Genomic DNA, 104,963 nt, shown 5'->3' on the forward strand with positions numbered 1-104,963 from the left:
ATGGGGTCCAGTACAGGGGTTGATTGTTCAGTGGGAGGATGGCACTCAAGACCAGAAGAAATGACTGAGGTGGATGCAGGTAAGTCCAGTGTGGGGGCAAAGGAAGAGGTAAGAGAAGTTCTCAATGCTCTCAGTGAAAAGGGTTAGTGGGGATAGAAGGGGAAAGTGAGGCTGAGCAAAGATAAATGAAAGGTTGACTTAATGGCACAGTTCAGGAAACTTAGAGGTCTAGAGAAGAAAAGTGATTTGTTTAAGGCTGCATTGCTGCCTAGTGCTTAAGAATATGGCAGCAAGAGGAAGGGGGACTGGCTTAGAGAGGGGACCTCTCTCTAAACATGTAGTGAGTGTCTAATATAGCCCAAGCACTGTTCTTGGTATCTTACATAGGGTTATCTAGATCACACAATGCAACCCTCTAAAGTGCTTACTAATATCCCCATTTTGTTGATGAAACGTTGAGGTTCTAACAGGCTAAATGACTTGTTTACAGTGATAATGCTAATAACCATTCAAGACAGCATTCAAATCCATGTCTTTTGACTATATGCATGTAGCAGTCCTGGAGACACAGGCCAGTCCCCTCTCCACCCCACCGCATTTTTCTCCTTAGTACTTCTTAATAAGAATGTTGCTGCCCAGAACAACAGTAACAAATAATACCAGTGCATTAGTAGAAAAATTAATTCGACTAAAATGTTTCAAGTATCGTATTTTTGTTCAGTACAGAAAATATCACTAACTAAACACACAAATCCTACTGCCATACTCATTATTAATAAGAAAAATATTTTACATGGTTGAGTGAAACCAATGATATACAAGTAGGAGACAGTGACTTCCCGCAGTCTGGTGAGTTCTGAGATTGCATTTTTGAACTATTCTTCCTAAAGGGCAGAGGGATGGACTAGGTACCTCAGACTTAATGTTCTGGAATATATGTAAGTTTTAAAAAAGAGGTATGTTCTGCTATCATACCTGAGCAGAACATGGTGACCTGATATGATTAGCAGCTGTTCCTTCTGGGGAAAAAAACAAATAGCATTTCTTATAAAACACTTGATAGACTTAAATAAGCAGTCTAGGAAGAGGCCAATTACTTTTTGTCACAAGAGAATCTCTGTTTGCTTAAAAGCTTCTACCGTGCAGGCTAGTTTTAAATAAAACTTTTGAAGCACCTGGGTAGCTCAGTTGATCAAACCTTAGACTTCAGCTCAGGTCATGATCTCAAGATTCGTGGGTTTAAGCCCTGCATCCAGCTCTATGCGAACAGTGTGGAGCCGGCTTAGGATTCTCCCTCTTTGCCCCTCTGTCTCTCTCAAAATAAATAAACTTTAAAAATGAATAAATAAAACTTTAAAACATATTAATGTGCCTGGGACATGTGCTTTTGTTTAAAGCAATCTACAAAATGAAAAAGGTACAGAGCTGTAGCATATTGAGTAGCCCTGCAGGCCAGTCTTCTAACACAGATCTTATGATGGTCTGGGTCCTTGACAACTCTGCCTGGGAACTGCTTTATAAGAACTATTTCTGCTTCAAAGTAGCAGTTCTTGTCAAGGAGGTAGAGGGATGAGGCCATTGCATGTAGCAGCCTTCCAAATCCTTAAGACAAAGGATATGGCCTCAATACAAATAATCGAATGAGCTAAATACTGAATAGGTTTTAACTTTCTGATATTCCCTTTCTAATCCATTCTACTACACTACAAACTACCTCAAGTATATTCTGTTCTAGTCAACATCCTACTCCAAACCTTCAAGGGCCACCTGATAGAACACTGCAATTTTTTAAATCAGCATTTAAAGTCCTTGCCAATGTAGCTTAAGCCTACTTCCCATTATTCTGACTCCGCTTTAGTCACAAATTTTGCCTTTTCCCCATTCACTGTCCATGCTAGAGCTACAATCCCATAGTCTATTGCTATTCTTCTGCCCACTGTTCTCTTTATGGAATAGTCTCCTGATTTATTTACAAGCTAATCATTCTTCAAAGCCTTCTCACTCAAGCCCCAGTCCCAAGAAGCCTTCTCTGAAACTGTTCACTCCCTATATCTACCTGAAGCTGCACTGACTTATCATAGACTGTTTTTGGTGTTTTTCTATATCTGTTCCTTCTACCTAATCAGACTGTAAATCAACTCAGGGAAAGGACCAAGTCTTTAACTTATGAACCCAGTACAATACCCACCAAAATATACACACCAAGAAAGAGAATTGCAGAAGGTGACTTTGAACTGTTTTTTTTTTTATTTAAAAAAAAATTTTAATGTTTTTATTTATTTCTGAGAAAGAGAGAAAGAGAGACCGTGTGAGCAGGGGAGGGTCAGAGAGAGAGGGAGATACAGAATCTGAAACAGGCTCCAGGCTCTGAGCTGGCTATCAGCACAGAGCCCGATGTGGGGCTTGAACCCACGAACTGTGAGATCATGACCTGAGCCGAAGCTGGACGCTTCTCCGACTGAGCCACCCAGGCGCCCCTGAACTCTTTTAAAATATCTGTAGGTATTACCAATTTCCCCAAAATTTTAGAAAAAAAATCCACAAAGATCACAAAGTAGTTTTAAGAAGAATATAAAATACAGGGTAATATAGCTTTAAGCTGGGCCTCAGCCTAAATAGACATGGGTTTAGAAACACATTTCTCTTATAGTAGATATGATCATGTGTAGACCTCTACTTGGAACATTAAGAAGTTACAAAGGCTCTCCAAGAGGGGAAGTTAGCAAAATGGGCAGATACTTCTTGTGCTGTCTTTCCTTCTATAAACTACAAATAGATTGGTTTACTTTCTTTCCTTCTATAAACTACAAGTAGGTTAGTTTAATGCATGAGAACCCAAATAAGTCTTCTACATCAATTATACTGACAGAGGAAGGAGAATAATACATGATGTACTTTTGTTAATAGGTCTGCATTATGAAAAATGTAATGGTTTGTCAGGTGTCACTGCTGTTTTCTTGTAACACAATATGGAATAAAGTATAGCAGAATAATCTCCATTTAAAAAATCTCTGCACTACCTTATTATTTCAGATATTTATCTTTATCATTCACCAAGATTTGGGCTTCTATATACCAATCAGGAAGATATAATTTCTCCTACAACTAGGACAGGGTCTGCCTCTTTCCACACAATGCACATCACAGGAACTTTTAAAGCAAGAGTCCACATTTTTCATGTCAGGCTCTGTACTAACACTACGTACATCTTCCTCTTAACCACACCACTGTTATCCCCATTTTACAAATGAAGAAAGTGAAGTTTTGAGAGGTAAAACCCAAGGTCACAACTACTTTGTGGCCAGCCGGAGGCTAGGACTCAAGGCTCCCTGATCTCATTCTCTGGAAATTGCAAATTAAGCTAACATTACTTTGATTTGTAGAAATCCCCTTCAGGAATGAATAAACTCACTGCTGCTGTTAGCCTATTTCCAGAGTCACAGGACTTAATAACTTCTGGTTTAACTTCACATTCCAGTCACTCAGGCTCTGTTGTCATTTTAAATATCCTAAATAAGTCTCGGTTTGTCCGTCATTTTAAATATCCTAAATAAGTCTCGGTTTGTCCCTACTTATTTTTGAAGGCCCACAATTACTGTATCACTTATGTCTTTTCTTCATTTAAGTTGGGCTCCTACTGAGCTCAAAGATAGAGTTCCAGGAGATTCGGGCATGAACCAGACCAAGTATGTGCCTTCAGGTAGCTGAAAGCATACCGTAATATAATTAAGGTATGAGGTTTTTAATTCATCATCTATAACACGGGTGCATCCTACATGTGTCTTAACTCAATCATCAGACAAAAGATTTTCAGAAGCCGGAGCCCACGGCACTTGGTTCCTACCCGTGTGATACAGCATTGGCAACCTGCCTCGTTTCACGGTAATACTTACATTCTAATTTAGTCACAGATATATTCCCTACGGCAGTAGTTGACGCCTTGCATCAACTCGCCTGACACCTACTGATTATCTATCATACGCACAAACTAGGGGCTCTCTCCCTGGACCAAGGTCACTGTCACCAGAGGCCTCAGACGATTCCTTCTGAGGAAGCTTCCTTCTTCCTTCCTTCTGAGGTTTCCTCAGAGAAACCTCCCCGCTGGAGGTTCTGGGTGAGGTCACCGCTCTAGAGACCCCATTCTTGCAACTAGTGGCTGCCCGCCACCACAGTGCAAGCCCCAAGGAGGGCTCCACGAGAGGCTCCCAGCGCGTGTTCGTGGCAGCAGATAACCACTAGGGGAGCGGAAAGGATCGAGCGCTCCGTCGCCCCACCGCCGTCGGCGCGCCTGAAGGCAGGAACGTCCTCCAACGAGCCTCGCAAGAAATGGCTGCGACCGAAACCTCTCATACCCGTCCCCGCCTGGCCAGAGCTCGGGACACAGCCTTTGCGGAGCTCGCTGCCGCTGCATGAGGGAGAAAGGGCTAAAAATATCTGAAGTTCCACCAGTCTAAGAGACCGGGACGCCGTAGTCCTCACCTGAACCCCGGATGGTGAACTCTCACCTCTGACGTTATCCCTACGCGAGAGCCGGGGACACGGAGCCACAGCCGGCGCTCGTCACCCCCAGCCAATCCGGGGCCCGCCCCACCCACCGCGCATACGCACGCACCTACCGGGACCTCGCTTGCCGGCCGCTGGCTTCTGATTGGTTAGGACCAGGTGTGGGCGGGACAAGTAGAAGCCGGCTGTACGGCGAGCGTGGGCGAGCGCCAGAAACCGGTAGGAGCTTGAGAACCTTTGGAGCTTGAGAGTTACTGTCATTGCAGGCAAGTGAAGCTTGAGGGAGTCTTGGTAGCCGAGCACTGCCGACCGTGGGGAGGGAAGAAGTGGGCAGCACTTGGCTGGGCCGAGAGCGCCTTGGAAGTGTTGGGGACCGCGGGGCTGGGAGGAGGGGGGCGATGCCCAGGTTGAAGGGGGCGAAGTGTAATTGGGTCTCGGGCCAGACCTCGTGGTTCAGGGAAAGTTGTGGGTCCAGAGACAAAGCCCTACGGCCTGTCGGGTGAGGAGAGGCGGAGCCAGCGAGGGGATGAAACCAAAGCTTGGGGAATGAATGTGACTGAGAGGGAAGACTGGCGGAGAAGCAGTAGTGAGAGGCCCGTGGAGGAGGAGGCTGAGGCCGACCTCCGGGAGCCGGTAACTAGAGTAGTGAGCTTCTGGAGAGTGGGCCCGCCAGATGGATGTGGAGGGATTGGGAGGGCGACCGCTACGGTCGCCGAGTCCCGACAAGGTCACAGGAAGAGACAGGGGAGGAGGTTCTTCTAAAGGTTGAGGGCGTAAAACCACACGACCCTACTCTTATCTACGACCCCGTGTTGCCTCCCACCCTTGGCGATCCTCTCTTACCCTAGGGAGGTAAGAAGGCCTCAGGCCCTGTTACAAACATCTGTGATGGGATTTAAATTTCTTCCTGAAAGGTAAATCTACCGGTTAGAGATTAGAAAACAGCGCGGGTTTAGAATTGGGAGCAGCTCAAATAAATCGGCGGTGTCACTCTCTTTTCTCTCATTGGTACCGGTGGGCAGCAGCTGTTTATTTCCCTGTATGGGGCAGTCCCCACTTCAGGAAGCTGTGCTTCGGGAAGTACCCAGGCACTCTCGAGTAGGACCGGTTTGGATTGAAAAGTTGAGACAGATCGAAGTGGTACCAAGCCCCGGCATGACGAACATGTTTGAGTCTTGTATACCAGGGGATCTTTTAATTCCTAGTGCCCCAGAATCACTTGAAGGGGGCTTCTTAAAATACAGATTCCTTGGACCCTGCCCTTGACCCTCTAAATGAGAATCTCCAGGGTGGGGCCTTTGCAGCCATTTTAAACAAGCTGACAGGTGACCGATGAAAAATCAAAATTTGAAACCCTTGTTGATAATAGATCCCGTGACCAAATGAAGGACTTTGAAGATCCTTCAGTCTGTTACATCACCCCATGCTGGGCAGCTCATCTCCCTGATGCCTTTTCTAGATTCCCATGCATTTGGAAAGGTCTTTAGTATTATCTTAATAAGTTTGGAAAGTAGCATTTTCTTTTTCTTTTTAAAAAAAATTTTTTTAATTATTTATTTTTGAAACCGAGAGAAAGAGCACAAGTTGGGGAGGAGCAGAGAGAGAGGGAGACATAGAATCTGAAATAGGCTCCAAGCTCTGAGCTGTCAAGACACAACCTGACGCGGGGCTCAAACCCACAAACTGCTAGATCCTGACCTGAGCTGAAGTTGGAAACTTAACCGGCTGAACCACCCAGGTGCCCGAGAATAGTGTTTTCAAACTGGCTTTTGAGTATTTAGTCATTGATGGCTCTTTTTGTACTGGTTCAGCTTTTGGACAGATCTGGGCCAATTGCTATGGGCAGATGAGAAAATTACTTATTATAATTCTTCTAATTCTAGGAGAATCTGGAAGTGGTGCTAGTGAAAAAAATCTGTTCAAAGCACAGTTTAAATTGTTGGAAGAGTCAAGTCACTGGGGAAGAAATTTCCTTAATTCTATGCATGACTTGCATATTTTTTTACAATTAAAAGAAAGAGATGCATACTTTTGTTAGGGAATGGATTTTAATATTTTTCAGGTTAAATATATATTGCCAGCATCATAAGATTGATGCTTTGGCAATATATTGTCAATCAGAAGAACTCTGGGCTGTGTATCAGGAGATCTGGGTTCTAATCCTACTCTGCCAGAGATGTATTCTTGGTGTTGAGCAATTCATATAACCCTTCATAACCCTTTTTCCATCTGTAAAGTTAGGCTATTGGCATGGATTAATCATTGGGGTCAATGATTATATGACCCATAGTTATTGATCCTGATACTTTAAAAGTTACCCATTTTCAATTTATGTGCTGTAAATTATGAATACTCGGGAAACTTTCAGATGAAAATTAGGAAGAGAATTATCAAAATCTTACATGCAAGGAGTGTTAGGAATATATACTATGTTAGAATTTATAAGATCTAAAATATAATATGAAGTATTGTACAATAAATCTATGGTATATGTGTTAGATTTTTAATATTCCTCTTCATTTTATCCTCAGATGTGTACACAAGGTGTTCTGGATCAGAGACAGGTTATCATCATTGGTCACTGAAAGCAAATAATGACCACATTATTCCCCACACCCTTATTCTTACCCTAGAGATTACTTTCAGACAACCAGATGAAATGTCCTACCCATACAGAGTCTGTATCATAGGTGAGGAGTGGAGATCAATGGATTTTCTTCTTTCATATACAGGAGAGAGACTGCCATCCCCTCCCTCCTGAAAGAGGGAGACAAAAAACTTTTGCTCCATTGACCTGTTGAACAATTATAGTGATCCAGATGTGGGAGATTAGAGGAAAGATTACCGACTTTCTTGCTTTTAAAGATAACTCCCAGATGACTTCGTAGTTTAGAAATAATTAAGGCAAAGGAAAAAATCATGAATATATCTGCAAAAGAAGGTGCTAGTTTTTAAAAGTGTTATGGAATAGCTTTATCGAATAGGTTCGTGTGGTTGTAAGGAACCAGGCCCTACACATGTTATTTCTTTTTTTAAAAATTTTTAGTGTTTTTATTATTTATTTCTGAGAGAGAGACACACACAGAATCCGAAAAAGGCTCCAGGCTCTGAGCTAGCTGTCAGCACAGAGCCTGACGTGGGGACTGTGAGATCATGACCTGAGCCATCCAGACACCCTTTCATTTCTTTAATATAAGAATTAAATAAACACTTAGGTATACACAGTTTGGCATTTTTCTTACTGACCTATTAAATTCTACAAATGCATATAATTGCTATTATTTTCACTAAATATTCCTAAGTAAATACCTGAGAATAATTTTAATTGTTGCAGTACATTATTTTTAAATTTATTCAACAACTATTTTGTGGTATGCTTATTACATGCAAGTGTGTGAGGCAGTGAAGATAGATATAAGCAGGGCAGATTAGCCTCCTAACTTCAAAGATTCTAGCAAGAGAAACACATTTATAAGAAAGTTTATAGAGAAAGCATGAGGTCCTATAAGACTGCATAACCAAAGCAATTATAAACTCAAAGTCTAACACTTCCAGTGGAGGTCAGTTAAGATAAAAACCTGAGGGGCGCCTGGGTGGCTCAGTTGGTTGAACATTTGATTCTTGATTTTGGCTCAGGTCGTCATCTTATGTTTCATGGAATTGAGCCCCACATCAGGCTCTGCATTGACATGGTGCCTACTTGGGATTCTCTCTCTGCCCCTCCCTGGCTCATTCACTCTCTGCACTCTCAAAATAAATAACAACATTAAACATCAAAAAAAAAAAAAAAAAACTTGAAAAATGGAAGGTGTTAGCTAGGAAAAAGAGTATCTGCAGAAGATGGAAAGGGAGGGAAAGTGTTAGAGAAATCAGCTTGTACAAAGGCACTGAGGTATAGAGAACATCTTTAAGACATTAATGTGATTATAATGTGGGATTCCGTTGGCAGATAAGGTGGAAGGAGGATCTGTGATAAAATGTTAGGCCTTTCAGAAGCTTATAGTTAGTTTTGAAAGCAACAAATAAGCATATACTGGACTAAAATATGTTTAATCTCTCCATCTAGTCCATCTAGTTTCTTGAAGGCCAGTCTCAAATATTTCTCTGTGAAAGATTCCACACTCTAAATTCAGTTGTCATTGTTTTTGTTATGCTCTTGGTAAGTAATCATGCTCTTTCATGTCCCTTTAAAAAACAAACAAAATCTAATTTTTAACCATTAATTATTTCAGTGTTTGTTTTAACTCTTCACATATATAGTGAGCATGCTGAACCTAGAACTTGTATATAATAAAAGCTCAGTAAGTAGGGGTTTATTCAATTAGCAGGTAATGGAATACAAAAAAAGGAAGAAAAAGTCTAGTTCTAATCTGAGTTTCCTCCTATTTAGCAATGTGATGCTGCACAACCCCTCTAGATTAAGGTTTCTTCTCTGTCAGATGACAGAAGTGGACTCTTCCCGGTGGGGATGAGGGCTTGGAAGGATGATTTATTTCACTTTTCAAACTAAGCACCACATCCCCCTCTGGGGTTGGATTTTCTTTGAGGGTCTTAACCTACTCTTAACACCCCCTGGAATAGCAAAGTGTTGAGTGAGAGTTATAATTGAAACAAGTATGATGCACATGAAAAACTCAGAAGTGAAGGTCAGATGTTGTATGGGTAGTGGGATGGTCAGTTGACTTTTGAGTTTATTGTAAATGACACTAATCAGAGACTTGCACCCTTGCATACTATGTTTGACTACCTTATATTATCTATGGGTAAAGTTTACAGGCAGTTTAAATCAGTTCAGTGAAGAAGGAAGTATATATATATATATATATATATTTACTGTGACTAAGGTGAAACTGAATTTGTTACTTTCTCATTGTGATGAAACACCTGTGTAAAGGCGATATGACTGTATTATTAAATAGCTTCCTGTGTAAAGGGAAATGACTGAAAAGGGGAGAATGGAGTCTTTGGTAGCGGAAGTGAATCTTTTTTTTCCTGCCACCTTATACATATAATGATCAGGCTAATATCTTGCCTTTTTTGGTACCACTTAAAGGAGTAATATAAAAGAGGGTAGAGAATTTTAAGAGGGAAGCCCAGGGAATGTAAGGTATGTAAAGGGAAGTAGAACTGAAGCCTAGGAGATACTCATTCATTAAGAAGATGAATTAAGTAGGGAAGTAGGGTGCCTGAGTGGCTCAGTCCATTAATAATCAGATTCTTGATTTCAGCTCAGGTCATGATCTCACAGTTTGTGAGTTTAAGCCTTGCATCAGGCCCTGCACTGGCAGCGTGGAGCCTCCTTGGGATTCTATTTCTCCCTCACTCTCTGCCTCTCTTTGTTCACTCTTCTTTCTCTCTCTGTCTCAAAAATAAACAAACATAAAAACAAAAAAAGACCCTGGGGGCCATTCAGTTTTTAGCTACTGCAGTTATTCATTTACTGCTGTGATGGTAAAAATTTTGACCCTAAGTAGAAAACTAAAGGACTATATTATGTTCAATTGAACATAAGTTATGCTTAAAACGAGGCATTTCTAGCAGTAGTATTTAAACGCTTTGTCCTTAAAAAAAAAAAAAAAGTATAAAATAAAAGCTTTGTCCTTAATAGCTAAAGTAGAAATTTTGGTTGTTCAGACTGCCGTCTTTTTCCCAAAACAGCCACCATGAATAATAAAGATTAGGGTAATAGGTTGGAAGCTATTCAGAGAGGTGAGAACTGAAGCAGGTAGCATGTTGAAGTCAGTAAGCCAGTCTCCATTGAAAGCAGAAAAAATTACACTTAAAAGTGCTTAGTAGAATATTCAACATGTTTTGAAGAGGCAGTAAGGAGTATTGGTTTGGTTTGAGTAAGTTGTTAAATTGACATTGATTAAAGGTGAAAATCGCCAGAAAATTAATGGCTACTATTTTAATTGACAAAAGTTATTTCAGTTAAAAAAGAAAGATTTCGCTGTTATCAGCAATGTGGTGCTAAAAAGAAATTGGTTGCATTAGATAAACATCAAAACAATAGGTGGGAATAATGACAGCCCTCCCTAAAGGTAGCTGTGAGTTAAGGCTCAGTCAGTTAGGCATCTGACTTCAGCTCAGGTCTTGATCTCACAGCTTGTCGGGCTGTGTACTGACAGCTAGTTCAGAGCCTGGAGCCTGCTTCAGATTCTGTATCTCCCTCTCTCTCTGACCCTCCCCTGCTCACACGGTCTCTGTCTCTCAGAAAGAAAAAAGAAATCCAGTTAATCCCTAAAAAATACTTCTTATGGATACATACACTAGGTTTTTTGTGTGGAAACTAAGACTGTTTTAAGTATATCCAGCCATTCAGTGTTCTAGAACGTCTGGAAATTATCTTTCAGATTCTTCAGTCACTATGTCAACCGGCACAGATGTTTCTCTTTCTTCTTATGATGAAGATCAGGGATCCAAACTTATCCGAAAAGCTAGGGAGGCACCTTTTGTTCCCATTGGTAAGTTTGTGATGTTCTAATAATCTGTTGTAAGCCTCAACACAGTAGATGTGTTCAATTTGTTCATCAAGCACATCTTGAAAGCATTTATTTTCATATATTTTTTCATATGTTGAAATATGTGAGATTGGCTTGATAGCACTCTCTATAAAAATTCTTATGTGTGTATTCAGACTTCTTTTATTGACTCTTCCTTATTTCAATGAATGTTTTGGGGGACCTGAAGATCACCCTGAGTCTCAGTGATTTGCTAGAAAGACTCACAAGACTCAAAAAAAAAAAAAACACCAGTCTCTGCTATGTTAACTGATTCCTTTCAGGAAGGGAAATAGAACTGAGAGTAAAAGTTCCCTTGACTGGCTCCACAGTCCACATTTTGAAGATGATCTTAACTTCCTGAATCTGCTACTATTTTGCTACCAATTGAAGATTTTTGGTTTGGAGGGGGGAAAATTAAAAACTCAATTTGTATGTTAATTAGTGGTCTCATAAAGCATCCTTATAATAATAGTCAAAAGTACATTGATAGTAAAGTCATTTTGGTTCCCTGCCCCCTTGCATGACCTACTTGTGACGATTGGTTTTACAGGAATGGCGGGGTTTGCAGCAATTGTTGCATATGGACTATATAAATTGAAGAGCAGGGGAAATACTAAAATGTCTGTTCACCTGATCCACATGCGCGTGGCAGCCCAAGGCTTTGTTGTGGGAGCGATGACTCTTGGTAGGTTCCTACAGGGAATTTCCAAGTTTGTAGTTCCCATTAATAGATTTCTTTGTAAACAAAACAAGGTAGATACTTGTAGCTGACTCTGAAGTACTTTGAAAATGTCACTTATATTTATTTTCACGTAAAAGTTGGATCAATAAAAATAGTTCAAGTAGTGACATGTTTTTACTGTCTGATATATCTTACTAATGTTTTAAAGAAAGAAAAGATTATCTTACTGTGCATCACAGAACTTATAATTTCACTGAAGTCTAGATATGTAAATAGGCTGGCAGTAAGACCCATTATCTGGGAGAGATAGATGATTGCTATTGTATTGAATTTTTGAAAGTGGAAAAGGTTTTTTTTAATATAAGTATTACATTCTTTTATTGGCTTTACTTGGTGTTGACATAGTAAGTGTGACTCCTTTTAAAGTTGTAAGATAAACATTGATTGTTCTTTAAAACAAGTATTTTCAATAGTCCAAACTAGTCATACTAGCCTTGAGATACTTATATGTAAAGAATTTTAGAAATTTAAATAGTTTAAGAAGCAAGAGTGTGAGCAGGTTAGGGTCTTGTTCCCCTTGTAAATATTGCATGCTAGCAGGGTGCTACTTTTAGCTATTTTATGAACTGTTTTCAATTTTCTTAATGTCACAAAATATTTAAATGCTTAACTAGACTTATTTTTCTTTAGGTATGGGCTATTCCATGTATAAGGAGTTCTGGGCAAAACCTAAGCCTTAGAAGACGAGAAGCTGTCTTGGTTTTGTTGGTGGTGCTTGCTCTAGACATCTCACATTGAGTTTATATGTTAATGTTGAAAATAAATGGTTTGAATGGGTCAGACAATAACGTGATAATTTACATATTGGTTTTCTTTCTTGCAGACTCGATTTGTCTGGTAAGCAAATTACTAGTGACTAGTTAGCTAGGTCATTCATGGGAGTCAAATTAGCACAAAAGAAACATGTTACTTTTAAATGTACTTGTTAGTGGTAAAACAAGCATCTTCTTAAAGTCCTCTGATGAAATGAGTTGTAAAGAGAACAACTTGGCAATCCCGAAGTACTCCCAGTTGCTGCAGATGATCACATGCTTTTGATGTTATGTAGGAAATATGTTTAACTTTTTTCTGCCTGCTTTGCAGACTGATAACTTCAGTTTTTAGGGCTGGGTGGCTCTTAGAACCCTTTCAGAGCAGTGCATGGATGGAATATAACATTATAAGCTTCCCCACAACTGAAAATGTGTGTGTTTATCTAAACCAAACCCAAAAAGCTGCTTAGAAGTAGTATTTATTTCAGAATCATTTGTAAACATGAGAATAACTTAAGTATGGATCCCAGTTTAGCTTTTTTTATAATTGCAGAATTATATTTATGCTGCTGTTGTCTTAGAATAATTTTTAAATGTCATCTTGAAATAGAAATGTGTATTTTAAGTACTAACGCAAAGGTAAATGAAAAACTTTTTAAATGTATGGATTTGTTTATCTTTCTTTGTAAGAATCATAACTGTTAACAAATTAGCTATAATTGAAGTGATTAGTGATTTATCAGCAAGGTGGTTTGGTAAGACATTATACACAAACTTTGGTATACTCTAGAATGCTTTATTGCATTTGTAAAGTTTTCTTGTCTAACCCAAATTTACATTCCATGGTGATAACATGGTAAATGTAGTGTTATTAAAGTAATTGAACACATCAGTTTTCTTGTGTTTATTTCAGTTTGGAAAACTAAATCATTCCTCAAAGTAACACAAGATTCAAGTTCCAAGAAAAGAGAGAATGTTTTATATCTTTGGTAGGAACTATAGTTAAAGAATATTTACTAAATAGGAATAATGGTTAACATTTATTGAGCTTTTATTATGTGCCACACACTGCTCTAAGTGCTTTTCATGTATAATGTCATTTAGATTTCCTAACAACCCTAAGAGGTAGGACTATGATTCTTACTTAACAGGAAGAGACTGAGGCATGAATAGTGTAAATATCTAACCCAGGGTCACATAGCTAGAAAGGATTGTTGGTTTGGGACTAGAACCTGGGCAGTTAAGTGGTGGATGCCAACAGGTATTAGACAAGAGTTTATAGCATGGTATTGATTCAACACTGACTGTATGACCTGGATCAAATTTCTCAGTGTTTTCCCTAGCTATAAAATATAGTTGAACTAGTTAATTTATATGGTCTTATGTAGCTTATAGGTCATTCTAAGTCTGTGAAAAAGTGCTTTAAAAATAAAAGCTATTATGGGGCGCCCGGGTGGCTTAGTCGGTTAAGCGTCCGACTTTCGCTCAGGTCATGATCTCGTGGTTCGTGGGTTCGAGCCCCGTGTCAGGCTCTGTGCTGACTGCCAGCTCAGAGCCTGGAGCCTGTTTCAGAGTCTGTCACTCCCTCTCTCTCTGACCCTCCCCTGCTCATGCTGTCTCTCTCTCTCTCTCTCCTCAAAATAAATAAATAAAACATTTAAAAAAAATTTTTTTAATAAAAAAATAAAAGCTATTAGTAGGAACCGTTTTTCCATGTTCCAGTAAACCTCATAGATCCTGGTAGACAATCTTAACAATTGTGTCATGAAGGATAAGCCTTCTATAGAGGAACACGTTTAGAAACAATTTCTAGAAAATTACTGTTCTAATAGATGAGTACATTATTGGTTCTATTAAGCTAAATGCTAATTTGAGAGAAGTTGATCTAGACCAATGCCAGAGGGTAGGGCAAATGAGTGAAGTGTTGAAATGGTAGTGAGCATTGTGTAATTGAGTGTGGTTGCTCATCCAAGGAAGAGAGTGATACATTAGCTGCCTAAGTAGTTTAGCATCAAATAATGGAAGTTCTTAAAAGTGGCCCAAAAGAATGTGGTATTATGTGTTATTGAATCAGTCCTGGATTCATGGTTCTGCCAACTACTAGCCAAGTAGCCATGGTTTCCTCATCTGTAAAATGGGGACAAGATCAGTGGCCTGGGGTTGTTGGGAAGGTTAAATGCAGAGTGACTGTAAGGAGCCTAGCATAGAACCTGATGCATTGATAAACTCCATAAATGACTATTACCTTGTTGCTATGATAAGCTTGGGAATGCAGCAGGACAGGAGATGCATGGGCCCTGCCCTCAATTTATAGTCTAGCAGGGAAGGCTGCCATTAAGTGATTACAAAAAGCATGAATGCTAGGTATAGGTTGCAGCAGTAACATCCAGCTTGGGGGACCTAACCTGGGGTTGGAGTCAGAGAAAGCATCCTGAGGAATCAGTGTTCAATTTTAAGGAGATGCTGTGTCGATTTCTCACTGAATTAAGATTCCTTGGCTTAATGTTGCATGTTATTGGAGTGCTGATAAGTGATTGCTTATGTGTCTCCTCTAGTCTCTTTGAGAGCATGACGATCTTTTTCAACCAAAGCACCTGGCATTAGTGCCTGACTCATACAGGTGTTCAGTAAATATCCGTTGAATTAATTGGGATAAGTAGGTTTTGGCTTTATTACATTCATGATCCTGCTGCCTCCTGGAGTTACCTAGTTCTAATGAGCAACAGTGACATCTGGTGGTAAGAGTTGGAACTTAAATCGTCAAGGTACACTGCTTCTGTATCACAGAATCAAGATTTTGCCTCACAGATGAGGAAATGCTACTTGGAGACGTTCAGGAACTTGAAATATAGGCTCTATCCCCATGTAAATCTACAGTATGTTGTACCATAACCTATTAGGCCAGAACAAAGCTGAATAAAGGTATTTTAAAGTTCTCTTGTCAAATAGTAGAACTACCAATTATTATTTATATACTTGATTCTATTTGAAATAAAGAATTTGTATTTAGCAAGACAAAAGTTAGAAAAGTTTTTCCTAAATTCAGCAGTGATAAATGGTTCTGGGTCCCCAGAACCCCATCAGTGTCCAGTTGGCCCCCTCAGAGGAACCCAGGAACAGGTCCACCCTGTAGTATTCTGAGCTGCTTCTAACAGCGTCCAGCCTTTTTTCTGTCCCCATTGTAACTCTGAAGTGTCATGGACTAAAGTTTTACAGTGTGAGGAGGAAATGCCATCATGCCTTCCAGCTAGAATGAAAGCTGGAGGCCTTTCTTGCCTGTCACATAAACTGGGCCCACACACGACCATACTCCCTGTCTTCCCCACTGGTGCCCCCCTCCTGGCTCACCCATCGCTGCCAGTGACACCCTCCAACTCCCTCTATCACACTCTGGGCTCAAACTCTTAACAATGTCTCTCCTTCCTCCTATTTTATCACTATCAAACCACTCACCAAATCCTGCCAGGTTTTCATTAAGCAGAGTCTCCCATCACTCAGACTGGCCTTTTTCTCCTGTTGCTACCACTTAAACCCAGACCCTTCAGCTCCTGTCCTGCCGCCTTGTCCAGCAGTGCTGAAGCCCTGTGCTCACCACTCTCCCCAACGTCTTTGTTCATGCTTTACCTGTTTCCTGAATGCTCCCTTTCCCCAGGCTCAGGCAGTTCCAGTGCACACCATAAAGACCCAACCCAAATTGTAGTTTGGTCAAACTTCTCTGACTCGTAGGCCACAGTGGACTTTGCTTTCTCTCACATCTTGCCCTAACGAGTTGAAAACACAATGCATGCGCCACTACGATAATACTTTTGTGCGTTGCTTTGCTGTATATTAAGTGCTTCAATAGTCTTTTCTATTAGTTCTTCACAAAAATGCAGTATTATCCTGACTTTACCAACATAGGAAAGTTGTCATTTACCCAAGGCCATATAACTGAAAAGTGGCAGAGTATGACCCAGAACTCAAGAGCCTTGGTCTCCTGGAGAGATTGCATGATGGTACATAAACTAATACTGTTCAATAAATACTTGTTCTTACCTTCATTTCCACTTTCCACCACACACATACACACATTCGTTACCCAATCAGGTCCGAGATCCATCCCCCCCTCCCCCAATATTCCATAGCTGCTTTGTCCTCAGATTTCTTCATATATGAAAGTTCCCAGCATTTGTTTTGGTCTTTATGAGAAGAAAGATGAAGAAATTCCCCCATATAAATGATCTTTACTGTAAAGGTGGTTAAGTTAAAAACTAGTAGGTATACAAGATATTGATGACCTAAGCAATAGGGGGAAACCAATAATTACTGACACCAGGTGGCTCATCCAAGTGTTTATGAAAGACCATGATATGAGCTATGAGTGAAATTGAGACATGTGGGGTAAAATATAAAATATTTTATCAATCCATTGTGTTGAAGGCTTGGAGGAGAACAGGGTAGATTCCATCCATCAGAGAGGTCCCTTGGAAGCAAGAACTACTGAATCTTGGCAAAACATTTGAGCTTACTAATAAAATTAGTATATGATGGGTGAGATCACTATATATACAAACACATCTCCACGGATAAAATAAGACTTGACTGTAGCCAAAATGGTGTTATACTAAAACAAAGTATACTAGGAGGAGTCTATAAGAGGCTGATGGCCAACAAAGAAAACCCAAATCCATAGTGAGTTGAAGAGGCATATAAGACTTAACACTGGGTTAAAAATATCTCAAGACAGTTTATCTCTGTTTGCTTTGACTCCATGCTCACAATATCTTTCTGATGACTCTTTTGGCTTCATGGGTGTCTGATTCTGGGAAAGGAGGGGCCCTGGATATGGGTCACAATTCCCTTAGTGTTCTGATTTACATGTCAGTCACTTAACATCATGACTGCTGTTAACTCTAACCCCAAGAGACATTTATGGTATAATGACCAAATTAGATTTTGGATCTGCAAAGCTGAAGTCCATAATTGGAGAGTCTGAAATGCGTAGAGCCTAATGGAGCCTTAGTTTTAAGCTGCAGCAATGTTTGCTTCCATTCTGAGGCAAACACAGCTAAATATGTAATAATACACATGAAGAGCATTTCACAGTTTACAAAGAACTTTCATGACCTATTTGATTATCATGGCAATAAGGAGTACTAGCGTAATTATTTTATGAAGTTTATTTATTTTGAGAGAGCACAGGAGGGGCAGAGAAAGTGAGATCCGAGAGAGAAACCCAAGCAAGCTCCGCACCATCAGCGCAGAGCTGGACTCGGAATTCAAAGACATGAACCGTGAGATCATGACCTGAGCCGAAATTAAAAGCCAGCTGCTTAGCCACTCTGGTCCCCCAGTACTATTGTTATTTTAAGAAGAAAGTTGATGTTTGTGACTTGACTAATGTCAGAGAGTTAAAAACCCAGGCACTTCTGATAGTTATTCAACTTTGCTTAGAATCTTCTAGTAAGAATAAGATCACTGACTGCTTATGCTATGTTTACTGATTTGTGGGAGTGAGCATATAATTTCAATGAGGGAAAACCTATTTGGTAGACCTTATGATTATCTTTTAAAAAATAAATAGGCATAGATAAAGCTCCCACTTTACAGCTGGAGCTATATAGAACTGTAGGAAGGACTTAATTTTTAGGGATTAGAAAAAAGAGCAGTTAGACCCACAAAAATCTGTGCAACTGATATTTTAAAGTTCTGTTGTAACATACATAACAAAATTTACACTTTTAACAATTTTTAAGTATATAATTGATTGGCACTAAGTACACTTAACAATGTTGTGCAACTATTACCACCATCTGCCTCTAGAACCTTCTCAACATCCCAAACAAACTTAATACCCTTTAATAACTCCCATTTCCCCCTTCCCCTCTCCCTGGCAACTTTTCTTCTACTTTCTGTCTCTATGAATTTGCCTATTCTAGGCACCTAATATAAACGGAATTATACAAAATTTGTCTTATTACCCGGGTTTAGGGACTGGGAGGTGGGGGAGGGATGTGGGTGTGGTTATAAAAGCCCAAGAGAGGGATCCTTATGGTGAGTGAAGGTTCAATATCCTGACTGTGGTGGTGAATGTGCAAACCACCGCCAATGTTGTAAAATTGAATAGAAGGAAATACACCAGAAACATGAATACAAACAAAACATTTAAAGATAGATGGGTTGTATCCGTGTCAATATTCTAGCTGATATTGCAAAAGGTAGTCTAGTGCCACATGTTCATGCATACCCCTGGGGGTGACTGCTCTATGAGGAAAAGAAAACCAACTATGAGATGCCTTAAGTTTTTCAAATTATAAAGGCCTGAATAAATATTTGGAAAGCATCCTTGGATCTTCTTTCGTAGAAATTTGCCTCCCACTTCCACCTAGCGCTGAATATCGTAGCAACTTAAATTTGGCAGTGACTTTAAAAAGGCGGGGGGTGGGGGGGAGGAGCTATTCCACAAAGAAAGTAAACCGTATTCATTATTTTTAACATGCCAAAAGTGCAAAAATAAAAACAGCACTGTAATTCTACCACCCAAAAATAACCATTTTGTTAATAGTTCTATATATTCCTCCCAGACTTGCTTTAAAAAACACAAGTTTATTTAGCAATTACTATTTTGAGTCCTGCTTTTTTCACTATCACAACACAATTAACCCCCACATTTTCCTTTTCTTTTTAAGTGTTTATTTTTGAAAAAGAGAGACAAAATGTGAGCGGAAAGGGACAGAGAGAGAGAGAGAGAGAGAGAGAGAGAGACAGAATCCAAAGGACGTTCTAGGCTCCGCGCTGTTAGCACAGAGCCAGAGGCTGGAACTCAAAACTGTGAGATCACGACCTGAGCCCAAGGCATAAGCTTAACCGACTGAGTCACTCAGGTGCTTCTCCCCAACATTTTTCAAAGACATTCTGAATGCGACAAATTTCCTGATGGGACCATTCACTTTTCAACTCCCTTGCAGGACTGCTGAGTGTGTATCTCGGGGTAGAATGTTTGGCCCACGAAACTTTTAAAACAGATGTTCCAGAATCGGGCGACTGAGCCAACTTTAAAGTCTCTGGCAGAGGAAACTTTTTTCCACCAAACTGCCTCAACCCAGCCCACCTGGGTCATCACTTTTCCTACTCCGAGCGCCCGCTCGGCCTCCGTAGACACGTGCTGACGTCACGCATAGAGCGTTGCTGGTTTCCCGGGTGACGGTTGCTGGGGCAGCGCGTGCAGGCATCGGGAAGAGGTGACAGAGCCGCTCCGGTCCTAGAAGTGAGGGGCACAGTGACGGCTGTAAGTGTGAGGAAGGGCGGAAGGTCCCAGGCTGAAGCCGGGGGAGCCACAGCCGCTGGGGGGCCTGGACCTGCGCCGGGGCGCACGCCTCGCCCTGGCGTGTGACCTGCTCCTGGCCCCACCCTCACTGCATGCCTGGCGAACGAGGTCTCGCCCCACTTCATTCTGTGACATTTTGTGTTCCCACCAGCATTGAGTAAGATTTTCTGTTGCTTCGTATCCTTGCCAACATTTGGTGTTGTCAGTGTTTTCAATTTTAGCCATTCTAATAGGTGTGTAGTGGTATCACATTGCTGTTTTAATCTGCATTTCCCTAATGATATATGCTATTGAACACCTTTAAATAGGCTTATTTGTCATCTATATATCTTCTTTGGTGAGATGTATGTTCAGATCTTTTGCTCCCTTTTTGATGGGGCTGTTATATTGTTGAATTTTAAGAGTTCTTTTGTATATTTTGGATATAGTCCCTTATCAGATGTGTGTTCTGCTGTCAAAGTTTTTCTTCCAGACTGTGGTTTGTCTTTTCATTCTCCTAACAGTGTCTTTTGCAGAGAAGAAATTTTTAATTTTAGTGAAGTCGAACATAATCAGTTTTTTTGTTTCATGGATCATGCTTTTGGTGTCATATCTTAGAACTCATTGCCAAACCCAAAACCATCTAGATTTTTTTTCCGATATTATCCTCTAGTAGTTTTATAGTTTTTCATTTTATAATTAGGTCTATGATCTATTTGGATGTAATTTTGTGCAAGATGTAAGGTCTGTGTCTAGATTCATTTAGTTGCACATGACATCCAGATGTTCCAGCACCATTTGTTTAAAAGACTATCTTTTCCTTCATTGAATTGCCTTTGCTTTTTTTCAAAGATCAGTTGACTCTATTTGTTTGGGTCTATTTCTGGGCTCTCTAAGTTCTGTTTCATTGATTGATTTGTCTGTTCTTTCCCCAATACCACACTGTTTTAATTTCTATAGCTTTATAGGAGGCCTTAAAGTTGGGTAGCATTAGTCCTCCAATTTTGTTCTTCTCCTTCAACATTGTGTTGGCTGTTCTAGGTCTTATGCCTTTCATATAAACTTTAGAATCACTTTGTTACTACCCAGAAATTAACCTGCTGGGATTTTGATGAGGATTGTGTTGCAACTATAGATCAAATTATTAACAGTATTGAGTTTTCCTTTCCATGAACATGGGATATTTATTTAGTTCTTTGATTTCTTTTCATCAGAGTTTTCTAGTCTCCCTCATACAGATTTTTTACATATACTTATATACATATATGTTTTTATATACATACATTTATGTACATATACATATTTACATATACATGTAGGATGTACACTTAAGTATTTACATTTCTCTAATGTGAATGTAAATGATGTTGTATTTAAATTTAAATTTAAATTTCTAGTTGCTCTTTGCTGGTAGGTAGCAAAACAGTCAACTGCTGTATATTAAACTTGTGTCCCACAACCTTGGTATAATTGCTTATTGGTTCTAGCATTTTGTTTTTGTCGTTGTTGATTCTTTGAGATTTTCTACGTAAACAATCATGTCATCTGAGAGGAAGACAGTTTTATTTTTTTCTTTCCAATCTTTAATTGTTGTTACTTTTCCTCTCCCACTATCAGAGGCAGGAGATTTCCCTCTGGTTTTCACAGTTAGAATCTGGTAGGATTCCTGGAGGTAAAAATGACAAAAGTATGAGGGCTGGACCCCTAGGAGTTTTGAAATTACAAGCTAATCCACAGAGTCCTCAAAAATTCATCAGTTAGAGGTTAGTGTTTCTACTGATATTGGCTCTAGCTGCAGACTTCTGCTCCCAGTAAACTGGTTCTCTGTATTCACCTGACTCTCCATTGAGGTAAGTTTAGTGATCGAGGGATGCCCAGGGGATTCTAGGAACCCACAGAGTGTCCCCAAGGGATCCTCAAGGCTAAACAGGAGTTTGAGGGAAGGAGAAGGGGCTAGGAGGGAAGAGCCTGGGGAGAAAGGCATCCCAAGAAGGTAGATTGGCTGAAACAAGCCTCTAAATTGCCTCCAGGCTTGAGCATTGGGAGGAGTTAAAAAACCAAACATCTGCAGGGGCTGATGGGAAATGACAGTGGGTGGATCCAGCAGGTGTGAGAGAAAGAACAGCATTTACAAGCAATGGTACCAGACAGCCAGTGTGCATGTGCCAGTTGCAACATCTGGGAGTGGTAAGGATGGTGTTGAGTGGAAAGAGCATAGCCTGCCCAGACAGAACTCCCTCTGCCCAGTAGCTGCTGTCCATGCATGTCCCAGCATGGCCAAACCTGTAAACTTTTCAAAAAAGAAGCAGGAAATCTGGATTTACTTGAAATCCAAAAATATTTGAATGCTGGGGACAAACTCAGATCCTCACGGTGCATTCTGGGAAAGTTAAAGAAAAATGTGGGATGGATGCAGCCCTGGACCAGCTGGAGTGCCCTCCATGAGTCCTGGCAGGGTCTTTAAGAGACAGGAGCCTTTTAGAAAGGCCCCAAGTGACCAGGTACAGTATAGGTTAGAGGGTACTCAGAGAAGGCCCAAGGAAGGTGGGAAGCAGGCAGCCAGAGAGAGGAGAAGACACTAGGGGGATATAGGGGTGTGCAGACAGGAGATAAGGTGCAGAGGAGGTGACCTTGTGATGTGAAGGAGTGGCTGTGGAGGCTAGAGGGATCCATGTCATGTGGGCCCAGCAGCCAGAGAGGGCTTTCTGCCAATGGGTCACAAGAATCACTGTGAGGGACAGAAAGCCTCTGTGTTGGGGGCAAGACGAGGAAGGGAGTCCCCAAGAGAGACCACCAGGAAGGGAGAAAAATATACTATTTTGTTCCTACTTGCATAGCTGACAAACTATCTTCATGCACACACACACACACACACACACACACACACACACACAAACACACACCAGTTGCATTTGCCCCTTACAGTACATCTATGGTCTCCATCTCATCTCCTGCTTGATGAATAGGGATTGAGACCTAAAGAGGTCTAGAAACTTTCTAGACTCACACAGCTGGTACAAAGCAAGTTTGCCCTGAAACTCAGGTACTGTCTCAGCTTGGGCCAGGCTACTTATCTGGGTAGTCCAGACCAGCAGTGTCCAACCTCAAGGCCGCTCCCTCACCAATGACACCAATGTTGTCAGGATCCCTGGGTTTGGGACCCAGGCACCAACATCTTAAAAGCTCTGGGTGTTTCCAGGGGCGCCTGGGTGGCTTAGTCGGTTAAGCGTCCGACTTTCGCTTAGGTCATGATCTCGCGGTTCGTGGGTTCGAGCCCCGCGTCGGGCTCTGTGCTGACTGCCAGCTCAGAGCCTGGAGCCTGTTTCAGTCTGTGACTCCCTCTCTCTCTGACCCTCCCCTGCTCACGTTGTCTCTCTCTCTCTCCTAGAAATAAATAAAAAAAACATTTAAAAAAATTATAATAAATAAATAAATAAATAAAAGCTCTGGGTGTTTCCAGTGTATAGCAAGGGTGGGAACAGATACTTTATATGCTAGTGACAGGCTTCAAGTTGCTTTTCCAAGTTGCTGTTGACCCAGAATGATTATTAAAAGCTCTTCCTTTCACTCTCCAAGGTGACCCAATTTGGAAAATGAAGTCTATGATGGTCCCTTCTTATAATCTACAAAACTAGGGAATCACAGGATAAATTTATTTTTAAACTCTTTAGTTATATTTTCAAATAATAGGCCCAATAGGGTTTTCTTCAATCTCTAGGCACTTTTTCAGGTGAAATTCCCCTAACTTGGGTTGGCAAACTAAGGCCCACCATCCAAATCCAGCTCACTGCCTATTTTCATAATAAAGTTTTATTGGAACACAGCCACACCCACTCATTTCTGTCTTGTCTAGTGCTGCTTTCCACTACAACAGCAGAATACAGCACTTGTAACAGAAACCATATGGCCCACGAAGCCTAAAATACTATCTGGCCCTTTACAGAAAAAGTCAGATTTTCCTGTCTATATAACATTGAGTCTGATTGTTAAGTTACATGATGTCCCTAGGTGTCCCAAAAGGTGAGATGGGAAATTGAGGGACTAAGGTCAGCTGCGCTGGCAGTTAGCCATGCCTATGTGACTGACCCCCTCTTTCCCCGTAAAACCCCTTTTGTTTGTCTGCTTGTTTAATGAAGTCTGAGTGGAGACGTATCTACGGCTGTCACACATTCAGCAGAGGTGTCCAGGGGTTCCTGTAGTTGGAGGGTCGCCAAGACTATCCTCAGCCTCCATGATTTGATAGAAGCACTCACAGAACTCAGAAAAGCTGTTATACAGTTAATTATGATGAAAGAGTCCAGATTAAAATCAGCAAAGGAAAAGGGCACACTGGGCAGAGTCCAGGAGACACAAGGCACAGCTTCTAGTTGTCCTCTCCCAGTGGAGTCTCAGGAGCAGCGCTTACTTCTCCCAGCAACACTGCATGAGGACGTGCATGTGTCAGCCAGGGAAGCTCACCCCAGCCTTGGGGTCCAGGGCTTTACTGGGGGGTCAGTCTCCCAGGCATGGCTGACTGCCGCCTACATGGCTGACCTTAGTCATTCAATGTCCCACCCCTCCAGAGGTAAAGCTGCTATGGCATGGCCCAAAGTCTATGTCATAAAATCACACTGTAAGTATAGACCATCTGGAGTAGCCAAAGGCCCCCAGGAAAAGAAAAGCATTGTTGTCAGGCAGGGTAATACCAAAGACTTAGAGGTTACCTCCTTCAGAGCAGGTCAAGGGCCAAACCTTCCTTTGGAATGTGCAGGGTGTGGACAACCCAGACTTGCTGAGTTAATTCTTTACTGCATAGTTGCCTCTTACAGGACAGAGCTACCTGGTGAGGGATTCCAAGGTAACACCAGTCCCTCTTTTGCTGTGACAGGCTCAAGGGCCATACTGCAGGCTCTATTCTCAACACAGCCCAACCACCTGGGCAGCACTAACACAGCCCCATGCCTGGTCTCCACTCTGGACTAATTAGATTGAATCCTCTGGGCCTGGAGTCTGGACATCAGTACTTTTAAATTGTGCCCCTACAGAGTCAATATTAAGACAGCTTTAAGAAGCCCTGGGTATGAGCTCTGGGACCACCTCTATGGACAGGGTGGAGATAAGTACAGTGGGAAGGTGTCAATGGAGCAGCTGGGGGTGGTCAGGCAGGAACATGTTCTTCCTGGAAGGTCAGGAGAGGATGTGGTGTTTGTTCTGGGCCTGGGGGAACCAGCAAGGTTTAAGTCTAAGAGAGAAGGGCATGTAGGGACTGAGAAGCAAGGTGACACTAGAACTGGCCTTATGAAGGCAACCGTTGGCTGGAAAGAGAGACAGAGACTTAATCTTCCAATGCCTTTAATATCTTTGGACTTGGTTTTGCAGCTAATGACCATCTACTGAAGCTCTTTGGTGCAGGGGTGTGTCAGGCCCAGAGCCATGCTTTAAATAAAGTGTTCCCTCAGCCAATGCAGGGTAGACTACAAATGGGAACAAGAAGAGGGCAGCCAGGGCAGTAGAAACCTGCTTGAACAGTCCTAGGAACAGAACCATCTGTCATTTCTTCACCAAATACTCATTTTCTGCCTGCTACACACCAGGCCCCGTTCTAGGCACAGAGGATCTAACATCGAACATCCCACAGTGCCTGCCATTGTAGGACTGGCAGAGAGGGAGAGAAGCATTCAATAAACAGACAGTGTGTCAGGTGAAGCTAAGTGCTGTGGAGAAAGATACAACAGGGTAAGGGGCGTGGGGAGTGAGACTAAGAAAGTTTTCTACAATAGAATGGTGCAACAGCCTCTCTGATAAGATGACATTTGAGAGAAGTGAGTAAAGTGGATATCTGGGGGGAGAGTATTCTAGGGAGAGGGAATGGCAAGTGCAAATGCCCTGAGGTGGCCATAAGCATAATGAGAGTGGGGCTGGAAATACACAGACAGATCTGAAGACATTTATTGAGAATCAACAGATTTAGGACTAGTTGGATGGTGGGTGGATGATGTGACTTTGGTTTGGTTTCAGGTAAGAATGCTTAACACTAGCTACACTTTAAAATCATGTGGGGACCATTTAAAAATTCCAGTGCCTGTGCTCTTTTGTTCTGTTTACCTGAAGTTCAAAAGTAGATAAAACCACCTAGAATTATGAGGAACTCTGACCACTCAATAATAAACAGACAATGCAATTTAAAAAATGGGCAAAAAATCTAAATAGACATGTCACAAAAAAAGATATGAAAATGGCCAGTGAGCACATGAAAAGATGCTCAATATAATTTGGTATCAGGGAAATGCAAATTAAAACCACACTGAGATGCTACTACATAGACACTAGAGACTAAAATTTAGACTGACCATACTACGTGCTGGCAAGGATACGGAGCAACTGGAACTCCCCAACACTGCTGGTGGGAATGTGAAACATTATAGCCACTCTAGAAAACAATTTAGCAGTTTCTTATAAAGCTAACATAAATTTACTATATAAGCTGGCATTTCCAATTCTGTGTATTTGCCCAAGGGAGATAAAAGTATATGCTCACACAAAGACATTCTTGCATATAAATGTTCATAACAGTTTTATTCATAATAGCTGAAAATAGAAACAACTCGGGTCCAATAACAGGTGAATATATGAACAAACTGTGATATATTTATTCAGTGGGTTATTACCCAACAATAAGCAGGAATGAACTAATGATGAATGCAACAATATTAATAAATCTCCAAAAGGTACTGCTAAGCACACGCGAGCACACACACACACACACACGAGCAAAACAAAACAAAAACAAACCAAAAGACTACCTACTGCATGATTCCAGTTATATGAAATTCTAGAAAAGGTAAAATGTAAGTGACCAAATGCAGATCAGAGTTTGCCTGGGACTGGGACTGGCAGGGAGACGGACTGTAGAAGGGCACAAAGGAACTGTTTTGCTGTGGTAGAAATGTTCTACAGCACTCTGGCGCTGGGGGGCTCAGTCAGTTGAGCATCCGACTTCGGCTCAGGTCATGATCTCACGGTTTGTGAGTTCGAGCCCCGCATCAGGCTCTATGCTGACAGCCAGCTCAGAGCCTAGAGCCTGATTCAGATTCTCTCTCTCTCTCTCTCTCTCTCTCTCTCTCTCTGCCTCCCCTGCTCATGCTATCTCTCTCTCTCTATCTCTATCTCTCAAAAAAAATTTTTTTTAATTTAAAAAAAAAGAAATGTTCTACAGTGCTACTGCTGGTGGTTTACACACATATATATATATATATATTTGTCAAGACTCCTTTGCACACATAAAATAGCATCTTTTATTGTTGATGACTTATAGTTCAATAGAGCTGATTAAAAAGAAAACATAAAACCTATCTTCAATGGCACAGGTCAGAACAGTGGTTTCTAGGGAGGAATGACTGCCTGGAGAGGGTACAAGATAGTCTGCTGGGGGACAGGAAGTACCTATACCTTAATCCAGGTGGTCACCCCCAGGATGTATAATTATGTAAAGGTTCATTGAGTTGTAATATTCAGGATTTATGTACTTTACCATGTGTAAAGCATACTTAAATTTTAAAAAGTAATGATGTCTGAACCCCACTCCTGGGAATTGGGATTTAATTAGTTCAAGGATGTGCCCAAGCTTTGTTATATTTTAGAAGCCCTTAGGAGATTCTAATATCCACCCAGTGTTGAGAGCCACTGCTTTCAGAGACAGGAAGGAGGGCAGTATTGAGTCTGAGTGATGGGGAACAGTCTGGTGGCACATTCAGGACTGGAAGGGAGGAGTGTTCAGCTCAGCCTTGGCTTTCAGGGAATTTAAGGTGAGGGTGGGTCTTCCGAGCTTCCGAAGGGATACACATAAGGCTAAGCAGGGTACGACTTGGAGGCTGTAGACAGAGCTGACTGTGTGCTGAATACTCTTGGGAAATGTGTACTTGCTGGGGTTTGCTTCCATGCAGGCTTCTTTTCCTACTCCTAGGGCAAGATGTCAGCAGATGAAGGTGCACAGGACACCTTGCGGCTCCAGTTCAAGGCCATGCAGGAGATGCAGCACAAAAGGTTGCAGAAGCAGATGGAGAAACAAAAGGAAACGGAACTGAGACTCGAAAGCAAAGTTGATGACCAAAAAGAGCCCTTGGAGATCTCCGATGGCCTCAGCCTTCTCCAAGCCAGGGAGCAAAACTCGAAAAACAGCTTTGAGCAGAGGTAAATGCAAATGTGAACCCTCCCAGGAACACTGTAGGGAAGGTGAGAGAGAAATGATTACAGACAGCAGGACAATTAGGTTGACGAGATGTGTGTGTATAAGTTTAGCCACAGAGGTTTTGACACAGAGGTCATTACGCAGACTCACGTCTGATAGATCTGTGCTCCTGTGGATATAAGTTGATATGAAATGTATATAAAAAATATTTTTAAGTCAAAATGGACATTTGAAATTCATCAGGGTGTAGTCTATTCACTTGGATTTTCTTATTCAGTCTCTCTTTCATGAAAACTGTGTTCAGGTTTTTGAGGTGCTGGCTTGCTAACTCTGATTGCTGCAAATTCTCATCTGAGCTCCTTCTCCTCTGCCAATTCCCTTTCCTGACACATAACAGCCATAAACATACCTGTCCTAAGGAAGCTCTTGACGGGCTCCTTGGTTGTTCCCAGTTGATGGAAAGGTTGAAAGTAGTCTAGAATCTCCTCAGTTAGCTCTAAAGTCAATGCATGTTGATTTATACTGGTTGTCAAAGCCTAAGTCTATGTTGATACAAAATTCTCTGCCAGTCAAAGAGAAAAACTCTGCAAGAGCTGTTGTGTCGTCTCTTTGCTTCTGGTTTGGCCTAGAATCTATCTTCCCCATCCTCAGATCCTACATTTTATGGTTTCTCAACTTGCAAAATGTTCCACTAAAAAATGCTAATAGGGAAAAACATACAGGTTGCACAATAATTGGAAAAGTCCCTATGGCTCCTAGATATTGGCTCTAATGTAACCCCAGACCTATGTTTCCAAGTGATCTTTCCCCAAATCAGAGAAGTTGGAATTGGTGAAGCTCGAGCCACTGGTGAAATAACAACAGTAATGATGACATCAGCTGTTAACTAATAATAACTGTTCCTGTGACTTCTGTAACCTGCTCACTCCACACACAACTGTCCCTAGGGAGCCTGTTCTGTGCCTCATGGCAGACATGATCACAGACCCACTGGTCATGTGGTTCCCATGTTTTTCAAGTGCTGGAGACAACTTGTGATGAACAAAACCAACCACATGCTCTTTACCTGAAACCTAGAGGCCTGGGCTCAACTTAAGGCTGAGACAATTCCTACATGGCCTTCTCATACGCATGTGTGTGTGTACACATGCAGTTAAGACTGTCAGTGCCTGGGGGCGCTGGGCGCCTCAGTCGGGTAAGCATCTGACTTCAGCTCAGGTCATCTCACGGTTCATGGGCCTGAGCCCCGCATCGGGCTCACTGCAGTCAGCGCAGGCCTTGCTTTGGATCCTCTGTCTCCCTCCTTCTCTCCCCTTCGCCTGCTTGCGTGTACTCTCTCTCTCTCAAAAAAAAAAAAGACTATCCTTGTCCTTCTATCACTTTGTGTGCGTCTCACAAATTTTTATATATATTGCTACTGCAGTCAATCTGTTCTAAATGCTTCGTGATACATGCTATGATTTCTTCTCAACCTACAAATAATTTAAGAATGTGTGTTTTTTTTTAAATATTTTTTTGAGAGAGAGAGAGAGTGAGTGGAGGGGGAGCAGAGAGAGAAAGGGACAGAGGATCCAAAGTGGGCTCTGTACTGATAGCAGTGAGCCGGAAGTGAGGTTCAAACTCACAAATCATGAGATCATGACCTGAGCCAAAGTGAGACGTTCAACTGACTTGAGTCACCCAGGCAGCTATGTAGTTTGTTTGTTTGTTTTTAGTCCCAAACATATGATGGGCTTGGGATTCTGTTTATTTTATTTTTTGCTACTTTTTAGTATTACTTTCTAATTTTAGTCAATTGCCATTAAACAAAAAGGTCTGTATGTGGAATTTGCTAAGATTGCCTTTGTGGCCTATAATATGATACATTTTTACCCATGTTCCATGGATGCTTGAATAAGTATGAATTCTCGGGGCAGTCAGTTATATAGCCCTTTCTTAAATCCATAGTAAACAATGCTATTCAAGCACTTTTTCTCCCTTCATGTGTGTGCATGTGTGTGTGAGTGTGTGTACACAGACACTCAGTTCTGAGAATGGCGTGTTAAAATCTGCTCATTGACATTTTCTATTTTGTACAGACGAGTTCTCTTCCCCACCTAGTGCCCAGCCAGGTACAACAAGCCTGGGCAGTGGAGGCCGGACCCCTGCCCATCGGTCCCTGTATTTCTGCCTTTGCCCTTGTAGGATGCTTGAAGAGGAGGTCACACACCTTCGAGAGCAGCTCAGGGAGACGGTAGATGAAAATGGGCGATTGTATAAGCTGCTGAAGGAGAGGGACTTTGAAATCAAGCACCTCAAAAAGAAAATAGAAGAAGACAGATTTGCCTTCACAGGTAGCTCCACCACTGCTGTGACAGTGCCTGGCCCGAAATGCAGGGGGCTGGCCAAGCTGCCGTGGCACCCCCTGGGCAGGGCCGAGGGCAGGGCAGAGGGCAGGTGCTCAAGGGAGAGTGCCAAGGGTCAGCTGCGGTCAGACTGTGCAGATGAGTCCTGGAAACGAAGGAGAGGTAGAGGAAGAGAGTGGGCCAAGGAGGCCAGGGTGCCGGGACACAGGAGCGCAGGAGCAGCAGGGACAGTGGGCAGGCATTCTGGGCGACCTGGCTAGGACTCATGACAAGGGTTCTCCGTGGGTGCTTACTGCATGCTTGGCAGGCCAGCACCATCGTTATCTTGGTGCTCTGGCTCAGACATTGTGTTGTGGATGTGGAACACATTCCCCAGTGGAAGCAGGCATTCACTCTACAGAGCTTGCTGCTCCAGAAAAGTGGATGAGACAGGGAAGTTAGCTGTTTCGAGGGAATTTTCTGGGACCCAGTAGGGTCTAGAGCAGGCCTTGGCTCTGTTGGTAGGGACATTGGCCCTGTGGGTCTGGGGATGACCTTAGCTCTGTGGGTGTGGCTGGACATTGGCTCTGTGGTTATGGGCTAGACCTTGACCCTGCTGATCTGGTGGGGACCTTGGCCCTGATTGTCCCCTGTTCCATCTACACCCATTGAGCAACTCCCTGGTAGCTGACTAAACCAGAAAGTCAGTGTAACCAACCACAGATAACAACAGGCCTCACCCGGCATCCGCCAGAGCATCCCACCCTGACTTTGAGAGCCAGTATTGAAGGGTAGGTGCATTCAGAGGACCAGAAGTGAATTAACAGCCAACAGGAATTTGGTACCTTAAAGGCCCTTGGTCAATAATGGTACCTCACTCTTTTTCTGAAACAAAAACCACACCAAGGGAAAGGACCTATATTGTGAGGAATAGAAAAACACACCTAGCCTGGCTGGGGTTCAGATGTGAAGGGGCAACTTGTCCTTCAGCAGGGCCACAGAGAAGCTGATGAGCTCTGGGGCAGGGCCAGGTGAGAGCAGGAGACACTTCCCCTCCCCAGGAGCCTGCCGACACAGGACGACTCTGTCTCTCCCAGCCTGCCCTCTCCCAGCCTGCCTGTGCTGTCTCTTTGCTGTCTCTCCCAGCCCAAACTCTTCCTTAGGACCTCTTAAATCCAGTCCATGCTGCGCAGTCACTATTTCTGATTTCCAATGTCAAATTTTGAAGAGAAAGATCTGACTGGCCCAGCACGTGCGTTTAGACCAGGCCTCAAAGGACAGGCTGCTGACAGCTGACAGACTGGTTCTCCTTTGGCTGGATTTTTAGTGATTGCTTTAATTCTGGGTTTTTTAAAAGGTTTTTTTGATATTTATTTTTGAGAGAGAGAGAGGAAGAGACAGAAAACGAGCAGGGAGGGGCAGAGAAAGAAGGAGACACAGAATCCAAAGCAGGCACAGGCTCTGTGAGCACAGAGCCCGATGCAGGGCTGAAACTCACAAACTGAGATTATGACCTGAGCCGAAGTGGATGCTTAGCCAACTGAGCCACCCAGGCACCCCCCAATTCTGTTTTTTATTAAACTATATTTCTTTGCATAATTTTTTAGTGATTGCTCAGGCAATCACAAAATACATAACTTTTCACAGTCTACTTAGAATTAATATTTTACCAGTTCAAGCAGAACAAAGAAACAACCACCATATCAATCCCTTTACCATCCCCCATAATAGTGTAGCTTTTATATGTATTATATCTCTATATATTGAAAATCCCAACAGATAATGTTATAATATTTACTCTCAACCATTACACATATTTTACAGAGCTTAAGGAGGCAAAGACAGTCTATTATATTTACCCAGATATTTAGCATTTCTGTCCTTGCCCATTCACTGCTGCCCCTTATCATGAGGTTGCAGCTTCAAGAGTGGAACTCGGGAAAGAATAGAAAAAAAAAAATGGGATTTTTCATGTTTTCTCTGAGCCCCCCTTCCTGCCCTTTAAATTTTTTTAATGTTTATTTTTGAGAGAGAGACTGAGTGTGAGCAGAAGAGGGACAGAGAGAGAGGGAGACACAGAATCCGAAGCAGGCTCCAGCTCAACTGTCAGCACAAAGCCTGATATGGGGCTCAAACTCATGAACTGTGAGATCATGACCTTAGCTGAAGTCGGACACTTAACTGACTGAGCCACCCAGATGCCCCAACCTTCCTGCCCTTTACACCAGAGAAGGCTTCTCTTGGACCTCTTCATGATGTCTAGTTCCAGGATTTATACTGCTTTTGAGTCCTGGAAGGAAGACATAACACAGAAAACTCACTGCTGGACCATGTGTACTTCTAGGTCTGGTTTCCATCCCCGTGTTCTGAGACCTTTCTCCTGAAGTATCCCCAGCCTCTGCAGTGGATAGGAGGAGGCCAGGGCAGCAGCAGGCCTGGGCTGAGTTGGTTTGAAAACCATCAAGCACCCTTGTATACCTTTCACCAGTTGTCACTCTCAGTCTGTTCTGAGGCACATGACAGGCAGGCCTAAGAAGGTGTCTCTGCTGGTTACCTACTGTTGGAATGTCGGAAGCATTCAGAGAACTTACGGACTATCTGACCAGACCTGCTGTCGCACAGATGTGAGGCGACCCTACCAGTCAGGAGCCGAGCTGGGCTAGCTCCCATTGCTGGCCATCTGCACAACCCTATACAGTTCATGTTCCTACATTCACACCCTGCCAGCTACCTTTCCCTCAGCCTTACCCACTGTGTTCTAGCTACTCTGCTCTGCTTGATGGTCCTCAGATACTCCTAATATATTCCTGCCCCTGGACCTTTGCACTTGCTGTGTCCTTTTCTTAGAATACTCTTCCTAGTTGGGAACTTTCTTCTTGATGGCTTGATCCCTCACTTTTTATTCATCTAGGTCTCTTTTCACACCTATCTCCACAGACAGGCCTTCCTTCCTGACCACTCCATCTAAAATAGCGTAACCTCCATCCCTCTCATCCCCTTCCCAGCTTCATAGCTGGTGGTCCTCCCAGGCACCAGAATGCATATTTTATTTGTTTTTTATTATCTGTCTCCCCTTCTGGAATGTAAACTCCATAAGCCTTTTTTATTCACCATTGAATCCCTAGTACCAAGAGTGCCCGACACTTGGTGAAACCCAATAAGTATTTATTAAATGGGTGCATGTCTCTGTATTGGTTAGGTGTCACCACAAAGCTTTGTGTAAGAAACAGCCACATGGTCTTGGAGGCATTCAGCAATAAGCATGTACTGAGCTCAACCATCTGGGGTTAATTGGGGCTCAGCAGACCTAGGTCAGGCTTGGCTAGGGTGGTTTGCTTTGTGCTATGTGTCTGTCTTCCTCTTCCTGGGCCCAGCCAGCTAGGCCATCTCTCCACATCTCTCTTGTGGAGATGGCATGAGTGAAAAGAGAGGGATTTAACTGCACAGGTGCTTTTCAAGCCTCTACCTGTGCTTCATCTGCTAACAACCCATTGGCCAAACAAGTCATTGGCTGAGCCCAGAGTCAGGTTAGCATAGAGGGGTCAAGGGGGCACACCTTACTGGCTGGAGGGCACAGAACACAGGGTGTAAGTGTGTAACTCTGTCACTGAGGAGGGCATGGAGATTTGGGGCAATGAACTGATATCCCATAGAATTAAAACTCTGCTTCCAAATTTTGTAATTTCCTGAGGGGCTGCCTTTCTACTCATTGGAGTGGGGTTTCAGGGTACCTAGGTGTGTGGTCACTCCCCTGAGCCTCTGCCCTTTTGTGAGTGTTTTAGTTTTTCAAACCCCAGGGCTGTTGGTAGTGGGGCATGAGTTTGATGTGTGGGCCTGTGTGTTTAATTGACCTCCCCGTTTTCCTTCATTTTAGGGACAGCTGGTGTGGCCGGGGACATGATCGCCACCAAAATCGTCGAGCTGTCCAAAAAGAACCGGGCACTGATGGCAGAGTCAGAGGGTGCGAAAACCAGAGTGAAGCAACTGAGCAATCGCGTCCGGGAGCTGGAGCGGGAAGTGAGGGGCCTTGGTCATTGCCGCCTCTGGAAGGGACTCCCAGGACTCTGGGCTGCTACTACAGAGTGGGGGCCACACTTAGATGCTTTGGGTCCCTCTGAAGGGCTTGTAGGTCAATGTTGGCAAAGGGTTCTTCAGTCTTTGTCGCATCCTGAGAGGGGACAGTGTGTCAGGAAGCAAAGGGGACACTGGGCATGGGGAGGCAGCCGGCATAGCGGTTAGGACTCAGACCCAGAGCCTGACCTTGAGGTGAATCTTAGCTCCAGCACTGCCTTGCTTTGTGACTTTGGGCAGGCTATAAACTCACTGTGCCTCAGTCTCCTCCATCTGTCACATGACACTAACAAGAGTATTCACCCTAAGGTTTTCTGAAGATTAAGTGTAAAATGCTCTGATCAGTGCCTGGCAGGTAGCAAGTACTAGATAAATGTCTGTTAAATACATTAACAGGGAACCTTGTGCCAGGACACCCCTCTACTTGGTCTCACTTTTGCCCATCTTCTGCTGCCCCCTGCCCTCCCACAGCTAGTCACAGACCCCTCCAGTCTTGCAAGGACACAGTACAAGCAGTTCATGGTCTCTTAGGAGCTAGAATGGAATCCGTGTGCTAGAGAAAACCTATGTAGCTTCCGTCTGTGGCTGAAGAAACTGGAGCTTGAAGAGGTTAGGGGGCTTTCTCAAGTTGTACAGCACGTGATAGTGCTACATTGCAGATCCAATTCTGTTGCCCCCCAAAATTCTCCTCAGTTGTCATGTTGGGCATTGAACGAGATTGTCTTTATTCTACAACAAATTGTTTGAGAGCCATCTCAGGCTCTGAGCAAAATAGACATGAGCCTTGCCTCCTTGGAGACAGACCCAGCACTGAGGGCTTCATAGAGGAGTGGGTGCATACTGTAGGTCTGTGGAGGGTGGGAAGGGGCCACACTGGTAAAGTGTGGAGTGGGCCCCCATGCAGAGGGCCCAGCAGATCCCATGGCTCTGAATGGGGAAGAAAGTCTTGGAGGAAACCCTTGAGGCCAAGAGTGGAGCAAGATGAGGTCAGAGAGGGAGGGCAGGCCACACCCTGCCTTGTCAGGCACAGTCTGGTGTTCGTGTGAACAACTGGGAAAGCATTAAAGGGTCAGTTGGCTGTCTGTATGCAGTGCTGGGCTTGGCTACAGGCCATGAGCCAGTGTGGCAGGTTTCTTTGTGTCTCTGACCCTGTCTCCTAGTCGAGCACATGAAGTCCATAGTCCCTTTATGCTACACCTCCCAGACTGTGCTCAGAGCTCTGGGATATGGACCATGGCTGCAGTATTATTATGTATGAAGCTGTTAGTGAACCCCGGTGCTACTCTGGTGTGTGGCTGGGCAGTGGGGCAGACAATCGATGAAACCCTCTCCCATCACAAAGCAGTCTGTAGGGAGGGTTCCTCCATTAATGGTCCTAAAGTGAACTAAAAGGTGAACCGGTGATATCAGTAACCACACACCCAGGGGCAGGATGGGGGCACTGCACCCTGGCACCACAGTTCCAAGCAGAATCCAATACTAAGTGCGAGGTTTGCTTTTCAGCTACAGGCGGCCCAGGCCAGGCTACCAGCCAAGGTGGCCACCGACGCGGGAACCAAGACACCGAGGGCTCAGATAGGAGACAGAGCCTTGGTATGAATTCTCTTCTGTGCTGGGGAGTCTGTGAGGCAGCCATGGGCCTGGGTCTCCTGTCTTCTATGTGACTGTAGGCGCCTTTGTCCAGGGTCTGCCTCCTCCCCATTGCTGAGCCAGTGCCGACCAAGGTGGCATCCTCAGAGCAGCCATCAGGGAGGCATGTCCGTGGCCTGAGGCCAGGAACACCCCAGTGGAGGCCAGTGAAGGTCTAACTCTGATTTAGTCCCTAGAGAGAGAGAACCGGAGGGGCCTGAGGACCCTGGAACCCTAAAATTTGGGGACCAGCAAGGTCTAACTGGCCTCCTACTCCCAGCCCTGTTTTGTCCTCTACAGCTTCCTCACTGGGCCCTGGGGAGACATCCAGCCTCTATCTTACCCCAGGGACAGGGAGCTCACTACTGTCCAATAGAGCCCTGTTTGGGAGGGGGTTACATTTCACATTGTGAGAAGTCTTCCCTTTGTGGAGCTCCAAATCTACAAAGTACAAGTGACTATTGAGAATGGCAGCTTGTTCCCCAGATTCCATTTTACTCAGCCACTGTGTAGGGGGTATGAAACCCAAGAAATGGAAATTGCAGGCCCACAAAAGGAAGGCAATCTGACTCTGTGGGCTAACAGAGAGGGACATGGAGTCTGAGCCAGATAATAAATAGCATCAGAGACTCAAGAACAACCCAGGAGGCCTCCCCAGGGGGTTTTCTTGGGAAGCCAGACCCGTTGGAGATAGGGGGAGCCAAGCCTTAGAACTCCCTGTTCAGTGTTCCTTTTCTAGTCCCACTTCCCTTTCGCCTACAATGCAGGGTCAAGCCACCTCATGCCTTTCCTGAGGAGAATTCAGCCCTCAGTGTCTAGCGATAGGCCCCTAGGTTTCAGGAGGAGAACCTAGTGGAATGAAGGCTAGTCTTGTATAAAGAAAATAGTCTTGTATAAAAAGACAAGTCTCCCCACCTGTCTCATTGGTGGGGAGGGCTGTGCCATCAGCAGGGGCTGTTCTGTAGGGGCCTTTCCTGGCTCCGATGGGCACTGCTCAGTACTCCTGCTTTGTCCCGAGCACTGAGCATGTCCACGTCCCTGGCTAGTCTGCCATTGATGGAGGACTGTTTGTTCGGTCACTTGTTGAGCCCTGTGACACAGGAATCACAGATAATGCCCCTGTCCACACGGAAGCCCAAGAGGGGAGATGAGTGGCCATACTGAAGGAAGGAGGGGAGCAGGGCCTTCAGAAAGGGTCCCAGGGGCTCACAGAGGGGGAACACCCTCCACACCAGGCAACCAGGACGGAGGCTGGAGGAAGGTTCCTGAGGTGTGCCTTGCTGGAGAAGCAGGATGGGGCAAGGCTTTCCAGCAGGAGCAGCGCAAGCTGGGGCTGAGAGGCGGGGAACCTGTTCTGTTTGCTAGCTAGGTGTTGGTCTGGCTGCAGCCCAAGGCCAGTGAGGGGAAAGGGAAATGTCAGCAAACAAGGCTCGGGTGGGGTCACCCACGGAGACAGGCCTTGACTGGCAGCCGGAGCAGGAATTTCAGCTTTGCTCCGTGGCCAGGGCCGCAGTGATCCTGATAGGCTTCTGAGGCAAGAGTGGGTGACAGGCCGTGAGCCTCAGCTCTGCAGTAGCCCTGTGGTTTCCAGGGCACCTTCTGATCTGAGAGACAACAAAAGCAACACCCCACCCCCCGCCACTGGACTGTGTGGGGTAGCCTAAGACCAAACCACACTCCGGACGCCCGCATGTTCACTCCACGTTCTGGCCCCCGTGTGCCAAAGCACATTCCAGAGTGGGGCTGAACGCCTGGTCCCCACTTGGCATGGTCAGCATGGGGCTTCCAGATGCCGTGCTATGAGCAGCGCTGGCTTTGTCTGCTCCCCTTGGACTGCATTTCAGTCATTCCCTCAAAGAAAATAGCCCAGGGAAGGGGAGGCTTACACTCATATTCAAGCCCCCCACAAAGCCTGTGGAATTTCACTCTGGGCTGAAGTAGCTCTAAAATGGCGAGGGAGGGGGGGTTGCCCCAGCTGTCCAGGAGGAGAGGACTGGGGCTTGGCAGAGCAGAGGGGTGAAGGCTGTTATGCATGTGGGCCGAGGCCTCACTAGGACACTCTCTAGCCCTCAGCCCCCTTTGCCAACTGCCTCCTCAAGTCAGGCTAGGCCCTCAGCCCCCACGCTGCCCTCTGTCAGAATTTGCCCCAGACAGCATCCTTTACATGCATTATCCTATCAACACCCATAGGCACCCCAGAAGCTGGTGGTGTATACCCCTACTTTACAGATGAGGAAATCAGGCTCGGGGAGGGGGGCCTGTCATCGCCTGGGTTCCATGTTCTAAGCAGGGTCACAGCCATCATGTGAGACACTCATAAATACAGCTCCTGCACCACCACCAGGGCCAGTGAGGGTCATGGTGCCCAAGACCTGACAGGCAGGGGGTGTCACTTCCCAGCCTGGGGCAGATGTAACACAGCACACGAGCAGGGAGAAGACAGGCATCCAACAGCAGTGAGAAGGAATGGCAAGCAGCCAGACAGGGAAGGACACACACACACACGCGCGCACGCGCGCGATTTTTTTAAAGCTACGTTGTGTTTTCTCTAAGTTCCTGGTTTATATTCTGTTCAACCTCATGGTGGCGCTGCGAAGAAGCAAGACAGGGAAGTATTTTATACCCATTCCACAAATGCGGAGACCAGATAAGGCCAGACTTCTTGGGCTGTGTCCAGTTCCTGTTTCCTTCACCAGTGGTTTTCACCTGGGCTGTCCAGAACCTCTGGGGTCCCAGACCAAATCTACATGGATCTGCCTTCCACACCAGTGTTCACAGGAGATTTTGTGTGTGCCTGCTGAGGAAAGATCAGAAGTCCACTGCAGCCCCCTGCCCTGCTTCCCAGAAGTCCAGCCCACCCGGTCTGTTGGGGCAAGAGCAGACGGTCTTGGCATCATCGCCCAATGGGACACTCAGCCCACTCATGATGCCTGGGTGCCAGAAACAGCTTCAAGTGGGAGAATCAGCTAGTGCAGGGGAGGGACTAGGCTTTATCTAATCTGACTTGTGTCATCCCCAACCAGCTGTGTGCCCTTGGGCAAGTTACTCCTCTTCTCTGGGCCTCCTTTTCACTACTTATGGAAGGGTTTTGGATGGGCTGACCATGGAATGAATCCCTTTAATGCCATACTTTTGTGAAACTCAGAAACTTATACTGAAAAAGAGAAATGGGTAGCACATTTTTTTTTTAATGTTTTATTTATTTCTAGGAGAGAGAGAGAGACAGCGTGAGCAGGGGAGGGTCAGAGAGAGAGGGAGTCACAGACTGAAACAGGCTCCAGGCTCTGAGCTGGCAGTCAGCACAGAGCCCGATGCGGGGCTCGAACCCACGAACCGCAAGATCATGACCCAAGTGAAAGTCGGACGCTTAACCGACTAAGCCACCCAGGCGCCCCTGGGTAGCACATTTTTTATAACTTTTTTTAATCTTTATTTATTTTTAAGAGAGAGAGAGAAAAACAGTGCAAGCCGGGGAGGCCAAGAGAGAGAGGGAGACACAGAATCTGAAGCGGGCTCCAGACTCTGAGCTGTCAGCATAGAGCCCGACACAGGGCCCAAACCCATGAACCATGAGATCATGACCTGGGCCAAAGTTGGCGCTCAACTGACTAAGCCATCCAGGCACCCCTGGACAGCACATTTGAGAAAAATTTACATCCAAGTGGTTTAAATCAAACATTATTTTTAAAAATAAATAAAAGACATTGCTAAGAGTTCTAGCAGGCGGTTTTCACGGTTGCTGGAGTTCTGCAAGCCACAGAAATGGAGCATTTGAGGATTAAACTTGGTTTTTATTTCTGTTTAGTGAGCTCATTGCCAGGAAAGGGAGCCCAAGGCCCAAGCTGATGGTTCCAGGGGAAGGAGGCCCCAAGTTAGGATGGTCACAGTCCCCCTGCCAAGTTGGAGTTGCCTTCTGTGCCTGAACTAGTCCCCTCTTTATTCTGAGTGGAGATAGTTTAGCTGCAATGTCAGTCTCTGGACTGACAACAGAGAGGGCCCACACCCAGGGAGTCTCTGGGAGGTGTGCGGCCTGCAGGCTTCCTCCAGGGGTTCCCTCCAGGGGCTCCCCCTTCTGTGGATGCTGCCTGTGTCCATGGATGTGTAGTACTCTGAGCAAAGGGCTTGGCTCCCAGAGTTGGGCTACTAGGATTCACATCCATGCTCCACCTTTCCCAATCGGGTCTCCCCAGCCACTCCACCAGCCTCTGTTCTGCCTCTGTAAGGGGCCGACAGTAGAAGCTACCTCACAGGGTGCATGGGGATTGCATGAGTCTCTACATGTTGAGTGCCTAGCACGGTGCCTGGCACACTCCTGGCTGAATGGAGGCTATGATTATTATTACTGTTTTCGGCAACAAGTGATGGCTCTCTGCTCTGTCCTTAGCCAGAGACCCCAGAGGTGAAGGTCTTGCAGGAGAGGCTGGCAGCCACAAACCTGAAGATGAGTGAACTCCGCAACCAGATCCAGTCCGTGAAGCAGGAACTCCGGATGGCCCAGAAGGTATTTCAGAGCCAGCAGTCAGGTCTTCTTGTATGGCTGGGAGTGGGAAAAGCATGGCCAGGACAATGGATTCCACTCAAGAAGCAGCAAGTGCTTGGCCCCGTGAGCATTATGCTGCTTGCTCTGGGTCAGGTTCCAGATCCAGTAACTTCCTTCTGTCAGTCCTTGATATAGACCATTGGTGAGTGGGGTTGCTGGCTGTCTGAGGGGCCCTCATGGAGCCCTCATGGGGCCCTCCCTGCCCTGGACAGAGAAGGATAGTGCCTCCTACTCAGGGAAAGTCCTGCAGACTGTTCTTGTGCTACGTGCACCCTCGTAGATCCCGGGTGTCTCCTTTATAAGCCACCTTGGACTTGGGAGCCTGCCAAGACTTGCCTCCTGCCCTCTGCTGTCTGTAATATTAGAAAATGAATAGGTTGTTTGTGTATTAAAGGCCCCTTTCAAAGGAAAATACTCAGACTTGGGATGCAGGCCCAGTTGGTTCATTATTTATTTTTATTTACATAGTGAATTCTCTGGCATTTGTCTTCTCTGCTGGAACCACTCAGACTAGCCAAGATTTCCAAAACAGTGTTCTATTGTGGAAACGAGCGCCGGAGACCAGGCGCACTAGATTGGGTTCCCGTGACAGGCTTCAGAGAGGCCCCAGGCACCAGCTGGAGTTTTTTCTGTCCACCTCAAAGCCTTGAGGTAGGGCCTGCAGGCCACTGTTCAACAGCCATAATGTTGGGCCCTTCTGGAACCAAACACCCCCAACTGATGTTCAGTAGCCCTACTCCTTGCTGCACTCAGACACGGCCCCTCGGTGGTGGCTTCTTACAGAGGTCAAGGCCCTGTGGCCACGTACTTCCTGTAGCCATCCAGAATGATCTCCGTTCTCAGTGATAGGTGAACAAATTGAGGAAACACATTTGGGTCAGCTTTGTCAAGTTGACCCAGAATATGTCAAGAGCAGAGAGGGGCCCCTTTCGGCATTGTTGGCAGTCCCCCGTCTACTGTAAGGGTCACTAGGAAATGCTGGGGGTGCTGGGATTTCTGCTCTCCCAGGGACAGCAGCTCTGAGAGCATGGCCAGCTGGCCCTCAAGGCAGGAGGAATGTTGGGGGCGGGGAGCCTCTGGGAGCCCTGTGCACCCTGCACTGCTCCTTAGGGGGCAGCAGCATTAGGGGCTCTCTGGCAGGGCCCTCTCTCCTGGCCTCACTCGAACGCCTTTTTCAGGTTTTAACCAGTGAGGTTGGGGAAGATGTGAATGTCCAGCAGCTCCTGTCCTCTCCAGGGACCTGGAGGGGTCGGGCTCAACAAATTCTCGTTTTGCAAAGCAAGGTGAGTGCGCTTCATCTGGCCCTGAACAGAGGGCTCAGATGCCCTGGAAAGGCTGGCACCGATCCACACTAGAGACAGAGAACCATAAAAAGGCCTTGAGGCACTGCAGAACATGCTTGTAGGGCTGTGTTGTCTTACATTCTCCCCCACCAGCCTGATTTTAATTTGTTATTTAACGAACAGGCATTTATATAACACTTACCATGTGCCAGGCACTGGCGCTTAACAGATGCCAAAACCTTTGATTTATTTTACCCCAGGCATATTTTCTTCCCTAGTTCATGCAAATTTGCATGACTGTTATCCTTGCAGGCTTTTTCCAGCTTTGTTCCAGATGCTTATAGACTTTTGAAAGTTTCAGTTACCCAATAAAGACCTAGCCTTGTCCCGCTCGTTACGTTCTAAATATTTTGGAGCATCTCTCGAGGCTAAGAGCTGGGGCTCCAGAGCCAGACTGGCTGGGATTCAAATCCCAGCTCTCGACTCACGAGCTATATGGCCTTGGGCAAGTTCATTCTTTGTGCCTCAGTTTCCTCATCTGTATCCTGTGGATAATGATAAGACCTACCCCACAGGCTTGTTGGGAGGACTGAATGAGTCTCTGTATGTAAAGTGACCAACACAGTGCCGGGCGCGTGGAGGAGACAATGTACAAAGGTTAGCTGTGGCTTTTTTTTTTTCGCCTTCACACCAAGAAACACATGAGTAGGTGTGTAACTTCACTATTTGACAAGCACATGACTTTCAAGTTCACAGTTCCTGGGTGGCTTTTGTCCTCAGGGTCTCTGTGGGATCCTTGAAGCCAATACAAAGGTAGGGAAAATCTCCAAAAAAAACTGTAATTAACGACCAATGTGTGGCCTTGGGATTCAAAAGACTCCAGTTTGATCTGCCCTCAGTTGCTGGTCTATAGGTTCAGTGACCTTGGATAAATCACTTTGTCGCTCTGTGCCTCTGTCTCCTCATCTGCAAAACGCAGGGTGTTATGAATTAAATGAAATGAAATAACATTTGTAAAGCACCCCGCACAGTGCCTGGCCATCATGAGCACTCAGCACGTTTGCTGTTACCGTTGTTAAGCTGTATAAATAAATGATTAAAAGTTTCATACTGTGTTCTCTAATGCTTAACTGGAATTACCACACAATGCCACATGAGGGCACTGATATGTGCTTTCAAAACCATGCTGTGGATCCTAGCAAATTTTGCCCCCGCATAGGTTTACCCACCTGTGTTCCATCATTTATGTGTCAACATGGAAACCAGAGTTAGAAGGACCCTAGGCATTATTCACTTCAACCCCAATGCAACAAAGCCGTCATTCTGTGGGGTGATATCCACCTGCCACTGGCCAAGAGCCTGTGAGTGCTGGACCATGTACTGAGGACTCCACCTGGGCCACCTTGGGGTTTCTCAGAGTTACCTAATCCCAAAAATCACCCTACCACTCATTTAAAATTCAGGTCCCCAGGTCCTTCCCCTGGAGTTCTGACTTGTCAATCCGGAGTGGGCCCTGAGATTTGTCATTCTAAGAAGCATCTTGGCATTCCCAGGCTCAGACAAGTTCAGGATACTGAATCCTTATAACTCTATACAGGGTGTACTCTTAGGCTCATTTCATAGATGAGAGACCCGACATTCAGAGAAGCTACATAAGCTGTGCGAAGTCACAGTGAGTGAGGATTTGAGCTGGTCTCTCAGCTCTTAAACCCTGTCCTCCATCTGCAGCACCTCCTGCAAATAGCCAGCAACCCACGGCCTCCCAAGTCTTGGGTGACCTGTCTGTTAGAGAGTTCTTTCTTGTACTGAGATCATCCCTCCTCTCCTTCCCAGGTTCCTGGAGCCACACAGCTGCTTCTTGGTCTCAAATAGCCCCTAAAGGGATGGGGTGATTTTTCTCCTTCTCAAACGAAACCCCCTCGTGTCCTCCCCTATTTTGCTCAAGATGCTGCCTGATTCCTCCCCCTACCTCTGTACCCTTCATATGGGGCTTCTGTGTCCATTGGTCCAGTGGGGTTTCCTGTTGCACCTCGGGGCAGCCCCTGACAAGTTTACCACTCTCAGGTTCGTGAGCTTGAGAAGCAGCTGGGACAGACCCGGAGCCAGTCTGCAGGAGCGTCCAGTTATGAGCCGTCTATCCATCCAGACCCAAGGAAGCTGTCTGCCCAGGAGAAAAACCTGCTGAGGATTCGCAGCCTGGAAAGGGGAAACCAGGAGGGCTGGGAGGTAACACATGGCCAGGGAAGGGGTTAGTCAGGGGTGTGGGGCCGGGAGGTCATGACCACCTCTGCAGGGCTCTGAGGCCCATGTGCTCATGAGCTCTGAGACACCTCTTATAGGCAGGGGACACCTAGGGTTTAAGGTCAAGTTAGTGCCTATTCCTCAAATCCTGTAAGTCCAGCTTGAACTGCTTGACGGAGTCCTCACCCTCAGCCTGTGTCATGAGCTTTAGGTGGCCCCACCCTGGCTGTTCTGGAGATATTGGAGCTGAAATTGTCACTGTAAAAGGAGAGGAAGATGTCATAGCCCAGAGTGACGACCCAGTGACAGGGTCAGGTAGGGTTCGGTGGAGGAGCGCTCCAAGCTGCAGGGAGGAGGGCAAGCTGGCACCGGCACCGCACACTGCCTCCCACTGGCTGTGCTGGGAGTGGCAGAAGCCAAGTTGTCTTGTGTGACAAAAAATGTTCTGGCCCACAAAGGTGAACAGGCTAGAGGTGGTCTAGAGGCACAGAGGGGTCCAGGGATCTGGGGGCTTAGTCTTAGCCACTTTTTCCAGACAGGCTTCATCTCTCCTGTGGGGATGCCTGGTGATCACAGCTTCTGTCTTCCAGCCCAGCCCCCACAAACAAAGGCCTTCTCCTTCCCAGTAGTTCCAATGAAGCCCCAGAATTAAATACCACCCGGCTAGCTTAAGCTATCTCCCCATCCCCGAGCCAGTCACTGCCATTATGGTGCAGGATGCTTTGACTGGCCGGGCTTCAGATAGATCCCCACCCCTAGGTCTGAGAGATGACTCAGCCTCTCAAGGGTTGGCTTGAAAGTGGCAAGCAGGGCTTTCTCACAGATGGTGGAGGGAGAAGCAGGCCAGGGTGCTGGGAGGCTGGGCAGGCCCACTTCACCGGCCCTGGAGAGGGGCTTCTTAACAGTGAGGCCTTATCTCGTAATCAGGGGACTGCATTTGTGAGTGCCCACTCTGGGATAGGCTGCACCCCCAACATCCTAGACCATCAGATGTGAGGAGGGAACATGGGACTTGAGAAGCAGGCAGGGCCAGGTCCTTGTGGACCTTGTGTGCCGGCCAGGGGTTTAGGCTTTTATCTTGAAGGAGGTGGAAAACCACTGAAGGGTTTTAAGTTTTGGAGGGATGCGGAATGCTGTGCATTTGGGAAAGGTCACATGGTCAGGTATAGGCAGCCAGGTTGGAGGAGGCATGGGAGGCAGAGGCGATAATCCACCTGAGACACGACTAAGGACACGACTATAGGACTATAGCCCAAGGCCAGACACCTGCAACATTTGAGGGTCGACTTTGCAAGGCTCGATGATGAGATGGGAGGGGGAGGAGCGGAAGGGTTGCGAAGGACTTCCAGAGAGTGTCCTAGATGCGTAGGGGAGACAGGGAGAAGATCCAAGGGAAGTCGGGGGCTGACACTTGAAAATGTTGGGCTGCAGGTGCACCTGGCTCCGACTTACTCATTCACACAGAACAGAGTATGTTGTAGTCATTGAACCATGAGCTGCAATACGGTAGAAGGAAAGTATTCCTTGTGTGCACTTCCCCTGCCAGATGCCCACTAGAGGTGAGGCAGCAGAGCAACAGAGGGACAGTGGCTGCCTCCCTGCAAAGATCGGAGGCCTTCTAGATCCACCATCTTCTACTATCTGTCATTTCTACAAATCACGTCCACGGGGATCTGAAAACACTTTTCCAGTGATAATTAACCCTCAAGACCAAAGCAGCTTATGTCACCCATTGTCACAAACCCTCCTCAGTGTCTCAATCTTGGCTCCTGATGGTTTATCTAATCTGGACTCTGCCCCCTGGCTCGCTGTGCTCTAGCCACACATGTTCTACCCCGGGGCCTTTTCTCCTACCCTCACCTCCTTTAGTCTCTGCTCTGATGTCACCTCTTCAGAGAAGCCTTCCTGGAACATGCCATTATCTCCCCCAACTCCCACCTCATTCCCCTCTCTACTTTTCAATAAGCACTTGTCATCATTTGACATCTGTCTCTCCAGCTAGGATGTTAGCCCCTTGGGGACAAAAACTTTTCTTCTCTGTTGTATCCCCAGCACCTACAATAACGTTAAGTACATAGTAAGCCCACAGGAAGTATTTGAGAAAGAAGGAGAAGGGAGGGGAGGGACAGGTTGGGGAGACTCCAAAGGCATGTGCAGCACCAGAATGGCCAGTTTGTAGCTGACATGAGCAGGGCACAGTCAGTGCTGATGGGGACACGCATGGAGCGGTGCAGCCTACTCTCATTCCAGCTCCTGGGGGGGCAAGCCACTTCAGTTTGAACCCTGGACTTGGTGCTGTTCACTAAAGCATGGTCTTTCTCTTTCCTCAGCTCAAGCAGGGATTGAGAGGTGGGGACAACCGCGCTCTCTGGAAGATACACCCAGAACTGCCAAGTGCATATCCTCTCCTGTCTGACCCTGGCAGGGCAAGGCAGCTGCCTGGATGCCTGCACTCTCGGGCTGATGGAGGAGTGCTGTCCTCTTTAGTGACATCTGTCATGCTCCAGGGCAAGGACAGGAGGCTGTGGGCCCACCTGACACCCCCGAGAGGCGAGGGCTGGGAGTCAGGGTACCGGCTCTGGGCTTCACCTGTGAGCAGGGACCAGATGTGGCCGAGGTCCCATTCAGCCCCACTGCCCATGACTGTACTTCCTTATTACAGAAACTTGTGGGCGAGCGGGATGGCCTCCAGAGAGAGCTTGAAGAACTGAAAAGAAAGTTTGAGGGCGTGAAGTCCAGGAACAAGGTGCTGTCAAGTGAAGTGAAGACCTTGAGGAATCAGATGGGAACACTGGTGGAGAAGGGCAGGCATGATGATGAGCTCATCGACGCCCTCATGGTATGGCCCAGCCTCTCAGGCCCCACCAGAGCCAGGCCAAATCCCTTAAACATGGCCCCTACCCTACCCAGAAGCCCGTGACCCAGCCCTAGCCAGAGTGAGCCCTCACTTGCCCCAAAATGCCACCCGCGTAACCCAGAAGCCTATCATCTCTCCATGGGCCCCTGCCCCAAAGTGATGCCCCTGGGACAGGAGCAGCTCAGAGGCTACCTGAGCGTGTGGACACGTTGTATTGCATCCTGTTGGTGCAGGCTGTGACATGTCCGAGCCAGCACCAGCCACCAGCCACTGAAGCTGTGGAGCCCAAGGAAGGAAGACCTGGATAAGGAGGAAGAAGGGATTACACCCTGGTTATTTTCTCATCAAGGAATGGAAGGGACAACTGAACAGGGGTCCAGTACACTCTTGTCCATGTGACAGCAAAGAGCCCCTCCCCTTCTGGGCACCTGGGGCACCTTTGGTTCATAATGGTTAGTCTCCAAGACAACCCCTAGGGCCATACATTATAATCCCATCTCACACATGGGCAAACTAAGATTCCAATTAGCAAAGTCGTCCAAGACCATACAACTGAGTTCAAACCAGGATTATCTGACCATAAAGCCTTCCTTGATTAGCAAGGCTGCACTGCTTTCCTGACTTTAACCTGGTCTTTTCTCTCTTGGACCTGAAGTGCTCTGGGGTTTTAGCCCCTGACTCCCAAGCTGTACTCCAGGCCCTTGAGGCAGTCGTGCCTGGCTTGACCAGGGTGCATGGGGACACAGGTGCTGCTTGGGCCCCACCCTCATCCATAATAACTTCACCAGGCAGGGTGGTAGGTGGAGCACAGGAGACCTGAGCTCTAGGCCCACATCTGCAGAAACTTCATTGTGTGACCCTGGGTCAATTGCACCTCCTCTCTGAGCCTCAGCTCCTAGTTTTTAAATAACAGATGTAGGGCTGGATGTCCCCTGAGGTCCCCGTGTGCCACCACATGTTACTACAGATGGCATGAGGAAAGCTACAGACAAGCCCCCGCCCTGCCAGGGCAGGGTGCCCTTGGGCTCTCTGGGCCTCAGTTTCCTCCACTATGAGTTGGGGACAACCCGTTCCAAATCACTGCCCTGTCCTTTCTGATGGCCTGCGGGTAAAGCCCCCACCCCAGTAGTCTCCTGGGAGCATCTGCAGGAGCCAGTGCCCTGGTCAGGTGCCGAGGGATCCTTGGTGAGGGCTGCAGGTACTGCCTTCAAGGCCATCTCCCAGCGAGGGGATAGGGTCTTTTTTTACCCAAATATCTCCCACACTGGCTGAGGAGCCACCATCTGAGCTGCTTTCTATTGTCCTGAGAGCCCATTGGATGTCCTTGGCTCAATTTCAGAGAAAGAAGTTGTCCATGGCTCCTACCTGCCTGGTTGAGCCCCCCTGAGGCAGGCAAGGAAGGTGCCTTCTCAGCTTCCCAAGGGAACAGGGAGTGTCCCACTATCAGGTTCCTGCAGGAGCAGGGAATGGGTGAGGGGAGGCGGTCTTCCCCATCCTGCCTTGCCCAGGGGTCACAGCTAACACTGTCTGTCATCTTGCCTCCTGCTCGGCCCCCCAGGACCAGCTGAAGCAGCTACAGGAGATCCTGGGCAGCCTGAGTCAGCAGGAAGAAAAGACACGGGTGTCCCAGATCCGCCAGGACCAGCAGGTCAACAGTGAGGCTCAGCAGACCAGCAGCCTCATTGCCCAGCTGCGGGCCATGGTGGCCGAGAGGGAGGCCAAGGTGCAGCAGCTGGAGGTAGAGATCGGCCAACTTGGTGTGCAGGTGAGCGGTGCACTGGCCTGATTCGGTCCGACGTCCAATTCCAAGCCCTGGCAAGTCCATCCACCATCCAGAGAAATCTCAGCAACTTCCTCTTCCCACCTGCCTTATTCAGATTGCACCCTGCCCTACCCAGCCCCACTTCGGCCCTCTGCTTCCCTGGCTTCCCTCCCAATCTCACATGCCCTTCCTCTCTTTTCTCTGACCGTCCCCCTTCTCTGCCTAAAACCTGTCTGGGGCTCCGCCATCCCCCTTGGCCTCACTCAATCCTCAAAGGTCCAGGCTCCTTCCAACTCCCCATCTCCCTCCCCACCTGTGGCCCTCACCCTCATGATTCCAGATGGTGGCTACAGTGCCAGCCTTTACATTCCCATTCTAGGTAGCAGGAGGGCAGAAAGGAAGCCACACTCTGTCCAACTTGTGAGGAGCTATTGCTACCACCCCTCCTGCATCTTCTTTTCACCCCTCCCTTTCCCCTACATCTGGCCATGAGGCCACCATTTAGCTCCTTACGTGGCCCTGCTTTGTCCCCATGCCAGGCTTGTGCACATGCCTGAAACATGTGCCTTCCCTTTCCTCCCCCACTGCCACTTCCTGGTCGATGGTCCCCAGCCTCAGGCCTTACCTAGTCATGAGCTTCTCCAGGGAGCCCCAAGGCTTGAATTCTGTGTTACATGCCCTTCCTGGGCACTCTCCTAACTACCCTGGCACCCCCAAGCCAAACTTTTGTCACCCTCTGTGATCATCTTCCTGTTTCCCCCCTAAACTCCTACTGAGGGGGTGCACACCATGGTACCCCCTTGCCTGGTACAAGACTGAGCCCCCAGGCTGCTCATAAGTGCTTAATGCTTGTCTAACAAGGGGGCTCCTTGGCAGGTGCCTTGTTGGCACAGCCAGGGCTGCTGGGGTCAGGCACCGTGGAACCATGGACTCTCTGTGGCTCCTTCCTATGGTAGTGGTGCTGGTGCTCAGAGGGGAGGGGAACTGGTGGCCTCTGAGGGGGAAGGATTTCATGACAGGCAGACAAGTCTCCCAGTGACAGAGAGACCTCACAGCCAGGTTGACTGGGACAGCCAAAGGCATGTCACAGAGCAGCCTTGCCCTTTGTTCCCAGGGATCCAGGTCCAGTCAAAAGTGTGGGAGCCCAGGAGGCCCTCAGCCCCAGCCTCAGTGCGGTGTTACCTGGGGTTGGTGGTTTGTCTCGCAGCCATCTGTCCCCAGAAGCCAGGGTGGCCTGGGACCTCAGAAGTGGCTATGGTAGAAAATGTTGTAGCCACGAGGCTGAAGAAAGGGAGCCCAGGGTTGACAAAGGCCTAGGGACGGTGTATGTGTGGCCATGAGTGGGGGCATTGCCTTTCAGTCCTCACCTTGCTTCCCATTGGGAAGTGTAATCTCAAGGAGCACACGGGAACATTCCAGAACTTTCACTTCACCACTGTCCTGGCTCCAGGCACACAACAGAGAACCAATTCTTACCCCAAAGGTCGTCAGCCTAAATGGGGGCCACGAGAGAAGCTGGTGCCTATGTCTCAGGATGGGTAGGGCTGGAGGACATGCTAGGTTGTCTGGGACTCACACCAACTGTCCATCCCTGATGGCCTGACCTCCTGCTGGGGTTCCTCCAGTGCTCCTCCTTCCATCTGGCCTCACCAGCTAACCCGATTTAGGAGGTGGCAGGAGGGAAGGGGGCCTGGGAAGCCCAGCCTCCCTCCAAGACTTCTGGTCCTCGCTGTGGCCCTGCCACACCCTCTGTGGCTCCAGGTGTCTGGGAAGTCCAAGTGTCTCCAGCTGACAAAGGCAGCCAGCCTCAAGTCACACCTGGCATTCACCCTGTGTGGGTGGGGCTGCCCAGAGAGGTGGGCCCACTCAAAGACGTCAGCCTCCGATCTGGCCTGAATCAAAGGCCAAGCACTTCCCTTTGGGACCTGAATGTAGAACAGCTTCCTGGCCCAGTCACCACCTCACTCCATGTAGCTCTCTTTCTGAAGAGAGGCATTATTAGATGTCATTATCATGCAAGAAGTGCCTTCACCAAACAGCTTCGCTTTTCACTCCTGAAAAGAAGCCTCTTTCATATCCCCTAAAAGGCCAGAACTCAAGCCAGGGCCCCCTCCTGCCTTCTCCAGGCTTCTGAGCCAAAGTGCTGAGAGTCGAACTCATGTCTGTTCCCTGCAGTATCTTCGGAATAAAGGAGTGGGCGAGGGGTCCAGTGGGCCTGAGGTCAACCCCACCTACACTAAGTTCCTGGAGGACCCAGGCCAGACCCAGGCCCCTGCCTCAGCAGGCGATCACGTTGGCAGGCTTGGATCTTCTCGGTAAGAAAAAAGTGGGATAGAGGGATTGATAAGTGAATATTATTTATTCAGAGAAACGGCTTCCTCTGCTGGGAAGCCACGGGTGCAATTTTCAGACGACTGTGCCATTCGTTGTCCTTCCAATGTGCGGGCCTCTCCTATTCCATTAGCCCTGCGTCTGCACGAAGGAGACATTAGGCCCAGGAATTATTCCCACAAGAGCGTCTGGTTGCAGCTTCCTGTAATATCCTCTCAGAGGTGGCCTTGAAACGCACCTGATTCTAGGATTCTCAAATAGACCTGCGTTGGATTGCTCAAGGTTCTGATGTCTCCTGGTTCTGTCTCTTTTTGAGCAAACAAGAGCTCTGGGAAGAAGGGCAGCATGTCCACAGGACTGCCCCACCAGGCTTGCTGTGAAGACCAGCACTGCCCACTTCCTCCAGCTCCCCAGATCCCAGCCGGGCCCTGCTATCCTCCCTGGTGGGGCCCAGCCGGCCTTCCCATGGTGATGAGCCCCTTTTGCCTTCACACAGCTCCGTGACCAGCCTGGGCCACACGCTGGTGGAATCTGCCCTCACATGGCCTTCTCTGCCCAGTCCTCATGGGCCCTCAACCAGGTATGAACCCAGGATCATGGAACCCCCACAATCCTTCCCACCCTTGATCGCTCAGCCAGTTCTGCCATCCCATGAACAGGAGGGGAAACTGAGGCCAAGCCAAGTTGAAGGACTCTTTCCAAATTTACGTAAGGACATGGAGGGTCAGGGAGGCTCAGTGCCTTCTCCAAGGTGATAGAGCAAGTGGCTTCAGACCTGGAGCCTTGGCCTCTGGCTTGCAGTCCGGTGTCCCTTCCTGCTACCGCAGAGTTAACACAAGGACTCTTCCAGGGCCTGGAGCCTAGTACCTATCCTTGCCTTCTCTTCCCCACTGAGACTTGATCTCCAGGGGGAGAATTTCATGTCTTATGGGTTACCACTTTATGTCATTGATATCCCCTCAGCTCTCTGGCCCGCTCTTTGTTGTTAGAATCAAGCCTTGGGTTTAAATGGGTCTTTTGTTCTCCCTGCCAGCTTGCAGACAAATGGTAGCTTTGTCCTGCCTCCGAGCCCTGTCTTGAGCCCTGCCCACTGTCCACTGGAGCCCTGCCCCTGCCATCAGCCCCCTTCCCTGCCACCATGGCAGGTCGGCTCAGGTCCCAGCCCAGGCCTCTGAGCAGCCCTAGTCCACATCTGACTTGTGCTATGGCTCCGGGCATCGATCCTCTCCAAGATGCTGTTTCCTGAGACACTTGTGGCCTGATGTGTGGCAGCACAGGGACCATGGGCCAAGGCCAACCCTGCAACTGCCCCACCCATCAGCCTGGGGTCATAAGGGCACTTGGGGGAGAGTGGGCTGCTCTGAGCAACAAGGGCACGTGCCACACTTCCAAATGTGGGAAGCCTCCTGGTGCCACAGGGAGAATGGACGGGCTCTGCCTCTCTGAGGTTTTGGTCACAGTAGTGGGAACAGGAAGAGGGACAAGATATGAGCCTTCTAGGCCTGTGTGGCCGTAACCTTTGCACTCCACAGGGAAGCAGGAGCAGGTATACTCCCCAGCTGTCCAGACCTCTGGCTCTCAAACTTATTGCTTGCACGCTACCCAAATAGCTACTGAACTCGACCAAATGCAGGCCCTACTCTCGTGGAGCACACAGACCTCTTCTGACAGTGACAGGGAGGGTGTCTATCGGGGCTGGCGTGGTAACTGTGATGGCATATCTGGGAGAAGGGCAAGGGTGAGGGGGTCAGTCCCCTTTCTCCTGCAGCTCCCATTATCCCCCCCCACTCCACCCCATGAGAAAATTGTGGAGGTGGTTTGCTCAGAACTTCCTGAACCACTGTGTCACAGACCAGCCGGGCACCTGCCAGGTTACACGCAGGTCTTGACTCGGCAGATCTGGATCCACGGGCACTTGGTTCAGCAACTATGTAGTTTGAGCAGCAAAGCCTTCAAGTATATTTAGGAGTCAGAGCATGGAGGAATCTGCAGTCCTCAGGGCCCGTTGCAGCCAAGCCCCTCAGCGTTCAGAGGACAGACCCAGGTCCAGAGAGGGCCAACCCAAGACCACAGAACAAGTTAGCCTCTGGGCTCAGCCCAGCTCTCCATGTGTCCTGCGATGCTAGAAGAGCAAACCCAGGGTCACCTGTGTCTCAGGGGGAAAGATGAGGGAAAAGCAGAGAGCAGCTTGGGACTCACAAGTGGGCTTTGGGGGGTGGACGAGGGGCAGAGTGCACCTTCTGTCTGGGCTCCAGCCAGCAGGTAAGGGGCTGGTAGGCAGGCCTAGCGGCAAGGAGAGGAGCAATGACAGGCTAGATGAGCATTGAAGAAAACTGATCAAGTCACAAAGTGGGCTGGGCTTGAGGCTAAGGCAGGAGGTGCGGGAGGGCTGGGAGAGACTGAGAGCGAGACAGAGACTGGGCCCACCCGGCAATGGGCATGATGGCCAGACCCCTGTCCACGCAGGTGCCCAGGGCACCCCAGGCCCTCAAAGGCCAAATTCCTTAGCAGCCAGCCTAATTCCAGGCCCCTCCAGGGACTGGATGGACAGAGGTACTGATGCAGCCCTAGCCCTAGTGGGGTCTGGCTGTGCAGCCAGCTAAGTGAAGTAGAGATTTCAGCAGGTAAAAAAACAGTGGGCTGAGAAGAAGCCAGAGGAGGAAGACCAGCAGCGCCAGGAAGGGCAGGGTTGACTTCCTTGTCTCTACCTGTCTCTGAGGTTCCCTGAATGTTCTTACAGTCCCTCCCACCATCACAGGTAAGTGTGTGTCTTCAGATAGCCCCTCCGATGACTTTTGCCCTCTGCACCCACCCTGGTCCCCAGGTTCTCGGACTCCCAAGAACAAAAGGGCTGGCAGGCACAAGTGACAGAGCTCAAGGCCCTCTGGCAGGCTGCTGAGGTGGAACGCGACCGGCTCACCGAGTTTGTCACGGTCCTACAGAAACGGTAACACATGGCACCCAGGGACATACTCCCATGGGCCCACGTGGGTATGGGGTATGGACAGCCTGGCAAAAGGGCATCTTTCTTGGACAGGGGCCAGGCCTCATCTGTGACTGGGCCCACCTTCCTGGAGAGTTTGGCTCCTACAGTGTTGTTCTAGGGCATTCCCAGTCATCACTTGTGTGCTCAACTAAGTGCCCCAGGGCCTTGGCGCCCTATTGTCATTCTTGTGGTTTGCCCTGTCCTATGTGTATCCAATGGGACTGCTATATGCATGTGGACATGTGGTGGGAGTCTCACGGGAGAGGCTCTCTGCACTAGTTAAGTCAGTCAGATGAATCCACAAATAGTTGAAATCTCTGATGAATATGGCACTGCACTTGGCGCCACTGGGGACTTTAGTGGGAAGACAGAGGCTAGACTGACGTCTGAATTACAAAGAGCGAGAGAGCCACTCATAGATGGACCAGCAGGTGTAGTTTCCTCCAAGGGGTTGTTGACAGACTTCCATTCAGATAAATCAGTGCTCCTTGCTCAAGTGACTCTTTTGGCAAGAATTGCAGGTACTCAGGCCAACACATGGCCCAACCATGTGACCTCCATGCTGAAAAATATAAAGGAACCACTGAGTCCTTGCCCTAACAGGGCAGGCAACCAGGGCTCTTTGGTGACAGACAGTAGAAACCACTTCTGGTACGTTAAGGGAAAGGCAGAGTTTTGGAAGGTGCTTGCAGGTTTTAAAGGACAGGGCAGGAGATGGGGCATCTGGGTGGCTCAGTTGGTTAAGCGTCTGACTTCAGCCCGGGTCTGACTTCCTGTGCTTTGTGGGTTCAAGCCCTACATTGGGCTCTGTGCTGACAGCTCAGAGCCTGGAGCCTGCTTCAGATTCTGTGTCTCCCTCTCTCTCTGCCCCTCCTCTGCTTACTCTGCTTCTCTGTCTCCCAAAAATAAATAAACATTAAAAATTAAAAAAAAAAGACAGGCAGGAGAGGAGCCTAAGGAGGTCAGGGAATCTTGATCATAGGAACCCTTGGGTGGTCCCTCCTGGGGCACTGGAACAACACAGGCCCAGTGGCTTCCAGTTCTTATGCCAGCAGGTTGTGGGAGAGAAGGTCTAGCTGGCCTGGGTTGTTCCCATGTCCATCCCTAAACAAGGGCCAGGCACCTCGACTAGAAGAACCTCCAGGTGCTCACAGAATAGAGGAGGGGCAGTTTGCCACAGAGAAAAATGAGGTGCTGGGGAGTGGTCGATGAATGACCATTCCCGAAGCAGTGAGGAGTGACGAACTATTAGAATTGTTTTCTTTTCATGTAGTCCATACAGAAGATACAAATTCAGATATACTCAGGGATAAGGGAAAAGTCACATTAATTTTTATCTCTGTAATTGAAATGTAATGGATAGCACAAGCCTCTAGTCTAGCAAAGGGAAGAAACATACTCAATTTAGGCTTTCTCTCCCACTTCCCTCGAGTTTCACCTGAGTTTTGGGGATTTTGTGAACAAAAGTGACTTAGTTATGTATTGCTATATAACAAGCCATTCCAAAGTTCATGGCTTCACACACAATGGTTTATTCTTTCTCGTGGCCTTGTGGGTTATGTAGGTAATTCTGTTCCATACAACGCCAGGCAGGATCACTTGTATGACCCCGTTCAGCTGGAAGGTCAGCGGAGGCACCTCAGGGCTCCTTTACTGGCCTCTCTCTCCATGTGGTATTTCATCTACCAGGGCCTCTCTCCATGCAGAGCTGGAACTAGGGCGAGGCAAGCAAGGTACGCAGAGCACAAAATTTAAGGAGGTGCTCACTTTCAGAGTCATGAGTATGTGTGTTTTTCTCTCAGCTGATACCCTTGACCTTTTTGGGTTCACTCTGCTGCTCTATGTCATTTTAAGGTGTGAGGGAGCTCTCTGTGGCCCTCTCAGGGCCATTAGCCAAGACACGTGGCTGCTTCTGCTGTGGGGCATTGCTGTCTCCCTGAGCTCTAACAAGGAAAGAGGGCCCAAGCTCCCTCTGCATTCAGACACCGCCCAAAAGTATTTGGATTTCTCACACCAAAGTACAGGACCTGCCTTTCTCTGAGATCCCCAGTTCCACTCCTTTCCTTATCTGAAGAATCTGTTCTGATCTTGTGAGGTTGGGGGGCAGGGAGGCAGAATTTCCCATTTTCACACTCGCTCTCTCACTTCTAGGTGCCTCAGTCCCCCTGCAGTTTCCCAGTCTTCTATCCTCATCCCTGTGAGACCACTGTGCTCTGCTTGGGGTCCCCTTCCCCCTTCACCTGGTACAGGTAGATTGAAGACGAAAATAGAGCCGGTCATCAGCTTCCCTCCTCTCACATCCTGTGTCCAGTGTTCTGTGTCTCCTGACCAGCTGTCCAATGTCTGAAAACAGTATTTTTCATATATTTTATTCATTTTTCTAGCTGTTTACAGCAGGAGGGGCTAGTTGGCTTAGTCTGCCATGACAGAAGTCACTGAATTTGTCTCCTTTTGAAAAGCATATAGCTGGCTTTGTTTTTAAATTCAATCTGAGAATTTGTGTTTGAGGAGGCAATTTTAATCCATTTTCATTTTTATAATATTTGGAAATATTTTTATCATCTTAATAGTTTCTATTTGCCATGATTTTTCTTTGCTCTGTTCTCCTTTATATTGGATAGATCAGGTTTTATTTCCCTCTCTTCTATACAAGTTTGGAAGTTATATATTCTATCTCTATTCTTTTAACATAGAATTCAGCAAGTCTGAAGTCAGTAGATTTCTTTATCATCCCTTTGAGCAATAGGAGACATTTAAACTTTTGCTTTGTTTTAGTAATCTCTACCCCCAACATGGGGCTCAAATTCACAACCCTGAAATCAAGAGCCGCGTGCTCTCCCACCTGAGCCAGCCAGGCACCTTGATAAGTTTAGAACATTTAATTCTGATTCCCCTTTTTGTGTCTTTTATGTTACTGGACTCTTAATATTTGCCTATTATTGCACATTCTTTTTTCAAAATCCTCTGGAACTAACTCTCCAAATTCACCTTTTATTTATTTATTTTTTTAATATTTTTTATTTATTTCTAGGAGAGAGAGAGAGACAGCATGAGCAGGGGAGGGTCAGAGAGAGAGAGGGATATACAGACTCCAAAATAGGCTCCAGGATCTGAGCTGGCAGTCGGCACAGAGCCCGACACGGGGCTCGAACCCACGAACCGCGAGATCATGACCTAAGCGAAAGTCGGACGCTCAACTGACTAAGCCACCCAGGCGCCCCTCCAAATTCACCTTTTAAAAAATCAGTCCGTATTCCTTTACTTTGGCCAACATATTTAAAAATGTCTTCTTTCACGGTTGCTTCTTGCATCTCAGTCTCCCCCTCTGGGTTCAGTTTCCTTCTTACCAAAGTGTATCCTTTAGTTCAATAAGACCATGTGGATGGTAAACTCCGTGTGTCTTTATTTACTTTGAAATCTTTATTCACTTTGAAATCTATATTCTGCCTTTCTCTTGACCGAGAATTTCGCTAGGCATTGAATTCTTGGTAGCTAGATACTTTCTCTTATCACTGGGAGACCATGAAAGCCCATTGTCTTTGAGTATCCATTGTTGCCAAAAAGAAATCTGCTATCAGTTTGATTGTTGTTCCTAGTTATGTCCTTTCTCTCTAGATGTCTTTTCAGATATTCTCTTTGTCTTTGGTATTTTGAAGTCTCACTGTGATGTGTCTAGGTATTTTATTTCGCTTTATTTTTCCTACTTAGGAACTGGTGTACTTTTTCTTTCTGAGGACTTCAATCTATACATTGCCAAGGACATCACTCTGTATGTTGCCTCTCCCATTGTTTCTGTCTCTTTCACCTAAAATGCCTCATCAGGGTGCCTGGGTGGCTCAGTGGGTTGAGCATCTGACTCTTGATTTCGGCTCAGGTCTGATCTCAGGGTTCAGCCCCTGATTGAGCCCCGTGTCAGGCTCCCTGCTGATCATGGAGCCTACCTGGGATTTGAGATTCTCTTTCTCCTTCTCTCACTGCCCCTCCCCTGCTTGCATATGCTCACTTGCTCACTCGCTCTCTCTCTCTCTCTCTCTCTCTCTCAAAATAAATAAACTTTAAAAATAAAATAAAATAAAATGACTAGTCAGCCTATGTTAGACCTTCTTCTTTCCTCTGCAACTCTTAAACCTCCTCAATGTTTTGGGCTGATAACTGCATAGTTTCTTCAAATCTGTGTTCCAGCTCATTAAATCTCTTCAGCTATACTTCATCTGCCATGGAACCTATTTTAAGATTTCTTGCTTTTCTCCTTGTAATAATATTAAACCTGTTTCATCCTTTCAGAGGTGCTCTATCATCTTCATTTCTTCTTAGGATCCTAAGTAATGTCTGTTGACTACCCCTCATGGTAAATTATTTCTCTATGGGTTTTATATTTTTGTATTGTTTCTGTGAGCTTGTCTTCAGTGCTGTTGTTTTCTTCTTGTTGTGGGAGTTCTTGGGTTATGAAAGTGCTCCTACAGAATGGTTCTGCTTTTGTTTCTATGGAGCTTTGGGGTTTTGGTGGTCTCTGATTGGTCTCTTATTGGCTTAGGATTTCCTGAGCACCTGAAGTGCTGGCCTTGTGTTTCAATTTTCGCATGATCGGTGCTTCCCCACCAACACATTTAAGGCCTGGTAGACTACAAGCTTTCTTACCACTTCCCCAGCTTATGGATGGATTTTGTCTCAGTCTCTTACTGCAAACAAAGCATTCTTTTGAGGCTTCCAGAATAATACAGAGAGCTTCCTTGCAGCTTGCTGCCTAATAGGAGCCCAAGTTTACAGCTTCTACACTCAACATTGGCATCCAAATCCCTGCTTTATGGGACACTTGGGTAGCTCAGACAGTTAAGCATCGGACTCTTGATCTTGGCTCAGGTCATGATCCCACCCCAAGTCAGGCTCCATGCAGAGCGCAGAGTCTGCTTGGAATTCTCTCTCTCTCTCTGCCCCTCCCCTGCTCATGCTGTATCTCTCTCAAAATAAATAAATAAACATTTTTTAAAATCCTTGCTTTATGTGATTGGAAGTTTTATTGGTTTTTCTATTATAAACATATACTTACTTATTGTAAAAAGCTTCCTTTTCCAACCTACCACTCCTCATTCCTCATAGAAAAGAACTGCAGAACTTCTAAAATGTTTTCTTGGCACATACAACAATGTATACAGAACTATATGTGTTTGTATACATATGTGCACATATATGCACATACATGTTTATTAAAAGATGGACTCACACTAAATGCATCTTTACATTTTTGTTAAGAGTATATCATGTTAGGTTTCTAAATGTGGAATCACTAGATCAAAGAATGTGTACATTTAAATGTTCACAAATAATGGCAGATTGCCCTTTCAAAATGAATTCATTTACATTCCCACTAATGATGTGAATTATCCACCATTTCCCCATAGCCTCACCTCTACAAAGTTTTATCAGTGTATAACATTTTTGCCAGGCTAACACTATTATCTCATGGTTGTTTTTATCTACTTTGCTATAAGCAAAAGTGGGGATGAGCATATTTTTCACATGTTTCTAGCCTTTTACATGTTCTTTTCTGTTAAATGTATATTCATACTATTGCACATTTTTAAAGAGAGTTGTTTATATTTTTTCTTTATATCTGTAAAGAGCTCTTTATGAATTATGTATGTAGTATTATGTGTGCAATATATAATATTATATACATTTGTCTTCGTAAAGGTCTTGTATCATTTATATTAAACTAATTCCTGAGCATGGGGACCCTCTTATCTGAGCATCCCCACACTTACAGTCCTCACGAAAGGGAAATTTTTAACAGGAAACCATTCACTAATGACTTGCCTTACTTAACATTGTTCACTTTATGCCGCCATTGGGTCAATTTGGTCAGACTCTTGAAATATATGAAAATCACTTACAAAGTAAAAAGGCAAATTAACAAAAACTCTGGCATGTCATGAGGTTGACGTCTGTGATGTTAGGGAGCTATTAGAAAGCCGTGTCAAACAAGGATCTGGCTGAATTAGCCCAGTTAATGATTAAAGAAGGACAAATTGGTGAGATACAGACTGGTCAAAAGAGAATACCCAGAGCACCAGTGAGAAGTCTCACGTAGAAAGTAAAATCTATAGGGGCCGGTTGGAGGAGCAGCCCCAGACCAGGCCACAGGTGGAGGAGTGAGGAGGAGCCGGGCTTGGGTGTGTGTTTAGAAGAAAAGCTGTGGGGCCTGATCATGAATTGGAAGCTGAAAGCAGCAAAGAAGAGAGATAAGGCAAGAAGGATGCTCCGGTTTTTAGACCAAGCACCTCTATGGGTGGTAGTGACATTTATCAAGATTCCTCAAGGATGGCACACTTTGGGAGGAGAAACCCAAAGTTCAATTGTTCCTAAATGCTGTCAGACTTCATAAAGCTCTTTAGTATTTTTATGGTGTTGGCTGTTAGTTTCTTATTTCCCATATCACAAATAGAGTACAAACCTAAACACATGCGAACATTATTACTGAAACACACGACAGGAAAATGAAAGCCCCTCACCCACAGATGACAGTCAGTGACTACTGCAGACCCCTGCCTTCAGCTCATTGGCTGAATTTCATTAGCACCGGTATCTATTTGTTTTTAAATTTTTAATCTGTTATAAATTTTTTAATTAGGTCATATATTATGCATAATCTTCTGCTACTTATTTCACTCAGTAATATATCTCAGGAATCATCTTCATGTCAGCACACATCCTTTTTATGGCTAAGGAGTATTTTTATTGCATTAATCCACTATGACTTATTTTTCCTTTAGTTACATAAATAGTATCGTATTATGTACATTCTTGTGATACTTGTTTTTTTGTTCACCAATCCTACAACCTGGAGATCCATGTTTGTACATGTAGCTCTACCTCCTTTCTTATTGCCGAAGCAGTGCTGTCTGGTAGAACTTTCTATGATGATGGAGGTGTTCTAAAGCTCTGCTGTCCAATGCAGTGGCTACCAGCTACATGTGGCTCTGATCACTTGAAATATGGCTGGTGTGACTGAAGAAGTGAATTTTTTATTTCATCTTCACTAATTTCCATTTAAACAGCTATGTGTGGACATAAGGCTGGCACCCACTGTGTGGCATATTCCATCACATTCCATGCTATGAATGTTTACCACTTCTGCTGTATTTCCCCTGTTGATGGACCTGTAGGTTATTTTTTTTTTTGCCTTTGCAAATTAAGTTTCAAGGAACATGCTTAAACAAGTCATGTTAGTAGCTATATAACTGTGTTCATGTACAATTTTGTGTTAGTAGTTGTATACTGTTCATAACTGTCACCATTCTGCTCCTTCTTGACTCTTGCCACTTCCTCCAACACTGTAAACTTCCAGGCCTCCACTCTGACTTGCATGTGTGTATGCAACCATTTGCTTCGGTTAAATTTCAGGGAGTCCAGGACTTCTAGCTGAGCCTTTCATATCACAAAAGTCTGGAATGCCATTCCTGGCCTCAGTAAAGACCTTGGGCCCAGCCCCAGTGCAATTAATCAAATCCTTCATGTGAAATGGCTGAATTGCATTGTCTTCAGTTCCCATGAACTCATGATGGGCATATAGAAAATAATAATGAATAGCAACAATAAATAATAATAAACATAAAGCAATCAATAACTCCAAGAAAAGCAAAAATTAAATAAGAAAATGTGATCATTACCATGCTACATGTCTAAATAATTGCCCTAATGTAACCTGTGGTAGGCAGGATTGTGTCCCATGTTCTCTTTACTCTCTGCTTTTGTGCCTGTGACTATTTTATATGTGGCAAAAGGGACTTTGAAGATGCAATTACAGTTATGGGCCCTAAAATAGGAAGATTATCCTAGATTACCAGGTGGGCCCAATCTAATCACTTGAGCCCTTAAAAGCAGAGAAATTTCTCCAGATGGGGTCAGTGAGAGCGCTGCCATGGAAGAAGTCAGAGAGAGTCAAAGCATCCTAAGGGTGTCTGGTTGGCTTTGAAGATGGAGAGGGCCAAGTGGCCTCTGAAAGATGAAAATCACCCATCCCACAGCCAGTGGGAAACAGGGACCTCAGTCCTTCAGTTGGAACTGGATTCTTTCAATAACTGAATAAACCTGGGAGTGGATTTCCCCACAGATCCTCTAGGTAAGAACCCAGGTCAGGCAACACCAGAATCTGGAGCAGGGAAGCCAACAGAGCCTGCTGGGACTCTGACTTACAGAACTATGAGATAATAAGTGTGCTAAGATTGTGGTAATTTGTTACAGCAGAAATGGAAAACTCATACACCACCTAGTATTAATTCAGCTGAGGAATGGTAATGTAACTACATTGGGAAGAGGAGGGGTGATTCTGTTTGGTAAGGGGAAGACCAAAATAAAACTAAATTCTCCTGTTGCGTGATAGGAAGTTGAAAGATTATATTTAAATCTTAAAAATAGCAGTGTGGGCATCTGTAGAAAAATGGCAGTAAATATTCAGAGAAACAGCTAAAAGTGTTCTAAGTGATTGCTTCTGGAGAGCCGGAGATGGGAGTGGGCAGGAGTGCGAGAGGCTGGCGAGCTTTTCATTTTGAGCCTTGGAGAGAACTGTATGGTTTTAAGATGCACGTTCCTGTGTTCCTGAGGTAAAAATAAAGAACAAGTCACGGCACCCCCAGGGCACAATGTGCCTGCCTCTCTGAGAGCCAGAGCAGGTGGGGTGGGGGCTGCCCCTGTCTGCCCTGGTGGATGGATGGCAGCCCCTCCTGTCTAATCACCAGGGTGGAGGAAAGCAACAGCAAGCTCTTAGAATCTGAGAAGAAGCTGCAGGAGGAGCGGCTACGCACCGTGGTGCTGGAGCAACACCTGGAGAAGATGCGCCTAGAGCCTGGGAGGACACCAGTCTCCCAAAGAGCAGCCCCCAGGAGCAAAGCAGGTAGGGGCTGGCCCAGGGCCCCAGCAGCAGGGGGGTGGCCTTGATGCTAATGGGGGAGCCCATCAGCCCCTTAGAGAAGAATGTGGGAAGCAAAGGCCTCCATCAGGGCAGACCTCTGCCTGCCCACGCTGTGGGTGTCCTCTTCCCCAGGCCTCAGAACCACAAGCCCCCGAAGGCCATCGGCCCATGTGGCTCTGACCCAGCCCACTTGTGTACCCTTATAAAAAGTGGCAGTGCCTCAGCTACCACCTCCACTGCCACCCCCACCACAGCCCTTAACCCTCTGTCCCAAGCTGACTTTGTTTAGAGTTGGTTGCAAGGCAGAGGTGGCCTGCTGGCAGGCCAGAACAGTGGCAGTGGCTGACTGAGAGAAGAGTCCCTCTCTGCTTCCTACAGCAGTAGAGCATAAGCAGGGCCGGAGTGGCTTCTCCACAGGCCGGGAACCTGGCTTGTGTTCCCTCATGCTCAACACGCAGCTCCCATGGTCTATGATGGTCGCTTCAGCCTCACCACCAGCAGCAGGAAGGGGAAGAGAGAAGGCACCTCCTCACATCTGCCTTCACCCCCTGACCTCACCTAGCTGCACAGGGAGATTTTGTTGTCCTAACTAAAAGATCCAGTGCTCTAACCCAGTCGTTCTCAAGGTGCCATCCCTGGACCAGCAGCATCAGCATCTTGTGAGGCTGCAGCCAGATGGGAGTGCGGGATGCCAGAGCCAGATGCCAAGGAAGGAAGAATCTTTAGTGTGGAGGGGCTAGGCCTGCCTCACTCTAACGTCCCCATCCCAACCCCCTGCAGGCTCTGGAGTGAGGTGCTACCCGCACTGCCCTGCCTCTCAACACTCTACTATATTCCCCAGCCTCCACCCCCCGAAGCAAGGACACTCAGACCTTTGTCCCCAGCCCAGATGAGATGAGAACATTTCAGAATGATGTGCCAGAGTGAGGCACAAAGGAGGGGTTGCACCCTTCTCCCTTCTCCAACCAGCAAGGCCTAGGACTCAAGGGGCCTTCCTGGAGTTGCAGAGAATCCAGGCTGGGGATGGTCCCTGTAGCTAGCCCTGCTGACTCTCCTGGGCCCTCAGGAACAGGTCCTCTAGGAGGATAGTGTTTCTAGGCCTTGGACTTACCTCCTGAGTAACCTAGTCAGGAGGTGCTAAGCCATGGCAGGAAAAACTGTTTCGGTTCTGCCTAAACAGCAAGGAGCAGCTGCCTGAAAGAAAGTGTTCATGTGGCTTTTGCCACCTGCTGGCCTGTGACGTGGGCAGAGCACGACCCCATCTGTAGAATGAGGAGACCCAATTCTGGAATCTGGTCACTCCATGGCAGTTCCACTCCAGTAGGGAAGATGGATGATAACCAAATAAACTACTAAAAGACATGTTAAATCAGAGGAGGAGATAGGAGGTGCTGAGAGCAGCTGGGAGTTGAGACAATGGCAGGGGCAGGGAATGAGGCATACAGATACCTGAGGGAAGAGCAAGTGCAAAAGGTACTGTGGTGAGAGCTTGGCTGGAGGCTTGAAGGAACAGCAAGTCAGGGTAGAGTATAGTAAGGGGAGGGGAATATGAGGCAAGGTTAAAGAAGTGACAAGGTACTGAGGAAGTGGTCAGATCACACAAGTCCTGAGGTATAAATGTGAGTTCACCCAGGCCTCACAAAGCCCTAGAGGCAAGAACTATCAACCTCATTTTACAGATGAGAAAACCAGCTCAGAGAGGTTGATGGTTTACTGGAGGCCACACAGTGGGGGGTGGGGGGTAGAAGCCAAGTCTGCCGATGCAGGGTGATTTTCCCTGGGCCACACCATCCCTGAGAACTACACCACCTCTGAGGGCCTTTTCAGCACAGGTTTTCTGATGCTGTGATTGTGCCCAAATTCCCTGCCAGTTGGCTTTGATTTCTTTTTCTGAGTATTTTGTGGCCTCTGGCCCTGGCCACCCTGGATCCCCTGCATGTATGTAGGGAGCTGCTGGCCAGGGTAGGCTCTGGAGGTGGGGAGTCCAGTGGTGTGAGGGCATCAGAGGCAGCAATGGCCTAGACTCGGGCTCAGTGTGCAGAGCAGACCTCAGGACGAGCTGCCTTCCAGAAACTTGTGAAATGCCAAGTTGGAGACCATAACAAGAGGAACCACCCTGGTACCAGGCAAGCAGAATCAGGGCTGTGGCAGGCACCAATGCCTGAGTCCGAGGGGATCCAGAGCAGGCATCAGGAGGGCTTCTGGATGGAGGTAGCCCCTTGCCCTTCATCTTAAAAAAAACCTTTTTTTTTAATTGAAATGTAGTTGACACACAATGTTAGTTTCAGGTGTACAACAAAGTGATTTGACAACTTATATGTTATGCTATGCCTTGTCCTTCATTTTGAAGGAAGTATAATGTTTCAGCAAATGGAAAAGCAGGAAATAGGCAGTGAAGGTGGGGGCAGAAGGGGGAAGGAGAGCATTTACATGGGGCCATGGCATCATCACAGAAAGTGGCTGCTGCCGCCCCACAGGTGTGCCCACCTCCAAAACCAGGCACAACCCGAATGGGAGTGAAAGGAAGGACCCCTCCTTCACCCAGCTCTCCAGTGTGCCCATGGAATCGCAGATGGAGGAGCTGACCACCAGGTGCTTTCTTGCCCCATCTTCCTGAGGGTGGTATTGGGTGGAGATGCTTCAATGGGCAGAAGGATTGTGTCCCTCCCCCTTTGACTTCTGTTTGTCCAGAGTTCTGGGCCTGCAATTCAGCAACTGGCCATCAGAGGGCAGCCATATCCCTGATGACCTCAAAGTCCCAAAAGAAGTTGTGCTAAGCATGGGTTGCTAAACCCACTTTTCTCACTCTGTTAAACTTTTCAAGGTCCGAGACTGTGATATTCAAAGAAGGATGGGGAGGACCTCTACAAATTAGTACTCATCCTTGAGGCAGCCAACATTTGGGGGAATACTGGGTGCCAGGCCCAGGGCTGTGGGCGGGCCTAGAGAAGAATCCCACATGGTATTCCCCCAAGGGAGTACTTGTGGGAGGAGGGGATGGGTCCAGGAGAACCTGAGCCTAAAGAGCAAGCATGCAGGCAGCCCTATTCCCGGCATCCTTGTACACATGCATGCTCCCACATGTATGCCCACATGGCTACGCTAAGCCCTTTCTTCACGTGGCCCAGGCTGGCCATCCAGGTGGAGGAGAATGAGATGCTGAAGGCTGCCCTGGGCAGCGCCCTGCGTGGAAAGGAGGAGGATTTCCATATGTATCACGAGACCCTGGGCCAGGTGAAAGGGGTCTTCCTGCAGGCCCTGCGGCAGCAGAAGGCGGACAAGCACTAGGATGGTGGCTCAGTGTCAGCCTGGCTGGACGTGGCATCCTCGGGCTCTGAGAGGATGAGGCTCTGTCTGAGGACTCCATCTGCTCCTGGAAGCTAACCTGGGGCAGGTGGTTCAGCCCCTTCTCCCAGAAGGGGTTCCCCAAGGGTGACCAAAGCCAACATCCCAGACCAGGAGGGCAAAGGGAAAGCCCTGGTGGAGCCCTGCAGGAGACCCTGGACAAGCATGGATGTGGCAGGTGGGGAGGCCCAGCCCCTGCTCAGCACTGGCATGAGCTCTCAGACAACAGGGCGGCTGTGAACTGACAGATGCCCAGGTGCTCACCACCCTCGTCCTAGGACCCAGCTGGGAGGCCCTGTCGGCCCACATGGCTCTATATGCACAGGAGGGCTCTTCGAGCTCTAGCTGAGCCCCCCAGGCCAACCAACCCCACCCACCTCCTCACCAGGGCATACACCCCCCACCCTCCCCTCTATGGCTCTATCTGCAGCCACCTCCAACTTTTGCAGCCTTGGGGACACATGCTCCCAGGCCACTTTGTCAGCCCACTCTTCAGGGGTCTTCCTTAGATGCAAACCCTGGGGACTTATAATAATAATGATTATTTTCATAGTCGCCAAAGGTCCTAGTGAGTGAGCATCTATTGTGGAAACCTGACCCCATCTCATCCTCTAGTAATCCAGGGATTTGTTACCCCATTTTGCAGATGAAGAAATCAAGGCTTATTTCAAGAAATAATCAAGAAAGAAGCTAGGCTAACATTTAACACTACAGTTAAGCAATTAGCCAGGACAGGGGTGCCTGCCCCCAGCCAGCTGCTCCGGGATTCCCCTCCATTTGCTTCCAGAGAGGCTGCAGCTAGCGGGTGCTGGGGGAGGGCAGGGACGGAGCTGGGCAGGAGCTCCAGGCACAAGGAGTCTGAGGCAGTGAGCCCAGGCAAAGGCATGGTGTTCCTCCCTCACGACCACACAGGGGACAGCTGGAGGAGAGCCCCCAGGTCCCTCTGTAACTGTCACAGAGTCACCCCCAATTCACTGCACTTACAGCCATGGGGAGGTGTGGGCCTAAGGAAAGCCAGTCACAGCCACACATACAAACCAGACCCCTTGGCCACACCTGTGTACACACGGGCCCACTAATACCTATACTCAGCACGCAGCCATGCATGAGCAGTGTACACACCCCCAGACATGGCTGGCTGCACACTCACATGCCCCCCACATGGGCATGTGCTCACACTCCCCCCACATGGGCATGTGCTCACACTCCCACACCTGAAGACCAGTCACTAGCACAGTGATTCACAGAAGCAGGGGCACATGCCGTGCAAACACCTCCTCTGGAAGGGAAGCCATCTGGGGCCCCTGGGACCCCAGGGATGGGGCTGTGGAGGTACTCTGTGCTGCCCCACAGTCAGGAAGGCCCTGACCCTGCCTGGAGTGGCAGGTCTAGAGGCTCCTCAGCAAAGGGTAGTGAAGGCCAACAGGATGAAGCAGCAGTCCTGATGGGGTCCTCAGGGTCCCTGTAAAGGGAGAGTTTCCCTCCAATTCCTTGTGGAGGGAAATGGCCAGGGGGACTGAGAGGGCCTGTGCTGGGAGGGGACATTGTGTGACGGTGAGGAGTGGGCCCAAGGCAGAGTCGGAACACCAGACCAAGTAATCAGCACATAGAGGCGTGGGGGACCCCCTGAGAGTGGTCTGAGCACATGTGTGCAGGCTCCAGCCCCCCGTGAAGTCCCCAGGAGGGACAAGTGGGCAGAGGACCAGCTACCCCTTCTCAGGGATGGACAGAGTGGGAAGGACCAGGGGGCATAACTTGCACCCTAATCACTCAAGAGTGGTTTGTTACCCTTCCTGGGTCAAGGCTGCATCTGAGAGAAGAAAGTGCCTCAAGTCACGGGGTCTAAATGGGGGTGGTGTCTGGAGCAGATCTCTCTTCCAATTCACCAGCTTTGCGGCCTTGGATAAGTTACTTAGCCTCCCTGAATCTCCACATCCTCATCTGTAAAATGGGGACAAAACTAGAAACCTCGTTCAAGGACTGTTGTTCTATGTATCAAAGGATAGCTCAAAGACATTTAGCTAATTATTTGGTTGCCATTCACTTCTGTACAAGGCACATGTATCAACAGATTGATTTCATTCCACAAAGATAAAACAGGATTTATATGAGAGAGAGAGGGCAGAAAAACTGCCATCAGGTGTAGTAAATCTTGTATGCTCCTTTTGGGGTCAACTGATTGATTGGCATCTTGCAGAGGTCAGTCTGGGCATTCAGTCTTTGCTTAGGCCAACTGCGGGCATAGAGGCACCGGTCTCCATTTACAGATTCTATGAGCAACCTTGAGAGCTTTGCTGAGTAGCTGTGAGCTGGGGGTTCCTGTCATGTCTCTGGCACCTGCCCCCACTGCCCCAGCTTAGTCAGACCAAGTCTGCTTGTCCTCCATCAGAAAGCCTCTTCAGGAGTCGCTGAGTTAAAGAGGGTCGAGTGCTAGTACAGTGGCTGGTTCACAGTAAACACTTAATGAATGTTAGCCCTTAGTTACCACTGTTAGTTCAGCAAGTACCTGTTGAGCAGCGCCACTGCCCCAGGCACGGGGGAGTCAGGTGAGACAGACACGGTCCCTGAGCTCTAGGAAGTCCCCTGCCAGCTGAGGAGACAGACCCACAGGCCATCACCCACTCAGCTGGCCGGCCATCAGGTGGGGAGTGCCACCAGCATGCCAGCCTCTTTAGGCCTGTGAGCAGCCAGTCCAGAGGTAGATCTGACTCGCTGCTTTCAGGGAGCTCCCAGCCAAGTCAGAGAGGCACAGAAAATAGGGCTGGGACAGAGGGGAAGGGTGTGGGAGCTGGGACAGAGGGTGGGGGGTGGGGGCTGGGATGCACAGAGTGCAGCCCCTCAGAGCCACTCATCTTCTCTGCTGAGGCTTGAAGAGTCATTGCCCAGGTCTGGGTAGAGAGGGGGCTGTCCATGCTTCCCTGAGGAGTGGGAGGTGGGGAGTGGAAGCAGAAGGTCCAGGAAAGCCTGGGAGCAGAACTTCCTACAGAAGGGAGGAGCTGTCAAAGGGGCCAAGGCCTGGGGCTCTGGGGATCTAATGCAAGTGGGCCAGGTGGGGAGTAGGGCAGCTGGGTCTGCCCAGTTCAGCATCCGAGGCCCCTCCTGAGCAGCGCCGCCTGCCCCTGGGACCCTGAGGAGTGGGGACTCCTCAGCCCTCAGGCAGGTGGGCTGGACTTGCCTTTCACAAATGAGAACACTGAGGTCCCTGCCCAGAGCCCAAAGGTGGTAAGTGGAGGAGACAGACAGGTGCTTGGAGGGCAGAGGGACAAGGACAAGTGAAGAGACCCCACGTGAGGCCTCTCCCTGGCCGCACCCCAGGCAGATGCTGGGAGCTCAGGTTCTGGCACAGACAGGTGAGGCCTGGTTGAGCTGTGGGTGTGGCTTGGCCACTGTCCCTGTGAAGGCCTTTGGGGCACCACAGCTGAGCTGGACAAGGTTGCGGCCAGGCTCAGGCTGATTCCATCCCCCAAAACATTCCATTGCCATGGGGCCACTCCCCTGCTTTCAGGAGCTCAGGGCAAGGTGGCCTGCAGTGCGGGTCCTCCTCTGAACCCCCAGATGCAATGGCCTGAACCAGCCTCTCCTCTCTGTCTCCACCCCCAGCGAGGCCACAGCTAGCCCACCCCCTCTCCCCAGGCACCGCCTACAGTCCCTGAGCCTCAGACATACACACAAACACAGTACACATGTCACACACCTATATACATAACACACATGCACACACAAAGTGCACACAGCATACACATACGCACACAGCAGACATGCCACAAACAACATACAATGCAAAACATATACACAGACCTGGCCTACAACCGACACAAAACACAATTACAGACCCACAGGATACTTTCCACACATTTTTACTCTGAGTAACAACATGCTGGGAATGAAAGGAGACACTGAGACTTAAGAGAATTGGTCCCCCGTCCACTGCATCTTTCCCAGTAGCCCTTGCAGCATTTGGGAAGCTGACCTTCGACCTCTGTGCTGATCTAAGCCCAGTCAACTTCTTGCCCTTGTTTTGCAGTCTGGTCATGCCGGCACCCTCCCTTGCCAGCACCCTCATACTATCCAGTGCCAGGTCCAAGAGGCCTCACTTGCCCTCTATCCAGCCTGCCTTCCCCACATGCAAGGCTCCATGGGGACCCCACTGTGTGGGGTCGCCCGGTGCACAGCTCCTGCTGGGTGAGCTCTGCCTATCCAGGCGTCCAGAGTGAGGGAGCTGTGGCTTTCTTCATGAACAATTCAGTGAGCCAGGCCCTTCGTGGAGTGAGTCATGGAATCCCCCTAAAAGCCCAATAAGGTCAGAGCAGGCTCGCTGATACATGGATTTTGAGGCTCCGAAGTGGGTCCCACCAGTGAGGCAGATCTTGGGCTCAGGCTCAAGTCAACTAGCAGAGCCTGTGCTCTGCCCTGCAGAGCCCAACCACCCATCTGCTTCTCCGAGCCACTGTCTTTGAGCCCGTGAGAACTGGGTGGCTCGCCTGGACTGGTCTCAGCCTGCACCCAGGATGCGTGGGCTGAGTTCTTGCTGCTGCAGAGCCATCAGCTCTAGAACCTTATGGGGCTGACCTCCTTGCGTGTCAGTTTCTTTTTCTATCAACTAGGGGTTGTGGTGACATTAAAAGGAGTCCATGTAAAGCCTCAGAACCGTGCCTGGCTACTGTGATTAACTTACTACCCTTCTAACAACCATTGACTCTACCTCATTGACTCTACCATTCAGGTATGCTGCACCCCCACCCCTGCCCAGGAAGCCCTCCCTAACGTCTGAAGTCTGGCTCAGGCATCCATCCCTGACACTGGCCTCTGCCAGTGAGCCCATGATCCCAGCTGCAGCCCTTTCCCAGCCCTTATACCATGCAGCAATCTCCAGGTCCACTTCTCAGGGCCAACCCCCATGACAAAGGCCTCTGTGCCATGCTGTGTGGTGTGTATGCTGGGGTCTCCTTGCTTCCTCCTCTGGGGCAATGTGTCTGCTTGAGAGGAAGCTCATTGCCTAAGGGCCTTACGGGGGGGGGGGGGTAAGGGACTTTCTCTCCCCTCCCCAGACCTTGATCAGGCTCTGCTAGGGGAGGGGGGACCCCCTGTCCCTCTCTGGTCCATCACCCCTCTATACTGGGAGCAGCCCATTCTGTCCCCATCCTCAGCTGAGCCTGTGGCTGGAGCCCAGGGATCTGTCCTGTGATTTGTTTCAGTCACACAGCTCCTTCAATGCCACTCTCCCACCCACCCCAGACCCTCCTCACTGCACATGCACAAACAGGCCCTCACAGATAAGGCACAAGTATATACAGCTCCCTTAGACTCTGAGATTCTCATCCTAAAGGGAGACTATCAGGTATTCCTGTCCTTTTTGTGGGATCTTCAGGATACCCTTCTGCATCGGTTAACCAACTGAGCCACCCAGGTGCCCCAATATCCTTCTGCATTGGGAAGGCTGGGCTGAGGCCTTGGCTACCCCTTCTGTGAGTGAGGGCCCTGTCCTGCTGCCCCCAGGGGGCTCCCAGTTGGTTAGGGGTACTCAAGAGGATGCCAGCCACTCCAAATACATATTTAAGCCTTGCCAAGTGACCCTGCTAGCCTCCCTCCACCTGGGCAACTGCCTGTGGGACAGGGCTGGAGTATGGGGCCCTCTCTGCCACATGTCTCATGCTGGTTCCAGTCCCACTAGTTAAGCCAGTCCTGCCCCCAGACACTGATGCCTGGCCATCTAGGACTCTTGGCATAATGAAATGAATCAGGGCAGGGAGCTGGATGGATCTGCCCTGGGACAGCCCTTGGGAGCTCATATGTAAAGGTGTGGGCTAGGGTATGGAGCTGATCATGAAATGTGCATGTGTGTGTGTGCAATGGGGGCAGGGCACAAGGCCAGTGGGGGCTTCCCGGAAGGCTTCCTGGAAGAGGGGAGTTATGGGCAGCAGTGAGAGGGAGGCACAGACTCTATAGACCAGAAGAGGCAGGTTGGAGTGAGGCCCAGGTGTCCCTGTTGGAGCCTGTGCCACTGGCCACCCCTTCCCCCATCCCTGCCCCCCCCACAATCCTCCCTGCGGCTCCCTTTGGCCAGGAGCTCTGCAGCATTCGGCTCTGCTCCACTCTGCTCAGCTGCGCTCCAGGAAGGCCACCTCCTCCCTGCCCTCCTCCACCCTCCTCCTGCTGTCACCACTCACCGCTCATATCCTTGAGGGGGTGGGGACCCCAGGGCTGGACACACCCCACCGTGGCCCCAGAGCCTAGCTGGTCGGACGGACGCAAGGTCGGACACAGGACCCCGGAGCCCCGAGGTGGGCAGTGTGCCAGGGTCCCTCGCAGCCTTCTCAAGGTCAGTGCCATCTGGGGATACAGCCACTCTGGGGTCCTTGAGACCTATGGAGCCCACCTCAGGCCCTTCATCCCAGACTTCAGGACCCAAAGCCGTCTTTGCCCCAGGTGTACCTGAGGCAGGCAGGATCGGGGGGCAGGGGGCATCCTTGTGTTCACAGTGGCCCAGGTTCCAGGGGTCTGTCCGAAGAGGTCCCAGGCCAGGGGCCAGCCCTGGACCTGCGTACAGAGGCCTCACTGGGGACACCCTGCACCGGCCATGGGGAGCTAAAATTGGAAAGTGGCAAGTGGGAGGCAGCTGACAAAGCTATTTCGCGGGCTCTTCACTGTGCTCCGGTTTCAAGCTCCTGCTCCAATAACCCGATCCTCCGGGCCTCCCTACCCCCACCTGGCCGATGAGGAGGTGCCTCCGCCCTCAAACCAACAGTGCAGAAGTCAGGCTTGGAAGCTCCCTGGTATGAGCAGGGGCAGCAACACTCTTCTCTTACCTGAGATCCCAGACAGCTCACTAAGAACACGCAATCCTGTCCCAGGCTCACTGTGTGACCTTGACGGGCCCCTGTCCCTCTCTGGTCCATGACTCCTCTATTTATGTAGTGGGGAGAATGCCGACTCTGGGGGCCAAGGACTGCTGGTTGTGGTGCTGGTAAGGAAGATTTGAGGGAGGAGCAGGGGTGGGAGACAGGGTCTTGGTGGCCACCTCTTGGCCCAGCCCAGCCCAAGAAGGTGCCTATACATGTTCCTCCCTTTAATTTTGCCCTGGGTCTGTTCACCATGACACTCTTGGGAAAGCCCCAGACCAGTCTGCAGCCTAGGAGGGGATAGGAATGGGTGGCCCAGCAGGACTTTTGGAGATGAACTAGGCCCTGAAAGGAGGGCGTGGCTAGCCTCACCGTGAGCCTGATACCGGTCAGCACCTTGGACAGTGGCCAGCACGCTCCCCGGTGCCCGTCTGGCCCCGCACCCACTACCCTGGGGCACCTCTTCAAATAGCACCGCCTCCAGCCAGCATCCAGGGCCTGTCCTGTGTCCTGGCGTGGCCACGGACACAGGCAGGGACCAGGGAAGTGGCAGACTGGGGCTCAGAGGCTGGTTGGGGCAATGGGAGTCAGTGAGAGGCAGGAAGCTGAATGAGAGGTAAGGAAGCTTGATGCTGCGGCAGGACCTCGGGGTTCAGGAGCTCTCAGGGAAGTAAAGGCAACTGTGGAGGGGCGTGGGAATCAGAGAAGGGGGCGCTGAGGTGGGTGGGGCACTGTTAGGACTTGAAGGAGGCTTACTGAGGGATGTGGGGACCCTGGGGGCCAGAAACATGATTGAGGTGATATAGAGGAGTTCTTCCACATGAAAGTTACATGAGGCCTTGGCAGAAGCAGTTTGAGCAAAAAGTGGGGACTCGTCTACCTGAAAGTTATGAAGGATTAAATGAAGAGGCGGCAGACAGGCTGCGAGTGAAGCTTACACTTTCAAGAGCCTTCAATGGGCAGGGTGGGGGTGGGAGCTGCAGCTAGGAAGGGGCACAGGATGTTGGGGGGTCTGGAAAGAATGAGGAGAGGGGAGGGTAGGATAATAGCACGAGATCCCTGACAGGCAGGAGGGGCAATTTCTCTTCGGAATGGGATCCCCATACCTTTGTGGGGGACCATGAGGTGGGGCTAGGCAGGGCTGGGGGGCATCAGTGCCTTCACTCGATCTGTCTCCCCCAGCACCATCTAGGCTATGGGCATCAAGACAGCATTGCCCGCGGTGGAGCTGGGCTTGTACTCCCTGGTGCTGAGTGGGGCTCTGGCCTATGCTGGCCGGGGCCTCCTAGAAGCTTCACAAGGTAACAATTGGGCTCTGGAGCAGAGGGTGGGAACCTTCTTCCCCTTGGGGCCTCACGGTTCTACCCAGCAAGGCCAAGATATTCCCTAGGCCCAGGGGGTTGGGTTGCGCTAGGTGTAGTCACAGGAAGAGACAGATGCAGAGACACTACAGATATCTGCACACAGAGCCACAGAGAGAGAGACACTCAGACACTCAGGGATACAGTCAGAGACCTGGCCCCAGACACATAAGTGAGACCCACAAAGAAGCAGAGGCAGAGAGAGAGAGAGAGAGAGAGACTTAGACCTGTTCCCCTCCCTCTAGGGTGGGAGTCAACCTTGCTATAGGGGCCAGTGTGAGTGTGTGTGTGTGTGTGTATGTGTGTGTGTGTGTGTGTGTGTGTGTGTATGTGTGTGTGTGTGTGTGTGTGTGTGTGTAAGTCCTCCCCAGCCCCCACTAAGGTCACTCTGTTCTCAGATGGGGCCCGCAGGAAGGCCTTTCGGGAGTCTGTGCGACCTGGCTGGGAGTATATTGGCCGGAAGATGGTAGGTCCCCCATGCCCCAGCGTCCCTGACTGAGGTCCCTGACCCTTGGCATGTCTCTCTCCTTTCAGACCCTTCCTGACTCTCCCCCATTCCAGATATTCCCATGTAACAGAGGACTCACAGTGGGGAGGGTCTCTGGCTTGAGCTTCAGTGCCTTCAGTTTCTCCACTGGCCCATCCTGTGTCCTCCTGGGGCCACATCAAACCTGCCCCAGACACTGCTCATTTAGGAAATAAATTGAGACATGCTTCAGCAGGGACCTCCAGTACCATCCTTCCCAGGAACAATGCAATCATGGTGGAATGGGAGGCATTATGCTGAACAGAAGGGGAGATTTGAGGGGCAGGGCAGCTCAGACGGTGCCCTTCATTCCTCTCTACCTTCCTGCTAAGGAAGGCAAGGACCTCAGCTATTGCTGTCCTCTGCTGCATAAGGATACAGGGGCTGGGGAGGTGCTGGGACCCTGACCAGCCAAAGTGCCAGCCCATTCTGCTCCCTGCCCCTCCTTAACCTGCCCGGGCCTGCCCCAGGACGTGGCTGACTTCGAGTGGGTGATGTGGTTCACCTCCTTCCGCAATGTCATCGTCTTCGCCCTCTCTGGACATGTGCTGTTTGCTAAACTCTGCACGATGGTTGCCCCCGAGGTGAGCTGGACTGAGCCACCCTAGCCTCTCCTGCCAACTCCCCCTCAGCCACAAGAGTTGGGGTCCAACCTTTCCTTCTCCCTGTCTACAGCTCCGCTCCTGGATGTATGCCGTATATGGGGCCCTGGCTGTGCTGGGCACGATGGGCCCTTGGTACCTGCTGCTGCTACTTGGCCACTGTGTCAGCCTCTATGTGGCCTCACTCTTGGGCCAGCCCTGGCTCTGTCTCGGCCTTGGCCTGGCCAGCCTAGCCTCCTTCAAGCTTGATCCCCTAATCTCCTGGCAGGTGTGCACTGGGGAGTAGCAAGGGTGGAGAGTACAGGAATAGAACCCCAAACCCCAAACTTCTCACCCCATCCAGACCCCATACCTCCTGAGTCTCCACACATTTCCTTCACTTTCCCACCTGTCTCCAAGCCTTTGACTGTGGCATAGACGTGCCAACAAAGTGATCCCATCCACTGCAGCAGGGACGGGTCATTTCCTGCTCTATCCAAGCACTTAACATGAATTAGCCCTCAATGGCCAGTGCTGACTAACTCTGCAACAGAGGAAGGGGCAGGGGCAGGACAAGACTGGGCCCCTGTGGCAAGCTGGGTGGGCTTTCCAGAGACAGAGGCACCTGGTGAACTGGCGGCCTGTTCTTTCCCATCCAGAGCGGGTTTGTAACAGGCACTTTTGATCTTCAAGAGGTGCTGTTTCATGGGGGCAGTGGTTTCACAGTGCTGCGTTGTACCAGCTTTGCACTAGAGAGCTGTGCCCACCCCGATCGCCGCTACTCCCTAGCTGATCTGCTCAAGTACAACTTCTACCTGCCTTTCTTCTTCTTCGGGCCCATCATGACCTTTGATCGCTTCCACGCCCAGGTGAGGGGACACCCCGTGGGCTCCCAGAGCAGGGCTGAGGCTCCCATCTCAACTAGGACTCCCAGGGCAGGCTGTGTCCCCATCCTCAGGCATGACTCCAGGATGAAGCCCTAGTGCCCTGCCTCCTGGAACCCCAGCAAGGGGCCACATTCCCCCTTCAGACAAGGATCACAGGGTGGAGAAGTGTCTCCACTCTCAGGCAGGGCTACCAGGATGAAGCCACGTCTCCCCTCAGCCTCGGATCCCTGGGCAGTTGGTGACTCCTCATTCAGAAATGATTCCTCCAGCAAGGCTTGCCTCCCCACTCAGTCACTTCACATCTCCCAGGTGAGCCAGGTGGAGCCGGTGAGGCAAGAGGGTGAGCTGTGGCGCATCCGGGCCCAGGCTGGCCTCAGCATGGTGGCCATCATGGCTGTGGACATCTTCTTCCACTTCTTCTACATCCTCACCATCCCCAGTGACCTCAAGTTTGCCAACCGCCTCCCGGACAGCGCCCTTGGTGGGTGCGAGTCGGGTCAGAACAGGGACTGGGAAAAACACAAAGACCTCTGCACCCCCATGGCATCACAGCTGGGGAAGCTGACACCCTGATAGGGCACAGCACCTATCCAAGGGTGGGGGGCAGGGTGTGAACGGGGACTTAGTCTTTGAAATGCAGGGAACTTGAGATAGCTTTGTTGTGCATGGCCGGAGCTATTGGGGCAAAGCCAGCCTCACTGGGCCTTGGAGTTGACTTCTATAACAAGGAAGATGTCTTCCAGGGGCAGGCTGGGCCCAGCTCCTCCCCCAGGAAGTGGGGGTGAGGTCTCCATGGGGACTGGCTGGGTGCAAGGACCTCCCCCACGAACAGCTGAGAAAGTCTGTAGGGGAGATCCTGGCCCCTCGCCACCCCCTCCTGGGATTTGGGGGATCTGGGGAGCAAAACCCGTGCTACGCCCCCAGGCAGTGATGACACCCTGTCCCCAGCTGGCCTAGCCTATTCAAACCTGGTGTACGACTGGGTGAAGGCGGCGGTCCTCTTCGGCGTGGTCAACACCGTGGCACGCCTTGACCACTTGGACCCGCCCCAGCCTCCCAAGTGCATCACCGCACTCTATGTCTTCGCGGAAACGTGAGTGCAAGGTCTTGGGCACTCGCCTTGGGGATCCCCACTTTCCCAAACGTAGCCTCTTTCCCCCATTCCCTTGGAGCTCTGCTCCTGGCTGATTACACCCATTCACTCTCTTCCCTCAGGCACTTTGACCGTGGCATCAACGACTGGCTTTGCAAGTGAGTTGGGGTGGGGTGGGGCAACGGGCACATCAAACTGCCAAGTGTCTGAGCAGGGCAGTGCAGAGATTGGTCCAGAGCCCTGGGCCAGAGGAATCAAGGAGGAGGTCATGGCAGAGGTCTAGGTGAAAGACAGAGGTTTGGACATGGGTGGGGCGCTGGAGGTGAGAGAATTGGATGGAGTAGAGACATACCAGGAGAAGCCTGGACAGGACTTGGCCATGGATTGAGAGATCAGGAAGGAGAGGGTGATGACTCCCAGATTCCTATCTGGGAGGGGCGGCATCCAGAGAGGGGTTCTATGTGAGAAATGTCTGCTGAGAATCTGGGAGACATCATTGTGGGGAGGTTCAGGGAGGTGGGTTGGGTCTGAGGATCTGGGGTCCAGAGAAACCTGGCAAACTGATGTAGCTCTGAACATCATGAATGTGGGAGGGTGGTCCTTGGTCCTTGGGAGTGCATTAAGTCTCAAGGAGAGAGAGTAAAGAAGAGGAGACTTAGGTGTAGCTGAGATTGGAGCTGGAAGGACTCCAGTTGGACGAAGAGGGAGAACCATAGAAGGACTAAAAGGCATGGTCAGAGAAGCAGAATGGTTAAGACCACATGACAGCTTGGAAACAAACCATCCTTGGCATGGTGGGGGCAGCTGGTCAGATGCTGCTGGGAAAGCTACTGACGGGGACACAGAGGAGTGGCTGAAGGGAGAAGTGAGTGTCTTCACTCACTTCACTCACAATGGGGCATGCTTGGTTGCTAAAAGGAAGTATAAGTTGGGGAGGCAGAATACAGGGGTGATTGTTAGAGTAAGGTCTCTGAGGAGGCAGGAGGTGATGGAACCAGAGTTAGGCAGCAACTTGGCTTTGGGACAGGAAGGAGGAAGAGAAGCCATCATGGATATAGGATGGCAGGTTAGTGTAGAGAAGTAAAGGATCCACCTGAAGTCTTTGGTTTTCTCCATGAAGTAGGAGGCAAGGTCACCAGCTGAGAGATGCAGAGCTGGGCATTGAGGGAAGCAGCATCTTTGTGTCTCCTTTCCTCTTGCCTAGCTTGCCCACCACACCCATTCAAGTTGTGGGAAAGATAAGGGTGGAGTAGTCACTGCAGAGCATGGCAGAAGCAGCTGACTAGAGAAACCTTGGCATTGAGAGCCCAGTGAGGTTGAAAAGAGTGGATATTTGGACACTAATATGTGAATGTGTGAGATTTTCCTTATAAGGGCTTAGCTTCTTGGGTTCAGGTGAGGAGAAAGTGGGTAATTGGGCTCTCCCAGATGGGTGAGAAGAAAGTAAACGATACAGGGTTTTAGGTTATTTATAATAATGACTCATTGAATTTAAGCCCATTAAAGATGGTGGTAAAGACAGAGTCTTAAGATGAGGAAGAGGCAGAGGGGTCAATGAAATTGAAGAAGTGGAGGTGGGGGCGCCACATCTGGAGGGCCTGGGTGGAGAATGGTAATTAGGAAGGAGTGAAATTTCAAGAGGTGACTAAGTTGGAGTTTGCATGGAAATGGGTGGCTGAGATGATGTGGAGAAGAAACCATTGGCAATGAGAAGGTCAAGGCATGGTGAGGCCAGTTACTCAATGGGTCTTCTACTGAATTTATTTAACAAATATTTAGTGAGAACGTACTATATGCCAGGAATTGTTCTAGGCACTGGGGATACAGCAATGAACATGGCAAAGATCCTGAACTCATGGAGCTTACAGTCTAGTGGGGAGAAACAGACCATAAATAGGTAAACAAACACATAATTAAGATAATTTTAGAGAGTGGTAAGCATTATAAAAAAATAAAACAAATGTAATGGGATAGAAGCTGGCCACAGGATAGAAGCTTCTACAGTTGTGGTCTGGGTAGGCCTCTGTGAGATGGTATTTGAACAGAGGCTTGAGTGATAAGGAAATCTCGGGAAGAGAGGTCCAGAGAGAAGGAACTAGTACATGGGCTTGAGGCAGGGACCAGCTGTGTTTGTCTGAGGGACAGGAAGTCCAGTAAGGCAAGAGCATGCATGAATGAGAGGGGAAATGGTAGGTGATGAGGTCAGAGAGGGATCTTCTAGACTTAGTAGAGAAGTGGTTTATTCTAAATGTAATAGGGAGCCACTGGGGGAGGGTTTGATTGTGGAAGTCATGTGATTTGACTTCTCTTAAAAGATGCCTTTAGCTGCTGTAGAGAGAGAATAGATGGTAGGAGGCCAAAGGCAGAAGCAGAGAAATGGCTTAAGATGCTCTTGCAATAATCTATGAGAAGAGTGACTGGCTGAGTGAGGGTGATAGTGAGGGGTGGCAAACAGTGGTGAGGACTGGGTTGAGCCTATAGAATTTGCTGGCTTGGATGTGGAGAGGGGACTTGATAGTCCAAAATGGCACCAGGGTTTCTGGGTGCAACTGAATGGATGGAAGTGTCATTATCTGAGATAAGGATGCAGCTGGTTTGGATAGGGATGGGGGAATCAGTCATTCAAGTGAGATGTCTAGTGACAGGTAAATGTATGAATCAAGCGAGCAGGCTAAAGACACAGATTTGGGGCTCATCAGCATAGAGACACTGTTCAAAGTCTTGGGTCTGGATGAGATCACATAGGGAATGAATAAGGAGATAGAGAATTCAAAACTGAGCCTTCCACCTTCTGAAGTTGGGTAGAGGAGAGGCAGCCTCCTTTGGGCAAAATGTGCCCAGGATGATAGCACTGAGGAGGGCTGCCCCTGTTGTGTATGCTTTGCCCACCCTCTACTTGCCCTTGCCCACATTCTCGCTTGTCCTTTCTCCTGCCTTTCTTGCAGGTATGTATATGACCACATTGGTGGGGAGCACTCCGAGGTAATCCCAGAGCTGGGGGCCACCGTGGCCACATTTGCCATCACCACTCTGTGGCTTGGACCTTGTGATATTGTTTACCTGTGGTCATTCCTTAACTGCTTTGGCCTCAACTTTGAGCTCTGGGTGCAGAAGCTGGCAGAGTGGGGGCCCCTAGCACAAATCGAGGTGAGTGGGGAAGGTCTGGGGCAGGGGTTTGCTGGGTCATTGGAGGGGGTGGCATTGCTGCTCTCTGGTGTCTTCCAGCCACATGTGGCCCCCAGTCCAGAACTTTCTCACCATACCCTCCTTGTTGTCAGGCCAATGGCTCCTGCTTTGGGTATCTAGCACCTCCTCCTATGAGGAGTGGGCACCTGAGCCAGGCTGTGTTGGTCAGACCATCCCCTCTCTCTGGTCCTCAGTATCCTCATCTGTAACAATGTGGGAGAGCTGGGGCGCCTGGGCGGCTCAGTCAGTTAAGCATCCAACTTCAGCTAAAGTCATGATCTCACAGTTTGTGGGTTTGAGACCCACTTCGAGCTCTATGCTGACAGCTCAGAACCTGAAGCGTGCTTCTGTCCCTCCCCTGCTCTCTGTCTCTCTCTCTCTCTCTCAAAAATTAATAACCATTTAAAAAATTTTTTAAAAATTAGGGAGACCCGACCTGGGGAATCTCAGAAACCCAAGCCCATCCCCAGAACCTGGAATGGCCATGTGGGCAAGGCCTCTGACCAACCATGTCCTCTTTCCCCTGGCCCTCTTGCCCCACTGCCAATGCTTTCCTGGACTGGGCAGGCCTCTCTGTCGGAGCAGATGTCTCGCAGGGTCCGGGCCCTCTTCGGGGCCATGAACTTCTGGGCTATCATCATGTACAACCTTGTAAGCCTGAACAGCCTCGAGTTTACAGAGCTGGTTGCCAGGCGCCTGCTACTCACAGGTGAAGGAAATGGGGGTGTGGATATAGAAAATTCCGGGTACCAACCTTGAAGACTGTGACTTTCTGAAATGCCCCCACCCCACCCCAACACCCCGGGGACTCAGCAAGGAGGGCTAGTCAAGTGGGGAGAGGCATGAGAAGACTCACTGAGGATGGGGTCTTGCTCCCACATGTTGATGGACTCTTTCCCACCCAGGATTCCCCCAGACCACTCTGGCCGTCCTGTTTGTCACCTACTGTGGTGTCCAGCTGGTGAAGGAACGAGAGCGAACCCTAGCACTAGAGGAGGAGCAGAAGGAGGACAAAGAGAAGCTGGAGTAGGCTGGAGGGGGAAGAGGGGAGAAGGATGGGTTCTGCTCAGCTGTTTCCAGGCCCATGCCCAGGCCAGGCCAGATGGGCCCTGACCGATAGAATAAAAGACTTTTCTACCACAGTTTGGCTGTTCCCTGTCCCTTCCCCCAGCAGTATCCTGGCTCCTTGTCCTTGCTAGATGAGGACATGGAGGTTCTGGGCTCCAGAGGGTGGGGAGTAGGCTCTTGGTGTGCCCAGACTGGAGGAGACACCCATGTGGAGTGCAGAGGCTGCTGACCTGGCCAGCCCAGCAGCTAATCATTGAAGCCCAGAATCTTCAACTGCTTGGTCACAGACTCTTGGAGTATCTGATCCCAGACCTGAACTACTTACTCAGAAGGTACTTTATTCTTTCTAAGGAGGGTGATGTATCCTGGCCACAGGGTGTGCTTGAGGGGACATACCTCATCTGACAGGTAAGGAGATGGAGTCCTGTGGGAAAATTTACCCATGCACACGCAAGCTGGGACTGGGCCAGCATGTAGCCTGGGACAAGTCTCTGTGGATCTGGCCTGTGGAACAAGGACACCAAAGATATGGAGATGCTTGTGAACCCTTAAATGTCTCATTCCTGCCGGAAAGGCTAGGACCGGGCAGCAGTTTCCGTCCCCTGCCGAAACAGCAGCCCAGGCAGCATGATGGGATCCAGGTGGGCTCAGGCCTCTCCCAGCCTCCTCTCTGGAGCCCTCACAGGGCAGGCCTGTGTGGCCACAGGACGGGAGGGATGTCGGTTCAGGCCCTCTGGGCTGGTCACATCTTGGTCAGGCGCAGCACGTTGAGCCGCACGGGTAGGAAGGTAGCACCGGCTGCGTAGGCAATCTCCCGCAGGACGCCTTCCCACTTCTTCTCATCGTCATTATATCTGGGGGTGGGAGGGATGGGGGACAGGGGCACCGAGCTGGGTCAGCTTGCAATGTGGGCCCCAGCAGGGAGGGATGGCTGGGTATGCGAGCTTCATGCCCTTAAAGGGGGCCTCCCACAAGGCCCACCCCTGGAAAGCAGCCACCCCACATTCCAGGAAGGGCCATCTCTCAAGGAATACCACACTCCTCCAGGAAGGCCTGCATCTCCACAGCCTCTCCTCTGGAGAATTCTGTATTTAGCACTCCAAAAGCCCCCCACCCCCAAGTTCCACCCACCCCCATGCCTGCGGCAGGTGCCCCAAGGCACTGAAACCTTTTCCCTCCACTCCCAACAAGGGCCAGCATGGAAAGTGATGGCATTGAGAAGTTGGGGTCCAGCTTCTTCTCGATTGCCTCCCCAGTCTCCAGGACAGAGCAGGGAGGAAAGGCTTGGCTGCCTCTTCTGGGCCCCCTCTACTCCCTGGGGCCTGTTTCTGTGGGTCTGTGCCCTAACCTTGGAGTCAGCTACTGACTGTGACACTGCTGATGCTCCACAATGGGGCCTGGTGCCCTGAGAGCCACTGCACACTTTGCCAGCCACACAGAGAGAACGGGGCCGAGCAGGGCGTATCTGCTGGACTCCCCACAGGACTCCCTGGAAGAGGAATCACCCCAACCCCAAATAGGCTTGCCAGGCCCACTGCAGGGCACCAGCCTTGCTCAGGCTTCCCCTCACCTCCCTGGGCCAGGCTCACCTCCAGATGTCATTGAGTTCTGTGGGGACCAGCTCTCCGGACTCCGTCTCCAGTGTGGCAAAGCCACCGATGGCATAAAGGGTGCCCGCCAGGCTGACCAGGCTGAGTGAGCTGCGCTCCTGTGGGAAGGCCTCAAAGGGTGCCCACCTGGTGGGGAGAAGGGGGCACGAAGAGGTACATCACCCAGGGGCCTAAGGAGCCCCAGTGCCCACAGCGTCAGCTGCACCTCTTTGAAACCCGAATCCCAGACACCCATGCTCCCAGCACAACCTCTTGTGTCCTGACCCTCCCAGGACTGCCCTTGGGTCTTCCCCTTTCTCCTGCCCCACCCATTTCCCTTCACAGCCCCCTGGTCGTTGCATCCATTCTGCCCCATGAAATCCACCACGGATCTCCCCAGCGTCCCTCCTTGGCTCCTGAACTAAGTATTAGTTACTCGCTGCCTCAGCAGCCACTGAGCTGTCCTCCCCTGGTGCCCCTGCCTGACATTCTTCTCCTTTCCCTGCTCAGTTATTCTCAGGGTGTCGTCACTCCCCTCCTCTGGCCCTGAAGTTGGGCCTTCACCCCTACCCTCCAAAACAGCACTCAAGTCCCCAGCCACAGAGCATAAAATCCAGGCGCAGCACACATCTCTGCTCATGTGACTTTCTCACCTCCCTCCTGCCTAGGCTCTCCTGTCCTCATGCACCGTCCTGGATGATGTAGCTGCCTTCACTATCCCTTGGGGCTTGGGCCTTGGTTTCTCCCTCTTACACTCTCTCTCCCAAGGGAGCTCGTCTCCTCCATTTTCTGCTGGCCCCAGCTCAGCATTCTCCCTGCCCTGGAGGGCTCCTCCTGGCTGCCCCCAGGTCCCTCAAATCCACAGGTCCTAACTGGACCCTCATGTTTCCGATCTAATGCCAATTAGAGGTCATTACCTCCCACCCTCCCTCAAAAGCACCCACCTGTCCCTCTTATCCCCAACACCCAATCAATCTCAATTCTATTTCTTCTGTCTCCCAAACTCTTGCAACTCAAAGTGTGGCTCATGGGCCAGAAGGCATCAGCATCACCTGCGGGGATTGTTACAAAGACACACTCAGGCCCCTCCCCGGGCCTGAGAGAATCTGCATTCTAACACGACCCCCAGGAGATTCGTGTGTCTGTTATAGTGTGAGATGCCCTGGCCTGCATCTTTCTCCAGTACATCCCCTCTGCCCCATCTCTGCTGTGCCCCCATCTACAGGCCACCACCCCCCTTGCTATACTGCTGCCTCCTGGGAAATCACTAATCTGTTCTCCACATCAGCTGTCATCTAAGAAAACACAGCTGTGAGCCTAAAACCCATCACAAGCATTTCACCGCCCTCAGGATAAAGTCCCTCAGCCCTGCTTGCCACCTCTCCAGCCCACCCAGCATACCCCATCCAGCCTGAGCCAAGGCCTTCCTCTTAACTACCTTGGCACCAACTTCCCTCTGCCTGAGGCATCCTTCTCCCACCGTCCCTTCCACAGGCTAAGTCCAGATGGGCTTCCAGCTCAGTTTTCTCCAGACCTCCCAGGACCAGGCAGCTTCTGCCTTGGTCACCATCGTGTCCCTGGCACCAGGCCACTGCCTGGTATGAGTCTCTGAATGAGGAACCTGGCATCTCCTTCCCCACTTCTGGGAGCTCTCTCCTGCAGAGTAAGCTGCCCTTACCCCTTGCTCCCTTGTGGGGGAAGCCCTCCTCATTGCTGATCAGGGGAGAGAGGCTATTTCTGTGTGGATGTCCAAGCTCAACAGCAGAGCCCAGGGCAGACTATGGGCCCTGCCAGGACAGACACAGAGAGGGCCAGCAGGCACAAACCCACACAGCCAGGCAGTTACAGTGGGGCCCTTGGTCTCTGTAGGAAACAGTCTTACTTGTTGTCCGCGATGCTGTACACTTCAGTTGAACTGGTCAGCCCCGTGTCTGTTACCCCAGCGACTACAAAAATGCGGCCGTCGTGGATGGTGGCCCCGAAGAGGGAGCGGGCAGTCTGCATAGGTGCCAGCTCCTTCCACTCGAACTTCTTAGGGTCATAGACACACATCTTCTTCAGACACTTCCTGGAAGGTGCGGGACACGGAGTGAGAGGGGGAAGCCTGAGCACAGCGCCCCTCCTCGGGCTCAGTCCCCGCAGCCCGCACAAACCCCTGAGAGCCTGGGAAGGCTGTGCTCCCGCTCTAACCTACAAACCTGCTCGTGCCCTCGCTCCAGGCCTGAGCCTCACCTGTCACTGCCCTTGCCGCCAATGACGTAGACCAGGTCCATGTGGGAGAGCACCGCGTGGCCGTAGACGGCGTAGGGCAACGGGTCTGCTTCGCCCCATTTGAACGAACTGAAGGGGACGGGAGTAGGGCGAGCGCTGGGATCAGGCGTGCGCTGGGTCCCTGTCTCTGCATTCGCCCGCCCACCCAAAACATATTCCGAGTGCATCCTATGCGTTACCGGCCCCCATCAGGTCCCCGTTCGCACCCCCCTGCCGATCGCCCCGCCTCTACCCAAGTCCGCCTCTGTCCGCCGGTCCACAGCCCCGGACCCCCGGACCCCCGGCACCTCAGCCCCGACCCCGGGCCCCGCCCCGCCCCAGCCCGCGCTCACAGCCGGTCGTAGCACATGACCGAGTCCAGGCTGCGCTCGCCGTCCTTGAGCTCCCTGCCGCCGACCACGTAGATGGAGTTGAGAGCCTCTCCCAGGCCGAAGAGGCAGCGGGGCGAGGGCAACGGCGGCATTCCCAGCCACTCCGAATCCAGGTGGTCAAACTGCCGGCCGGGGCATCCAGTCAGCCACTGGCCCCCACGTCCCCAGACCAGCCCCGCGCCGCCCCGCTCAGCCACCCCGGGTCCCAGAGGAAGCCAGGCCTCCAGGTGGAGCCAGTGCAGCCTGGAGGTCATCCCTTGAGACGGTGCCCTATCTTCCTACCGGGCTAAGAACAACCGAGGCCTCCAGAGGAAGGCGCCCAGAAACCAACATTACAGCGCTGCGATGGGGCACCCCAGCAAAGTCCTGTCCCTTCCCCAGTACAACTCTGCAACTGAGGCCTGCCTCCCCTCTGTTTTCCACCCCTTCCCACTCTACAGGAAATACAGCTCCTCCACTCATAAGATCTATGGTGTAAATCAGTGGCCCTCTCCACCTCCACAGTCTAAGACAATGATATTAATATTAGTGGCTCATCTTTCTGGAAACTTTTCTGAAGGCTCAGCAGTGTGCCTATGAACACTTTACCACCATCGTGTAACCTTCAAACAAGCTTATCAAGCAGGAAAAATAATGTCCCTATATACAAACAGAGGTCCAGAGAAATTAAACAATGAGCCCATGATATGCCTTGGCTGGTAACTGGTGGAGCTATCCCCCCACCCCCCACCCCAGTCCCAGTTTAACCCTGGCACCAGGTTGCCCCTCACCCTTCTCACATATGGTCAGGCGTCACTGAACACACCACTCACTATGTTCATTCCAGTCTCTATCCCTTGCTTACCACTCCCCAGGCAGAAACATCCTAACTTCCCCTTCATGCCTCCAAATTCCCCCCAAATAGCAAGACTTGAACCTACATGGCCAGTCACCAGGAAACCATCTCTGCCCTCTGAGATCCCACACTATACTACTACTTTGGACGGGACACCCGACTCTACTGGCCCTTTGCCGGCCTCAATTTTCTCACGTGTACAGTGAAAAGACTAGGCAGGATGTTCCCTTTGTTTGGGACACTCTGTTCTATACTCCAGTGCTGGCTTCATGCAAAGCCCTCTGTTCCAGACCTCTACACTGGCCTTGCTCCTCCTTCTCACTGTGTCTGACCCCAACCCCTGGGCAGAGATAGAGTCTCCAACATATCAGACCAACCTGGGGCTAACATCCCCCTGAAACTGAGACACTGGAGTTATGTAACTGTCAACCGCCTATAACTGTCTTCAGCCTTTAGGCAAGTGGCTGTCAGTCAACCTCCTTGGTCTACTTCTCATCCTAGACCCAATGACAACCCCCAGCAAGTAGACACAAGCCTCTCCTGGGCCCCAAGGAGGCCACTCTCCATTCCCAGAGCCCAGCACTGGCTGCCCCTCCCAGGGCTGGGCAGGCACCTGCAAGAAGTAAGCACTCATGGGGTCCTCTTTGTTGTCCTCATTGTAGAAGAGGCCCCCGGCCACAAAGACCTGGTTCTCCTTGGTCACGAGGCTGACGTGGTTCTTAGGGATCTGGGTGGAGAGGGAAGCACAGTAGCACTCGTTGGCTGCTGGATCATAGGCCACGGCCCCCTCCTCACTGATCATGAAGATGAGGTCCTGCAGGAACATGCCAAAGCGCAGGGTGTCATTGAGGATCCCGGGTATGATACGTTCTTCCTCCTCCACCTCTTCCTCCTCTGCCTTGTTTTTGCCGGTGCCCTTGTCTGCAGCCTTGGAGCCGGCTGCCTCCTTCCCCTTGTCCTTCTTCTTCTTGCGCAGCACGGTGAGGCGGCCCTCGTGTGCGTCCTTCACCATCTGCACCTTGCGCAGCAGCTCGGGCTGGGCACGCACTAGAGGGTGGTTCTCCACGCGGCTCTCCAGGAAGGCGCGCGGCAGCAGGCGGCAGCGGATGCTCTCGAAGACGGTGGGCAGCGCGCGCTGGCGCTCCGCCTGCGCCTTGGCGTCGCCGCTGCCCGCCCACCGCATCACCGCCTCGAACACCGCCTCCTCCTTCTCCACATTGAGGCCGTCGCTGGAGATGATGGCGATAAGCTCGTCGGCCGAGAGCCCGAGGAAGTCGGCATCGCGCGCCACGAGTGAGAAGCGCGCGCAGATGAAGTCGCGCGCGGCCACGGCCAGGCGCGCGCAGTCGAGGAGGAGGCCGAGGCGGAAGACCGCCAGGCAGTTGGCGAGGCACAGGCGCTTCTGTAGGAAAGACACGCAGATGGTGAAGATGGACGGGATCTGGAAGCGGTGCGCTGCGGCGAACAAGTCCTGCACGCTCGCCTCGTCCAGCGCGATCTCCGACGTGTACAGGTAGTGCAGCACCTGGGCCACCACGTCCGGGGACACCTCCTCCAGACGCAGCTCGCCCGCCTGCTCGGGCTCGGCCAGGAAGCGCGCCCGGAAGTAAGGGCTGCAGGCGGCCAGCACCAGGCGGTGGCAGGGGAACTCGCGCTCGCCCACCCGCACCACACAGTCAAGGAACTTGCCGTGGTCCAGCATGTCCTTGAGCCCGTCCTGCAGGAGTGTCTGCTGGTACAGCCGCTGCTCCTCCGCCTGCTCCAAGCCCAGCGCCATGGTGGGTGGCTTGGGTGCTGCTGCCTTGCAGGGGGACCCTCCTCTTTCTATTCCTCTGCTTGCCTTCTGGGCCACTCTCAGTCTACGCAGCTGTCTTCTCGGAGCTATATATAGAGGTGAACAAGACCCTGTAAGGAGAGCTGCCTGACTTCCTGCACATGATGCAGAGGGGACAGCTGGGTGGAGGCCCCCTCCCAGAGCAGCTTTGACTCAGCCCCAGGGGCTCATGGGACGGGGGTGGGGTGTCTGGGCCTTTGAGAGCCTCGCTGCCTCATTTCTAAATGGAGCACACCGAGGCCTTAACTGCATTCCTTGGTCAGGCAATACCCCCGAAGGAAGAGGATGACTCAAGCTCTGCCCCTCAGTCCAGGGAGGAAGCAGCATTGGTGTCCCTCTTCCAGGGTCTCCCTTCCTTCATGCCTTCTGGGCCTTTCTGTCTCTGTGCTTCCATCTTCCTCCCTGTAGTATATCTCACCCCAGCCACCCTTGGATTCAGTGTGCTTGGGTTTCCTGCTCAATGAACTTGGCAATGGCATTCACTCACTGGGGACCTTGTTGCCCTCCCTTTAAAATGGGAGGATCCTTCCCCCTTTCTGCTCCAGATCTGAGACCCTCCTTAGACTGTGCAAGAAAGCAAGAGGGTCACCACCTTTCTGAAAGGCCTATACAGGTCACATGGGTCTGTTGAGCCTCAGTCTCCCTTTCTACACAATGAGGAGTTGAATGAGTTCGATTCTAAGGGCCACAGTTACCATTTTGCTGAGGTTCAGAAGCACTGAGGTTCTGTGTTCTTGGGAGAACACTGTCACAGGATTTTAACATTGCAAGGTGTCAGACACACCAGAAAATTAATTTTCTAGGATTCAACTATTCTAGGTATATAAACTCCCAGGGTTTTAGCATTCTAAATGAGTGACATTGTGGATTCTAGTGTTCAAAAAGTAACACTAAGAGTTTAATGTTCCAGGATAGCTGTTTATGCTCATTGTTTTTGGTCTATACCAAGCTTGACCTGAGCTTACGTAGCCTTGGGGCCCTTGGGGTCTACCATCTAAGGGGTCAGAGTAGAGGCAGAGGATAGCCAGTCCTTATGCCCAACCTTCTCTGAACACCTCACCACCCTCCCCACCCCCCAGCACACACACACACACACACACACGTACACTAGCCTCAGCCACCAAGATTAACTTGTTCCCAAAGTGCCAGAGGCTGCAGCTGTGGGTTAAATTTAGTCCCCAGGACACTGGTGTGAACTCTTATGGGGCATTCTCCCATCATTCCTCTGAGTCACTTGTTTATAACCTCAGGCATAAGGGGCAGAGGGATTGGAGAGGGGACCTCAGGATGGGCCAGGGCTGAGTCACCTCCCATTTGGTGATCTCAGAGATGTCACTGTGTGTCCCTCCTGAGATGTCCATTCAAGCATTGTTTGCTCACCCCACCAGCAGGCACAGTGGCTGGCACATCCTGGATATGGTCCTGCCCCTCTTGTAGAAAGGACAAAGTCTCAGCCCAGGGCTTCCAGCATGGCCCTGGACTGTGGCGCATTTCCAACAAGTACCATCAGTGAAGAGACCAGGCTCTGCGAGGCTGAGCACCTTGGCCAAGTTGCTCAGGTGGCAGGTAGCCGAGCCAGGGCTCAAAGCAAATCTGCCCACCTCCAAAGACTGTGGGAATCCCTCCCCACCAAACTGCTGCCCACCAATTAACAACCACCACCAACACAACAACAACAAAAAATTAGTGGTGGCTTCATTTTCCAAAGACCAGGACAGAAAGTACATACTAAACAATTAACTTATCTTTATCAAATGACTCAGTGATGTATTTTTAGATTATGATGAATCTCATAGCACTTACTGCCTACCAGGCATTCTGCTAGCTTATTTATATGTGGCTCATTCATTCATCAGGAACCTCCTGTGCACTCTTCTCAGTGTTAAGGATTCAACAGTGAGCACATCAAACAGGAATTCCTGTCTTTATGGAGCTTATGTTCGGCCAAAGTGAGTGGTTGGGGGGAGACAGCAACAAGCATTTATACAGAATGTCAGATGATAACTGCTAAGTGACAAGTAGCAGAGAAGAGGTTATGGGAAGGGACAGGTGGTAGTGGTAATAATTTTAGTGGATCAGTCAGGATCAACTCACTGAGAGGACTCCATTTGAGCGCATTCAAGCCATGGATAGGAGGATTCCAGGCAGAGGAAATAGCTTGAGCAAAGAGCCTGAGGCAGGAGCACACCTGCCATGTTCCAGGAACAGTAAATGAAGGAAGCAATGAATGAGGAGGTGAGTAGGAGATAAGGGCAGAGGAGTAATAGTGCAGGCATCATGTAGGGCCCTGTGGGCCAGTGTCCAGACTTTGGTTTTTCCCTTTGGTGAAAAGTGGAGAGCCACTGTTTGTTTGTTTTTTAAGAGGCCTTTTTTTTTTTAAGTTTATTTATTTATTTATTGAGAGAGAGAAAAACAGGGACAGAGAGAGAGGGAGAGAGAGAGAATCCTAAGCAAGCTCCGCACTGTCCATGAAGAGCCCAATGCAGAGCTTGAACTCGCAAACCTGAGCCAAACAAAGTTGGGCGCTTAACCGACTGAACCACCCAGGCACCCGTATTTTTTAATGATAATTGTAGGAAATGCAAACATACCCACAAGTAAAGAGAATACTAGGCCTGTCTCCCATATACCAGTCTCCCCACTTAAGCAACTATCTAGTCCTCAACCATTTCATCTCTGCCCCTAGTCACTATGTGGTAGTCACTTAGGTAGAAGTCCAGGGATTGGACATGAGTACAGGAGAGAGAGGGACAAAGTACACCTCCATGGCTTTCAGTTGAATCAGGGAGAATGTCATCTCACTTCATTCTCTTACTTTTTACTCATTAATCTTATCTCAGATTATGAGGTGTTATTTTCCCCCTTTTATAGAAACTGAAATTTAAATGGCCAGCAAATAGGGATCAGTCTTATGTTTCTTAAAAATTTTTTTATGTTTATTTATTTCTGAGAGAGAGAGAGAATGCAAGTGGGGGAGGGGGCAAAGAGAGAGGGACAGAGGATCTGAAGCAGGCTCTGTGCTAACAGCAGAAGGCCCAATGTGGGGCTTGAACTCATGAACCATGAGATATGACCTGAGCCAAAGTTGGATGCTGAACTGACTGAGACACCCAGGGGCTCCCCTCATGTTTTTTATAAAATGGCTTTGTTGAGACAGAAGTCACATACAATGAACTGCACGTATTTAAAGTGTACAATTTGATAAGTTTTTTAAAGTTTATTTTTGAGTTGGGGGAGGGGGTCACATGAGTGTGAGAAGGGCAGAGAGAGAGAGAAACAGAATCAGAAACAGGTTCAGCAGTAAGCCTGATGTGGGGCTCGAGCCCAAGACCCGTGAGATCATGACCTGAGCCAAAGATGGATGCTCAAAGGACTGAGCCACTCACACGCTCTAACAATTGGTAAGTTTTGATGTGCATATATATGTACACCAACAACACCAGCAGCACAATAAGTTAGAAAACATATCTGTCAGCCACTTGTCCTTGGGTCCTTCTTTAATCCCTCCCTCATCTCTCCCCACAACACCCCGAGCCTGACAGTCACTGATCTGCTGTCACTATCATTCCTTGGCAGTTTCTAAAGTTTTATAGAATTAGAGTTATGTAGTATGTCCTCTCTTTCTCTCTCTTTCTTCTGACTTCTTTTATTCAGACAACTATTTTGAACTTCATCCAGTTTGTCTACTCATGTTCTGCCTTCATTAGGAATCTTAGCATTTAACAAGGGCTATTTAAGAAAAATGCCAAGTGAAATTCTTGAGAAAATTGACAGTCATTTCACCAAAGTCAGAGAATACCTTGCAAATGTGCTGAGAAACCCAACATCGTCTACAACCCTCATTATAAGAGCAGACCTCACGCAGATGTAGGCTTGGGGCTGTCTCGGCCACTGAGTATTTGCTGGGGTAGTCATGCTATATGTCCATATGTGGCAGACACTTATCACACTGCTGGTCTCCTCACATCCTAAGTAGCCTTTCTGTGTGTGGGATAGTTCCACATCTGTAATCCTTCCCCAAGGTAGAAGCCAGAACTGTGGCACTGGGAGGCTCAATCCATTGAGTCCAACTTTGGCTCAGGTCATGATCTCACGGGTTGTGAGTTTGAGCCCTGCATTGGGCTCTGTGCTGACAGCTCAGAGTCTGGAGCCTGCTTCACATTCTCTGTCTCCCTGTCTCTCGTGCCTACCTCTTTTGCTCTCTCTCTCTCTCTCAAAAATAAATAAACATTTAGGGGGCGCCTGGGTGGCTCAGTTGATTGAGTGTCCGACTTTGGCTTGGGTCATGATCTCACAGTTCATGGGTTCGAGCCCTGCATCAGGCTCTGTGCTGGCAGCTAGCTGAGAGCCTGGAGCCTGCTTCGGATTCTGTGTCTCCCTCTCTCTCTGCCCCTCCCCTGGGGGCGCCTGGGTGGCTCAGTTGATTGAGTGTCCGACTTTGGCTTGGGTCATGATCTCACAGTTCATGGGTTCGAGCCCTGCATCAGGCTCTGTGCTGGCAGCTAGCTGAGAGCCTGGAGCCTGCTTCAGAATCTGTGTCTCCCTCTCTCTCTGACCCTCCCCTGCTCATGCTGTCTCTCTCTCTCCGAGATAAATTTTTAAAAATAAACAAACAGGGGCGCCTGGGTGGCTTAGTCGGTTGAGCGTCCGACTTTCGCTTAGGTCATGATCTCGCGGATCGTGGGTTCGAGCCCCGCATCGGGCTCTGTGCTGACTGCCAGCTCGGAGCCTGGAGCCTGTCTCAGTCTGTGTCTCCCTCTCTCTCTGACCCTCCCCTGCTCATGCTGTCTATCTCTCTCTCTCCTAGAAATAAATAAAAATTAAAAAAATAAATAAATAAATAAATAAACAAACAAACAAACATTAAAAAAAAAGACACCAAAACTTATTTTCTCAGCCTCCCTGACCAGAAGAAAAAAAAGACATCAATAACCAAAGGACCTCAAAGAGACAGTGGACAGCAAGGTCCTCCAGTTCACAAGTCTTTTCACACATGATGACTGCCACTGGGCTTTTTGGTGCTCTACTTTTAAAAAATTACTGAGAGGCACCTGGGTGGCTCAGTCAGTTGAGCATCCAACTCTTCTTGACTTTGGCTCAGGTTATGATCTCACGGTTCATGGGTTCCAGACCTGTATTGGACTCTTTGCTGACAGCAGGGAGCCTGCTTGGGGTCCTCTCTCTCTCCCTCTCTCTGTCCCTCCCCAACTAGCACTCTCCTGCATGCTCTTGCTCTCTTTCTGTCTCTCTCTCAACATAAATAAATATTTTAAAAACTCAACAAACTTACAGAAAAACTTACAAAACTTACAAAAACCACAATCTCGTTATTGCACTAAATTTTTTTTTAAATTATTGAAAAGATGTAGGACTCCTTTCTCCCTGCTCATCTCTGTTAAGGACAATGATAAACCATGGAAATATGCAAGAGGGAATTAAAGAATAACTCTGATAAGTGGGAGAAGGATGATAAACTCCCATCCAACAGAGTGACCCGGGTGGGCTTACTCCTCTTACAAATTGCATGGGAGTTCCACTGACAACACCAGATGAATGCAGCTACCACCAGCAAGGGGAGCTCATCAGAAGTACACTAACAACAAGCAGCCAGTGGGAGACACTCTCCTCCCACACCTGGCCTGAGACCCACCTCCCCTGCTAAGGGGCACTGGGCAGCCTGGCCTGGGGAAACTCGTTCTGCTCTCTCTGGCAGCCGCAGCAGCAGGAACAGGTGGGAACCTCAACAGCGCCAAATAACCCAAGTGAAAATAACATGGCAAAGTCTCTGAAAATTAAATTGTCATTGGAACCGCAGCCCACAAAAGTAGGCCAGCACCTGTATGCCAAACCTAAACAGGGCAACCACCTGTTATTAAAAAAAAAAAAAAAAAAAAAAAAAAAAAAAAACAAAAAAAAAAAAAAAAAAAAAAAAAAAAAAAAAAATTATTAAAAAAAAAAAAAAAAAAAAAAAAAAAAAGAACCAAATAGAACCCAAAGTTTCTTAACACAAAACCAAAATGTCCAGAATACAATTTTTAAAAAATCACCTGTCATACTAATAACCAGGAAAATCACTACTAGAATGTGAAAAGATCCACTGATGCCAACAGCTATTAATCAGATGTTAAAATTATCTCGCAAGGATTTCAAAGCTTAATAAAATATTTCATAAAAATGGTTAAATAGTCAATACAATTCTCTTGAAATAAATTTGAAAAAGAGAAAGTCTCAGTAAAGAAATATAAGCTATATATAAGAGCCAAATAGAAATCATAGAACTGAAATAAAATAGAAATAAAACAAAAATAAAAACCTGCTGGATGGTCTCAATAGAAAGGAGATGACAGAAGATAAAATCAGTGCACTTGAGAATAGATGAATAGGATTTACCTAATCTGAAGAACAAAAAGAGAGTAGAGTGAAAAAAAAAAAAGTCATCTTGGGCCCATGGGACAATAACAAAAGATCCAACATTTATATCACGATGGTCCCAGAAGGAGCGGAGAAAGACAGAGGGACTGAAATAGTAACTGAAGTAATAATGGCTAAAAACTTCCAAAACTTGGTGAAAGACACAAACCTGCAAATTCAAAAAACTGAGCAAACCCCAAACAGGGATAAACCCAAAGAAATCCATGCCAAGACACATCATAATTAAAATTCTAAAAACTAAGGATAAAGAAAAAACAAAATCTTGAAGGCAGCCAGAAAGAAAAAACACATTACCTATAGGGGACACTAGTTCAAATGAGGGTGGATTTCTCATCAGATACCATGGAGGCCAAAAGAAAGTGGCACAATTTTCAAGAACTGAAAGAATGGTCAGTGGTGAATGCTATATCCAATGAAACTATCAGGAATGAAAGGTAAATAATTCCAGGGAATCTACAAAAATACCTTCAGAAACTAATAAATGGGCTCAGCAATGCCAGAGGATATAAAATCAACACACCCAAATTAACTGCATTTCTATCTACTGACAATGAACATGTAGAAGTAAAAATTTTAAACTTAATACCATTTATAATCACTCCAAAGAAATTGAATATTCTCTTTTTAAGTTTATTCATTTTCAGAGAGAGAGAGAGAGAACGAGTGGGGAAGGGCACACAGAGAGAGACAGAATCCCAAGCAGCCTCCGCATCGTCAGTGCAGAGCCCAATACAGGGCTTGAACCCATGAATGTGAGATCATGACCTGAGCTGAGATCAAGAGTCAGAGGCTTAACTCACTGAGCCACCCAGGTGCCCCAGAAATGGAATATTTTTAACAAAACACTTATAGGATCTATGCTGAAAATTACAAAATGCTGATGAAAGAAATCCTAGAAGACCTAAATAAATGGAGAAACATACTATGCTCATGGATTGGAAGGCTCAGCACAGTAAAGATGTCAGTTCTCCCCAAATTGAACTACAGATTTAATTCATTACCTATCAAAATGCAGAGACATTTTTAATAGACATAGATTAGTTTATTATAAAATGTATATGGAAAGGCACAGGCCCTAGAATAGTTAAAACTATCTTGACAAGGCAGAATAAAGTAAGAGGAATCATTCTACCTGATATTAAGGATTCCTCTATAGCTCTAGTAATCAGAATTGTGTGGCAGAGAGACAGACACAGAGATCAATGGAACATAACAAAGGACCCAGAAATAGATCCAAATGTGCTCAACTGATTTTTGACAAAGGTCAAAAACAAGTCAATGGAGGACACAGACTTTTCAACAAATGGTTCTGGAGCAATTAGATATCCATAGGCAAACAAAAAAAAACAAACAAAAACCCACCTTCCACGTAAATCTCATACCTTACACAAAAATTAATTCAAAATGGATCATGAACTTAAAATGTAAAACATCTAAAATAATCTTGAATAAGAAGAACAAAGCTGGAGGTCTCACACATTTTTATTCCAAAACTTAATACAAACCTATAGTAATCAAAACTGTATGGTCCTGGCATAAAGACAGACATATAGACAATTGGAACAGAATAGAAATCCCAGAACCAAATTCTCACATATATGTCAAATGACTTGTGACAAGAATACCAAAACCATTCAATGAGGAAAGGACAGTCTTTTCAACAAATGGTTTTCAGAAAATTGGATACCCATATCCAAAAGAATGAAGCTAGACACTTTTCTCACACCATATACAAAAATAAACTCAAAATGTAAGAGTGAAAACTAGAAAACTTTAGAAGAAAACATGGGGTGAAAACTTCATGACACCAGAACTGGCAATTCCTTGGATATGACCCAAAAGCACAGACAACAAAAGAAAAAACAGCTTGGACTACATCAAAATTTAAAACTTCTGTACATCAAAGAACAAAATTGACAGAAAAGGCAACCAACGCCTGGGATAGTAGAAGATATTTGCAAATCATATAAAGGGTTAATATCTGAAAAATATAAATAACTCCTAAAGTTCAACAAACAACCTGATTAAAAAATGGCCAAAGTACTTGACATTTTTGCAGAAAGGTGTATAAGCACATGAAAAGATGTTCAACATCACTGATCACTAGGGAAACGTAAATCCATAACACAAGATACCACCTCACACCCATTACAATGGCAACTATTTAAAAACAAACAAGTAAAAAATAAATAAATAAATAAATAAATAAAAATAAAAAAAAAATAAAATAAAAACAAACAAAAAAGCAAAGAGGTGCTGGCAAGGATGTGCAGAAATTGGAACTCTGTGTACCATTGGTGGGAATGTAAAATGGTACAGACACTATGAATAACAGTATAACAGTTCATTAAAAAATTAAAACTAATTACCATATGATCTAGCAATCCACTTCTGGTTATATACCCAAAGGTATTAAAAACAGGTACACCCATGCACAGCAAAACTACAACAACCCACAAAACTAATGGGCAACCAACTGAATGGGAAAAGATAGTTGCAAATGACATATCAGATAAAGGGTTAATATCCAAAATCTATAACGAACTCACCAAACTCCACACCCAAAAAACAAACAACCCAGTAAAGAAATGGGCAGAAGATATGAACAGACACTTCTCCAAAGAGGACATCCAGATGGCCAACAAACACATGAAACGATGCTCAGCATCCCTCCTCATCAGGGAAATACAAATCAAAACCACACTGAGATACCACCTCACACCAGTCAGAGTGGCTAAAATGAGCAAATCAGAGAACACGAGATGCTGGCGAGGATGTGGAGAAACGGGCACCCTCCTACACTGTTGGTGGGAATGTAAACTGGTGCAGCCCCTCTGGAAAACAGGGTGGAGGTTCCTCAGGAAACTAACAATAGAACTCCCCTAGAACCCAGCAATAGCACTGCTAGGAATTTACCCAAGGGATATAGAAATGCTGAAGCATAGGAGAACATGTACCCCAATGTTCATAGCAGCACTCTCAACAATAGCCAAAACATGGAAAGAGCCTAAGTGTCCGTCAACAGACAAATGGATCAAGAAGATGTGGTTTATCTATACAATGGAATACTACATGGCAATGAGAAAGAATAAATCTGGCCTTGTGTAGCAACATGGATGGACCTTGAGGGTGTTATGCTGAGTGAAATAAGTCAGGCAGAGAAGGACAAATATCATATGTTTGCACGTATAGGAGGATTAGGAGGAACGTAACTGAGGAACCAGGGGGAGAAGAAGGGGGGAAATGGTGGGGGAAGGGGAGAGAGGCAAACCATGAGAAACTCTTGAATGTTGACAAAAACTGAGGACTGATGTATGGGGGGGAGGGGGGAGGGGCACGGAGGGGGGCACTTGTGGGGATGAGCACTGGCTGTTATATGGAAACCAACTTGACAATAAACTATTTGTGAAAAAAAAAAGATCAATGTCATAAGAGAAAAAGAAAAAGAACAGTACACTGCCATCTCAAAAAAATAATAATAATAAAAAATAAAAACAGGTACACCCAGGTTCATTGCAGCATGATTCACAATAGCCAAAAGATGAAAACAACCCAAGTGTCCATCAGCGGATGAATGGATACATAACATGTTGTATATAAGTACAATGGAACATTATTCAGCCTTAAAAAGGAAGGGAATTCTGACATATGCTACAATGTGGATGGAGTTGAGGACATATGCGAAGGGAAATAAGTGAGTCACAAAAAGACAAATACTATATGATTTCACTTATATGAGGTACCTAGAATAGTCAAATTCATAGAGGCAGAAAGCGGAATGGTAGTTGCCAGGGCTTGGGGATAGCAAGGGGACATAGGGAGTGAGTGCTTAATGGGTACATAGTTTCAGTTTTATGAGATTGAAAAGAATTCTATAGCTGGATGGTGGTGGTATTATACAACAATGGGAATGTACTTAATGCCAATAACTGTACAGTTAGAATTGGTTAAGATGGTAACTTTTATGTATATTTTACCACAACTTAAAAAAAAGAGAGAGAGAGAGCTTTGTCAGTCCCAAGACTGGAGTTGGCCCTTAAAAGTAAGTGAGCATCTTTTTTAAAATTGTGAAATAAAATTATACAACCTCTAGGGAAAAATAACAGGAGAGTAAGCTTGACATTTGGCTAGGGAAAGAGTTATTAAACTCAGCATCAAAAGCCTGATCCTTAAAAGGAAATTTTGATAAATTAATCCTCAACAAAATACAGAACTTTTGTTTGCAAATGCCCATGTGAAGAGAAGGAAAGATATGCTACAGGCTGGGAGAAAATACTTGCAACATCTAGACACACAAGGAAATCTTAAAACTCAACAGTAATAAAGCTCAACAATTAAACTGGAAAATAGGCAAAAAACCTAAACCAATATGTCATCAAAGATATGTCAGATGGCAAATCATCTCCTGAAAAGATGTCCAATATCATTACTCATCAGGGAAATCTAAGTTAAAACTACAACATCCCTGCAGAGCTATCAGAGTAGCTAAAACAAAAAATAGTGATACCACCAAAATGCTGAAGATGAAGAGAAACTGTATCTATATCCCTCATACATTGCTGGTGAGGGTGGAAAGTGGTATAGCCTTGTAGAAAACACTTTGGCAGTTTCTTGTAAAATTAAGTATGCAACTATTATATAACCTAGCAATTGTCCTCTTGGGCATTTATCCCAAATAATAAAGAATAAATAAGAAAGTAAAATTTATGTTCACATGAAACTTATATGGGAATATCCATGGCAGCGGTATTAGGAATAGAAAGAGAGAGAGAGAGAGAGAGAGAAACAGCCCTGTTCTCCTTCAAAGGATAAATGTAGTACATACAGGAACCCCTGGGTGGCTCAGTTGGTTAAGCATCCAACCTTCACTCAGGTCATGATCTCGCTGTTTGTGAACCTGAGCCTCACGTAGGGCTCTGTGCTGACAGCTCAGAACCTGGAGCCTGTTTCAGATTCTGTGTCTCCCTCTCTCTCTGCCCCTCCTCCACCCTCTCTCTGCAACTCCTCCACTCATGCTCTGTCTCTCTCTGTCTCAAAAATAAACTGTAAAAGAAGTTTTTAAAAAATTTTAATGTAGTACATAGAAACCATGGAATACTACCCAGCAATACAAAAGAATGAACTGCTGATATACACAGTAACATGGGTCAATCTCTAGAAAATTAGGGTGACTGAAAAAAGTCAACCCCAAAAGATTACATACCATATACATTAATGTAACATTTTGAAATGACAAACTTTTTTTTTTAATATTTTTTATTTATTTCTAGGAGAGAGAGAGAGAGAGAGAGAGAGACAGTGTGAGCAGGGAAGGGTCAGAGAGAGAGGGAGACACAGACTCTGAAACAGGCTCCAGGCTCTGAGCTGATAGTCAGCACAGAGCCCGATGCGGGGCTCGAACCCACGAACCGCGAGATCATGACCTAAGCGAAAGTCGGACACTTAACCGACTAAGCCACCGAGGCGCCCCTGAAATGACAAACGTTTTTAAATGGAGAACGGATTGGTGGTTGCCAGTAGTTAGGGACAGAGTGGGTGATGGACAGGAGGAGGCTGTGTATAGTTATAAAAGGGCAAGAGATGGAACCCTACGGTGGTGGAATGTTCTGTCTTCATCGTGGTGGTGGATATGTTAACATACACTTGTGATAAAAGTCTATAGAACCAAATATGCACACAAATGAGGACAAGTAAAGTTGGGGAAATCTGGATAAGAGCAGTGGAGTGTCAATGTCAATGCCCTGGTTGTGACAGTGTATTAGTTTTGCAAAATGTTATCATTAGGGGAAACTAGGTAAAATGTACAGGAGATTTCTCTGTATTATTTCTTATAGCTGCGTATGAATCTGCAATTATCCCAATAAAAATTTCAATTAAGGAAAAGATCAAAGACCACCCAACATCTAAGGAAAGTCCCATGAAAAATAAATGAAAGGAAGGGAAACTGGAGGAAACAAAGATTAAAAAAATCAGGACGCAGAAAAAATTCAAACACTGCTAGTAATAACGTCCAAAAACTGCTTACATAATAAAGCGACAAACACTACCAAAAAAGAAGAAGAAGAAGAAGAAGAAGAAGAAGAAGAAGAAGAAGAAGAAGAAGAAGAAGAAGAAGAAGAAGAACTTCCAGAGAAATGAAGAAATTAAAAAGTATAATGGGGAAAATGTATACTTGATAGAAGACTTGGAAAATAAATTTGAGGAAATCTCAAATTTGAGGAACAAAAAAGATGACGAACATGAGATGAGATAAAGGAATGAGAAAAGCAGCCCAGAAGTCCAATATCTAAATAACAAGAGCTTAAGAACAGAGAAAAACTTGGAGAGGAAATGGTTTAAAGCCCTAATTCAGGAACGTAGCCCCAGACTGACAGGGCTCACCAAGTACCCAGCTCAGTGGATGAGAAAAATTCACACCAAGTACATCATTGCCTTGAAGGTTCACAAGGCTGGAGGTGAAGCAAAGGGCCTGAAAGCTTCAGAGAGGAAGAAGCACACCAGACACATAGCATCAGGAGTCAAACCAGGATGGGGAAACACTAGCAACTCAAATTCTGAGGGAAAATGAATTCCCACCCAGAGTTCTGTACTCAAGACAAAGTCATCCCTACATAAGGCTAGAATAAAAATAGTCAAGATCTTCAGAATTTCATTCCCTGAAGTGGTTCTAAAGAGAAGCTACATTTTAGGGTTAGGGGGAAAAAAGTAGTCCACGAAGTCCTAAACCTTCTAGAAGTTAGTTTTCTATAGAAAACTTCAAGGGACACAGTCTCAGCAAAGTGTGACAGGGAACAGAGGTCTGGGGATGTGGTTAAGCAGTAAGTGTCCTTGTGGGGGAGGGCTTCACTTTTTTGCACACCAGGTTGTCCGCCACATTGTCCACTTGTTAAAATGAGGATGAAGCTTTGTGATGATGGTCACTAGCTCCACTGCCTCCTGAGTTACTAGATCTGGGTAGGACCGGTCATGTTGGGCCTGGCCACGGCTTTCCACGTGCCCATAAGACCCTCTTCAGGAAGCCCCCTAGAAATGTGCTTCACCAAATTGAGGGAGCAAATCCAGATAAAGGAAGACAGAGGATTCAGGGAAATGGGAGATCTCTCTAGGAAACAACAGAGAGAATCCTCAGAAGGGTGGAAGATCCCACCGTGACAGCTGGGGGACATCAACCAGCCCAGATTCGAGCGAGGCGTCTGGAGAGACGGTGCCAAGAGGAAACTGATGTGTGTGCACGTTAGGAGGGGAGTTGCGTTTACGGCAGACTTTGGGTACACAGAAGTGATAAATGCCTAGAAACTGAAATAACAACATTTTAAAAAGAGACAAAAGAAGTTGTACAAGAAAGGAAATAGAATCCTATTCTATGACATGGCTTGGTTGAGGTCTGTATTTACATAGTACAAATGATATATAGACTGAATGTTAATCTAACCCAAAATAATAATACAACTATACTTGGAGAAAGGGGAAGAGATGCCATGTGTGTATAGTGTGTGTATGTGTGTGTGTGTGTTGGGAGTGTTGAAGAAAGAAATCAATAAATGATGCCTAATGCTGCAGAGGCATGACTTTCACAGGCATGAGGGGAAACACCAAAAATACCAACTGAATTGGAAATGATTGCCCACTAGAAGTTGGAAAGGAGGAGATACAAGCAACTGCAAGTCTTGTTTAAAAAAAAAAAAAAAAAAAAAGCCTTCCAAGAATATTTGGCTTTTTAAACTATGTCAGAAAATTTATAATTGTAAAAAAAAAAATAGGTATTTTCCCAGGGATTGTGCAGAAAACAATGCCGTGTGGTGTTGGGCTGGTGCTCACAGCAGGCACTGGTCTTACCCAGTGCCTCGAAGCCCCTAATGCCCTGGAATGGTGGCATTCTCTAGGGAAGAGTCAATTACGGAGCTAGCCCAGAGATCTGCCTTGCCAGGCTAGTGGCTTCCTGTAGGAGGCAGTGTCCACTCCAGGCCTGTGCCCAGTATGCATGCATGTGCCATGGTTTTTCTCAGAATGCCTGGGCCCCAAAACCAGGAATCGGGGTGGAAAAGGGACCCTCTGTGGCCATCCAGTGCCACTCAGTGAGCTTGGACAGCTGTTTTCTGACTATGAGTCCTACTTACCGGAAGTAGCAGATATGCTCACCTTCCCAGCCTCCCTTGCAACTAGGGTATAAATACATGACCTGTGCTCCAGGACACAATGTGTTAACAAGCAGTTTGGTCCCCAAGAGCAAAACTGTGAGAGAATGAGTGCCCCCAATATGCCAGCCATGGTGCCCTCCCCCACCCAACAGCCTCCTCCTCCTAGCCCAGCGTGACTGGTGCCTGAGCAGCTCTGGAGTGTGAGGTTGGAAACCTTATGAGAATGAAGGGGGTGGCAGTGGGGCTGAAGGAAGAAATGGGCAGAGTGGCATCAGGCAAACAGATGGGGAGCAAGAGGGGTGGAGAACAGAGCCAGAGGAGCTGAATACCCAGAGACTAGGGGAGCGGTAAGGTCTTCAAGCTCATTGTCGAGCCTCATTTTCAGGGAGACCTAAGTCAGCCTGTTCCTTTTGGCCAAACAAGTAAGGCTGTGCAGAAAGGTACAGGCCCCCAATCCTGGGACCTGCTATTTGGACCCCTGCCCTGGAAGGGGGGGGGTGGTATATAAGAACAGGAAACCCATGTCCTAGGACAGGGTTTCACCACCAGCTTCACCCCCCCCCATCTCCAGCACCTGCACCTCCTCTCTGGTTCATGAACCCACTCAGGCCCTCCCGGTCAGACCCTCCTCGTGTGTCCTGAGCCAGTTGCCACAAACACAGGGGCCTTGTTCGCCATGTAGCCCCAGGGCTTAGAGTTCCACCTGGCGCAGAGCCAGGGCTCCGCATATTACCTGTGCAATGATGTTAATAATTCTCAGAAGTCCCCAGAGAAAGCCATCTGCTCCCTCCTTGGAGGCCACTAGCTATCTTCCATCTGAGCTTGTCTTCCTGGTGCCCACGTCAGCATCTCTGATAGTTGGCTCCTTCAAACCACCCTTGCCTGCCAAGTGTCGAGCACATGAGTGGGAGTAGTCCCCGCTGTCCTGGGGCTCTGGCACTCTTGCAAAACCATACGGCAGGGGGCCTGGCCTCCTGTGGGCACTCCTCTGGGGGCCTTGGCATCAGTAACCCCAGGACTTCTCCTCTCTCAATCCCCTTCTGCATCCAGCTCCAGACCAAACACCAGTTTGTGGGCACACCTCTGCTTTTCCCTCAGCTCCCAACTATGGGTGATCGTAAAGCCCAGCCCACCCTTCAGGGAGAGACAAGGGGTCTGCAGCTGCTCCGGGGTACAGTTATCCATGCGATCTGCTGCTCTGCAGCCAGGCTCTGTGCTGTCCTCGCTCTGGTCCAGGTCTTTCCAGCCCGCAGTCAGGGTAGGGAACATGTAAAGAAGAAGCTGGACCAAGGGACAGTTGAACTGATTTTATTCCCCTTCACTCTTGTCCTCACCCTCCTGCTATCCCCAACGCACTTGGGCCCCAGACACCAAGGGTCCACACACACACCTGACACAGCTACTGCTGAGCACCCCCAGTGAGGGGTGCTGTGGCAGCACCTGCCAAGGTCAGAGGCTGAGGCTCTAACTCCAGCCTGTGGTCCCACCTCATCTCTCTACTCATCGCTAGCTGGCCCAAGACCAGGGAGCCCAGGGGGTGCTAGGGAGGGGGCAGGCCCAGGTTCCAGACCCGAGTTCTGGCCAAAGGGGCTGAGAAGTCCATCTGAACTGAAGGACATCCCCCCTCCCCAGTACATCTCCAGCGGGACATGATAATCCCAAGCTCCCTTCCCCATAGGCCCTGGGAAGTGGGTATGATGCCCCAGTCTCCTTACTCCAATAT

General features: G+C 48.2%; 4 protein-coding genes across 6 annotated transcripts; 3 read left to right on the forward strand and 1 right to left on the reverse strand.

Moving 5' to 3' along the window:
* The first annotated feature begins 4,665 nt into the window (after nt 1-4,665).
* Nucleotides 4,666-13,390, forward strand: HIGD1A (HIG1 hypoxia inducible domain family member 1A). The gene is made up of 4 exons (XM_039249823.1): nt 4,666-4,769; nt 10,857-10,967; nt 11,557-11,691; nt 12,379-13,390. Exons 2-4 carry the CDS (start codon nt 10,871-10,873, stop codon nt 12,426-12,428), a joined length of 282 nt encoding a protein of 93 aa, XP_039105754.1. The 5' UTR covers nt 4,666-4,769; nt 10,857-10,870; the 3' UTR covers nt 12,429-13,390.
* Nucleotides 13,391-19,707: 6,317 nt separating this feature from the next.
* CCDC13 (coiled-coil domain containing 13) lies at nt 19,708-71,046 on the forward strand. 3 transcript variants are annotated; one of them, XM_039249858.1, is made up of 16 exons: nt 19,708-19,767; nt 27,728-27,954; nt 30,137-30,285; nt 34,151-34,293; nt 35,851-35,940; nt 40,361-40,477; nt 41,695-41,799; nt 43,864-44,025; nt 46,703-46,879; nt 48,456-48,662; nt 50,835-50,974; nt 51,487-51,570; nt 53,815-53,937; nt 62,712-62,866; nt 65,362-65,476; nt 66,013-66,173. In XM_039249858.1, the coding sequence occupies exons 2-16, from the start codon at nt 27,734-27,736 to the stop codon at nt 66,170-66,172; spliced, it is 2,148 nt and encodes a 715-aa protein (XP_039105789.1). In that variant the 5' UTR covers nt 19,708-19,767; nt 27,728-27,733; the 3' UTR covers nt 66,173. The 3 variants fall into 3 exon arrangements, with proteins under 3 accessions (XP_039105789.1, XP_039105791.1, XP_039105790.1); XM_039249859.1 differs by lacking the exon at nt 19,708-19,767 and adding an exon at nt 21,601-21,635; XM_039249860.1 differs by lacking the exons at nt 65,362-65,476; nt 66,013-66,173 and adding an exon at nt 70,834-71,046.
* A 3,164-nt stretch (nt 71,047-74,210) lies between these two features.
* HHATL (hedgehog acyltransferase like) lies at nt 74,211-81,841 on the forward strand. Its single transcript, XM_039249861.1, has 11 exons — nt 74,211-74,369; nt 74,828-74,895; nt 75,426-75,539; nt 75,631-75,825; nt 76,196-76,405; nt 76,733-76,904; nt 77,372-77,516; nt 77,639-77,674; nt 80,462-80,663; nt 81,270-81,411; nt 81,608-81,841. Exons 1-11 carry the CDS (start codon nt 74,264-74,266, stop codon nt 81,730-81,732), a joined length of 1,515 nt encoding a protein of 504 aa, XP_039105792.1. The 5' UTR covers nt 74,211-74,263; the 3' UTR covers nt 81,733-81,841.
* A 281-nt stretch (nt 81,842-82,122) lies between these two features.
* Nucleotides 82,123-88,613, reverse strand: KLHL40 (kelch like family member 40). The gene is made up of 6 exons (XM_039249857.1): nt 87,450-88,613; nt 85,963-86,123; nt 85,592-85,699; nt 85,242-85,427; nt 83,360-83,506; nt 82,123-82,624 (listed from the first exon to the last, which is right to left on the reverse strand). The coding sequence occupies exons 1-6, from the start codon at nt 88,611-88,613 to the stop codon at nt 82,513-82,515; spliced, it is 1,878 nt and encodes a 625-aa protein (XP_039105788.1). The 3' UTR covers nt 82,123-82,512.
* Nucleotides 88,614-104,963: the final 16,350 nt, after the last annotated feature.

This window comes from Hyaena hyaena, unplaced genomic scaffold (genome assembly GCF_003009895.1).
Source record: "Hyaena hyaena isolate Hyena2069 unplaced genomic scaffold, ASM300989v1 scaffold_350, whole genome shotgun sequence".
Taxonomy (NCBI): domain Eukaryota; kingdom Metazoa; phylum Chordata; class Mammalia; order Carnivora; family Hyaenidae; genus Hyaena; species Hyaena hyaena.

Coding starts and splice junctions, on each gene's coding strand:
- KLHL40 (XM_039249857.1), bottom strand. CDS start 88,613: ATGGCGCTGGGCTTGGAGCAGGCGGAGGAGCAGCGGCTGTACCAGCAG. Junction 85,428..85,591: donor GGCGGCAAGGGCAGTGACAG/GTGAGGCTCAGG, acceptor CGCACCTTCCAG/GAAGTGTCTGAAGAAGATGT. Junction 82,625..83,359: donor GAACTCAATGACATCTGGAG/GTGAGCCTGGCC, acceptor TCCCACCCCCAG/ATATAATGACGATGAGAAGA.
- HHATL (XM_039249861.1), top strand. CDS start 74,264: ATGGGCATCAAGACAGCATTGCCCGCGGTGGAGCTGGGCTTGTACTCC. Junction 74,896..75,425: donor AGTATATTGGCCGGAAGATG/GTAGGTCCCCCA, acceptor GGCCTGCCCCAG/GACGTGGCTGACTTCGAGTG. Junction 80,664..81,269: donor GGCCCCTAGCACAAATCGAG/GTGAGTGGGGAA, acceptor TGGACTGGGCAG/GCCTCTCTGTCGGAGCAGAT.
- CCDC13 (XM_039249858.1), top strand. CDS start 27,734: ATGTCAGCAGATGAAGGTGCACAGGACACCTTGCGGCTCCAGTTCAAG. Junction 44,026..46,702: donor GAAACCAGGAGGGCTGGGAG/GTAACACATGGC, acceptor TCCTTATTACAG/AAACTTGTGGGCGAGCGGGA. Junction 62,867..65,361: donor AGCCCCCAGGAGCAAAGCAG/GTAGGGGCTGGC, acceptor GCCGCCCCACAG/GTGTGCCCACCTCCAAAACC.
- HIGD1A (XM_039249823.1), top strand. CDS start 10,871: ATGTCAACCGGCACAGATGTTTCTCTTTCTTCTTATGATGAAGATCAG. Junction 10,968..11,556: donor GGCACCTTTTGTTCCCATTG/GTAAGTTTGTGA, acceptor TTGGTTTTACAG/GAATGGCGGGGTTTGCAGCA. Junction 11,692..12,378: donor TGTGGGAGCGATGACTCTTG/GTAGGTTCCTAC, acceptor ATTTTTCTTTAG/GTATGGGCTATTCCATGTAT.